Raw genomic sequence first — 144,179 nt, 5'->3', positions numbered from 1 at the left:
GGAAGCTGCTCTTAATGGTCTGTAGTCAGGGAAAGCCACGAGTGCAGGCTAAGCTGGTGCAGCTATGCTTTGGGTTAATAATTGTAAATGGAAAGAGTCTCTTGCAGAGCATCAATAACTGCATTTGTTGTCAGGTTGAGTGCTTAAGCATGCATTAAAATTAGCTATTTGTATGTCTTTGAATGCTGGTGTGCTGTTACCTGGTGCACCAACAGCTCAGCCACCTCCACGTGGTTGTTGAGGGCAGCCAGGTGCAGTGCAGTGTAACCGTCATCCTTCTTCTCGTCCACGATCCAAGGCCTCGGTAGTTTGGATAGCAGAACACGCATGGCACTACACAGACAGGAGAAAGCGACGGAGAGAGAAAGGGGAGTGTTTAACGATACTCTGGGCTTGAACACATGAGAAAAACCCTAAAGAAAGTCAAGCTAATGCAGTTAAATTAATTAAATGTTTACATTTGCAATGTAAAAAGTCAAAATTCATGTATCTGTGAATGAATATTTCATGCATTTTCTGATAGCGTGGGGTCTGACACAAGCTGCTGGAAGCAAACACATCACAGTGTCTGTACTGCTGATACAAAGCATATTCCAATGCACTTTTTTTCTCTTTACAGCAGAGCATATCCCATTTTCACACATAGGGACAAGAATACTAAATCAACTTGGGGAGGAGTTGCTTTCCCAAGCAGAGTGTTATTTACATCAAGCTTTGAGCGGTACAAGTGTTGCGTGTTATTTCAGAGCACCTGTCCCCCTACCATCTCTTCGGTTAAAAAGGGAAGCCACCTTCCCCTTGATGATGCGCAAAAGCGCCTATCATTGGGAGGCAAAATGGTAATTACACAAAATTTAGCTGCATTCACTCAGGTCTCCTCCTGGGGAAGAAACAGACTGGGTGGGAAGGGTAAAATCCATTGTTTAAACCGTGCTATTTAACAGAAGTGGCCTGGTGTGGTGAGAAGAGCCAGCCAGTTCTGTGCCACTGAAGGTCATTTGGAGGATGCGTGCCACAGAGAGACGTGGCTGCAAAGACTACTGTACAAGAGGAAGGCTGAAAAGGAGTCACAGTGTCACAGTGGGGATAAAGAGGGAGGCTGACTGTCACTCCCCACAGAGTCATTGAAGAAAAGAGACTTCAGCTGTACTGGTAAACGGAAGCCACACACGCATTTCCATTCCTTATTCAACACAAAGGTCATAAAATACACTGCCTGGAAAAATCTCCACTAAAGGGAGATTTGACTGTAATTACAAAGTAAGATATATTAGTAAATACCCTTCTTCTTAAAAAGTCAACTAGGCTTCCTTGCATGGCAGCTTCAGTTTAGTGTTTGAACCCATCCATTATCTCTTTGCCCTAAGCTCCTTCTTCTTGCTTTAGCTCATGGGCACACACCCAAGCATATGGTACATGAGAATACTGAAATGAGACTCATCCCTATTTTAGTGTAGGAGCAGTGCATCAGCCAAGGATATCTGATGAGAAATAAAGGCAGCAAACAACTCTCCAATTTTTGCAAATACTATGGAATATGAAACAAGAGACTTAAAAGCCTGAACTGTATCCCTGAACTGTTCTCCTATCTTGTCAGTAGTGAGGTACACAATGTACCTTCAATAAGCTTTAAAGCAGCAACGCTGGAGGGAACACTTCTGACCTTGATTAACCCTGAATAATCATGCAGGGCATATCTTTGAACTGCGACAAAAGGAGGCAGCAGATTTTACTCTGACTTTGATATAGCTGAGCAGCCCCCATGCATGCACTGGAGTATTTACATACACAACAGTAAGGTAAATAGGGTCTGAAACAGGACAGGGAGGAAATGGGCTCTAGCGCAGGACAGGAAGGCCACAGCCTGCACAATTAATGAAAATGTTTAACTGTTAGGACAGAGAAAAGAAAGCAAACCAATGCAAACCAACATGCTGGCAGGCTTTCAGACTCAAGGTAATCAGGATGGCTGGTTCCCTGCAGGTTTTTGCTAAACCTACAGCTCGTCTCCCTCTTTCTGGAGTAATGAAAGAGAGCATCATCAGCACACCCTCTTGAGGAAAGCAGAGAAAGAGGGGCAGAGAGGCAGGGGGGCAGGCAGTCAGCACCTCTGTGCGGACAGAGATCCAGGGCTGGTGTACTGCTGCAGTGATGAACAGCGCAGCACACTGATCCCAGGCTCCCTCGCTCTCTCTCTGCCTCTCATTGCACAGAGGCTTACGCACACACACACACACCTGCATTGCTTGCAGCCATCTTCAACCACTTAATGCAGAGGAGCACTGCTTAAATGATATAGCAACCGCACCCATTCTGCATAATCTCACATTCATAATGTGTCGCCTTTGTTACAAAGAACTATTTACTTGCGTATTGTAGATTTACGATCTCATGGGGGACTTTTGTGTAATTTCATCCACGGCACTTCCACTGGGCAGAAGTTGAAACTTAAACAAGCAAATTATTCAAGAAAAGACCCTGCCACATCAGATTCTTGCCTGAAGCTAAAACATAAAACTTATTCCCACTGGTTAAACATAACACTCTTTTAGCTTTCTTTCAAGAAAGACTGATAAGACAATACAGGAATGCAGTTTTTTTTTTAACTACCAACAGAATCAAGGGCATTTGTCCCACATAAAGCCTTTGTTCTTTTTGTGCCCATTTTCTTCCTCCTATTGGTGCAATACATAACATTTGTACAATCTGGATTGGCTGGAAATATCTCCTATATGTAGAACAACTGGCCAATGAATGCATGGCTCCTACACTATAGGGGCAGACTGGCGCCTTCTAGTGTCAAAACCAGGCACCTGAGTGCTGGGCAGGTGTTTGCTGGTGTAGGGAGCCCCTCCAATAGAAGTCTAGATTGACAGGCTCCCTGCCACGCTGGGCGAAATGGGCGGACATTAATATTAATGCCCCATGCTGGCACTGCTGCATTGCAGTTAAGCTATTTGCTGTAAAGGCAGAAAAAAAGAGAGTGAATTAAGAACCAAGAAATAAATCCTAGATGTTTTTTTTTTTTATCTCTTGGGTAAGCGATGTTAGCAGTGACTGAGGGGGGGAATGAGAGAAACTGTGTATAGGCTCTTGAGGTAGGATGTTAAGAGTGAGGGAGATGGAAGAAGAGAGCGGGTCTGGCCAGCTCAGGCTGCAGACTTTTTGCTGAGTAGAAGGCACTGACTTGACCTGGGAGTTAACATTTGGACAACTAAAAATCTGCCATGGGAAGGAAACGGTTATTTGGTGTGTAGTGAGGATTTCCTTATGACAGATGAACCTTAAAACCACGGTAATGGTCTCTGTGAATGCAGGAGGATGAACAGCTGAGGAAGGAGAATGGTAGAGGAGAGAGGCAGAAGGGGATACATGATGGAACTGGGTCACCCTGTGAGGAGTTCTCAAGAGTCCCTCAGGAGAGATACACCGAGGTCTGTTGTCTTGGGCTGCAATTTGTCATTGACCAGAACGCTCTCTGACGCCCTCAGCTCTGTGTGTTGGCGTTTGTCATTGTATGTAAGACAGTGAGCTAAAAGTGTGTATGTGCGTGCGCGTGGCTGTTCAGGGGTCGACAGGGCCCTTCTGCTGCCCTCGCCTGGCTGACAGCCATCTGTGTGGTGGTCAGTAGCCGTTATTACAACAGGAAGTGAGAGTCGGGGGACAATAACTTGGGTAGGACAGGGCAAAATGGGAACAGTCAACATCCAGTCTCAGATTAATGGCTGCGCACAAACATATGGTTACTCTGATGCAGGAGACGTGTTTGGCATACCATCAGCCATTAACTAAGGCTTCAAGCTCAAGAGAAGAGATCCAAATTCTGCATGGGAAATTAGTCGCCAAAAGGTGCCACCTGCCTTGGGAAAATAAAAAGCTTACCGATAATGAAAATGATCAGTCTTGCAACTGTGAAAGCGCTTCTATGGTCAGAAATACAGACCAGATCTATATCAGCGGCCACAAACACTCCATACCTGAATACGTTAACCAATGTTTATTTGGGAAACAGAGCCTTGGAAAAGAAGCTAACTTTTATTGGTGCTTTCAACTGTATCATTTAAACTTCATCTACAGTTAAAGACAATACTTTATCCTTTATCTTGAGTACTTCAGCAAAAAGTGTTTAACTTATAAAAACACATGACGAAGTCTTAAAAGTTATGGATTTAAGTCTTTGATTTTAATTGAATTTATTTGAAATGGAAAAAAGCTAGTAAGTGGGCCTATAGTTAAAATTTTTTTTGAATTTTGAATAATAATTTGAATCATTTTTTTTTTAGTCACCTAACTCTATCCATACTACCTTTGTGAAGCTCAGTTGGTAGCGTGAGGCTTGTTTATATATCCCTTCCCCAAAACTGGTAGTACTTTCTTCCATGATGCAGAGTCCTTATTGGAACAACCCCTCCAGATGATACAAATTCAGACGATACATGAGGTGTCAGCTCATCGGGGGACAGGATCAATACTTTCAGGTCCTTTGAAATAGTGAACCCTGTTCCCAACAAATCATTCATAAATGCAACACACCAAAGAACCCCCCTTCTTCCTTTCCATTCAGTGCAGGGAAATGCTCTTCATCACGGGTGAGAGCTTTGGAAGCCACAGGAGTCCCTCACTCAGTGGCAGCTGGGAGGGTTAGAGTCATAAAACTGTTCGGGATTTCACTGATCTTAAAACATCCTGTTCTGGATGGGAATGTTGGCTTTAATATTGCCTTTCATTGGAAAATGTCTGTGTGTGTGAAAATTAACCAGGCCCAACTTCAACACAGAAAAGGGTCAACTTAACTGTCAATTCCACAGCTGTCACTAAAACCACGTCAGACACTGCAAAAATAATTTAAGTATAATCCCCAAGCAAATATAACTGGTTGGAATTCAGATCCCTCAAACGCCAGCCTGGCCATCACTCCACCGCTAAAAGCAATTAGTTACCAGTTCACTTCAGTCAGGGCAGTCCCAGAGCTACTGGCCGGCCTGCTGTGGATAGAGTAAATAAACACAGGTAGCGTCCAGGCCAGCAGTACAGCAGAGAGCTGAGGACAAGAACCTAACTCCGCTCGATAAAAAAGGCCTTCATTACCATGCCGTGAGGAGAATAATTTCCCCTACAATGTGACCTTCCCCTGCTTGCCTGTACCTAGGGCCCCTGAGTGAGCATGCTTTTATTAAGGACTATTTGCATAAACTCGGAAGGGGAAGACAGGAAAGGGGTGCATTTCTATGATGTTTTGGTTATCACTGTAGCTATTGCTGCTGCCTTGAAGGTTGTTTAGGAGACGCCAGGTGCATTTTCAAACATTCCCAGGTATAGTTGTCTGTCCATTTGGGAAGTAGGTGGGAGCCTATAAAGGCTAAGCTTTAATTAGCCTTAAATCACCCAGTATTATGGGGTGTCCTGATTCACAGCAATTTATGAAGAAGGAGGCAGCAAGATAGTCAGAGAAGCCCAATGGCGCGTTAATGTCCCATTGGTTCGAGATGACCCAATTATTTTCTCATGCTACTCTTCCTTTGCACTTTATTCTCCTCAGTCCCTTGAAAAAGTCTCATTCTCATTTCTGCAACAGCCATAATAGCTATAATATACATCCTTTCGCCCCAAAAAGTGAGAAATTACATAAAAGAAGAAGCAAGGACATGCAGATTATATTAGAATAGAGACACCTAAATCATGCGCACTGTATAGAAGAATTGCTCAACAGCATCTTAACCTATAAAACAACCATGTAATTACTGAACGTCACTTTTTGCACTAGCTTGGATAGGCCTGGATCAAAATGTAACAGATTCTATATTCGTTTTTAGTTTATTACAAATGCAAATCTGGGGAAGACGGGGAAAAAAATGAACCTGCTGTCTGAAAATGACTGAATGAAAATGAAACTGAACAGGGTGAATACACTTCGACAATGTGCAAATCACTAACTTGAAATGTGACAAAAACAACACAACAGGATTTGGTAATAGCGTTTTGAATGGTTGACTTGATGTAAGACAAAACATACAATCCGAAGCACAGAAAATGAAAACTGTAGCTCAAGTCATGTGTCAGCCGAAGATACAAGCAGACTTGAGTGCGCTGCCACCAAAGCATCCAAGCTCACTGGTGTCTCTTTCCTATTATTACAGTCATTGCACCTCAAACAAGCTGCTAACAGAGCAAAGAAAATCATCTCTGACCCTTTCACCCAGCTCACTACCTTTTCTACAAACAGCCCTCTGGTAGATGATACAGATCAGCGCCCCCTCATATGACCTGCTACAAATACAGCTTTTCTGTGTCTGTAATGTGGAAATTAAATTCAGGAAAATGAAACCTACTGCTAAGTATATATGCACTTTAACATATCAATATGTCACTAATGCAGTTAGGCTTATTGTATGTATATGTAATATTTTTTTATTGATGAGTGTTCATGCTTGCCCAGTGTCTGTTATGAGACACTGGGCTCATTTATATGCTTTACTTAAAGCAAACTTTGGCTTTTGCTGATAATTTGATTTTATAAGCCCTGACACTGTTAAGACAGGGGTGACGAACCCAAATGAAGGCTTCAAAACCTCCCTTCAGAAGGCTATGGGTAACATCACACATGCTCCATCTGTGTTTTGCTACAGTGCAGAGATACCGCTAATCAATACTTTGTGCAGCTACATCATAGTCACTAGAAGCAACTCCAATAGCAAAATTACAAGCTACAGCAAATCTGTCTTTGGACATTTTTTGGAGGCTTTTTGTGAGTGGTTGTTTTGTATGCAAGTGGATTTTGTCTTATTTACTTACTTGCCCTGATGTCCACTTTGTTAGGTACATTCTTGGCCTTAGGTTGAGCTAAAACCCTGAATTTGAATTTAATATGCAAACCCATCTAACAGCATCTAAATAACCTATTATTTGTGAAGCCAATGTTTCATATCTGACTGACAATGACTCTTTTATTGGGACTGAGATACTGGCTATTTTGCCATTATAACGTTCCTTTCACAGTTTGAAAAAGAACAAAACTAGACTTTCTACTGCCCAGTGAAATTGACTGCAGGTGTTTCCACACAGAAGTACAGAGCGGTAAATAGAACCGAGGGATTGACTCTGGGCTTTGCAGAGCGGTGGAGAATTCAGCCGCTCTGAAGGTCCTTCGATCGACAGCCACTCAGAAGCCTGCCACACTGTCACCATATGGGCAGACAGTCTGAGAGGCTCCCGTGATCTACAGTCTAACGGCAAATCTACCACTTTAAATCACCCCTCACTCCCCGGCCCGCCTCCCACCTATCTGCCCCCACAAACACATCACACTCACCCTCACCCTCCCCCTTAAAGCGTTCATCTTTGTGTGTTGTAACCTGCGAGGGTCCCTTTACACACTGAAAACCAGCCGCAACAACATCGCCCCTTAAACAAAGTGGAAAAACAAAGATAACACATCATCAAATTCTCTGCCACAGTACTTGGCAGACCCGATCCAAAGTGACACAAACAACCTGCCGTATTGCAGCTGATGAGCCTGACTTCTTTGGCAGTTACACTTCTAGGCACATATGCAGAGGAAGACGCTGTGGCTGAAAGAGCAATTTGGTAATTAAAATCCATTGTTTGCAGTGGGAAATAATGGGGATCAAAGGGCCTTGTATCAGCTACTGCTTCCCCTAAGCACTGAGACAACAGGCCATATGCCCCAGAGCAGCAGAGAAAATGTGTAACAGCCAACTTGTTAATGGTGGGGGAATGGAGCTTGCATAAATGTACTGTACATTGCACAGATAAGGCTCAACAGAAACCTGAATGTATTCAACACAGATCCATGATTCTACAGATGAGAGGGTTTTCAATCAGAATGTTCCATGTAAGCTTTTCTGCCTAATCCCACTAATGTAATGCTTTTTAACAAAGCAAGTGCGCTTTGCCATTGCTGATTTTCCTCAGTATTCTTTGCATGTTTGTACGCAAGAATCCACACACACTTATGCATGAGCACACCAAAGGACACAAACAAACACAAATCCTCCTCCTCTCTGACCTGTCAAAACGCTTTTACATGGGAGCCATTGACTTGGATGTCTGTACAGGTTACCAGGGTAACATGGCCTGCATTATTCAACAGCTAAGCTTGGTTTAGATGAGAACATCGGCTTGAATATGTCCCTCAGAGTACATTAAGGTTACTAATATCCCTTCCGGTGACAAAAATTGTATATGAATGGACGTGGGACAGCGGGCATTTCAACAGTGTTCAAAAAAATTTCTGCACTGTCGATTTTACAAATTTAAAACTGCTGAATGGGCTGGTGTGTGACCAGGTATTCCTTAAATTTTTGTGGCTGCATTAAAAATTAATTCAACTGGTTGATCTTTAAAGCCTGATCCATTTCTGATCTTTCTCTACAGACTGCTTGCTCTAAAATCTAATTTAAAAACAGAACATCCAACTTGGTATTGATACTTATACTGAAGGATGTGGACTGCGACTACAAAAGCATGACTGGGACATTCCCAACTAAAAGCCAGGATGGCATTAACACTTATAATGGTTTCTAACTAACTGTATTTTATGCTATCATCTTAATTTTTGTGTCGAGTGAAACCATATTTAATGTATTGCATGGTTTCTGATGATGTTTTACATGTGTTCACTCAGCTAAGAAATATGCAGCATTGCTTCTCAGTATTTCATAGAAAACAAAAACCAAAGTGTCGTCACTGATGTTAAAGTACCATCTAAAGCCCGAATAAATTCTATTACTTATTCCAATACATCAAGTAAATAGATAAACTACATTTGTTTTTAAATGGAGGGAGAAAATATTAAAGATGTCTGACAGCTGTGCTGTAGAAGTACATCACCTTGCTCTGTCATATTTATTACCTGCATTGCTGAGGCACTTAAAGTGCCACAAATAAATCCTGCTCTTTCTAGGTTTGGCAAGCGGGCAAAAAACATACCATCAGTGCTTATGGTGGCTTCACAATGCAAGCTTTTCTCTTTGCATGCTATAGTCACTTTCCCAAAAGCTCTTTATGTCCTTGAGTCCCTTCAGTAAGGGATGTACCCCTCCCTCTCTCTCCCTCCATCCATCTATCCCTCGTTTTCTCTCTTTCCCCTCTATCCATCCATCCTTGCCTCCCTCTGCTACCCCCACCCCTCCCTCTCCCAACATGTGCTATAGCAACATAGTAGCCAGGACTCAATGTTTCAGCATGCCACAGGACAGACAGAGCATTACAGCATGGCTGAGCTTATCTATTGGCTCAGAGCCACTGTTGGCCCAGCCCTAAGAGGAAGTGTGGGCGTTCTGATTGGCCACAGGGGGATTGGGGCTTGTATCAGCTTGTCCTCTGGCTGATCTGTTGGACTGGTCCCAGCTCATAGAGAGGTGGACACTGGGAGGGATTCTAGGATTGGGGGACTTTTCAATTAAGTCACAGCGTATGCTGCAGAAAACTGGTACCTAGGCTCGCTGAATGAACCAGTGACTGCACTCATCAATGAGTAATTTAACTACAATAAGCTACAGTGACATAATGAGGAATCAAAAAAGGAACAAATGAACATAATAACAACAGATAATACTAAGGAGACATATGTAATTACATAAAATAAATCAATGGGATCAGTCTCTCCAGGCTACATATATTATAACAACTGTCCAACATAATATTACTTCCCAATATGGGCTACAAGAACTCACTAACTGCAGTTCATCTGGATTTCAAAGGTTAGTTTGACATATATCTGCGATCACTTATCTTTTAATGAAATACAGCTCAGCAAATGTGTATATTGTTTCCTCTAACCAGGTTTTTCATGTCCACCATCCTGCCATCAGAAATGATGACATATTACTCTGTACACACTGCAAGATCACCGACATGCCAGCCAAAAGCACTAAAACTAGTATCCGAATCACTGTGCCAAAGAGACATCATTCAGTTTCAAACTGAAAAAAAAAGTCCTAATATTCTACTATCATGTATTGTGTGAATGTGTATATCTGCATATGAGCTTATGGCGACAAGGAGGAAGTCATACATTGTCATACATTGTCCTCAGCAGCTACAACACCTTTCCTGTCAACTCTCCTCATTTTATCGATAGGTTGCTGGCTGGTGCATCTGGCTGTCCTCACCTGTGATAACTTCTAAAATCTGAAAAAAATCAAACTTTCAATTATAAAAGACTAATTCAGGTTCAGCATATCAATATAACCTGTGCACGAGCATGCAGGCATTCACTCAACTGCATGTGAATAAACATAAACTGTAAGTAGTACCCTGTGGGTGTGTATGCGTGTGTGCCTCTAGAAAAAAAATGGTCTTGCACACATGCGCCCCTGCAGTTCATAGGTATTTGTGCAGTTTGGGAGTCACTTAATGGTAACATGCGGCACCAGTAAGGCACGGTAAAAGATCAGAGGCAGGAGAGGCAGAGGAGCTTCCCCTGCAGTGAGGCTGGAGGGAACAATGGGCTGCTGGATCAGAGAGCCCGACTGCCACTGGCTTCCCCCTCCAGCACCCAGGTAGGCTGGCCCATTCATAAATCACTTTTATTCCTCCAAGTGCTCAACAGCCTCACCTCTTCAAATGATGCACTGTGTAAAGGGATGAGGAGGGAGGGGTGGCGGGGGATGAGGGACAGGGGAGTGGGGTGTGGGGGGAGGAAGAGGAAAAGAACTGACGAGTGAGATAAAGTAAGCACGAGGAAGAGCCAGGCTGATGGAAGAGGAGCATGCAGATTTTCGCCAAAAAAAAGCACAAACTGGACTCATTAGACGTAGCTCTAATCCCTCTATGATGTTGACTGGTGGGCAGGCTTACAGAAAGGAGGAATTAAGACAAGCTGAAAGACCGACCAAGGCTTCACCAGCAGGCTTGAAGCTCAAAGAAAAAACAGGGGCGTCATGAGCATCTGAAGCTAACCAGAGTTCCGTGAACAAAACTTTTCAGTACGAAAGGAGACATACCCCTCATTTTAGTATACTCAGAGGGATGAGCGCTCCAAAAAAAAAAAAAAGAAAATAGAAGAAAAGAGAAGGCTATTAATGTCAAAATGAAAACAAATCACTACAAATTCATCTTAATTAACTACAAATAAAAAACAAAATAATTGATTGCATTCACCCTTTTCAAGTCAATATTTAGTAGAGGCACCTCTGGCAGCAATTATAACCTCAACTCTTTGTGAATAGGTCTGTGTAGTCAGTGTTTCCTCCCCTGTCTATTTGTTTGTTTGTTTATTTATTTAAAGGGTCCCCATTAGCTGTTGTCATGGCAATCAGGTAATCTGTTTAGTTTTTTTTTTTTTCATTCTTCTTTGCTAAACTGCCAAAGCTCTGTTAAGCTGCATGAGATCTATGAGTAACAAGCCATTTTAAAGTCCTGCCACAGATGTTTGATAACAAGCCCTCCAGGGCCTGCTGCAAACAGTCATCGTCACAGCATAATGCTGCCACCATCATGCTGCATGGTGGGGGACTATGTGTTTCTGGCAGTGCGCCGTGTTTGATTTCCTCCAATCACAGCATTCACAGATTGGGCCTGGTTTGTAGATGACCAGGGAACAAACATCAGATGAAACTAAGCTGAATGAATAATTCTTTATTTATGTACGGAAACACACAAGCATTTGTTGTTGCTTTAGTGGTGACCTTTATTTCACTAAAATTCAACTGGGATCCTTTTTTATTAATTGCTTCCAATGTCACTGTTAATGACTGTGGGATGGGGCTGTGATTGAACTTTTTTAGAGCTTCTAAGCAAAGGGGGGAGGGAATACTCCTGCAATCAGTTGTTTTATATTTGTGCTTAATTTAGATCAATTTGTAGGCTTTGTTTATTTTTTTGCTTTGTTAATCAGAGCCAAAAATCCTAATGACACCCATTCACAATTCCAAAATAACAACAGGGAATGAATAGCTTCAAATATTAAAGTTTTATAAATGTAATCAGCTGATTAATGTTGTATTAGTTTTCAAACACACTGTATTGTTTGAGAAACATAAAGCATCATAAAAACACGCAAATGGTTGATTTCACCCCAATCTCTTTTATTTGTTTTTTTTTTTTTTTCGAATGGAGATACGTCTTAAGCGGTACTCATGGGGAGAAACATCCATTCCACCCCTTCATCCAGTGAAACAAAGCACATCCATTAGTAGACCCTTTTCTTATTGATCGATTAACTGCTCAGCTAAACATTCAGCCCCACGCTATTCATCATGGTGGGAAGATGTAAGCCATGCTGCAGAGTTTCAGGGGCAGATAGGATGTCGGGTTGTAATTGAGATTAAACTGTTGGGTTGGGTGGCTGGGACGGCAAGGATGGAGACCCACAGAGGGGATACACAAAAGACATAAGAGCATCTTCTATGGAGATAGTTATAGGCCACAGAAACCTTAACCAACTGAGCAGAGAATTAACACACATTTGCTGTGTGTGTAAATTTTAACTCACGAAAAGGCTGTTTTTTTTTTTTTTTAACTCCTTCAATTTTAAATTGTGTGCCAACACAGTGAGTGTAGTGCAACAACAGGTGAACATTTACAGTTGCAGTTTATGCAGCTGCAATTCTGCACTTTGATTGGTCATGTAAGGTCAAGTTTTGAGCAGACACATTAGCTGTGAATCCATTTTATCTCGCAAATGGTCAATTCTTGTAACAGCCGTATAGATAATGTAATCGAAAAGCTATAAATTGCAGTGACAATACATTAATTAAATTGCACACTTAAATCTATGGAGAATTATCTCCGCCATGAAGGCTTGAGATATAACTGCGAGTGAGGGCAGAATGACTGTGAGCTTCTTAAAAGGCTTATCAAATCAAGAACCAGAGAACTGTTTGACATTTTTCTGGCTCATGAAAATACACTTTGATAAATGGTCATGGTGTATTCAGGGTGTTTATGAGTTTTCACAGTCTCATTCATTACAAGTGAAATGCCACAGTCTGGTTTCCATGTGATTACCTTATTAAAGAGCATATTTTGTGTGCAAAACCATAGGCTTACACATCCTGGGGCATTCTGCAGTTAAAATGCAGGTGGGGTAAGTAAGAGGACTTGTGTGCTGTCATTGAGGTATAAGAGGAGAGAAGAGGAGAGAGTGAAAAAGAGAGGAGGGCACAGAGGACATTGCTTCCGTACAGTATAGATGTGCCCCGTGATGAGACCAACTAATTAAACAGATTCTTCAGTGGCCGCGCCTCGGGAAAGCTTGAAAAAGACACTTGAAAATTAATGAGAGCTCAAAAAGGAGAGAAAGCAGCCCAAACTTTTCAGTGCCTCAGAGGTGAGGCTGCCACTTGTCTCCCTGCATTGCCAGAAGCAGTATAAATAAATAAATAAATAAACAGGAAAAACACAATAATATTTCCTGCTGTCTAACACCCTCCACGCCTCTCTGCGCTACACATTCAGCCTTACTCTCTCCTCCATTTCTCGAATATGCAGTTATTCTAAGTATAGAGGTGAGCAGACGGGAGCTCTACCATAAGCAGCGTGTTCCAGCTCTATTTAAAAAGAAGAATGATAGAGAGTGGGGGGGCGTCAAAAGGACACACGGAGTGAGGGGGTGGTATCAGAGGAGGCGGTGGAGTTGGTGGTGAAGGATGTAAAGCAGGGGAGGGGGGAAAGAATCAAGAATATACAAGTGGAAGCACGAGAGAGCACTTTATTTGGAGCTACTAAAAATAGCGCAGCAAATGGTAGCTGGGGCTAGCTGGCCTAACGCTCCTCTCTCCTTCCAGGCCGGTGGAATCGATAGGCAGGGAGCCGTAGGGAAGGCTTCCCGGAGCCTGTAGCCAACAGTTGCTGGGGGGGGGGTGGGTATGGAAGAGGGGGGTGAGACAAGGAGAGGAGCAGAGTGGAGTGGAGCGGAGCGGGAACTATTTTTTGCACTGCTTGACTAAATATGGTCAGGGAGGTGGTGAGACAAGACACAGGAGCAGCCCGGCAACAGGGGCCTAGGCATGTTTCACATGCTTGGCTTCCCACAAAGTGCTAACCGTTTAGCTTAGCCCTCGCACTGTGGGGTAGGAAGCTACTGGTTGGTCGGCCTCTTGTCCTTAATTTGCTGTCGATGTGTTCTTCCTGTGATCTCTGCCCTCCCAACTGCAGCAGCATCTCTGCTTGATCTCTTCCCAGGAAAAAGGTGACCGTAGCGGTGCACTTTTAAGAATGCATAAGCTGCGTATTGAAAACTTACAAGTGCGAAAAATCTAAGCACCAAAAAGAAAGCCAAAAAAAGATATTGCAATATCCTTCATCTCTAGTCCCGGACAATGGTAATCAAATTTGCATGGATCGCGAGGGACTATTAAAAGTACAGCTGTCTTCTACCGCAGAGGCACAGACACCTCTTTTTTAAATACCTCTATCACAATTCTGCTCTCAAACATTCGGTAAACTCCCTCTTCTAAGCTGCTGTATAAAGTTCCACTGAATAATAAAAGCGCATTTTAGGAGCAGGATAAAGCTCTGGGGCTGCGTGTGTGTGTCGATGGAATAAGAAAAAGGCAGGGTGGGAGGACGGTTGGTATACTTTCTGCCTCCTCCACCGACCAGGGCATCCTCCCAGCTCTCTCCCTCAGAATGCACATGATGGAGAAGAGAGTGCTGCGGAATTTTTTTTTTTTTTACCACTCCTTCTCTCCCTCTTCCCTCTCTGCCTCCCCCCCTTTTTTTTTTTCAAATGGCAGCTCTTCATGTCAGCTCTACGTCTTCCTCTTCTAAAGGTATGACTTGTGTTTGTGTGGGAATGTGTGCGCGTGTGTGTGTGTGTATATATGCCCGCTTTCTCTCCTTTCCCCCTCCTCCCCTCCCTGACTCTGGCACTCAACCCGCCCGCCACCACCCCTCCTCCCCCCAATCATAGAAGCTGATTCAGCGAGTCAGGCGTGCACCCGGCACACACGATGGCTGCAGCAGCTGGAGCGCTCTCTAGGTCATTATGGCTCTCTTCACTACGGGAAGAGGAGGAGAGGAGGGGAAGAGAGGAGGAGCAGCTCAGATAAGAAACTGATCTGACAGGTAATATATGCTCTTCCATCGCTTTCGGACAGAGTTTACCACTGACGGGCCTTGACGTCTCCTGTCCTGTCTCTTCCCTCTCTCCTCTTCGGATGCGATCAGTTATTAACCGCATGGTTTGCCTGTGAGTCGCGTAGTCGAAAGGGGGAGTGGAATGCACTGTTCTGCAGCAGCAGCAGCACTGGGACAGAACTTAACCAGAGAACACCTTTGGGCTTTTTTTTCTCTTGCTCCTCTTGTCTTAGAAGAAGGGAAGAAATAAATGCTTTATAAAAAGAAAAAAAGTATGGCGAGGAAGAGGATGCAGGAGGAGGTGGAACAGGGAAAAGGGAGGCTGGGGAGTTGCTATGGTCCACATGGATTTTAGCCCTGTTTTTTGCACTCTCCACTCTATCTCTCTCATCTTGTTCTTTCTCCCTCCCTCCCTCTCTTGTCTTGCTCTCTTTCCCTCTCTCTCTCTCTCTCTCTCTCTTTCTCTCTCTCTCGTGTTCCTGGCACTGGCCGGACATGCTGCAGCAGTAGAGCTCTTTGGCTCATTAGGCTTCATGGTTGCAGCCCTGCCGCTATCTAATCACGGACTCGTTAACTCAGACCTGCACTGGTGTGGAGAGACATTCCCTTATGCACAATTCGCCCTCTGCATCCGACACCTTCCAAGATGTTTTTGTCACCATGACAAAGGATACTATAATTACTCGGACTTTTAATGTGTTATTTTTTCTCTCTTTTTTTTTTTTTAAATATCTTTTTCTTTCTTACTTGGTCTTACCAGACCACTTTTCAATTAAACTGAGGGGCGGGGGAGGTCACTGCCATTCTTAATTGATGCGAGGTAAGTTTGAGGACACGTCGCACTTTTAAACCCAAGGCTGGCTGATTGGGGCGGAAGGATGGAATGTGGCGACCAGAGGGATGACGAAGCATCAGAATAATGAACAGCGGGCAGGTTGGGAGTTCTGAACAGGGGGAAAAGCGGATTGACGGCACACAGCTGTGAGAAGTGTATTAACACAGATGTGGGGGGGGCGGGGGGGAGAAGGTGAGGACGGGTGGGAGGGGATATTGGACAGCAATGGTTGGCTAAGTAGATGTGTGTCACTGGCTGAACCCACAGCACTTAGGGTAGTAACCCAGTTTCTTCTCTTTCTCTCTCTCTCTCTCTCTCTGTAACGGATTGCTATAGGCTAGGCAGGGCATGCAGGGCACACAGTGCTGCAGTGCTATCGCCCAAACCAGAACAGACACAACAACCACCGGGCTAATTCGCTGGTTCATGTTCCCCAACCTCCATCCCGTTGTGTGTAGGAAGGAATTTCACCCCCTCTCTCCTATTTGCTCACCCTCTCGGGTGGCTGTGACATTTCCTAAACAGGACGTCACACCTTTAGGACCAGGCTCATCCACCTGCCCAACCCTATCTTTCTGCTGAGAACAACTGTCACCTCCAGTTCAACCTCCCCTCATTACTATTCCAAACCCTTCTACTGCAAAAACATTGCACCACTTTTCCCATTTATTCACTTGTCTCCGACCCAGTCTCCAAACTCAAACCTAAGCTGGTCTCCCTTAATCCATTTTTCGATTTACACCCATTGCCTCAGCATTCAGCCTGCTGGCTAGCTTAACATGGTTGGAGACAGTGTGGACTTGTGGAATGTGTTGGTCTGGGTCAAAGATTCATTAGAGACTTGCTGAACAATTCTCGCTACCATGCAAATGGTTATTGATCTGTTCCACCCCCTCTGCAACAGAACAGCTGGTTTCACTGTAAACACAGACAGGTGAGGTTTGATCAGAGCAAAGAGGAAGTGAGGAAAGGTGACCATAAAAACAGTGTGGGAAGAGAAAGAGGGAATGAGGTAAAGAGTGAGAGAGAGAGAGAGAGAGAGAGAGAGAGAGAGAGAGAGAGAGAGAGAGAGGGGGAGAGAGAGTTGGTGGTGGGTGTGGGGTATAACCAGGACCAATCCACAAGTGCTGAGTGGGCATTAGCGCCTTCATGTGACCTATGGCCTGCCTCTGCGCCTAAAGCCCAAATCCTGCTCACAATAGCTTCCTGTTCCACTTGGATCACCCTCGTTTTCAAACATCAGCAACCGCTCCAGCTAGCCACTGGGGACGTCGCTGACACAACAGCGACAGGCAAGAGAGGGGTACATATTGGTAGAAGTGAGAGGTAGGAAAGGAGAAAGGATACAGAAGGTGGGGGGTGAAATAAGAGAACGAGATGGCAGTGAGGGAGACAGACTGAAAGAGAAGTGGGAGGAGAGAAGTGAAAATGTTTAGTATGTCAGCGGGGCCATTCAGCTTATAGGTGCACCTCTGCTCCCAGGACACAGCAAATGATCGTCACACAAGACGGGGTGCACACACAGGCACCTTACAACAAGGACTTTCTATCAAGGAGAAAACTCTTCTCTTCTTTGCTGCTGTTTTTGTCCAACCCCTTAATCTACCTCCTCAACATTTTTCCTGGAAAGAGAAAACGACCACCTTCTAACTGCCATAAAAAAAAGGGAGCTGTATTCCTCCCCCTGATCCTCCTGGTCTCTCCCAGTTGTCTGGAGGACAGCGGGGGTCACTGTAACAGTCGACTATGGTATGGACTGCAAAACTTTTGTTATGTTCAGGGGCGGGGGGACTGGCTGTTCAGCCTTACATGGCAACCAAAGGAAAGCCTTGAGTGTTGAACTGAATTTACACTCAAAGTCACCTTACGGTGCAGACTACCATACTTGGGAGAGAGAACGGTGAGGAAAAATGTTCTGCTCATAACTTCCTGACCTTGGCGAAAGGTGAGAAAATTTCATACCTAAGATTACCTCCTTGGTGTACATACTTCTTTATGTACCCATATGAACATATGATAGCTATGGAATGTAAAGAAGTATGTATTCTTGGTGAGGTACGAATCCTCGTTCTGGGAAAATGATGTTGGACAGCACTGTCTGAGGATATGCTTGTGCTTTGCAAATTGTTAATATGGCTGTGATCCTAGTGTGAGAGAACATAGCAAGCAATGTAAAGAGAGAGAGGGAGAGGGAGGGAGAGAGAGGAAAAGAGAGCATGAATGTGAGTGGTAAGGCTCATACATTAGCTATACTGTCTCTGGGCAGTCTCACTGCAGCAATGATCGCTGTAGGGAACTCACTGCTTTCTCAAATTGGCTGACTTGGCCAATAAAAAAAAAACAATTGAATCCATCAATTCACTGGACAATTATGTAACTTAGCATAAAATGATAGCAATCATGTTCTGGGCTTGTTTTGAGCAGCATGAGTTTAGCGCACTACTTTAGCCACATACGCCAACTATGGGAAAACAGTCGCCTTGTGACAATCGCCATATGAACAGGGCCTTCTTTCATTATTGGGTGATTTTACTGCATTACAGCCCTTGAAATTCAGCCAGCGGCAACTTAGCACTAACTTCAGCAAGCAGTGAGCGGTATGCTGGAGCTGCTCCTGACCATTAATACCATAATCTTTTCCAGTACTTCCACAGGGATCAAGGGGAAGAGAAAGCAAGGTGAAGTGGACCAAAATTCTGCCATTGTTGCTGGCTTTTTTTTTTTTTTTTTTAAACATGCAACTGAAAGAACAGGAAATAGTTGCTGAGTAGGCAGAATGAAGAGGCACTGAGGCTGCTGCTGCTGCTGCCACAAGCTGGCTCTATCCTACTGCTGTATCATATGGCTTCCGTGTTAACAATCTTGTGTGTTTAACTATGACTGCCCTCCCTTTATGCCGCTGCCCTTCTCCGCACCCCCACCCCACATCAACCCGGCTGCCCCGTGCTCCCCTCCCTTCCCCTGATTCCTGCTCTCATTGTTCACGTTTGCTATGCTTGCCAAATGCTTTGCTGGGCTGCATGGCAGTCAGATTAGACCATCAAAAAGTGACAATGCAGGATCAGGGTCAACTCTGGCCTGTCAGCTGATTCCAATTGTCAACTGCTTCAAACAAATAAAGGCAACAGAATATGGACAGAGGCACACAGAGAAATGAAGCCAGGGGGGAGGTGGAGAGCAGTTTGCATGGCGAGCTATTCATATCTAGCACTTTCACCTATTCTGACCCTCTCTCTGGCCTGTGCCTGGATCATAGACAAGACCTGTACCAGTTTTAGCACAGGTTTACATCTCTTTAAACCCCTTTACTGTAGCATCACTGCACTGTTAATTTTTCCACTGCATTTTGACTTCAGCTTGAAAAAACACATGGAATAAATGACAATTAAGTGCCCCTTCATCAAATTAGATAAATTACAATGACTGTTGTTAGTGGCTGCAGACTGGAATGTATCTGCACCTATAAAATTTCTCCTGCAGTGGAGCAATGAAAAAAAAAAAAACGCATGCTTGCCACTCTTGTACGACAGTTCTCTTCTACTGAAATATTAGACACTTCGTTCTAAACTTATTAATATGCCGTGCGAAGGGCTGACTTAGTGTATTTCCCTTGAATAAAAAGAGATATCTAAGCAGAAGTGACATCAGTGACACCAACATTGAAAATCTGCATTTTTTTAACCTAGTTTGCTGACAATGGTTAAAAAGATTTAAGTTGTAAACAAAAAATACCACGTAGCCAAGAAATCCTAAATTCTTTGAAGAAGTCATATTTGATCTATGAAGAATTAAAATGTTCTAAAGGGAAATACTCCAGGACTGAAAGCAGGACTTGCATCAAATTCACCACATTTTACACAAAGCTGAATTGGTGAGTTACAGGTTCTTTCCACACTAAAAACAGACAATAGAGAAAAGGTCACCTCAGTTCAGATCTAAAATGGATTTTTTTTTTTTTTTTTACTTCAGTGGGCTTGGCTTCAGTTCTTTTTACACCATTCAGACCTGCATGATCTTCTGTCTGTCTAGCTCTCTTTCCTGTCAAGACATAAGAGGCGTGTAGGAGTGAATGGCTTGCACTGCATGTTTCTCCCAGGCCCTCAATAGCAATGACCTGCTGTCTGAGTGACAAACACAGCAGATGCTGACATTATCAAATGCTCAGTGCCTGTCGTCCCCCCTGCTTTTGCCCTGTTATGGCCCTTAGACGAGGTGAGCCGCCTGGCCACCTGACTCTGAGTGACTAAGAGACTGTGTGTGTGTGTGTGTGTAAGTGAGCAAGCATGAATGTGCATGTGTATGTTACAAATAGACCTGCCTCTGGTGTGCCATATCAAGCTAGCCCTATGTTGACCTCCATCCTGTCTACAAGCAGTGCTGTATATCCCTCAGCTGTTGCTGGCCACTCTGAGAGCCTCTTTCGTGCCTTGGCAGAGAAAAGTCAATAATTATAACAGCTGACTATGTTTCAAGCTCCCCTTACAAAATAGTGTCAAAGGAACATTTATTAAGATTAATTAGAAAGAAGTGAAGACTGAAAATAGGCCAAATAAATGTTAGTTAACTGCACCCTGATGCAAAGAACGAGCTACAGTTTTTGAGAGGCAGGGCAGGTGCTTGAGAAGCTGAAAGTTTGATGTTGCTCTAATAGCCGCAATAGTTAAGTGATCTCATGATTGAGAACCGCTATAAGCTTATGTACACACACGCAAAAACATAATCAAAATGTTCTTTATGTCGGTGCTACAGTGATCGTTTTTGTACTAGCGCAGGATGGATTTTTAGCAGAAAATGTTACAACAGTGCGCTGCTGTAGAGCCCTGAAAAAGACATAAAAAAATCCGCCCTCAGTCACTGTTCAAACAATACCCTCTACACTACAAATCAGTCTCTAGGACTTAAATGACTGGTTTAAATTAATGTTGTGACTTGACGCCCCAGAGTGCTACAGTAGGAGTATGAGTGAGAGAGCTTGTGTGTGCGGTTATGCCTCTGCATTTGTCTGTTGGCCGTCTCGGTGACCGGAGCAGCAGTGTGCTTGCAGCACGGCCCATCTGTCAGAGCCTGTAATTGCTTCATGACTCCAGGACATTTGACTCAAGTGCACTGCCACAGATTATTATTATCCTTTTCTCAGGGAACAATTTTTCTCACTCTCTGGGAGGGGGCAAGCATAAAACTTAAAAAGATAGCAAGGAGGATAAATAGGCTACCTGGGAGGCAGCAAAGGAGAAAGTTAGGTAAGGTTGATCAACTGTACCTGTGTGTTATTGGTGTGGTGGTAAATGGGGTGTAGTGTGCTAAATGTACCTGTGTGTCACACAGAGTGGGTGAAGGTGAACAGGCGAGACCAAAAGCAGTAGAGAGAAGGAGACACAGCGCTGTCCATTTCAAGTAGTGGGTGGACATGGTGCGATGAGCCACATCTTGGATTTTAATAAGATGTCCAAAAGCAACAAGGCCTTTTTCGATTAGTGTTTGGATAAAACTTGAGTTCAGTACAGCCTTTGAGACAGTTCACTTCACCTCAGCGGTTTTCACTTCTGTCTCTGAAACAGTGATTCCAAAATGCTTTGCTAAAGCTGGTAAAATGGAACCAAATCACCTCTTGAATGGATTTGGTCCCCTTCAACCAGCTGTAGCTATGCTTTGATGACTACAGGAGCTCCTTTTGCTGAGATGCCTTCAACACAATCACTGTAACAACAGCAGGCCACTTCTCGATGATGACTGGCTTATGGCTTTCCTCTATCAACAACATCTGGAGTGTTCGGTGATTGTCATGTTCAATGCTAAATCTGTCTCATTTTTGACTAATAAAGAAACCAACCCCAGCTTCAAAACTTTGGTATGGTCCCCTTTCCTGACTGAGTGTTGCCTTTCTGCCTCTAGAGGGATTGATATTCTGACCACACTATCAATGACTGTGTCAAAAATAGCAGGGGGTAGACTGCGTGCGCTATTTCAGAAACACAGCACTCACATGTCTGTGTGAGAATGTGCGGCTGTCTTGCTAAGACACCTCCTAAACTGACTGTCACTGGATGCTAACAGTCAATTACACTGTGGGAGGGAATAGGCAAAAGAGGAAAAATAAAGGAGACAGCTAATGCAGCTCTGCAGGGGTGCAATGGCATTGTAAAGGGTTCTAAAAAAGAAATATAACGATAAGACTGCAAGAAGTAAAGAAGGGGAAAGATGTAGTTGTTTAGAAAGTGTACAACATACACAAACGCACATTCAAACTCTCTGGCCTCCTTCCCCTGAAGCCTCCTGCAGTGATGTTGGACAAGCTGGGGTAGATGAGAGCCAGATGCTCTTGAGGACAGGAGCTGAGCGCACAAATCACAGGAGCAGACACTCGCAAACAGTTACAGCCTCACACATTCGCTCGTCGTTACTGCAGAACAAGCAGGCAGATAAAACCAAACTCCCTTCACACTGTGTCTCCCACCCTCCCTGCTTCTCTGTTCTCTCCTTTCTTTTGCCTTCCTAATTTGGAGCTTAATGCTATGTCAAACTGACAAGACAATACACAACATGACCACAAAAACACTCCTCAATTATTTGTTCCAAAATTGATCTAAAAGGAGTAATTTATCTGATTTGTCTAATTGCTCAAACAGATTTGAGGATGCGCACAGAACGTATTAAAAGCAACTATTAAATTCAATGTAAATAGCTTTGTATTCCCCATTTCTTTTGAATTTAAAGTGTTTTCCATTGGAGCAATAACCATGAAATCTATTTGGGTAATGTAAGAAGCACTAGCTTACTCAATCACGGTAGTTGGACTTGATTAGCCTAGTCTGAAATGAGCAAGAGAGAGGGTGAAGAACTCTGTATTCAATCAATGGCAGCCATGAAGAACGTGAATTTAGCAGCAAGCCCTTAGAAATGCAAACCTTTGACCCATTTCACGGATTTATCCGCAAGGACCCACAACGCTATTTTCGATGTAACTGTTATCCCTGTTACAATACTAACGTTGTGACCTCTTTTGACATTATATCGGGAGTATATTTGGGAGCACAGTATGAAAGCTTGCAGAGCCCTCTGTCTCCTCAGGTGAGGTGATTAGCATGTGGGGTTTGCCTGTATGTTGCCATATTAAAAGAAAGCTGAGAACTATATGAGGGAGGGAGGAGGGCAAATATTACAAGGAGGTGACACGTAAAAGGGTACAGACCGCCGCTGCAGGGCTTGTTTGGAGCCCGTTTATGAGTCATGGGCTATTAATCGTATTGTTTACAGTATTGTAGCAGCTACTGGCTTCTAGCAGCCCAAGGGAAAGACACGGAGACGAGCCAGGCTCTCCTTGCAGGCTGGGGCTGCAGTAAACACACATCGGGAGAACACACAATGTGGATGTCCGAGAAAATCCCTTCCCGAACACGTTACTGCTGGTTATACCAGCACTTTCAATTTACTAGCAATTGTAAAACTTAACAACTAGGTCTAATTTATGAGGGAATGCCTTTACACTCTGTAGTGGGTGCCTGTGTGTATGTGTGTGTGTGTGTGTGTGTGTGTGAGTAATGAACAAGGTGAAATATAGTAAAACTCCCCAGTTCCTGCCGCACCCCTGTTGGTAGAGTTGATTTGTCTCAGTACTTGGGACTCCAAGTTGAAAGATTCATCTGTCACCCACAGGGTTCTTCCTATGTGTCTTCCTCAATCTTCTCTCCACCGCTAGAAGACCCGCCCACGCTCTTAAAACACCCAGGCACATAACACACATTACACACACACACAACAGGGACTCTGACGCACTCTCCACTTGAACCCAAAAGCTAGCATTTGACGTTGATAACTCACATCACTTACGAAGAGAAAGCATAAAAGAACACAAAGTGGAAGCCATTTTTTTCTTGTTGTATTGTTATAGTGTTGATGAGAAATTAAAGATTAGACTTGTTTAAGCCCCGACTGCCAGAACATTCTGTGCTGGTGCTCAATCTAAACAGGAGGAGACAGAACAGACCCAATTCTTAAAGTTACTATGAGGAAGCAAAAGTTACATAAATTGTTAACCACAAAGGCCCCACGTCATGTCATATTCTCCATCCGAGGGGCTTCTGATTAGCCTCCAACTGCAACACTTCTTCATGACAGTCATCAGGGGTTCCTTTTTAGAAATATGATTCTATAGTAGGAACTCTACTAAAGACTCAATCGAAACAACTGCCTTTCGACTAAAAACACACCAGACAAGGTACTTTTACTTCAACCGAGGGAGAGATTTTCGAGGGCTTTAGGACTTGCGGACTGCCTCCCTGATATTGCAGGAGCTCGAGCGTGAAATAAAAGTAAATGGGCAGACTGGAGAAGGCGACATATATCTTCGTTTCTGTGAAGGCAAGGGGACAGAGCAAGGACCGAAGCAAGCAACGCACACACAACATGACAGAGGCCCTGATACAGAAAATACTGTACTCCAGCACTTTTCACCTCTAAATCAATGAGTCGTACGGCGGACCAGCTTTCTTCTCCTTTACATTCTGAATCCTGGTTTAGATATTACTCTCCCATCCCATTTTAATATTTCTGATTATAATTTACAATATTTATAGTAACAATTTTTGTTTAAACTGTCAGTTTGTGACCTTCCCTAAATAGATTTTAGCATTATTAATTAAAATCTAAAAGCTGGGTAATAAAAGACAACACAGTAGCCTTGTATGTTTTTTTTCCCCCTCTGACTACAAAGTCAGGCTGGAACTGCTGACCATGTGGCTATTTGTGTGAGTGTGCGTGTGTGTGTTCTGTGAGTAATTTTTAGTTATTTATGTCATTTAATGGGTATAATTTGAAAAAGATTTAACATGTGGATTTTAATCAGACAGACCTACATCTATGTAATTACACTTAATTACAGAATTTCAGGGATCATCAGCTCAGGAACAACCTGCTAAAGGCAATCGGAAAAACTAGTTTTGTAGCTTACTGCAAATTTAATTATTTTAAATATTCTGCACATTTGTTGCTGCTCATTCTTTGTCTTAATTTATTCATTTTACACAATATTTCCATCTGGTTCATTCCTTTTCACATTTTGTCTTTTTGTAAAGCACTGCTCTTCTTTGAAGTGCAATACAATTTGTCTTTTAAAAGCCCTAAATAATGACTGTTCTTAATACTGTCATCATATTCATTTGCTTGAAACAAAACCCATGACACATAACCTGTATGTAACTTAAATCTATTTACCTTTAAATTTCAATGGAGATGAATCGCTTGACAACTGATTTTTGCCTTGATTAACATTAAAATATTTTGTGTTTCTATATGTTATTCTTTATATCTAAGTCAATCTGCAAATCACTCGATCAGTGTACCACACAGGAAACAGGCCCTGGCCTGTTCTGCAGTGTGCCAGAGGTGGAGGGCTGGGTCTGGCCAGGCTTGTGGCAGGTGGCAGGTGTTCCAGAGCCCTCTGACCTCAATTCCATTTGTCCTCATGCCAAAGGAATGAATGCCAGTGAAGGGGAATGACATTTAGCCTGGGATAACCACGCTCATGTGCAAACATACACATACACACTCAATACTTTCAGCAAAGGAGGCAGCCCTCAACATTTCTAGAAATCGCTCCAGTCTATAACACTGACCCTGTAACGTCAATGTCCATCTCCTTAAGAGGCCCTGGATGATCAACCTGATACAGACAGCCGTCTCTCTGAGCCATCTTTAATACGCTCATGGTAGAGAGACAAGAATAAAACAGCCAAAGTGCGGAGCAGCTATCTGCTGCAGCCAGAAATAGCAATGGCCAAGGACAAGGCGTGCTGCTGCTGCTGCACGGGCCAGCCGCTTCAGGCCAGCCGCTACTCACAACACACGGTGACGGACAAGCATTACAGTAAAAAGAAACAACAAATGAACTTCAAGGACTATTAGCTACACCACTAAAAAAAAAGTCAACACAAGACAGATGCTTTCAGGGCCTCAAAGGTAGTGTAATGTCAATTTGAGATCATACCATCTGTTGGGGAGATGAAGCCTATAGGCCTGCTTCAGATCTCAATCAACGTCAAACTGAATTGAGATACCCAAGTAAAGCTTATAAATGGATAAAATGTGATCAGTGAGGAGGTGGAATTAAACTTATTTCAGTTCTAACAACTTTAAACCACTTTTAAATTTAAGCAGAATCCGTGGAAATATCCACATCAGGTGGTGGGTTCATTTTAGTTACGCAAATGTTTTAAACTTTTGTTCAAAAGAACTGTAAAGGAAGACGCCACACATGGTTGCACTATGTATTACATAACATGTTTGGGAGATGCTGAAAAGATCATTAATCTAAATTTGATCCATAGGTTTTGCATATCCTCCTCAGAACAGATCAGACTACACAATAAATACCCATGACTGAAAATTGATCTCTATAACAAATACAATAATTTGTGAAATAAACACACATTCTAAAATGCCATGCTTTTAAAAAATTCTTGCGCCTTAGTAGGATCCTCCGCCAGTTATTTAAAATGTTCTAATTTTGTTTGTGTCAGTGACTGAACCTAGTCTCCTAGCCTGTAGGTGGTGAGCCTACATCTTTCATTCCAACAGAGGATGATTAAGTAATGGATTAGTACTAGCAGATTATTGCTTCTTCCACGGCCTCTGTCCTTTAGCTGCTAAGAAGCAGAGTATAAAGCCTAGTGGTTCTAGTTTTGACAAGTATTTTCAAAAGTTTTATATGGCTCAATTATTACAATAGTTTGTCTGGTGCCCGTTCATTATTAGGGCTGGGACTCTCTCTTAAATTCATGGTGGTGAGATTCGCAGTGCAGCTTAATTTCTCTCCTTTATTACTGTTACTGAGTTTTGTGCATCAATGTTGAATCATTCAAGATTCAGAATACATCAGAGAAAGCCTTACTCATTATCTGGGAATTTAGTGTGTGGATAACAGAAATGTACATAGCTTTTAGGGCAAGGCTTTAGGATTCAGCATGTGTACAAATAATGTGAAGGCTTTAGTGAAAGCATTCAGCAGACATTTACTGAGATCCTGAGGACTCCGTTTCCACAGATTCCACTTAAACATGCCCTGGCCCCGCGTAGACAGCAAATAAGTGTGACAGCTAGTGGTGGCAAGTGGGAAGTTAAGTGTCTCATACCTGGGGTTTCCTCGCAGGGCAGCATGATGCAAGGCATTGAACCCGTTATTGTTGGTGATGGTAACGTCAGCACCAGCCTCCAGCAGTACTGACAGCATGTCGTCTCTCTTCTTGCTTATGGCATCGTGCAGGGGTGTGTCACCCTCTGAATCCTAAAAGGGAAACCTTGTGTCACTTACAATTCTCTCACTAATCTGCGATTCAAACCCTGCCTCCAATAACCTGACCATAAATGTATTATAACAAACAGTGGCAGCCAACCATAAAGTGACATCAATCAGTGTAGACTGAACATTCTGACAGTGCTGTTGAATATACTCGTTTCTGTTTTACCTTCCTGAAATGTCACAGTTTGTGTTACAAAGCATTTCTCAATAGGTAAATAAGATGTGGTGACAGATACCTGGAGGCTGGGGTGACAGCCAAAGTCCAGCAGGGTTTTGACCACCTGCAAGTGGCCTTTGTTGACAGCTATGTGTAATGGAGTCTGTCTTCGCTTGTTCCTGGCGTTCAAGTCGGCACCGCCCCTCTGCAGCACCTCAATGACAGAGCCCTCATCACCAAAGGCTGCGTGGTGCACCGCCCGGTCTCCATCTTTGTCCTGAGTATCGTAACACACCAATATAATGACTCAGTGTTGTGTCTGTGACTGGATTTTTACCTTGTGCCACACTGTGTGACATTTGTGATTAGGAAGAACATGGATGAGAGAGGAGCATTATTCATTTATAATTGTACCAACCTCAGCCTCCAGGTCCACACTGTGTTTAAGCAGCAGCTTTAAGACATCCACATGACCATTCTGACTGGCTGCCTGCATCGCAGTGTGTCCAGCACACTGCCCATTCACCTGCAAACACATCAAGAGTCAGAGTGAGAATACGGGTGTGTGACAATGTCATGTTTGATGCTTAGATCTGCATCTACTGAATTAGCTGATCACCTGAGGGGCTAAGAGATTGGTGAGAGTGTGTTTAAGCGTTTGTGCGTGTGGATGTGCATGCACGGCTGTGTGTGCATGTTTCATCACCAACTGCAGCACTGCAAAAACTCAGAGCATAAATATTAATGTGGACTCCTTTGGGAGTCTCGAGACATCTCTTGTCCTGGCAGGCGGATCACTTGGCCAGGCTCAGTGTGCTCAGCTTTAAGCAAATAATTCCACTGAAAGGCAGTAGGGCATCTGGCCAGCCTTCGCCACTGACACACACACACACACACACACAAACTCTTCAGCTCCTCAGCTTTCTGAGTGAAGACAGTATTGCAGACTTGATGTAACCTACACAAAGCACAGACTCCTGTCCTGTGGCAAACGGGTGTTTTCCTAGCCTACAGCATATGTCAGAACACAGTTTGCAACCATATAGGTTTGCGGATCTCCACTTGATTCTGAGAGTAAATTGGGTCTGTGCCGCAGTGCACACCAATGGTCCTTGGTGCCTCCTCTGGGCCCAGCCTTAATGCTTTTCAGATTGAGAGAGGTGTAGGAGTAGGAGGATCTCAGAGCCCTTTCCTAGGAGACCCTCAGCCTTCTCAATATACTGGGAGCAGAGCAGAGCACGGCCAGGGGTATTCCAGCTCCAATTATCATTGTACTCACATACTTTGTATATGTTTAATGGCAAAAATAATCCAGTGTTCATCAAAAGCTCATCTAGAAATCCAGCAGCTGCCCATATCAAAATGATGGTGCACTTACGTCCACATCCGGTCTCTTAAGGATGTCTTCCACCTTGGCCAGGTCTCCATTGGCTGCTGCCTTTACCAGCTCCTCATTGATGTCTCCAGACTCTTGTGTCTCAAATAGCTTCTTCAGCAACTGAGACAGACGCTCTGACCAAACAAGGGGAAAATATCAGAAAGAGTGGGAGTCAGAAAGGGGGGAGCAGTGAGGACAAAGAACTGAGACGACACTCTCTATTTCAGTAGTGCATTTTCATACATACCTCCAGAGGCGTTGCTGACAGCAGAGCCAGAGGGGGCGATCTTGGTGACAGCAGCAGGATTGTACGTCCAAGAAGTTCCACAAACCTCAACCTTCAGGTCACTGTCAGAGTAGATTTGCTGCACACGACCCACCTTGCCTAAGGTCTGTTGACAAATGTAGTGACAAACCCATTAGTATATGGAGGGTTGTTGTCTTTGGGCTATGTTTTGTGTAACAGAGGCTGTAAGTGGCAGAGGAAAAGTGGAGAGAGATTGTGAGAAAGAGCAAAAAAAAAAAAAAAGCAGAGGTGGGAGAAAAGGATAAAGTGGAGAACACACCAGCTCAACAAAGCAAATGTACTAGAAGGGGAAGAACCAAAGCTCATTACTAAAATAAAAACTGACAGAAAAAAAACAAAATATTATAGATTAAACCTGTGTTTTCATTATTCAGAGGACGTTCACTAGCATGAGTAAGAAGATGGATATAAAAGAAAGAGACCCTTTCACTTGCTAGACTATTCCTCATCTATACAGGCAATACAGAGAGGGCAGAGCAAAATGCTTTCCAATTTTGAATCATATCATCTCGATCCTGGTTATATGAGAAAGAGGCACTTTGAGTCTGTTGAGCCGGGTCTGGGGCTGTCCTGGAGGATGCCATCAATAACAGGGGCTGCTGCAGTAGAAGCAGCAGCGGGCGGCAAACAGCCGTGGTTAGTGATCAAAGCTACAACCCATCTCAGGGTTTTAAGGCTCATTAGCTGCTGAGGGGGGCCAGTTTGGCAGGGACAAGTGGCATATTGGAGTAGACTGGCATTACATAACCTAAGGCGTGCTGGGAAGCAATGAATAAACTTCATAATAAGGGAAGAATAACGTCTTGTTGAGACAGAAAAATACATAAATAAACAGAAAAGAAATTGGCAGCAAAACAGCCACAGACTGATTTGAGGGGTGAAACTGTGTCTCTGCATGTTAATAATACTGCAACATTTCTTTAAAGAAGATGAGGGACTGGCACTGCCAAGTGTGAGAGGAACAGCAGAAAATTACACAGACAGTTAGATGAATTGAGTCTAATTTACAGAAGCTTCTCGCATACAAATTTTGCTCCTGTGATAAAGTGTAAGTCAAAATTCTGACATAAAAAATGAGTCAATAGCAGCTGTAATTTTCTCACACTTCCAGGTACCAAACATTTTGCGCATCAGGTTTAAATGAAACTATCTACTGGAGTGTAGTTTAGATCTGACAATGTTTTGTTACTCACACAATTTTAGAGCTATAGTCCACTGAATGATTTCGTTTGACATTGTACTACCAAGATAAATCAAATAAATCTTTCTTTCTAAAATTATTCTACATGCAATTTTTAAAAAAATCAATAGTAAAACCATCATGTAATTGAAACATTTCTGTTAGCAATAAATTTAAATTGACATTTAAATAAATAAGGCCCATTGTGATTACATTTGCACAAATCAGTGTGAACATATTTCAAACGCTTACAGGCAGCATCGCCTCAGCCCACTCTCCGTGGCCTCTCTGTAGCAGCTTGATGCGGTCGATGTCATAGCAAATCTGGACCAGGTCTCCCACTAGGAACTGGGAACTGCCTCCCTCTGCCCCGGCTGCAACTTCACCGCTGCGGACCACGTTGGCCTTTGTCAGCACTGCTGGGTTGAATGTCCATCTAAGAACACGGAAATTAATGCATTTCAGCAACACCAGCTAATTCAGTCACATTTCCTACAACATGATGCCTGACCAAGTATAGATTTTGAGCTGTGATATTGAATATTTTAGGATTTGCAACCCACCCTAACCATAATAAATGCCTCGACAAAGTAGCGAGGTAACACTTTTATGAATGCTAATAGTCAACTGAAAATATTTTACTACAAATGGACCACTAATTTTTAGAGAGACTCTTCTCTCAAGTGTTACAAACTATAATTACATTTTATGGCGAAGATGTACGGAGAAGTGTTTAGCGGCTCTTGATTGAGCTGAGGTGAAAACGGGTGTATAATATTAGATACATGGGAAATTATGCTGAAGAGGTGAAGCTGTTTCATTGCTCTTAGTCACTGGGAGGCAATAAATCTGAGCCAGTCCATCTAGGGCCTCACCTGTTCCCACTGGGGTACTGAACCACGATGTCGTGATCCTCATCGATGCCACATACTGTGCCAGTGGTGGTGAGGGTCTCGAACATGCCATCAGTCCATCCACCATGGCCATGTTGGAGGGACTGGACAATCTCTAGGTCTAAGTCAATGTTCACCAGGTCTCCAATCTGTAGACCACCGGGATTTCTGTTGCCATTCTGCTCACCTGGGAGATACAGGTAAAGTTAAGTCTGTTAGTAATAAAACTCCATTAGTGCAAGTGTACAGAAAACTTTTGCATATCAAGGTTTAGAAACTGCAAGTAATTTTAATGTAGAGGGAGGAATAGGAAAATGCATTTTAGATAACTACAGTATGATAAATCTGTGAACAGACACTATTAATCCTGATGAGAGACTTCGACCGCAGTGTTGAATCCAGAGAGATAATTAATTCCTGGAATTCTTGGAATATTGTAACTGCCTGGCCTGAGCCAGGGCAACTGGTTTTGGCAGCCAGGTGACTAGGTATTGCTGCCATCTAGTGGCCAGACAAGACTAAGAGAAACTCCCCTAATGCCCTTGAATTCACTGCACCAGATCGGTAGGTGAGAGAATTGGTGCAATAATGACGGTGGACACAGATCACCGGCTTACTTACCTAAAACAGGACAATGGTCCCTGTAAAAGGAGCCTCCTTTGGCATCCTGGACACATTTCAGATCCGACTGAGAGAGAAAAGAGGGAAGGGGTTAGATAATTACCCAGGGTGATTCCATTAGACGAGGGGCATGATCATGAATAATGAAACTGAGAATTTACACACTTCAAGCTGCAGCGACGGCGTAGTTGTCTAGAATACCAACAATATCTGTGCCCTAAGGGGAAGGCAGGACAATGAAACACTACACTGCTACAGAGAGAAAGCATCATTTGTGATGACTCAGATGTGCAGAGTTAGAGGGCAGATGAACGTGAAGCAGAGCAAACGTCCCTCTGAACTGATTAAAGTCCTGAGTACAAGTCTCAACAAATTAAATAACTCAAGTCTAACCTACTGAATGCAGCCAGCAGGACATGTCTGATCTTATGATGCTCTGTGCACAAAGCAGAGATTATGAAAAGGAAAAAATGTTGACCTCTCCTGCTGCATTTGGAACGTACAGTAAGCTGGATTCCCTTTGTATTTGTCTGCAAGATTTTCCCGCTGTCTTAATAAGAAACAAAGCCAAAATAAAACACTCGAGATGGGGGGTCTAATCCATGATTTATTTAATCCAGAGGCAGATGCCATCTACCTTCCTTTCAACCTATTAAAATAACAAAGGACAAATCTGTTATGCAATGGAGAAACCCGATTGGCCTCTTTCATAAAAAGGCAAGGGCAGGCTCCACCAATGAGGAAGATGCTTTTCATTTGAGACGCGTGTGTAGCTGTGCCCGCAACAACCCCAAGACAATGTCCCCCTCCACTAAAGTTGACCTCCATGTTCACTCTCTTCCCCCTAAAAAGTAAAAAGAACAGATTGCCTTTATCATGCAGATACCTTCCCCTTCCAGCTGCCTGTACAATGGTGCCTTACTCATGCTGGATGCGTGGCTCTCACAAAGCCCTGGCAGCAAAAGAAAGAGCCTCAGCCCTGCGGTCAAACACAAAAGCCACCTGACAGCTGATCTTTTGTGAGACTCTGCGTGTGTGTGTGTGTGTGTGAGTGACTGAGCATGAGGGTCAGACTCGATGTTTGCTCACCATTCCCTCAAAGCCAACTCTGTACAGGTTCTTGGCCCCATTGTCCCAAAGTACGTAGGCAGCGCTGTGAGGGCTGGCTGCACTCCAGTCTTGAATTTCTGTCACCTGTGGAGGAGGAAGGATGAGATGAGAAAAAAAAAAAAAGGACACAGCATAGTGCTGTGAGTTTTCACATTTCACATTTACCTTACATAAAACTAAAGAATTTGACATGCTGTATGTGGAAATAAAATACTGAACGGAAAGGGACAGTTTTCTCAGCAGGTGTTTTTCATCTTCAAACCTCATAATGATAGCAAATATGATATTTTTTTGATCCCTGTTGGACATCATCTATTATCTCACCCCGGCTGCCTTCAAATGGAAGGTCAGAATGAAAGCTGTACCACAAAACAGCAACACTGGAGTCATGTAAGCATTCAGTGCCGAGCTCAGACAAGACAAGGAGAAGTCTAACCAGAAGCTGAACTTGGGCTCGTCTAGTTGAAGCATCCAATGTCTGCTTGTGTACCAGTTTGCACTTTCAGGCTTAGAGTACTGGCTTTTTTCCCAGCATGGTGAAAGACTGTGCATGTTGATGTAGTAAATCTATAGGCTGTAGTGTCAGATGCTCTGTATGTTGCACCATGACTGTGTTTTTGACTTCAAGGAAAGTTTTATTCCCTAACTGCTGAGAAATATTATGAGTGGGACTTATAATGAACAAATTTGATTAGGTTTTGATTCCTGAGGTTTAATTTTTCCTGAATTGCATTTTTACAGTCAATACTGAACCTTTTATTGTTTTACTTTTTTTCACCAATTGGGAATACTTGGGCAATCTGCAAGAATGTTTTAATTAAACTTTTGCAACCATTACTGTGTTTGTTTGTAAAGAAAAAAAAAAACAAGACAAGACAAAGGCAGGCTTAGTTCAGCGAGACCGCAGACAGAGCCTGTGGGAGACATTACTTATCCGCATAAACAACCTTTGACACATTATGTTCTATTCAAAAATGGTACAACTGGTTTTTTTCTGATTAAGGTTTCAGAGGGCTCTTCTTCCCTACTGAGAGGAAATAAATGCAATTGTTTTTACCCTAGTGAGTTATTAACAAAAATCAAGAGTTTCCAAGTCCATGTACTTATCCATCTCTAATGGGTACATACTCAAGGGCTGGATACAAACTATTGATGTAGTTATGTGGTATACTCTGCAGCATATATTTAGAATATACCAATGGTCAGTCCACGTGATTTTGACATCAAAGTTCTGGCCTGCTATAATTTTTTCCAGGATTTGCAAACACTTTAGAAAGTGCTCTAGGCACAAGAAGATTATTTAGAGAGAACTCCCTCTAAAGATGATTAAATAATGTCATTAACCTTGTTTGTCAGAGATTCAAAAAACAAAACCTTTACATTTAAATAAATAATAAGCTATGCACAACACATCCAGAGAGGGAGAGCTTATTTATTCTTTTTATGGTGGGTTGGATTATTAATGTATTAATAAAACCATGGTTCTCACCTTGGTTTGTACCCCTCAGCTGTTCAAGAACACCACAAACACATCTGTCCCAACATTTTTACGAAGGTCTCTCTGTGGTTAGTACTTGTTCTACATTATGACTAATGTTATATCTGACTTTTGTAGTCAGAGTCGGCTTACAGTTTTTATCGAAAAACTTTTGAAGGGCACTGTAAGCTGAAGTAAATTACGTGTTACAGGCATAAATAAGCAATGAGCTATGAACGGGGATCTGCGAAATCTATTCAAACTTGGAAGGTAAGGTTGGGATTTTTACACTAGACAATTCTCTCCATCACAAGCATAACATTGAGAAAGTGTCAGGAGAGAGTTGTGGTGGAGTAAATGAATTCTTTAATTAAAAGCTGTGCCTTAAAGTAAATACAAAAATCAAATCATTAAATTATTTTCAGGCCCCTTCCAGAGGTAATTGATTAATGGGCCTTAGGAGGTAATATTCATGCTAAACTAACGGAACATCTAAGCTGCAGGACATGTAATAGTAGTTTTCTGGAGAGCATATTGCTTACAGCATCATAAAACAGTAATGAGATATGCCATTAAATAACACAGCAAAATGAAGTCTTAAATTGCCTGGAGGGACTCTTAAATTGAACACTCTGGGGTCTGGACTAGAGTCAAAACAGAAGCACTTTACAGCACAGTTACAGTTTAAATCTAAACAGACTGTGCTAAACAAATGCAACCTCATCCGGCATTGTATTACTTTCTAATGATGTATTTATGCCCGGAATAACCAACAGCGAGGAAATCTGTCTATAGCCTCAGTAAGATGAATAGGAATCAATTGAATGAAACGAAAGAGTAAGGGATTTTTCAGAGACAGAGTCTACTAGTTCCTATTTAAATAATTTCTGTACAAATTTAGAAATTATATTTGTGATAATTTTCCAAAACACTGTGCACAATATTTGGAATCCTTGTGTGGATAACAAAATAAAAAATCACCCTCTTGACAATTTGAGTTTAGAAATGATTATACACAACACTGACAGAAGTATTTGCCATAGCAGTTTAACAACATTAAAAAATAATGCTAAACATGTTTGCTGGAGTGATAGACAAATTGGTGGAGGAAGAGACGCTAATTTTGGTTAATTTATGCATTATCAACTGATTACAGATAAAGAAATATAATCTCCTGAACTTAAAAAAGTCTGCAGCAATACATATGATAATGTTATCTTGATTATTTATGGACCATAGCGCCATTAACTGCAGAATAGTACAGCACACCTAGCTGGGCTTTACAGGAGAGAACTGTTGGTGCAATCTTTTGCTTTTATATATCCACACTACAAACATGTTGAGTCAAGCAGTGCCCTTCCTGTTTTGGCTAAAGCTCCTGCACATTTCTAATCAAATCATATCCTGGGATGCAGTTTGTTTTTTCCTCTCTAAGGTTGTCTAGGACAAGGGATCCTTGTTTTTGATTTTTTTTTTGTTACTTATATGTAACCCTCACAGGTGGTCACGCTCCCTTCAGCGACACACATGGTTCTGATTGCCTCTGGCAGGCTCACCAAGCTTGTCTCACCTCCAGAGATTTATTATCCACTTAACTGTGCAACTTTGAAATAAAGCTGAGACAAGTTGCATTTTTAAACAGTACCTTTTAGCAGCGTTGTTCATTCAGCGAAATTTGGATATATATCTGCATGCTTAAAGCTCACTTGGGAAACAGGATTTATTGGAGGCAAATTTTCTTTCTTTTTCGTACCATTGATCTTTGCATCAAGCACTGTTTACTTCTACTTAACACACCCATGCCTTGTCTACTACAGACAACTGTAAGACACTGGGACCCAGACAAGCTCTCGGGTGATGTGCATGATTATTTTGGAAACTCAAATCCATATCTTCTTGCCCTTCTGGATAAACAGGACAGTATTTGCTGTTGAGCATTTCAACATCTCTGTATTTTAAATATTTACAGGTCACAAACAGCAGGTTTTGGCTTGAGGTGTAAATAGCCTACCTTTCCTCTCCTTCCGTTGCCTCCATCCTGATCCTCCCACTGCCAGTCCACTCCTCTCACCACCCGGCCACCAGTGAATATCCCTCTGGCTGTGATTTTTTTTGATTTGCGACGCGACTCCAAAAGTACTCTGCTCAGAAAAAAAGTTTAAACGCAAAGACAGTTATTTTCATTTGCAGTAAACTTTAATCACTAACTTGACTGGATCAGACAAAGTACTCAACAGCAGACAGTTACAGGGCCTCTGTTTACATGGATCAATTTGTTGTTTTTTCAATCACTAGCAAATATAGATTGCAGAGGGGATGCCAGTGCCTGCTCCACAGTAATTGTTAAATTAAACAGATTAAAAATTATCCCCTTGTTACCCTCCCTCCTGCTACTTTGTGTCCTTAACTGCCCTTCCCTGTGTACCTACTGTTCTGAAGTCACGGTGTAAATTACTTTCAGCAAATGAGACATGGCTACAGATGAAAAATCTTACTGTGAGCGCCGGGTATTACCAGCATCTAATCTTTCGTATTACCTATGCAGTCCGTGACAATCATTGTAACTGTTTCAGCATTTTACAACTGATGCTGGATGATAGGAAAACAAATCACACCAGAAACATCTGTCAGGGGTGTGAGCGACACATCATTACCGACATATCCTTTCAGCTCTCTCAAATCACAAACACACCGGAGAATAGAAGTGAGCTTCCTTAAAAGTAAAAATGAATTCTGACTTTCTACTGCTTTTAGGAACGTCATTGTAATGCAGTTAAATTCAAGGAGCACACTGTGTGTCATTGAGTGGCAGGTGTCGTGTCGTAAAATTACGCATAACAATAATTTTTGTGACAGCACAGCATTCACACCTAACTGACAATTCCTTCCTGTTTCATCCATACCTAACAATCGTCACACTGCAAAAGAAAAGCCACTGGTTAAGTAGTTAAATGCAATATTTTAAATTTTAATTCACTTTAATGCTGGGAGCTGCCGTCTGAACTCCAGCATTGCTGCAAACCTAACCAGTGAAAAAGGTGATAGCAAATAAAACATCCAGCAGAGCTCTAACCATCAAACAACAATGGGAGCCTTGATGGTAGACGCAGCAGCTGGACTGTGTAGGTCTAACCAGTGCAAACAGCTTGTGGCTTCCTACCACTCCCTCTTCGGCAGTTAGTGAAAGAATCTAATGTGGTGTAACAAAACACCCCACCATGCTGTCGGAGCAGTGCGAGCTGGGGAGACCTCCAGCACCCATTGTGCATTATGTAATGTCTGTCTCGGGGGAAATGAAGTCGTACTCAGTTGAAAAGGCTGCCAGCTGTTAGGCCATGTGTTCATTTACTAAAATATGGTGTTTGGGTGAAACAGGCCTGAGAATGGATGAAGTGTCACCACAGTACTCACAGTCTTTGGGACAACACAATCACATGGCCAGTTGTGGAATTTAGGAATGTATACACACAAGTCCAAATAATATATTTACAGTATTTAAATCAACTCAGCGATTGATTTGATTGCTCCTTTTTCCTATAACACATTAGCTACCTTAATCTCTGCACAGAGCATCTCTGAATGCACAGACTAAAGCTGCCTTCAACAATCTGACTTGATCTTGTCTGTACATGCAGTAAAAAAAATATTTCCATGCGTTACTCCTGAAACATTATTTCCACTATAAATTCTTCCAGGAGTGGAAGGAAGAGGGCATTTCTACCTCAACCTTATTCTACCTTATGGTTTCACTCATCTGTTAGTTGGTTTGTTTATTTGTCAGCAGGATTACACAAAAAATACTGAACCAATCTGACACTTTCGTCAATTTCCCAGGAAATAATGTTTGGATATTGATGTAAAAACATTAGACATATCTATAGTGTTGACATCTATGAGTTTGGTTTGGAGCAAATCCTTATAATAGTCTGGGTCTGGTGGAAGAAAATGCTAAATCTGCATTACACACAGAGCTGTAGTTACTATGTTTTATAAGAAATTAATAATTTATGTTATCAGACTACTTCCTCTTTCCCTTTGATTTTACATACAGAAATGGGTAGGATTGTTTGGCGGAGGTATGCACCCTACTGAGTGCCATTCTAGTTTAAAATGTATCTGACTTCATAATAGCTAAAAGACAAAATTATTTGCCCCCAGCAAATAATACCATCCTCAAGCACCTGCTGTGGAATGTCTGTTTAATTGTGGTTATTTCTTTACCATTAGACCTGAGGGAAGACACACATCACATAGTCTCATATTTTAAACACACACAATTCCACTGGAATTGTGCACAGATCCCTTGGTCTGATTACCACTGATCGTTTGGCCAAACTGTAAAAGCCTGCAACTGACAATGTCCATACCAAAAAGTTAAAAAATGCCTCATTCTATCTTTAGATAAACTTTTATCATGTCAGCTTTTAGCAATGCCAGCTAATTACATTGACAATGTCAACACTTCCAAACAAGGCTTTAAAGCAGAAGTGTCCAAACTGTTCCACAAAGGGCTGTGTGGCTGCAGGTTTTTGTTCCAACCAATCAAGCGCTCACAGTTTGACCAATCAGCTGTCTGAGGACTGAGATCAGTTGATTAAATGAGTCAAGTCTGGTGTGCTGCTGCTTGGTTGGAACAAAAAGCCTGCAGCCACACAGCCCTTAATGGAACACCTCTGCTTTAAAGTAAACCTACCACGTACCACCTACACATTAAAATATATTGTTTGTTACATGTAGCTAAAGGCTGAACTCACATAATAAATGGTAGTTTTACACATCAACAAGAGTTTACAGTAGCAAATAAAGAGGAAAAGAGAAAACAATGGGACTTCAGCTAAACCATTTGAGAGACAGAATGACGCCAGGCAAATAGTAATAAATAAAGCAGTATAAAGTACAAGGAATTTCTCTGACTGAATGAAGTTTGAAAACTGGGCTAAACAAGGACAGAATTACCCTTTTTCATTATTTTTATATAATCATTCATTTCTAAGACAGTTATACAGTCAGAAGACAGTCAGAAGCCATAAGTACAAAAACAAATCTTGAAAATCTGCTCAAATAAATTCTATAAATGGAGGCGCTGCATTAATAAAATTTTTAAAAAGGTCTGACTGGATCTTAAAACGAGGCTGAGTTGTTGCCTGGCAACTGAGGGCTGGGAGCAAAGAGATAGATTCTGTCTGCCTGAGAGGCAGGGTGCACAAAAGACTTCTCAAATGTCACACACACACATAAAGCAACATAGAGCTAAACTATGGGAGTAAAAGGGTAGGCCAACCAATCACAGCGAAGTTCAGGGATTACCTGGCTAGCTTCTGTCTTTTTCATCATCGGTGGGTGTAAGGTGAAGTACAATAATGGCAAATGTTGCTGGGTTAACTAACCTCTCACTGCCCGGGGTGGTGATCCTGTAGAACCGGTGTCTCAGGTGATGCTTGTCTCCATGGTAACAGGTTGTGCAGAGGTCATAATTGGTGCACTCAGCACATTTCCAGCGAATACCAATGATGGGCTGTTGACGGCAGGTGTCACACATGGTTCCATCATGCTTGATGCCTGAAGGGGGACAGTGTTAGATAAAGTTAATTAACTGTAGTTGAATTGAGTGATAGTATGTGTACACTGTACACCAGAAATACAACTGGAATAACTTTTCAACATTTTGCAATAAACAATATGTATACAGTATTTGCAAAAAAAAATAAACAAGTAAATAAATTACACTTGTTCAATAACAAATCAGAACATTTGGCATAAGCTGATTTAGCTGAGTACACTATGAAACATATTCATATTCCCCATACCTTTTAGGAGGGCAATTTTAATTCTCATGAATGTCAACACTTTTACAGTAATTTTGGCTTTGTGAACTTTATATCTCTTTGCAAGATATGGCTAACACTTCAGAATCACCAAACTACAGAAAACTCAACTGCTCCACATTTCATGCCTGAAGCATCAAGTGAACATGCAAGGAACTGAATGAAGACTGTCAGTGAGATAAGTACCAAAGAGTGTAACTGTACCTGTAATGCTGTGATTAGTACAGAGAAAGATCAATCTACAGGATGGTGAAGCAGTTCCTAAACACTTATGTTTATGCTTACACAAAAAGCAAGCAGCCTACTAACATTCTGTTATGCAAAGAGCAAGGAAAATATTTTCCTCTTACTGTGCAATTTGGAGTAAAAGGTTATGCTGACATAATCTTAACTCTGAACGTGCATATCCTGTATGTCTCACACATCATATTTGCATGTTCTGCACACTGAATTGTCTGGTTCATACATCTGTTCAGACAGTATGCATTACAATACTCATTTTGTTTTTAAGCAAACTGGGACAGACGAACAAGCGTCGCCTGGGTTCATCACACAGAGTAAACTAGCCACAACTAATTTGCTGAATTCAAGAATTGTATGCACTGAAAGTTTCTTAAACAAAACAACTATTTAAAAGACTTTGCTTCACTAACGTACTCTACATTTTAACAACAGCAAAAGTTAATTTTCATTGTCTGGTTGTCCAATCAGTCTTTCTGTACCCACCGTATCCCCAAAATTAAAGTCACCAAAATCCGGACCAATATCTTCTATGTTGTGTGTAACTCTTTTGCATCGGGAGGCGCTTGTATTAAATCTACAAAATCAACAAACAAAAACGATGATGTAAAGTTACCTGTTGGTGCACTGTCTAATATCCTCACGTCGTATGCTCCAGAACAACGGTAGTTAGCAGCCGTCCCATTATCCCAGACAACAACCACTTCCTCCGGACTTTCAAAACTCCTGACGGTACCAACATGTCCCTCTCCGCCATCCTGCTTCCCCCACTTCCAGTCAGGTCCGCGGACCACTCTCGCTCCAACTCCTTCCATCATCGCCCGGTTGTTCCTGCCGGTGGTCATTTACGAAAAGATCTCGAAATGCCACAGCAATTCTTACAAGTTAGCAAGCTAGCCGTCTTTGCTAGCCAGCTATGGGTGCGCTGGTGGACAGTTTCCAAACGCAAGTGGGAGCAAGTCCTAACAGGAAAGAGACTGGAACAATCCACAAAGCTAGCTTGCTAGCTAAGTTGCTAAGTTAGCTGCCTAAGGAAGGTACTGGACTACTAAACTACTCCCACAAGCTAATGTTAACTGTAAGCCAGTGCCTCCTCAGTGCTGCCTCTGAGAATAATAACCTAACTACCATAAAGGCTATTAAGTAGCCTCATTTCTAGCTTTGCAAGATACTCAGCAAGCTCCCTGTCCCTCTCCTCCACTCCACACAAGAATACCACCTAGCGAGCCGAGTTGCTAGCTATCGCAGTGCTAGCAAGATAAACCTCTCCTGGCTAGCAAGTCCTCCTCGTTGAGGTGGTTGTTAATCCTTAATGGTGTTGTGTATGGCGCTGACGATCAATCCACGATGTTCCCTTTGTCAGCCAGAGATGGTTCCCTGGAGTCACCTCAGATTGAACGCGTCGCCATTATTGTCAATCATCGTTTAGACCTCAGACGAGCAACAACTAGCTACGGAGGTAAACGACAAAGCCCGAAGACGCGAGGCTTGGAAAACAAGCACAAGTTCGTCCATCAGCGCGCGTGCGCAACTGCAATGTGCAAGACCGTACCCAGTTCAATGTTGTGATGAAAAACAATCTAAATCACATACATTGAATTACTCCCTGGGCGACCCCCCTCAGTTATAATAATAATAATAATAATAATAATTATTATTATTATTATTATTATTATTATTATTATTATTATTATCTTCCTCCCACAATCCCAAACACATGCATGGGATAGGTTAATTGTTAATAATTACTCTAACTAGGTGTGAGTGTGTGCGTGTGTGGTTGTCTGTCTTTGTGTGTCCAGTCCAGGGTGTACCCCGCCTCTCGCCCATAGTCAGCTGGGATAGGCTCCAGCTCCCCCGCGACCTTGACGGATTAAACGGTAGAATAATAAAGAAAATAGAAGAATACTATACAAATAAATAAATAAATAAATAATAGCACAAATCCTTCATCACACAAATGAAAACACACTAAAGGAAATCTAACTGTAACACTATTAACAAAAAGTAACAAACTAAAACTAAAACCTTTCTTTCTGGCCTTTTTTGATTCAAAATCATCAATAATGTCATTAAATAAAACCTGCTCCCCTACTGAGTCATTGATACTGGCCAGTGAGCCATTCCTGACACATGGTTGTCCTCAGGTACGACTTGATCAACTTTAGCTTTGAAAAGCTCCTCTCTGCTTGAGCCACAGTGACTGGCAGAGTAAGTGCAATCCTGAGAGCAGGATTGTCAGAAAAACAAAACCGTGCAGGAATTATAGGCCTGTATTTATATTCTGATCCGTTTGGGAGAGACCCAGAGGTGAACTGCCCCCCCTCCCTTCTTTCCCCTCCTCACACAACTTCTGAGCACGGCACCTTCTCAGCAAGCAAGAACACCTGCAGGGGGCGTCAATTTGCCAAATCCCCACACAGTAATATGATAGATAATAGAAAACCGCTTAGCGGCGCAGATGATTTTTTTTCCACGCGGTTGTCTCCCCCCCCCCCCCCCCCCCATGAGATGCTGCGTGACATAAATGGTCTAGCATTAATTTAGCTTGTTTACATAACTTTGGTAAAAATCTTTTGGCGGTGTTAGCATCATGACACACAAATGTAGCCACTAAAATGCATGCAGCATCTCAACCTATGTAATCATATTTTAATAAAAAAGAGATTAAAAGTTGTCTCACATAAGTGCTACAGGAAGAGTGCAGCATGTTGAACGTGGGAGCAGTCCCCAAATTTTATTATTTATTAACTGATCACTTTTAACAGCTTTCTAAGTTGAAGTCTGTGAGTTTTGCAGTGGCAAATCCATGCAAATGTACAGACAGGATATGGAAGTGAAGATACCACTACTGAGATACTGCATTAGTGAATGATGACTACTGAGTGCATTAACCAATACTCTAGGGTTGTTACAATGATTTGAAGTGCATTATTATTTTATAGCCAGTGACTGTGAAGTCCAGAGGATAAAGTAGATAAGACCACTTGTAATTTCATTTGAAATCAGTATGAAAGAAAGGATATGCATATTACATTAATCTTTACCTCAAAATGCAAAGGTAAACTTTGTTTAAATGCTTTTCGGATCATATCAGACCCATCAGATACTGCATTAGGTTTAATCTGATAACACTATAACAAGTCTGAGTTAGACTACTGGAAATCAGACTACATGAACCTCTGTTGGTCCAGAATTTGAATTACTCATAGAGCCCAAGGGTAAAAATGTCTTGTGGACCCTTATTGACCCCTCTCTTTTTATGTATTTCATAATGTGCTTTTGTGGAGCAGTGCATGCAGTATATTATAAACAAGATTTCAGTTAATTAAATTACCACAAACTAATTGCCACACTGAGAACCTGGAGCCCTTGGGCCCCCTGTGGGTCTGTTGCCCTTGGGAGAGTTGCCTGCTTTGTCTGGTTGTTAATGCAGTTTTACTGCAGACTAAGGCTACAGTAAATCCGTTATACTTTTATTTTTAGAAGCTGAAGGTGTTCCGTGACGCTCATGCTGTCTTTGCAAATGCTTATTTCATACAACTCTCACTTGTCTTTTGGCTGAGCTGCATAACCCCCTGAATGCACTGAGGGGGAAGACTTCCAGGCCTGCAAGACTTTTTGTTGCCTACAGGGGGCGCCTGCGTGACTCCGAGCGGCTCCATCGATAGCTGGTCAAAGAGCGCCACCGCTCGCTGATACAGTTATAAATCCCCCTCACATCAGGTCCCCTTGACTGTCTCCTTCACAGTGGGCTCGCAGGCACACTCAGCTGAATCTCAACCGAGCTGGCCGCTGTCCTTGCAGTAACGGGGGGAAAAACAGGGACCTTGCAATGATCTCGCTGGACTTCAATTTCAACATTTTGACAAGGGACCTGTCACATTATCTGGAAAATCAAGTGAAAGTTGGACTGTTCGGGTCGGGAGTAGGACTGTCTCTGGTGCTGGGCTTTAGCGCAGCGTACACCTGCTACTATTTGATTTCAGTAGCGAAGGTAAGTAACACTGACATAAGGTTTATGACCTGAGCGGCTGCTTTGATGGGACTGTTTATGCCATGTAAAGCTTGTATGCTCAGTTAAAATCGACGTGTGTGCTGTACATGAGGGAGCATCACCACTGCCGTGCGAGTGATGATGCTCGACCGGTGCATCGGCGGATGGACGTTTCGATCAAGCTGCCCCTGTACACCGGTGGGCTAACGTTACACGCCTGCACATGTGGGATTGATCTCAGGGAGAGAGACGCGCATTTTAATCGGCATATACACCTGAGATGATTTTTTTTTTCTGCATCCGTGTGCATCTTTTATGTAACTACATTAAATCACTCCGCAGCAATTGAGTTACAGTTAGATGTCGGCATCGGCTAAGCTAGGCTAACATTACTGTACGCTAGCTAGAAATGCCGGTAGAGGGTTTTATGTATTGCAGGTTAGTTGCTGCTGTCATTTATTGGATAGATATGAGAGAGGCTTAAAATGTTGTTACAGCATAATTATGGCTTACCTGTTCAGCACGTTCGTCGTGTTTGAGTGAAACATTTTCAAGGTATCAAAAATATAGTTCAAGTTATAAATGCAAAGCGTAAATGTGTTCGAACTGAACTCCAGCAAAATGAACTGGATTGCATGCTACGTTACCAGTAAGGCCAACATTTTCTGCAGTGGGATGATTTAAAACATTAATTGGAAAAAAAAATAGTCCAAAAGAAAGTTAGTTAAATATATATATTTAAATATAAATATAAATAAATTATTATTATAAAAACTATTTATTTATATATTTATTTATCATGTGTAGTGTATTAAAGGCCTAAAACACTTAAACACTGGTCTATGCAGATGTGCTGTGCTTATATGTTAAGTGTTATTTTGTATGTTAAAACTGTAGTGATACATGGATCAGATTTGATATTAAGTTTAGAATAATGCAACAAGTTATGTCATTTAAAAATGATTTAAAGATTTTACAACATACGATGCAACAAAACACGAGTTAGAAAGGTTTTATTACAATAATGGATCTGTTTTTTTTATTAAATAACATCAGCAAATAATCCTACAGGGTTTTAAAAAAATAGGTAACTTTTTTTCTCTTTATTCACTTGCATTTTGCAGAAGCCACAGCTCATCTCGGGGGGTAAGAAATTCTACCAGTTTCTGAGGGAACAATGTCCGGTGGTGTCAGAGACCTACTACCCCACCTTTTGGTGCTGGGAGAGCCGCATCCAGACTCTCCTGAGACCCTTTGTCACAGCCAAACCCGGGGTCGTTTACAGAAAGTAAGTCCTCACTATGACTGGCATACTAATTATCCATGACAGAAGTTGTGTCTCTTCCCAAATTGAAAATGTGTTTCTAATTGCAAGCAGGGACAGGCTTCGCCTGATTCAGTCATATCCATTGAGAGACGAGTGTCAAGCATGCAAGCTAGAAAGCTCACTTTTGACATAATACAGTAAATGTTCTGATATTCTAGAGTAATTAATTGCCAGGGAAAACATTCGGAATTTTTCCATGCCCACTGTGCATAGCTTTATTAAGAAACTTCTAAAACCAGCTGGGTCACTGAGAAACTGTCATTGTCTGTTTCCTGATTTCTTTCTTTCCAGTTTCACAACTGGAAACAAATCCCAGCCTTGTTCTTAACCAAGACTCAAAAGCTCAGAGGAGAAAGGGATCTTTTGTGCCATGATGCAGGCTTTGGCCGCCCTGCCTGCTGCTCGATAATGTACATTCTGTTGAAGATTAATTGGCTCTACATTCCTTGCCCCCTGCGTATAAAGGAGATTAAAATGAATCCAGAGAGCCGTATTTTTCTTTATTAATATTTATTACTTATTTATTCATATTGCATTCTCACATAATTTGTTTCCTGTGTTCCAACATTCCCTAATTTGCATGGCCATGCTTTTTGGATAGGTGTATGTGTGTGTAGACATTATAAATTGTATTTGTACTTTGTGATGTGACTAATTGTTGTGTATCAGCAAGGCACTTGGGGTTGATAAAAGGAAAATAATAATGAAACCTTAACCACAGCCTCAACATAAAAATGGAAATGAATTTAAAATCAATTAAGACTCAATTGTTTATCATTAATATTTACAAAATCTGTTAATTGGGATTTTGGTGTTTTTCAAAAGCTGACTCATTTGATCATAATTATTGATCATCATTTTTCATAATCATTTCTTGTTGTTGTTTTTGGGGCAGTTTTTAATTCTTCATGTTAGGCCCATCATTTGTCTATCCCAAGGACATTCACGCTGCCTGTGCCTTTGACTGTCTGCTGTCCCCTGAGTTAAATATATAAATATTCCCATAATGCACAGTGACTGTATCCATCCTATTCCAACTCTGTGTTATCAGACGTGGCAAGACTGATGGTCACATTTGCTGAAGTTATTATCACATTTCCTCTGGGGACAACAGGGCGTCCCCCCATAATGAAGTTACCCAAGGTTGCCCCAAGGACAGACACCTTGCAAACTGTCCTATTTGTCCTATGCTGTGTGGGTGAAATTTCACTCATCTCATTGTCCGAGCAAAGGGTTGGCAGCAGGTCCCCTCCCACTGTGTGAGCTGGACACTCTGGATTGGTCCTCCCTGACTTTAAAGGCTAGCCTCAGGTGCATATTTCATGATGGCGGTTCTGTAATTTCATGCTGATGTCTCTACCACTGGCCCGGCCAAATTGGCTCGTGGGCTGCTGCGTGTGTTTGTGTGCAGTGCAGGTTTTGAAATGCGCTGGCACTGGGAATGAAGGACCTCATCAGCCAGCCTAGGAGGGCTGTACAGCCCGGAAATTGATTGACCATAAGAGCCCACTGGTGCAGTGCCCTCCTCCTTATCTTAACTTGCTGCGTGTTCCAAAGCACTCTTACAAGATGATCACAAGGGAAATGAGGCGGCTGTCAGTGAGTGTTCTACTCACATATCCAGTCCTCCTTTGGCCATGTGTGTGAGGGATACAATGATCCAATTTACTTGGAACTGAACAGAAAGCATTAATTGTGCTGAGAAAGGAACCAGAGAGTTGTATGCGTTTTTAATGACCATTCAGTGAACAGATATATGCAGTTAAACATTAATATAATATTGATTTTAGTACCTTTTCTTATCACTATTTTCCTGTGTGTGTTTGTTTGACTATGTGAACAGATTTGAAAGACACAAATAAATAAATAGATACAGATACAATATAATGTCCAGAAAGAACCATGTTGCTGAGTTGTGTGTCCCGCTCGTCTCTGCAGTGAGCTTATTAAGGCAGCAGATGGAGGACAGATCTCTTTGGATTGGTTTGACAACGACGACAGCCTCTCTCATCCCGACCCTGCCACCAGGCCCACGGTGCTCCTTCTCCCCGGTCTGACCGGCACCAGCCGAGAGTCCTACATCTTGCACATGGTCCAACAGAGCCGGGATCTGGGCTATAGGTGGGTGGTCTTGGCTGGATATCCTGGCTGAGGTCCAGCGCTGTGAGCGCATTTTCAGGACACTGAATCACAAAACTGACGCTCTCTGTGCCCTCTGTTCTAATTTACCATTCATCTAGAACACATATTTCTGATCCAATCAAAGTCAAAATACCTCTGCAGTTGTACCGGTATTGATTAAAATGTAAAACCCAGCATCCAGTGATTTTGTAACTTTAATATAATAGGTGCATGAATGAGAGGGTCTTGGGGTTGTTTCAGGTGAAGAGCACAAATAAAGTAGACATCTAAGCTGTGTGTCAAGAGCTGCTTTTGTAAATAGCCAAACGTAGCACAAGCTTGAAGAGCTGCAGAGGGAAGCAGTTTTTTTTCCCCTCTTTTTTCTTCCTCTCCAATAGGTCCTTTCTGTATTCTCTGCACTCATTCTTTCACCCAGATTTGGGAAGGCATGGGAAGAGAGCCGGCAAACTCAGCATCTTCCACCCCTCACCCTGTCTGTGTAGCTTAATGAATTACAGCTTATCCCTGTACAAGCTTTGCAGCTTAGCCCAGACCAGCTTCCGAGTCTATGCTGCAGTGTGTGTTTAAGCACCACCTCCACCGTCTTCCCCCTCCGCTCGCCCCAACACCCTATCGAGCCCCACCCTGCTGCTGAGTTACACAGATAGAAACAGCAGGTCTGACTCCACCAGATAATGGATGACTTGTGAAAGATGTGGGGCGAGGAGGGATGCTGATGCCTTTGCTTTACAGTACAGTGGTCTTCACACAGCTGTGCCTCTCTGCACATCTCATCTTATTGTCACTGTTGCTTTTTTTTTTTTTAAGTAAAGAAACATTTGCTTAATAAAGTAATTTGGGCCACCATGTTCCCTTGAACATGCAAGTTGATGCAAGTCACTCAACTTCTCGATAAAGTGTTTGATCTGTAAAAAATAAAAAGCAAAAATAAACTGATCATATGTTCCCAGATCCCTAGGTGACATCTTGAAATGTCTTGTTTTGTCTGACCAACCGTCCAAAACTCAAAGATACTTAGTTTACCTGTCACAGGAGACAAAAACAGAAATGATCTACCTTTGAGAATTTGGAACTAGTGATTCTATTTGTTGTTTATGCTTAAAAAGTGCTTAAATGATTAATCGATTATCAGAAAAGTTCTGAGTAATTTTCTGCTGATCAAACATTTGATTAATTGACAGATTGTTTCAGCTCTTCTTGAACTTGTTTCAGTCAAAACCAATAGATGAAGTGATTAAGGGAGTCATTTAAGTCATTTAAAATATATGTTTTGTGCATTTCAGATGTGTGGTATTCAACAACAGAGGCGTTTCCGGTGAAACACTACTGGTAAGAATCTAACGTGTGTCATAGTTCTCAACCAGTCTGTCTTTATTTTATTTTGTTGTTTGTTTTTGTCCATATTCAGAAAGACAGACATGTATATGGGATGAAAAGGACTGTAGAGGAGAGATGGTTTCCCCATTTGTCAGTATGACAGCTTCCCAGTGGAGTTGTCCTTTTCTTTGCTTCAGCCAGCCCAGAGCATGTCTCTTGCACACGTGTCGCGGAGCCCACAGGGAGCCTGAGCAGACGCTGCACAGACAATGTTGTTGCACAGCAGGGATTAAGTTGCAGGCAGATACTGTATTTTAATGCCGATCCACAGAAATATGACCTCGTCGCGCACGTGCTGTTCTGACACCTGGCTTAATCTGTCCTCTTACACCCGGGTATATTTAGCCAACAAAATGGGCCCGAGCTCTGATAGTGCTTAGCTTGCCCACTGTGTTTTATGTCTCCCCTCTCAGTCTGTATGTCTGCGCCTCGGAACAGAGGCACTTTCTTTATGGACGACTGTATCGCCCTGATCTCATCATACCATCAGTACCATACAGAGCTCTCATCCAAAGCACAAATGGTGTTTCGTTACAGGCAGGGATTGCCCACAATCAATCTAATGTTCCTCTTAGTGGGTGTAAATCTGAATCAGTGGCTGATCTGTGTAGTGCTGCTGTCTTTGTCGGATGCGGTCTCAGCTGCAAATTAAAAAAAAAAAAAAAAACCTATAAATGTGACACTAAAGCAAAGTGTCCAGTGTCACTCGGTTTGATTTAAACCTGTATTCTAGGTCATATCCAGAGTTTAGTTGGCTCAGCTGTACTCAGATTAAAAAAAAAAAACAGGACTTGGACACTGTAACCTTGGCACTATATCAAGAGGTGGCAGTAAGAAGGGAATTTCTCCCTCATTTCAGTGGGGAATTATATTCTATGCAAATGATTTAGCAGTTGAACACTCCTGTGAGTGTTTTCTCTGTGTCCAGTTAGTATGAATATCCTCCATTGTTTAAATAGGCCAGCGCTTTAGAGTGAAACACTGTGTGAAAGATGCCCCCTGCCTCAAAAGCTGTCCTAAGTGCTAGTGCCCTATTTCTGGATCTTGTAAAACCGTTTTACATTACACTTTCCCGTGGAGTGGCTTTTGCAGTGCAGTATTTAAAGTCTGCTCAAATATTCCCCCAAACTATCGATATTCGGTTGTTGTTTTAAATATCTTGATTTGTTATAATTCAGTGTTGAAGTTTTGCTCTTTTACTGCAGAGTCCAAAACTTGTGCAGGCCTCTTAGAGGAACCGTAAAAGAGCCGAAAAACAGGAATTTACTTTGCCTGAGTTTCTGCTTGAATCTTAATGAAGGGCCTTGAAGAGCTGAAGAGTCAACAGCCTCCTGAGAATCTGGGCTCCTTCAAGTTAGGGCTGGTTTGCTTTATAATGTTAAATAACCTGCTCTGCCTGACAAATTGTTTATAGCTGAAAGGCATTTTATCCTTTCTCCTAAGAAAACATAGGACAGTGTTCTTATCACAGAGAGAAATACCTGAATAAACATTAATAATAGGGTATTTGTCAACGGTAGCTGGAACCTTTGCAACACTCAAGAAGATTTCACCCTTCCTTGACCTGCAGATAAAATATATACAGTAGATTATGGAGTTGAAAATACATCTGCTGTTCACACCTATATACATTTATAAACAGGGGACTGACTTATGCAATCCAGTGGATGCCTGGATTTAACCATGATAGTGCAAAACGCTAATATTTCAGATAAAAAAAACAGCATGGACATAATAACAGGAATTAGAAATAATACTTGTTACAGTTTCCCTAAACTTTTGGTGGCGTCTTTAAATGTTTTGTGCATTATCCAAAAACATTACATTTCTTTTATAAGAAAGCATTGAAGTAGCAGAGGATGGTTTCGATCCATCGACCTCTGGGTTATGGGCCCAGCACGCTTCCGCTGCGCCACTCTGCTACACACCCCAGATGGGACTTGAACCCACAATCCCTGGCTTAGGAGGCCAGTGCCTTATCCATTAGGCCACTGGGGCTGCGGAGAAGCTACAGCTGGCACTATAATCCCCTTTATGTCCATTTTCTGTGGACAGGGACGTCAGCCTTTTGTCCATGCCTGACGATGTCCACTGTAGCCTACACTGCAGACTAATTGTTCAGTTTACAAAACACCAGACAAAAGTGAAAAATGCCTAACACACCGTCCCAAAGCCAAAGTTAAGTCTTCAGATGTTTTGTCTGAACAACAGTTCATATTCAGAGTGTTTTTACAAAAGACTACGACAAACATCAAACATTCATATTTGAGAAACTAGAACGAGTGAATATAAAATGATAAATTGATGATCAAAATAATTATCTCTAGTTTAATTTTCCTGATAAATCATATTGATTTGTTTTACCTGCACCAGCAGATAACAGTAATTGATCTTCCCTAAAAAATGAAAATACCATGAGCTGAGAATGGCACATGTGCAGCCTCTGACAGAGTCTGTGGTTCCACTTCCATTGCTGGTATCTCTTACTGTAAATAACAAAGGTCCTGTTCCCCAGAGAGACTGTTACATAATAATCTGTAAGCTCTTTGTGTATGTCTGTCTTTAACTACTGTATGTGTCATGTGTGCGTGTCTTACACCTTTCTACTGTATATTATGCTGTATTTACAAAGAGAGTTTTTGCTAGTTTCTGCTTTGTTTCCTGCAGAATTCAGTGGAGTATTGGCTACTATCCATACAACTACAACTACTTTTTTTGTTTCTTTTTTAATTTAGTATCAGTTCATTGGCAAATGATGCTTGCTAGTCGACGAGTTCTTTTTTTTTTCCTCGTTTGGGCACATACCCAGAGAAAGTGGTCAGATACTGTAGGTGGAATATGTTTATACAAGAGCTGAGTTTGGCCATTTTCTGACAGGACGAGCCATCGCCCACATTTTTAAAGCAGCCCTAATGGAAAATGAATAAACAGCCTGTACAATATATCTTACTTTGTTCATTTTGGAGGCAAGCATTTTATTTTCAATAAAAAAAAGTATTCACTTCACTATTTTTTCATGTTGAGTCAGCACTATTATTTAACAGACGGTGAAAACAGGACAACATGAGTGACTCTATTATCTTTGTGTCCCACCCAGACCCCGAGGACCTACTGTGCAGCCAACACAGAGGATCTGGAGACTGTTATTGAGCACATCCAGAGGACCAGTGAAGCTGCTCCAATCATGGCTGCTGGAGTGTCCATGGGCGGGTAATGAAGCCACTCACTACCAGCTGACTGGACATGATGCTAACAGGCAATGATGCTAACAAATCTTAAAGGTGCACAAGACAAAATCACACAGTTGCTGGTGACTGGGTGGTAACTAAACCTGCAACTGAAATCTATCAACAGTAATGCCCAGAAACCACCTGACTTAACATAATCCAACACAGAAGTCATTTACATTTGCTACTGTAGCTCAGCTTGCCTGTGACTGGTTCATGCCAAATGCAACCAAAAGTAAAGGAGAGGCAAAAGAGCTGTCGTGGCACTTCAGTTGTTCAGGGCAGCATTTTTACTGCACAGCTCTAATTCCATGACTTGATGAACTGGTCAGAAATAGAACATTTTTCATTCCCTCCCTTTTCCCTTTCTGCCCCTCCTCTCACTTCTGTCCCTAATCAGGATGATGCTGGCCAATTATTTGGGGCGCAAGGGCCGGGAAACCTGCCTGAAGGGTGTTGTGGTCTTCTCAGCAGGCTGGGATGTATTTGAGTGCACCGCTTCACTGGAAAAACCCCTGGACCGTTTCCTCTTCAACTCCTACCTCACCAGCTGCCTACAAGCCTCTGTGCACAGGTCAGCCAAGGCCAGAGCGGGATTAACACGGCCGCTAACTCGCTGCTAGTCCTAAGGGGCTAAACATTTCATGAGCTTGAATAACTGGGTTTTATGTATTTAGTTTTTATATGCTGATTTAAGGTCTGATTTTTTTTTATGAATTTAGACAAAAATACTTGACTGCTGCTTTAAAAAAAAATTAGCAGATGAAGACAGCATATTTAAAAAGCCTACTAACATTTAACAATTATAATACACAATATATTCCAATCTGTATATTCACAGGTCATGATATAAATGCACAGAAGTGTTTTTGTTTTACTACTCTGAAAGTTGAGCTTGATTGTTGTTTCATTAGGTTGTTACAACCTTGTCAGCATTTTTGAGGGACATTTTCGCATGCACATCATTTCACTGCAACAGCAGCGGGTGACAGTTTTATTTTTAATCTCCCCTCCAGACACAGACCAGTGCTTGAAAAGTGTTACGACATCGATCATGTCATGAAGGTAGGGATTATTTTCAGTGACACTTGGCTGTTAATGCTAATCTAATGAAATGAGATGGCCGGGAGTTAATCACATTACTCGGCCCCTACAGGCAAGGACCATCCGAGAGTTCGACGAGCGGTTCACCTCCATAATGTTTGGTTATCCTACCAATGATGACTACTACCGCGATGCCAGTCCTGTCCACAGGCTGAAATCTGTGCAGGTGCCAATGCTGTGTCTGAATGCTGCTGATGACGTCTTCTCTCCGTCTCACGGTGAGTCCCAGCCGTGTTCTGCAATGTACAATCCTGACCTCACTATCAAACCCGAGTTAAAAAGAATTTCTCTATTTTCTGAAAGCAAATAATAATGACTGCTGTCTGTGTATACATAATAGAATAGCAACCAAATGCCTTGGCTGTCAATGCTAATAGAGTAGCTTTATGAAAACTACTCCACAAAAAATAGTAGAAAAAGGTCTGAATGCTTTGTTTCCTTTGCAGCCATTCCAGTGGAGGCAGTGAAGCAGAATCCCAACCTGGCCCTACTTATTACCTGTCATGGCGGCCATATTGGCTTCCTCGAGGGCCTGTGGCCTCGACAGAGCACTTATATGGACCGGGTCTTCAAGCAGTTTGCTAAGGCGGTCATCGAACAAGGCAGCCGACTCAAAGACCTCTACTGATAAGAGAACTTAACAAAGTGTTCCTCTAGTTTTACTTCCTTTCTCTTTCTTCTTTCTTTCCTTTCTTTCCTTTCATCTTTGTCATCCGTCTTTCCTTGCTGCATTCCATTCTTTATTCCTTCCATTTCTAATTCCCACATTCCTTTTATCCATTCCCTTGACCTTTTCCCTTCTCTTTCATCCTTGCCTTCCACCTCTCCTTACCACATTCCATCCATCTTTTATTCCATCCCTCTCTACCTAATCCTGTCCTGCCTTTTTCCTTCCTTCCATTGACTTTATTTTATCTTTGCCCTCCATCCTTCCATCCCATTCTTCCTCCACAAGCAAAAAAAATATATATAATTCTTTCTCATCTGAAGGGCACATCTTTTTGAAGGCAACATATGTGTTGCATTCAAAATTTCTTTATTTATTCCATAGTTAACAAGCCATTGTATGTAATCATGCTCTCAATGTTATGCTTATTAAAAAACAAGCATAGCTGTCCATGTCAGTGTTGAAAAGCTGAATCTGTGTCCATCTGGTTTAGTTGCATTACCACAAAAAAAAGCTAAAAAAAAAAATCTGCGATTACCTTGTGCAATCATTTTCTTTTTAAGTTAACACAAGTACTGTACATGAAAATCCAATCATTTTATATTAATTAATTAATATTCATGAAGCGTCCTTTAGTATATACATCAGTAGGATTTTAGCCCTCAGGGATTTTCTTTATTTACTCATCCTTCTTTCCTTCCTGTCTGATGTTGTTTTGTCTGTCATTCTCCTTTTGTTTTTATTTTCCTCATTTCAAGGTTGATGTTTCTTGCCAGTTGACATACAGTAGTTTCTTTTCTTTAAAGGAATAGTTTGACATTTTGCAAAATACTTCTTTTTTGGTTTCTTGACAAGAATAAGATGAGAAGATTGATACTGCTTTCATGTCAGCCCCTTAGCTTAGCTTAGCATAAAGACTGGAACCAGGAAGATAGAGCTACCTTCCAAAGGGGAAATAAAAAAATCTTCCTACCAGAGCTTATAGGTTGGTGTTGTCACTGTTGGACAGAGCTAGGCTAACTGTTTTCCACTGCTTCCAGTCATTATGCTAAGCTAAGCTAAACATATGCTTCATAATTAACACCCAGGCAGGAGATTTGTGTCAATCTTCTCATTTTACTCTTGGCAAGATGGCGAATGAGCATGTTTCCCCAAAATGTTGAACTATTTCCTTCCGTAACCTTTTGCATGCACTTTTCACACATTCTACCTTTACGTGCACCAAATAGTTCTACAAATGTATAATATGGAGAATAATTCATTAATGACGAGGAATGTGAAATTGCACTATTTTAGTTGAAACTACCATGCCTCTAATTCCTTACTGCAAGGCACTTCATTTCATTTGATATATGAAAGTATATCCCAAAGGCTGAACAGAGAAGTATATAAAGTCCATGAGGTTTTCTGCGTGAAGGTGTTGGTGGTTAGTTCTGTTAGTTAGTCTGAGGGTGCTCGATACAGTGATGTGAATGAAGTAACGCACATAGGAAGACAGAGAGCGTATATGTGGGCTGTTCAAAGATGGATGTTGCTTTACAAGATGCATAGTATCGTTAATGGAACCTGGTTGTCAGTCTTCTTCTTCTTGTTTTTGTTTTGCCAACAATGATCAAGCGGCTGGCTACCGTGTTTGAGTTGGCATCGATGAAACAAGCAGATCTGACTGGCGGCCAGGCTTTCAGTGATGCACTGCATGAGGGATTTTGACTTCCTGTTCCTGTGGAATTTTGGTGTCCGTTTGTTCTGCCAAGTGTCCATTGAGTGTCTCATCGGCGTCATCATGTCCTGAACCTTAACATCACCTTGTAATCTGTAGCACAAAGGACATGTTTGTGTTTTTTCATAGGATGCTGCATTTCATTTTGTACACTACATAAAAAAGAAAAAAAAAACATTCTGTTTAACATGTGCAGCAATAAGATTTTAAAATAAAGAAGTGTCTCTATAGTATAAGTACTAGTATATGCACATTATCAACATGAGTGTAATATGCTGTATTTAATAAATTATTAAACAGAGTCTAGGTCCGTTTGTCTGCTGTCTCCAGTGCTTGTAATGCATTTTCTCAACAGAGGATATACTACAGGGTTTTTGTCAGCAGTTCTTTCTTTCTTTCTGTTTTTTTTTTTTTACATTTACTTTACTGTGGCTAAATGCTGTTAATACCCAGACTGCATGGTCAGAGGTTCGTCAGTCACATGAGGCGTTCAGCTCACACAGGACCTCACGCCCTGAAGGCAAGACATTTGACAGTCTACCACTGGAACTGGCTTTACAGCCTGACCAGTGTGACACTGCAGGGTCACACTCCCTCTCCTCTCACATCACAGTATTGGGTTTTCGTCCCTGGAATTGACTCACTCTACACCCACAGGCTTAGCCGCTGATAGGATATGCATCGCCGCAGCGGTGGATGTGATCCACCAAAGGCAAACTGTAATCCCCAGGCACTCCACTTACCTCCCTCACCAACCCCCCCAATAAGCACACAGACAGATGAGCTTTGGTTTTAGCTAGATGGTTTATGGAGGCCTGAGAGTAATTAGAGTAGACTGCCAAGAGGGATGAATGATTTACTCTTGGTTACCATCTATGAAAAATGATATTATGTTGTAGGAATCCATCTCTTATAAATGTTGCTGATATCTCTGCTCATGTGAGAATGTAATTATATAGTTACAGATCAGTAAGCAAACTGTTTTATGTGTTACAGTGATACAAAATAATATTTTGCAGTAGTATCTGTGATATGTTTAATCATGTGCTTAAAAGTAGTTTAATATTAAGTAATGCTAAGCCTGAGGGCTCAATAACTGAAAGAAATCGGTCAGAGGGAATCATCAAGAGACATATTCTCTTTTTCCTTCAAAGCATTTGTTGAAAAATCAGCTACAAGCTCAAGTCAAACAATGAAATCAATCTGGGAAAGTGTGTAAGCACAAGTAAAATCACAGCACAATTGAGAGAAGTCCAAGAAAGTCGATCTGTACATATTGTATGGTTGTAGTCATAAAACAGTCAATTAACCCTTTGCCCTCTTTGTCAGCATTGGACAAATGAATTACTTCATCCAAAATCCTCAGAGACAAGCCTCTCTTGAGCTTCATGCACAATATCGTTCCACTTTTCCAAAAAAAGCAATTATGAGGTGCAAGAATCGGCATGCCAGCCACTCTGCCCTCTCTTCCTTATCCTACCCTGACTGCAGCTGGCTGAAAATAGCCTTTTGTTATATCACACAGGGGCTGTAGGTTGATGGAAAATGTACTCTAATATAACCTCACACGAGCTGAAATAGGACTGTCCCTCAACCAACAGTGCCCCTGTGCCCTTACAGTGAAGCCAGAGAAGATCCCAGCATCCATTATGAAGCCATTCCTGCTCTTGATAGTGATGACGGTCATTGTGTACCCTCACAGCTTGGTTACAGAGGTGTTGAGGGGAGGAGAGGCGATGCTTAGGAAATGAGCAAGGACCTGGGATTTGCTCTTTAGCAGAATTAAAAGATCTGGGATTGACCGCGGAGGAGAGAGTGAGAGGATTATTAATCACAGGCCAGAGACAGGGCTGCACATGCATTTCAACAACACTGCTTTATGCACTTGCAACTCTCTTTAAAATGCTGAGCAGATACATGGGAAGCACATTAAAATAATGCCAGACTTTAAAGGGGCACTCCTCCGATTTTTATACATGAAGCTTAGTTTACTAATCACAAGGATCAATGGTGAAAACATTTGTATCATGTTCAACTTTTTTTTTTTACAGCCTCACTCTTCCATAAAGTGGAGATATCCTTGATGTTTAGAATACATTTCTGTGAGTTTAAATGAGAAGAAGCTTGGAGATAAATGTTGGAATACTTGGACAACGGAGTGCTGATTACTGTACACTGAAAAAAAAGATTTGTTGAATTTACTCAATTTTAATATTGAAAGTGGTTGCACGCAATACACTCATCTAAATCTAGACATATTTTTTAAGTTGACTGTACTTAATATTTTTGAGTAATTTCAAATAATTGATATAAGCAGTTTCAGCACAAAAATCCTGAGTATTTGTTACTCTGATTTCCTTAGTAATTCTAACTAAGCCCATGTTTAATTTACCTAAATTCATTATGTAATTCATATATTGTGGTTACCTAATTTGTTATTGCGCTTTAAATTAAATTGTTTTATTCTACATATGTAAAATATGTTAATTCAATTCACAATTTTATTTAAAACAATCAAAATGCATATGTAGATGTGAGGGTGGCCGAGAAACCCGGTATACAACAATGAGTTGTGGCAGTCTGGAGCAATTCCCAATTCCATTTTATTTGACAAAATTGGAGTCTTGTTCAAAAACTTCACAGAAAAAAATGCACATTGGGCCAACCAGAAAGACAAAGGTAAGCAAAAAAGGGGAAAAAAATTCTCAGGAGCACTTCTCAAGAAGAATCAAAATAATACAGAACAAAAGAATTCACTCTAAACTGCTTTTCTGGCTATACCCTTAAAGTTTGGGCCCATGGCAGGAGCTACAATCTGGAGCTGTGTTCAGGAGCTGTGCTTCTCTCCTTTAGGCTCCGGCCACCACAGCCTCCTCACTTTTATACTGGTGGACTGCACCATCTCAAGAAATCAATATCAATTATCTCTTCCAGCACACTTACAATAATCCCAATATTAAATAACATATTAGCAAATAGAAGTTCAGTTGAACTTACTTTAAAAACACATATTTCTTTTTAAACAAAATACTTATACAGGTCATTTCACTACAAAAGACAAAACACCCCTCCCACTCTACCGCACTTGGTTTCTTCCCCTGTGAACCCCCCTATTTAACCAAATGGACCGCTCCAGCCCAGGTTTGGCTGTTCCTGGTCTGACAGAGGAAGAAGTGAAACAAAGGAGACAGATGAACACAATTTAAATTCAATAAATCAAATACACAATCACAATGTGTCTTCTCTCCTTCACCCCCTCCTCCAAATGTTCATACTACACACATCACCACCAGCACTTTACACCAGGATCAACATTGTGATAAAATCTACCTGAGAAAGAGTGTGTAGCACATGTGCTTTACTTTAGTGCACGGTGTCTCCCCATGACAGTAGAATAAAACAATTTAATTTAAGGCACAATAACAAATTAGGTAACACAACAAATGAATTACATAAGGAAGTAAATAAAACATGGGTTTAGTTAGAATTACTAAGGAAATCAGAGTAACAAATACTCAGATTTTTTGTGCATATGCGGGCGAACTGGGCGGCTGTCCAGTTCACCTGTGCCAAAAACCGCCACTGGTGATAACCATAGAAAAATTTAAGTATTAAAAAAACACACACGCCCAAATGAATTTAGAAGTCACTTTATTACATTCATAAATTTTCAACAACAATCACATGGCTCTAATGTCATATGTTCACAGCCCACAACCACAATGGTAAACATGAGGTAGATCACCCAGACACCAAGGCTACCAATGGGCTGTACATAGTTATCAAACACATTTCAGTGAAGATTGTGAGAGCAAGTTGCATATTAAGTGTTAAATTATTAAAAAAGAAGGACACATTCTATGGACTAGTGGAGTTTGAGAAAAAAAAACGTTTTGATCACCAGTCTTATAATTGGACCAGTTCTGGGGGACTGGGGGACTTAATTTAATTGTTTTGCTTATATGGAAACATATATTTTTTTTTCTGCTGGCAACTTGTGTAGTGCAAGTTCACATTTCCTACCCCCAGTGACATTCAGTAAATCTAAGAATCATTCGTTTGGGTCTTGTGCAAAGCCTTCATGGATGGTTTTGAAGAGGACACACTCCCTTGGTTTAAGCGAGCTCAGCATGCAATCAAATATTACACTTCAATATGATTATCAGTCCAAAATGCTTGTCAAATAAATAAGAATCCCTCGTGGACCTGATTTTCATTTTCAACAAAAATCCAACACAAGAACAGGAAGGGATACAGACATATGGTTAAGGACACATCTAGGTAGATTCTTCTTGCCTTTTCAACATAACAAAAAATGCTGAAAGACATTATGACCAAAATATACTGGTAAAAGTTACACAAGACTAAAAAACATCAGTAACCCTCAGTGGTTAAGGGGATGATACAATATATTAATAATGTAAACAAAGCTTTAAACAGTACAGTAGTCCGAAATCCAATTATTTCATCTTGCTTCACTCAGACAAAATATTTCTTCTCCTCACAGTTAAATGGTTTCTTCATTCTCATTGGTCCGAAAAATGCGTGACTCGAGCAGTGACTGTATGAAACGTCACTTAAGGCATATTCTTTGGACAACCCTGTGCAGAAATATATAAAAACATTCGACTTTCAAGTATATAAATTGACCCAGTCAGCTGCTTTTGACAGCATGTACCCTTTTTCTTTGATTACCCTTTGTTTCGGGGGAGAACAATCTTAAGGTGTGTGGATGATAGCCAAGATCATCAATGTACAATCAGACTCGTAACTTTACAACAGGAGGTGAAATCCCAAGCACAGTCAGCAGCAGAATATTTGGCGATGAAGAGGCTTGCTTTACTAGCTTGCATTTACTGACTTAATGTGATTATACTTGAAATACCCAGTATTTAAGTCAGTAAATACCTTAATGCAAAATCATCTAGAGTATATTTCCATGTTGCACCATCCGATTGGCATTACACATTAGCAGATGAGATGTTAAAATAAAACCCTGTGGCAAGTCATCTCGGCCTGTTTTGGAGAACAGACTTGCTTCATCGTTGTATCTTCAAGCCATAATAGAACATTACTGTCCTGCATTCTTGAAAGGACACAACTTGTACTTTTCTTTAGTTGTGAATATATTCTTTGGATAAATTCACGTGACAGTTATGTAGGAGCTACTATCACACTCACTCTGCCACAGCCCCTAGAGGGATTATCGATGCCACGTAAATATTTTAGAGGCACAAGAAAAAAAAGAGTCCCTGTTTGCAGTTTAAACGTGCTAGCTCAAACAGACATTTATTGTCTGATTCCCACTGGTGTTACAGTAGAATCTGAAGATGATAAAAAAACTGATGCAGGCCAACCTCTGTGTTTATATTTCTTTGATGTAATGAGCTGAGTTTTTATAGTCGATGAGCTTTGAGGAGTTTTAGAGGCGGAGGTGGCGAGAAGGGACAAGGCGAAGCGAAGGGAAAAGGCAAGGTGCAGCTGAGGATGTCTTTGGTGCCAGCATACGTTAATGATAAACATACACAGTGAATACACAGCGACCATCCTTGGATCTCCCTTAAAAACCCTGAGATAAACACGTATGTCCCGGATGGGACATACTGTAGTCACAGTCCATGCACACATACAATCTTCAAATAGTCACATTATGGATTGGAGAGTGTCCATTTTTGCCAACAACGAAAACAAATAAAGTTCAGTTTCAGCTGTGATTTTTTTTTCCCCACAGCAAAGTGTTTTTCAGTAGAACACAAGCTCAAGTGGAGACAAGCCCAGCTACAAGCAAGAGTTAAAAACATGCACTGACCCTCTCCAGAGCCAGGCACAGTGCACTGTGGTAGTACAGATGAAGAAGATCAACATTAGGTGGCCATGCGTCCACGAGTGAGGAACGTCCGGTCTTGTGCTCCAGCATATCCTCTCTGACCTTCCAGCAGAGATGGCAATTGCTGGCTGGTTTGGAATCAAATCTACCCTCATTTCTGATTGTGCTTCTGCAGCAGAGCAGAAGACCCGAGCACAGTTACAGGTTCAAACATGGCGGCCAGTCAGAAAGTAGAGAGGCCGGTCCTCGCTGCAGTTGGCTGTCTGAAACTCGTCGCGCAGGCGGAACTGCCACTCATCCTCCAACTCTAGTCGGACGATGGTCTGACGCAGAGAACTCCGGTCCTGGCAGATCACACAAAGGGTGGCACCTGTGGACATGATCAGGGTCAAAACCTTGGTAGTAGATCAGGATGTGTAGATCAAAGCTAGAATACTACTCTAAACTTATGGATGATTTATATTCACCAATGCTAGATCACACGAACATTAACATGAAGTCTTATGGAATTTTATGGGTAAGGTGCACTTTACTCTGTATAGCGCAAGTGTAGTAAGTGGTAGTCTATGTATATTTTTTTAAGCCACGCAGTGTTATTGAGTTATTGTGATCACAAGAATGTGTCAACATTAACCAAAAGACACAGGAACATGTACCACTGTGGTGTAACACAACTACAGAGGCAACTACAATTGCACTAATGGATCACCTTTCAGGAAGCGGAATTTCTTGAGGAGTCCAGAGACGACGAAGGAGTCACAGAGATAAAGCAGCAGGCCACTGAACACCAGGCCCTGATGGTTCAGGTTGGTGGAGTGTGGACGAGAGTTGATGTAGCACACAGAAATCTGTGGCAAAAGATAAGACAAGATAAACTTTACTAATCCCACTCAAGCAAAGCAAGGAAAGACAAAGTGCATTTACCTTAGGTTAGAATTCAAGAAAGAATCCTTATGAAACCTGTCGGGAGCTATTGGGGGCACCTTTGCAAGCAAATTTATAGGTTGAGTGGTGCACAACTGTGCATTATGATTTATTTCCATTACAGGAGAAAACACAAACACGAGAAATGTGTTGAGGTATGCAGATAATGAAGCTGTGCAGATTGTGCGGGCTGTTAACACGTCACCTGCACAAATGTACAGTACAAACTTGCACTGTTAGCATTCATTGTTTTCACATGTGCGTGGATGCAGGTCAGGCAAAACAGATGGCGAAATCAAGCGACATGTTTTTTTGTGGGTTAAGAAAATTCAACAAACTTTGAAACAAACTCCGTCAGCAGGTTTCACTTTAATTTGTAAGAGTTAACACTTAAGTGATTCCACTCAAACATTATGTTCGAAGACATGAAATTTCAGCATGTGCCTTCTATCCCAGCAGAGGTTTTAACAATAGCCTGGTGGCTAAGTCTTCCTGTAGGTTTAAGTTGAAGGGATGATGCTAATTGTTGTCTCTCCTGCATTCATCTGCAACCTCCTGGGAGCTCTTACCTCTGGGCTGATGTTGAGGTAGCTGTCGATGGACAGAACTGGGTTGTTTCTGTTTTGAACAGCCTTTGGAAACAGCCTGTGACTGCAGCTCTGCAGGAACCTTTCAAGCAGGAACTGGGCCGGGGCATCGAGGAGGGTCTGCTCGCTGTCTGGGGCGCAAACGTACTGGGACGGGCTGATCGGAGCGTGATTTTCTATTTCCTGCAGAGAGAAGAAAGTAGTTCAGTGTTAGATGGTGTTTCATTATGTTAGAAGACAAAATTCATTTTCTTAAAACTCACTCAGAAATGGGCTTAAGTTGTATGAACAAGACGCCTACCATGAGTTTAGGTTTGACCAGGAAGTCTTTGTTTCCTCCGGTTGGAATGTGTTTCTTCATCAGGCTGAAGTAGTCGAAGCGACACAGCAGCAGCCCACTGCTGTTCACCCTTAGATTAAAGTCCACCTCTTCACAGCTATATCTGCAGAGAATAGGAAAAACAGCACAAACATCAAGACAACGCACACATCACTGTACAAGTGACTGACACAATCTTCGACTAACTTACCGATTAAGGTCATATTGAACGTTCTGCGTCAGGTCCACATTAAGCATGACAAAGTCGTGGAGATGACACCGACTGAAGGAGTGGCTGGGAGACTTGCGAGCTAGGCTGCTGTTCCATTTGCGAGTACCGCACATTGCGTACAGGGAGATCTTCGGTGTGGCTTCCATATGCTGCAGCACCGTCTTCAGAGAGATGTTGGTGAGGGCTGAACTTCCATCGGATGTATCGCTGAGAGGAAAAGCAAACGGGAGGACACAAACATGAGAATGGTTTTTGGGACAACACAATTTTAAAATCTCGATTATACCCATTTATTAAATAATATCAATACTTTAAACCTCATAAAAAGAGATAACGCTAGATAGTCAGCAACCCCTCTCTCACAACCAACTACTACCTGCTGTCTGCTGACTGGTGGACATTCCACAGCACACAGGAGTCGTCCATCATGACGATGAAAGGCCATACATCTTGCCTCTTGACACCTTGCTCCTCCAGTCGGTTTCTCTCCAGCTCCAGGTTATGGTATGACAGCTCTTTGATCATGAATCGAGCAGCACCTTAAACAGATGGAAGCAAGTGTGTCAAGTTTTTCATTTCGACTTCCTTAAAATGTTTTTGACCTACAGTGAGGTAATAAGCAGTGCAAATAACATTTAAAAGCTCAACATTAAATTTGCAGTGTGCAAATGCATTATGTATTTACACGTGAGCTCTTGGACTTCAGCTAAGGCTGATGTAGGGTGCAGAGCACAAGTGTTTGAATATACAGTACAAAATATATTGGGTCTATCCTGGGGAGATACAGTGCATGTGGCCACGTTGACACTGAGGGTCATGGTAAGACAAAGAACAAGGGTCTCTGATCACTGATCCTCATTGCTGCCTATCTGAGAGCAGTTTGGTTTAGTTACACCCATTTCAGACAGGCCATACACCTGATTGGCTTACCTACAAATCAGGCTACTGCACTGCACTCTCTCCAGTTGGTTTAGACAACACTGAACTTTTTACCTACTGTAAGCAAACTGTAAAACGAGACTGCAATAAAATGTATGATCATATATGATCACTGTAATAAATCACTCATTATCAGCAGAGAGATAAGTTACAAGGAGAAGTAGACTTAAAGGTATACAGTGGAGTTTGGTTTGTATCGTGCATGCACAAGAGGATGCAGGTGAAAATGTTCAAACTATATTCAAAGACAGATCTTTATTCTAATGCAATTAAAGCCACCACATGTACAGTTTCTATGTGATTACAGCATTTTTCAGACAATGCAGATGGTGTAAGTTCCATGGAGGGAAAAGTGAAAAATTAAACTTCTAAGCCGGTAAGTTGCTCACCAACTCCAGCGTTGTTGAACATAGCCGGCAGGACGAGCAGGATGTGGTTAGGCCAGTACTTCCTGTAGTGGGGCATCTCAGATTGCTTAACCACCAGGATGTGCACATGAGCAGCTCCCTCCATGGCATGAAAAATGTTGAGCAGGCCATGCTCTTGGTGTCCTGTAGTCGGTGTGAAGATTGGACTCTTCAATAGCTCAGGATCCTAGAGACAGACACAGAGTAACTCATTGACTCAGCTGAGATAAAAACCTACTCACTTTAATCATCTGTGTGCTTATTCGTATATACAGGAAATTATAAACCAACCCTGCTGGAGACCAGAGGCAGGCGCATGCTCTCCAGGTGGCTGCCCTGCTGACTGAAGACAAAGTGCTGCTCCTTGGTTTTGGGAATAACAAACTGGAGCTGGACCTCTTCCCCCAGCATGGACGAGCAGAAGGTAAAAGCATGAAAGGTGCACTCCGACAGCTACAACACACACATCGATGAATTATTAACACAGAGAGATCACCATTAGACATGACCCCAAAGAGTAACAAGCTTTCAAGTGTCAAATTATTTTGACAGGTCAGGATATATGCATGTGCATCTACAAGCCTGCAGTAAGGCATCAGCTGAGTGCCTCAGATGTTTGATCTAAGTCCGTGTACTGCACTCACCTGTGTGGCAGGGCCTGCTTCGCAGTAGTGGTGACACTGTTCACAGTGATGAAAGGCATTGTGGGCAGCAAACTTGCTCAGACGTACTGACTTGGTCTTTCGTTTGGCAGGTGTTTGACTGTCTCCTTCCTGCTTAAAATCTGCAGATACAAATATAAAAACCGAACATGTTCACGAGTGTTTAAGTTAATATTAAATCAACATCCATGTTGTATTTACAATGACAGACTAGAATGTTTAACTATAAGAGTAGCGCTTGTTAAGTGTTTGCTTATTTTAAGCACCTTTTAAACACTTTGGCATCTTGTCAGAGAAAACAGGGCTGGCTTTCCTGAACTTAGGATCACGGGGGAAGGGGTCAAAGGGCAGCTTTCGAACTTCCTCAATGTCAGGCCACGGGGTATTTACCGGAGTTGTAACCACTGACGTTTCTGAAAGTGAAAAGAGCACGATAGGATGAGAACTACAACTGAATCACTGCTATGAAAAAGTAAAAATAAATGAAACAGTAAGTCCCAAACATCCTCACCCTCCTCCCTTTCCTCTTCCTCATCATACACATCAACCTCCAACAGTCTGATGAGCATCCGAAACAGGATACGGAGAAACTGCAGGTAGGCACCAGTTTTCCCCACCTAGTGAAGGACAAAAAAAATCTTGACTTAATTTTTTCATTTTCAACAGAAGACCAAATGATTTTGTTTTAAAATAAAAGCATTATTTGAGAGTAGTTTATATAAGCTGTTAAAATTTCTCATGTTTGAAGTTACATGATTCAATCAATTGCATGATGCAGGGGAAGTAGTACTTGTGCTTTGTTACCTGTGGGGGTCCACTTAATAACAAGCGCCGTGGATGTGCCACAGGTGGAGCTTCATAATCAGCATGATGCTGCCTGGCGGTGGTCCACTGGCGATAGTACATGCTCTGCTCTGCCCCCTCCAGGTTGTGAGTGATAAGGGGCCTCAGTGGGCTGCTCCAGGCCACATCTGCATGAGGCAGCAGGGAGAAGGAACTCAGCTGACTCCCCGACTCCCCCGCCAGCAGGTTGTATGCTGCTCGGGACATGATGACTGTCCTTGGTGACACTCGAACAGGCTTAGAGTCTTGACCGTACTGCGTGGACTGGCTGGGCCTCTGAGTAGAGGAGGAAGATGGGGAGGGGGAGGAAGAAGAAGAACTGGAGTAAAGGGAAGGAGGAGCCTTGGAGCTTTTGGAGGGATTGGGGGTGAACTGGCTGCCCAGGGAGTCACACTCCTGTTTGAACCCTTGTGTCACCGTGCCCATATCTGAGACGGTGGCAGTTTCAGGGGTGCAGGTGGAAGTGGATGGCTTCTGGGAAGAGTCTGCAACGTCAGATGAGCTGACTCCATTCTCTGCCAAGGAACCTGAGTGAAGACATGAAGAAAGCAAAATGTGAAAAATAAAAAAAAAAACTTTTGTGCAAACCTCCATTATATTAACTAGTTGAATATAATGTAAAATGCAGTAGACAGACTCAGAGTGGCTAAGTTGTTGACAGTTGTGGCGTGTGTTTGCGTCTTCAGTCCTGAGATTCTGTATCTTATTGAGGTCAGGGACTCACCAGATGTTCTGGTTGCAGCGCTGCCATTGCTCTGAGGCCTTTCCAGCTCATCTCCATCATTCAAACTGGTGGCGGCCTTCTCTCCATCTGATTCCCGAGGGACAATGGCCTTCTTGGGCTCCTGGACAACACCCATGGACACATACGTGCAGGCCAGACCCACCTCCTGCTCCAGGGATGTACGAGTCAAGTAACTGGAATCTATCAGACGCAGGTCGCTGTATTTCAGAGACCTGGAAGAGTACAAGTGTAAAGAAGAAGACTATGGCTGAGAAAATGTATATAAATGTATATTTTAAGTTACTGTATATTTTAATATTCCCACCTACAGATCTTTAGTTTTGAAAATTCATAGCCAAAAGGTGTTGTGCATTAATTTAATGCATGTGCTATAAATTAACCACTACAAATTTACTGATACTGATGCAGCAGAGAAACATGACACAGGATTGAGACACTGGGTGCAGCACAAAAGTAACAGGACCTCTCTTGCACACCAAGAGCAATTATAGATGAGCTAAAGAGAACTGTACTACGTGCTCTATGAGAGAATCTGATATACTACCACGTTTAATGAGTAGTGGGGTATTGTGTAAGTATGAGGCTACCTGGGGAATGTCTCTCCAAGAGGGTCTTTCCCTGTGAGGATGACAATGCAGGGCAACCCCTCCAGATCCTCATAGGTGTGTGGTACCCAGTCTTCATTCTCACAGCCTCGCCACGCCTGCAGCAAAACACATTTATCGCATAATGTGTACTGCTTAGTTAAATATGTCATTTAATACTAGGCCAATGATGCATGTTGGTCTGACAAAGATAGTATGATATTATATATATATATATATATATATATATATATATAAAACAATAAAAATATAATATCTTTCAAAAACCTTCATTTTAAGACTGTAGTCTAAACTAAAAGGTGAACGAGTCACATTTTTAAAAAGAGTTAAAAAATTAAAATACATGATCTGTCTCATGGTTTTAATGAGGTCTGAGACTGACCTCAATATTCTGAGAAAAAAAGCAGAAGACATGAGAGAAGTCAGTTCTGAGAATAAAGTCATTTCCCTGATAATTACCTCAGACTTCTCCGTAAAAACCCAGTTCCATTCAAATCCTGATACCTTTTTAAACATTGATGAACCTGCGTGTTTTACTCATGGATCTGATTTTCTTAACACATCTTGCTTGATGAAGCCCGAGTCACATTTTTTAGTAAATATTTAACATGTTTACTAGAAAACACAGGAAGTGACTCCTGTGGTTTCACTTCATTCTCACCCTGAGGCGGCTGGTGAAGTTTCTGGGCAGGTTGAGCTCTGAAGCAGGACTTCCCAGCAGCACTGCAAAGCACAACTGGAGCCCCAGCTTATCCCTTACGTCCTCTAGTCGTTCCCGAGCCAGCATCGCTAGCTGCAGTGAGGGCACGCGGACCAGCAGCATGTGGCCTCGGCCCTGGGAGCCCTCTCTGCTAGGGGCATTGATCAGGTCCTCCACCATGGCGAGAGTCTCTGGAGTTATGTGGTCTCTCAGAGATGGGGAAGAGGTCAGGGCCATCATGGCCTCAGTGTACTGCTGAATCAGCAGGTAGCTGCGGATTACCATGCTGTGTAGGTGAGGATGTCTGGGATAAAAAAATAAAGAGTTTGGTTTTTTTCTGTGGGCTTTTTAGGTTGCAGATTATGTTGTTCCTTATGAACAGAGTGACAGGTTTTTACAGGTTTAAGTTTCTGAAAATGATTGAAACTCCCGATGACTGAACTGATAACAGCCCTCTGCCATACTGATTTCTCAGTGTTTGCCCCATACTGACCTTTCCAGCAGTGTGTGGACCATCTTCTCAAATGCATCATCACAACGGAGAATAGGGCTGGCCACGCCCCACTGCAGGGATCTACTGTAGTCCCTCAGGCCAAAGTAGACTAACTCATTGGGAGACTGCTCCCCCTGCTGGAGGAAAGATATACATAGCAAATCATTGCACCCAGGAGGAGCGTGGCATACTCTCCTAAATGTCCATGAAAACTATGTGCAATTTCCTAGTAATTTTCTGGCATTTGTGTTGAAGTTAAACAAGCATTAGTATTACTGTCTGCTCATTATAATAATGATGATAAATAATACAGCCTGGCATTAACATTCTTCTGTTGCTGTGAAAGTGCTGGAAAAATAAAATCCAAACCTGATATTGAATAAGGGGTGTCGACAATGTTATGCATTAAATGTAAACAGCATTACAATTTAATGCATGATTCAACAGCACCATACAGTTATAGAGCAAAACATGTATTATGTGTAGAAATACTGATAAAGATATTTCTTATTTATTCTCTCAAGCAGCAGTGTAGCTCCAGTCCCCCTTCCTATTAATGTCAGTCACATAAGTCCACCAGGTGGAGCAGCTACACCACTACAGTCACAAACTAACCTCTGCAGTTGCATGTTGCAATAAAGATGAAATTTGGCAACATTTGGAATTTAAATATCCCAAACAACAAAATATCCCTTTATGACTTTTACTCCATCATACCTCTTTACTGTTGTTTGATTTTCAACACAAGCCAGTAGAATTTCTAAATCCACTGGCACCCTTTAACTAAGTTCTTAATTTAACTTTTCACATAGCTTCAATGTTCATTCAGCTTCTTTGCTATAAAAATGAAAATACTCACCAGACTGTTGTTTGAGGGCCAGTGAACCTCGTTGTGGATGCTGATGCGAGACTGGCTGGTCTGCAGTGTGTATGGGAAGCAGCTGACCTGCAGGACTAACAGGTTTATGGCATCTAGGACTTCCTGGCAGTTCACCACCCGGTCAGCCAGACCCTGCAGCTCCCCATGGCACACAGAGCCGGACAGAGCACTGGAGAGAGAGAGAGTGGGGCAAAGTGTTTGAAAGTTGTGATGGATATTTTAGGTTCCTGTACAAATTCTACCACAGCTATTAATAACATTTAACAAATAACAACTCGATTAGGGACATGGTTCATGGAAGCTTTTGTGTTTGCTCTTCTAACTACCCAGTGTGTTGTAGGTCATTCCCAAGAAAAATGCTCTGGAAACAGGAAGTGATTTATTTTATGTTTCTGGCAGGAAAAACAGCCGTTTGCTTGGAATAAACACAAGATCTTGGCATGAGCAGAAGTAACAACCATCTTTGAAGGCCAAAAAAAGCACACAAATGTCAAAATGCCTCAACACAAAATCCAGGAAAAGAATGAATAAAAAAACAAACAAAAAAAATGATCTGGTCTACATTTTACCAGAATTCAAGGTTTCCTGTATTTGTTTTCCGTTGCTTGCAGGTGTTCTCACCCTCTCCACTTTAATCAGAGCATAAAAAGGACAAGGCTACATTTGCAGCCACAACAATTCATATTTTCTCACCCACTCAGATTATCAACAGGGCAAAACAATGCCAGTTCTCATAATCTTTAAATGTGACTTCTTGTGTATCTGGGGTCAGCGTACCTTGTGAGGTCGACGTGCGAGTTGTCGTGAATGAGGACAAACAGGGTGTCTGGGTTCTGTTTGACTTTCCTCATGAAGGCCTCCATCCTGGCGTGAACATCACCATCCAGACGCACCACGTACTTGTCTGACTTCTGGTGGGCTGAGGAGGTGTCTTCCATTCCCAGGTCCACAAGCACTCCTGAGCAAAAAAAAAAAAGAAAAAACACAAAGAATGACAAATGGCAATGAGACTCAACTGTTATAATACTGTAACCACAACCAAATGAAATGACACTGGAATGGAAGGTTTTGAACACTGAAGGTCTCAGCAGGTGGAAAATTCATCCTTGAATCTTTATTAGTGATGTCAATGTTGGACCCAAACCTGATTGTCGGATGCGCTGTGCCGTCTGGTGCACCAGAATGTGAGAGGGCGGGACCAAAACAAGGAAGTCCACTTTACAGAAGCGACCCAAGTCAAGGTTCTGTATCCCTGAGTCAGCAATGGAGCAGACTTGAGAGAGAAGGCTGCGAGCCACACTCTGCTGGGTTGGATGGATCTGGAATACCTTATTTAAGAGCTCTGCTACAAGAAAACAAAGAAGGAGAAAAATAAGTTTATAGCACCAATATAATTGCTGATTTAATGCAAAACAAAATAAGCATTGCCTCAAATAATACAGATATTTAAGATGTGGAGAATGTTGTTATCAGTGACAAACAACAGCTATCAATTTACTGTAGTTTATAGACTAGGAGAATCTTCTCATTTGCAGCCAACCAATGCAGTCGAAGTTTACAGCTTTTGACTTATAAGACGCAGTGGTATTCCTGAGTGAAACCGGACTATGGCCTTATTCTGCAATTTAGACTCACATGTGTCAGATGCCAGAAAAAGTTTAGATAACTAGATCAGTAAAGTGGTCAACAGCACTGAGCCATTGTTTCCATGGTGTTTGGTCTCTGCCTCATACTATTTCTCCACAGACCACTCTCTCTGACCATGAACCACTAAGACATGTTTGCAGAATAACTCTAAATTATATGCCAAATGCATATTGATTGTTTTGGTTGGAAAAAGACTGCACCTGGCTAATGAGCCAAGCAGCTGAGTTTAGACAGTGGGTATGATGGAGAGCACTCTAACCTCTGTCTGAAGGTGGTGACATGCTGGCAGCTTCCTGGGAGTGGATGTGGTCAGTGACATCCCCCTGAAAGGGCTGGATGACCTGTCCCTTCCGTCGACGTTGGTATCGCACCAGCTGCTTGTCCAGATTGTCCCCTACAAACAGCAAGTCACCATAGTTACACAGAGACACAGAGCCAGGAATACAAGTTACAGCTGCACTCAAATCTTCATTTTAATGTAGAGCATATTCACACAAACACAATTATCATAAACACCATCAGCATCACCATGCACTTTTCATTTAATTTTGCTCAGTGATTAAAAAATCTGCCATTTTAAAGAAATGTCATCACTACATACTCTTGCACAATGATTCACAGCACAAAATTAAAACATGCAAAGACATTTAAGAGACCTTTTTTTATGCAGAACTCACCTAGTGAGGTGGTTTTGAAGTGAGACGCCAAGATGCTGACTTTCCCGGTGATGAGCTCGTAGCTGATTTCCTTCAGAAACTCATTAGTCGTCAGCATGCCTTCAGCTAAGGCCCGTGCTTGGTACTTTCCTGTGTTCAACAAATGGTTTCAGATTTGATTATTTCAAATTCTACATACAAACCTTCTACAATTCAGTCAAGATAATAAGGTAAGAACCAGGTTCTAATAAGCCTGAAATGGGGCAGCTGGGCTGCAAAACTCACCCAAAACAAGCACACAGAACTCGTTGCTGCTCATTTTAGAGGCACATATGATGACCACGTAGGTGGGCAGGCACTGCTGTTGGTGAGGACCCTCACTGAGGGAACGTAGTGACTCAGAAATGCCCTCTCCCAGTGAGTTGTGGGTAACCACGACTTGGACGCTGCCTCCAGAGACGCTGGCTTCTAGGCGAGCCAGCCAGGGCAGCTGGGATGGGGAGATGGCGGGACCCCCAGGACAGCACAGCATGGCCTTCAGGACTATCTGCTCCAGTTCCTCTCTCAGCGGAATCTGATTGGAGCCTGCAGGAAAAAATTTAAATATGAAAACCCAAACCACTGATGAGTCATTTCCTAGAAAGGAGCACCTTGGTTCACCCCAGTCAAAATTAATTTGGAGAATATGCAAGGTTATGTGTAGCCAGACATTTATTTTGCCAAGGATATTTTTGTTTTTGTTGAATAAGACACCAGCTCCTCAAGGACATCCACACTGCTATGCTATTCATCTATTCATATTCAGCTGACACGCAACATTTCAGTAAAAACACAAATGAGAGAGAGACAGAAAGAAGTTTATTTGTGTGAGTTTGTTTTTGCTGCTTACCTAAACGTGCAAGATACTGTAAAGTGAGCAGAATCATCGTCTCCACACTGAGTAGTTGATTTCTGTTGAGGCCCAAAGTCTCCAGGGTTTTCTCTGTCAGCTGGCTGCTCTTATAGCAGCTGACCAGCAGGGGGCTCACCACTATATCCCCGACATTCCCATAGAAATAAGGTAAAGTGCCATGCCCTGTACAGAAAGGTCCTCATTAGACAAAACTGAAACATATAGAGGCTAAAAATATGTGATAACAAGTAACATTACTGTATGGTCTGCTAACTTTTAAAACTACAATACACACAGCTTACAATATAAGCTTGCTTTTTAGACACCTATTTACTGAATACAAGTAGAACAGGTTTAGTTGAGAGTGCCCATTTGAGAGTGATGAAGCTGCCAGCATGATGGGAAATACAATGGACTTCTGGACCAAATCGAAATATGTGATAAATCACAGTGTCTTTTTAACACGATGTGAACCCTGAAAAAACAGATATGATGAGGGACGTGTGTAGCAAAAAAAGTGAACTTCTCATACTACCTAACTTTGTGCTTCCAAAAGTGGCTGATTATCATTAACTGGATATCTTAATTTTCAATTTGCTTTGTTCAACTCATCTGATTCTATTATTCTGACATCAATATAGGTTGGCCCTGCAGGGAGATGCTTAATTTGCAGTATTAAGAAGGAGCAGATCACTGAAATAAAGCTTGTACCGATGAGGATGACAGGGCGAACACCAGAAGAGTTAAGCAGGTTGTCGGGGACGATGACTGTCTCTCCGGCAGTGACAGGTTGGGGCTGAATGACTCCAGCTACAGGTGGCTGAGGAGGGGAGACTAACACAGAGCCTGGATGGAAATAAAGGAATGACGTGTCAATACAAGGATTAGTCACGTACAGCTGAGCTGCTGCCTAGGTTAAGATTGAACATATTAGCGATTTTACATCAGCCAGAAAACACTACATTAGTATTTGTGGCTGTTGTACATCGATCACAGGCAAAAATTAGGACAGAAAATGTATTTGAAATAATGTTAGTATATTTAACAACAATTACATGATGTGGCAGAAGTCTTCTTCAATCATGCAATTTTAAAAAATCATTTCTGCAACAAAGTCTCCATCTCTATCTCCATGGAGATGTTCGGTGAATCATCCCTAACAATCAGTGAACATCAGGGATGTGACATACTCATCCCCAAACCAGACGAAGGGAAGAGGAGGCTTATAAACAACACAGTCTATGCTTCAAAGGGCACAGAAACACACCACGCACACACACACATATGCACACACAGTGCAATGAGCTAAAAAAGAGATACATGACATATGAGGGTCAATTTAAAACCCAGTTCAAGCTGACTCATGCAGAATGCGCTGTAGCTCAAAGAGCCGTCCTGATGGGGTTCAGGAACTGACCTGGGGAACAAACAATTGGTCGGATGGCCGGAACAGGGACAGCTGTCGGTGGGACGGGCACCAACGTGGTGGGATGCCAGCTCCGGTGGCGCTTCTTTGGAGGGCCCGAGTTCATGGCAGAAGATACTGAACATCATAAACAGACACAGAGGACAACGTCAAAACAGAAAACAGAGCAAAAGAGCCTGATGACAAATGTAAAACAGGTTCCTCTGTTTCTACAGATGTGAGATCATTGTCAAAGATAAGAGAAAGAAGGACTTACCTGGACTGTCTCCTAAGTCAGCTGTGCGATACCCCTGAACCTGAGGCCCTAAGGAGACCTGCGAGGGGCTCAGTAAGGGAGGACGCCCATCAACGCCCAGACCATTAGTTGGCCCGTTCACCCTCAGAGCTGTGGGTACTGGAAACACACACACATTCACACATTAATACACTCAGGAAATACATGGCAATCCAGCCAATAGCTGTTGAGATATTTCAGTCAAAATGACGGACCAACCGAAGTACATTAATAAATGCATAAATAAAATGTACATATAAAATATTCTCCCAGCTGTAACTGTCTGCAGGGACAGAGCAATACATAAAAATGAGTCAGTACTAACAGTGGCTTATTGATTTTCTATACGTGATCGTCTATTGTCAATGACCCGATTGGACTTTTTCCAATCTCATATTCACTGTGTATGCAATACACTAAAATATTGATTGGTATGTGTAGCCTTTGCTTGTCAATATCACAACCTTGTAAAGGGGCTAATGGATAGCAAGGCCTTAAAAAGTCATTACAGCATTCCTTCCTCCAGTATTGATTGATGTGTAAATATAAGAGCGCACACACACACACACACTTATGTTTGTGTGTTCATGTTACGAGTGTGTGTTTGTTTGTGTATATGCGTGTGTGTGTCTGCATTTAAGCAGGCCGTAGCAGAGGTTAATCTTGGCTCCACGGTCAGCCACAGCTCCATCTGCCTTATGCTGAACCACGTAAAAAAAAAAGGAAAAAAGAAAACAACCACCTGTAGCTAAGCAACCTTTCAGCATAAGGGTAAGGCCACTGCAGTGTCACTCACATAGAGGCAAAGGCTTATCAGCATCTAAATCCATGCAAATCCCAGTGTCAAAGCCTGGATGCAACTAGGAATGTGGGAGTGTGACTAAAATGTCACACTTTTTTTTATATTATGCATTAGGAGGCAGAATAGAATTAATCTGATAATATGATTCACTGAGGAAGCCATGTAAAAGCTATTGGTGTGCTGAAAAAGAGCTTCACCTATTGGTAGAGTCTTGTTTCCAGGTGTGGAGGCCAGAGGTTTGAGGAAGCTGCAGTCTCTGCTGAGGTCCTGACTCCCGAAAAAGACAGAGGATGCTTGTGTCGTTCTGGTGGGTGGAGAATCTAAAAATAAAAACATTGTAATGTAATATTGTAAAAACACGAATAACATCAACACTGTCTAGTGTGCTGTGTTTCCTTGTACACAGACTGGTTACAGATCTTTTGGATAGATAAAAACAAAGCCTTAACACCCTCCATTCCTCTGATTAGTCATTTGGTTGCCCTGGGACATCATGCTAGCATCAAAAAAATGTTCAATTCTAACAGACTCTTCTGTGTATCCAATGTCCATTACACAACACAAACAGAATATAACTCTCCTTTTTGTTAATCATTTCAGGATCAACAGCCATTTGGCTCGGAGACTGAGAGGTACATGTTTCGATGTCTAACCTCTTGGCTTCCTAAGCGAGTGTCAGTGACCTTTTTGGGAGCAGGATGTACCTGAAGGTCGCGGTCAGGAGATTTCAGACAAGAGATATCCCAACAACAAGCCCCACAGCTCAGCTGTCTAACACATGAATGTGTGAGATCTCTGCTGACAGGCAGCTTCCAGGTTCAGAACAAATCAATACCATAAGCCCAGGAGCTTTTTTTTCAATCAAAGAGGGAACATGCGCTCTTGTTGTGACAGGTCAGAGAGGAACAACATCTCCTCGAAGAGAGGCAACAACTCTCTCCTGTAGTCATACGACATTCATCAGTTACTTCACCTCAGCGAATGATCCAGGCTTTTACTGCATTACACTAATGTTGAATTTTCACTCGGTATGACTAGGTATGACTTCTTATGACAAAAAGGGTAAAAAAATTTTTTTTTTTTCTGTAAAGAAATATGCTACTCAAATGTATAAAATTACTTTTTTAATCTGAAAATATTATTGACATAGGCAACTGATAACAGACAGTGCTATAACTATATCTAACGAATGAACATATACTGAAAAGGTTATTTAGTATTGATAACGTTCCACTAAGATACCAGAATATATGTCAAAGAATGAGAGAGTCTGTGCTCACCTCATAAATTTCAGGTCTCAGCCACCACAACCTGTCTCTATGGCAACAATATAAACCTATCAGCATATACCAACAGATCCAATGACTGTTTTTGGTGAAATATCTATATTTCAGATCCTTATTTGAGAGATTTCATCTGAAACAACTGTTCTATTTTGTTTCAGCTTAAGCACTATTTTAAATATGTTTTTTTTTCACATTAGTAGCATAATATCAGCTTGAACTAACTCGGTAAATCTCACAATATGTGCCTCTGCATGGTGTGGAGTCTCACCTGAGAGGGAAAAGGGAGAGGAGCTGTGTCCACTGGTGCCTCCGTTTTCTTTACTGCTGAGAGAGGAGGACGAGCTGGGTTTGGAGGTTGACGCATTGCTGGAGAACTGACGGGTTTTACAGTCTGAGGAGGCACAGAGAGGAATGAGAAAAACTGTGACATACAGTAAGTAAAGGCACCATCATCAGAGAATAAATCTGTGCACTGCAGAGCAAAAGTGTAATATGCATTATGATTTAGCTTACTTAGACGCCAAGCTGTGTGTTTTTCTTTTTGTTGTTGTTGTTGTTTTTTTTGTTTTTTTTTTACCTTTCCAGCAGATGAGGGGTCCTTTGCACAGAGCACCCTGAGAATTCTTCACCAGGTAGTATTTTAAGTGCTTCTGCTTCTTGGGCTGGGTGGACAACTTCAGGTTGATGTGGTTCGAAAACTCAGTGAAGTATCTGAAACCCTTCTCACCACAGCCCACACAGTTTCCTGAAAAACCTGGAGGTAAAGTAGAAGAAACCAAAATTGTTTATTTCACAAACATAATCCCAGTCCAGTGTGTAACCAGTACAGGCTAACAACAGAATGTATTCATTCTGCCAGGAACTTTAAAATGATGCTATCTGATAGAAATGATAGCTATCTCTCTCTCTCCTTCACTCTTATCTCAGACCGCGGGGACAGACTGACCTAAAAGTGCATTTTTCCCATTCTCGTCAGGCAAAAAACGGCGGTCCACGGCACACACCAGGATGTGCTCGGGGACGCTGGGGGACTTGGCGCCCACCAGCTCGAAGCCTGCTGGGACTTCGATGGGCTCCGTTGCTATGGAGACCAGGCGGAGGTCCTTGCCGGCCTGACAGAACCCTGAGAGAAGGAGGAGGAAACAGATTTGATATTTGAAAAAATAAAGGACTTAGACTGGTCTGGCTATCAGACATGACATCTTCTATAAGGATGGTTGTATTTTTGTCTTAGATACTTTGTAAGAGTATTTATGTCCTTTACTATAAACACCTTGTGATTTAATAGTCTCAATTAAGGTCTGGGGGTTCAGGGTTTACCGTCAAGTGTGCAGCAGCCGTCTGGTGCAGGAGCCTGTAGGTAGGGAAGTGGAGGGCTGCTGCTGTCTGAGTCATCATCTTCCTCCAGCTCCTCCAGATCATTAGAAGAGTGTCCGTTCATGAGATCGTGACCTGGTGGCTCACCACCGTGGAGGTCGGCTTTTGACTTCATGTCTGTTGGAGATTTTAAATCACATTATTTTAACTAGAGCTAGAGACTGAACAATTTATTTTACAGTTTCCCCAGTTCCTAACAATTTTCTATTCTATTTTATTTAATAATAAATGAATTAATATTTATGTTGGTTAGTGGAGCTGTTGTTTCAAGAATATTCTTATTTCCCTTAGGATTAGTACCAAATAACATTTTTTTTCCCAGTAAATGTGAGAAATGATTAGGAAATACAATCCTATAATGAAGTAAACAACAACATGACCACGGCTTTTACTCAGTATCTCAGTATTGATAATGAATCAATATTTTGGGTGGGAAAATCGGCACTTACACATATAATATAAAACTGAGATGCATGATCAAAATAATCTTTAATAATGAAAACATGACAGCAGACATTATTTTAGAATCCTTATGCAATTTAAAACCTTATTCAGGTTTGCTCTTTGCTGAGAGGATCATACCTTCCATGTTACCAGGATACGACTCTGGCTCTAAGTAGAGCTGTGTGAAGATGGGCTGTGGATCTCCACTGCTCGAGCGCAGTGAAGCCTCGATTGAGTTATGGAGAACCTCTTCAAATCGAGCAGACTTCAGCTGCCCGGCGTATGAATTCCCCATTATCTGTGGAAGCAAAGGGAAAAAAATGCACAGTCATGATGCTGTTTATCTCTATTCACTGATTAGTCCCTTAGATAAGAACAACAGGGTCTATAGACTGCAAAACAGCAACAGGTGATGCATTCATGCGTTCACATTTTCAAATAAACACAACTGTATCCTTCTGAGGGTTAGGCCAGTGCTGGTGAGTTGGATGGTTGTCAATTAGAAACCCTTAAGCTGTATTTATTCTTTAAGCATTATCATTTGTGCATCAAGCTGTAGCTGCCTCCATAGGAATGGTCTCACAGTTACTATAAGAATTAACCCTTTAATTGTCGAAGCACCAGTGGGACAAATGACCGATGTATTTTGCATTATCAGGCTGTGCTATACATTTTGACCTGAAATAATCATGCAGTATACTTTATGAAAAGAAATAATCACAGCGAGGAAGGAGGTTTCGCGCTGGAAATGGCTTTGCTTGATCACAAAATGCAAATGTGTTCAGTGTTAACTGGAAACAGGCAGGAAAAAAACACTGAGAAGCCCTGGCCCTTCTTGTGGTGTCTAATAAAAAGTATAATTATATTTTAGAGAAGGTACAAATCAATTATGCTGACAACGCAGTGTATTCAAACCCTAGTTGTATCTTTACCATCTTAAGTGAGCAGAGCTGAAAGAGTTCGATGTACATTTTTTTTTTTAATTCTATAAATGCTAAAACTTTGCTTGTTTTAGTTTCTAAAATGCAAAGATTTGCTGCTTCTCTTTGACTTATATAATAATGAATTGACTATGTTAAAGTTTTGGGCCAATGACTTTTGCCCTATCTCTTTCTCCTTCTGTGTGTTGTGTCACTCTGCCTGCTCTGCCCCCGTGCCCCCTCCACCCCAGTGTCCACTCTGGGACATCTGCTGGGGTCGGCTGTGTGGGCCCAGGGTTGGCTGGCTCACTGGTGGCAGGTGGCAGCTGGACAGAGGACTAAGCATGTGGTCTCAAAGAAGAAAGAGACAGGGAAACAGATAGCTCTCCAAATGTGGTGAAAATCAACACTGACCAATGGCTAAGCTACATCACAGTGTTCATTCATTTTAACATAGCGCTTCCTACTCAAACTCCCACTTTTTTAGTTTGTCAAAACATGTCAGGAGATGTTTTTCATACCAAGTCAGTAATCAAGAATGTTCTAATTGTGTGGGATGAAAAGTTGAAAAAGGAAACAAAGGGAGGTTTTGGCTGTTTTCCTGACACAAACATTTAGCCTGTAATGCCTTCCATGTTTGTCCTTGGACTACATTTGACTGGTGCAGACCAGCGTTGTGGTTGATAAACACCACAACAGCCAAGTGGAGACCGATGTTGCAGACTTCAGCTGTTTGGAAAAAGCTCATACTCCTCATTCAAGCACTTACATAACAAGTTTACGTGTCTCTTTAGCTTTGACAGTTTTCAGTTGACGTAAACTTGAGCTCAGAGTTTAGTAATGATTTAACTAATCTCACACTCACCTTTCACAACTGCTGTGTTTTTCAAACACAACATTAGCCTCTGACAGTAGATGTGGATACACCTTTATTTGCAAGTGTCACTATTGACGCAGCTTTTAAATAAAGTTTTTGTTTTGTTGGGGGCAAAGGTGCACAAGTGCACAAATGTGAACTGTAGCTGCAGCAAATTTTCCAAATGAAAACATGACACAAAACACTTCACAAAACTAAGATAACTGAAGCTATTTAATACTAAACATAGGTCACTAAAAGATGTGATTTTTAAAAAAATAAAAACTCATTCAAGTTGATTAGATGAGTTAATCATAACTATTTTTAGTAGCTAATAATTATTTTCATTATTTGTTAATCTTCAAATTGCTTTCTTGATTAATCATTTAGTCATTTTGACTATAAAATGTCATACAGTAGTGTAAAATGTTCATCCAAGACCCCGAGGTGCAGTCTTCAACCAACAGTCTAAAATCCAAAAATATTCCGCTCACTATCATATATGACAAAGCAGCAGCAAAGCCATGGATGCTAGGAGCTGAAACTCCTGATTAAATATAGTTATCGATCAATTGAGCCATTCTGGAGCATTTTGCAATCAAAATCTATGTAACCGTAACCATGTCTTATATATATGTCATATAAAACAGGCACATGGTGGGGGCTTGTTTGCACAATTCCAGTTTAAGAATAAAAAACAGACTTTGTTAGAATGTAATCATTTCTGTGTTGGCTGCACTGTTCTTCACACTGAATATGACAGATAGTTAATTAATATCTTGTAGATACACAGTGCCTTTTGCCCTGAACCTTTTTATTTTGTCAATAATGGGCAGGGTGGGAATCAGGTTGGAGTTGCCTTTCTTCTCCCAGGTCTCACTTTGCCCACGCCTGGACAGGTTCCAGACCCCGTGTTTACCTAACAACCTTCCTGGGGAGGAATCTGACCAACCCAGACAAAAGACAAGATTAACAGTGCCTGACTGTGCTGTCAAAGAGATAAGCAGCTTAACAGAATGAAGCTACAGTATTTCTTGCTTAACTGATGGAGGAAGGTGGCTGCATTGGGAAACAATGACAGAAGGGGTTAAAAAAAAAAAAAGAAAGAAAGAAAGAAAAAAATGAGTGCCTGAGGGTGTTTTTAAGCAGCCGGTGCCTGTTCGATTGTGAAGTCAAAGGAGGCTCCGGAGGCCTCTTTGGCTGGATGACTCTCAAGCCACAGAGGACAGGTTTGTCATTAACTGCGCATAGGCCGGAGGTGAACACAGAGAATGACCTTTTATCACCTGCACAACTTAAAACAAAGCTTGACTGTGGCAGAGGTCATTTAACGGATGTCTCTGGGGTGTGACTTGGGTGGTTGCTAAGGTCAGTTGTAGCGGCAGGGCTGGGGTGGGAGGGTGGGGTAGATGGTCAAACATGAGTGGGGAGAAATGGTTCAATGTTCAAAGACTACTGGCTAAAATGGGGGCATTCATGTCAGTGAGTGGTGACTTTTAAAAACTGCCTCTGAGCCAGTCAGATGGTCAGTCAAGGCCATCCCTCACCTCCTGGGTGGCATCAACAGATTGCATGAATATGACCCCAGGTCACAATAAGCTACACTAATCTCCACTCGGTGGATTTGAGAGGACCAAGACATCAAAAATATGAGAACACAGATGCTCTGAGGTAACAGCTGAATTTCTAGCAGATAACACACGAGCACAGCATAAAAAACAAAGGGACTTACGTTGTCAGATTGTTCCCAGGAGTGAAGGGACTCGTTCGCCTCTGCTACATGCTGGGTCACTACCACTCGGCAGAAAGTTTCAGCAAGGACATTTCACTCAGTGCTTCAAGACCTGGGGGGAGAACAGGGAGATCCCTGATTAGCTCACAGACTGCCACTGTCAATGATTCAGTGAAACGCAAATGAAACATTTTTGTACCTCCTAAGATATGCTGTAACATACTGGGGTTAGGTTTTCTCTAAGGAGCTAGTATTAGCCAGTATAACAGCACCAAATTTAGGGCTAAAATCCAAAGAATCTTAATACCAGTAATCTTAACAAAACATTTAGTGTCTGATTTCGTTTTCAATACTTATTTTTCCTAAAACGAGTTTATTAACCAAATTCCAGATCAAAGCAGACTGCTGAAGCATATCTCAAGAAAATAACAATTTATCCCGGAAAATTACCAAATATAAATTTTTAATTTCAACAACCAGCTGAAATAATTGTGAGCACTGTGGCAGTTTCAGTTTTCACTTGTATGAAGAAAATAAAGGACTCAGTAATATATATATTTTTAGGCAAGATTTAAAAATTGTTTTTTTGATTTAAAAATTTTTGTTCTGAAACCGATAAACTGGTATTACAGGTCACCACAGTCCAAAGAACATGGATGAATGGGTTCACTGATTGGCCACTCAAACATTAAGAGTGGCTCAAACCATGACATATGTACTCACTAATACAAGGCTTTTAAAAAAAGGTGTTATGTGATACCATGGCCCTGGGGCTATTTTCATAAAACACAATTGGATGTTTTAGTTTGTAGCTGCACCCAATACACACGGTCACTCTCTGAATGGATTTGCCGGTTACTTTGACCCTTTGACAAAGTATTGTTTAGCCACTCAGGCTCTGATATAACAGAAGCAAAGTTCCCTTCGAAACACGGACTGTCACAATCTACACAGTCATCACTTCTGACTGTGTGCTGCTATTCTGAAAGAGGGAGGCTGGTCTGGGGTCCAAGTCCTTCAAATAGCAAGTGTACACAAGCCGGTTCAACTTGCATTTACTGACTGGACCTTATTTTGTGAATGATTAGCCAGCTTGATACAGCTAATCAAACTAAAGAGTTAAGAACGTCAATGTGTCAAACAGAAACCATTGCTGTTTCACCTCCTGGGCAGATAGAGTACTTACTGCAACCTTTTGTAAGATTAAAAAAAAAAAAAACTATATCAGGAATCAGCCTTGCATTGCCCATGTGAAATGTACTGTTCCAGCTTAGGAATCATAACACAAGTTCATGCACTACCTTCCACTGGGTGTTCCCACAAAGGATATGCATCTCCACCAAAGGTTTCACACTCTGCTAATTACCCAGGGAGCAGAGTCTTGAAATATTTTGATGCTTATCTAGTTGTGGAAGGTAGATGACACAGAAGGAGACGCAGATGGCTCATGAGATGAAGACGAAGGCGCCGTAAATCTAGACACAAGCCCCGGCCTGAGGCACTTAATAAGGTCCCGGGTTTTCCAGTAATGACATTTTGAGGGACTGTTTAGACTAACGCACCGGTTTAGTTTCTTACTTAAAGCCCATCCAGAATTCAAGGCGATGTTTAAAGACAAACACATTTCTTGCATAGCCTCTGTAATGCAAATGCATCTACATGTGCATGGACACACACACCTATTGTATATGTGGCTACTTGTAATATATTAGGTACAAAAATGTACATAAAATAATAATTTGATGGCAGTAAAATATAATCCAAAATTATATGGCCTAAATCTGAGATAAGAAAATTCTTCCAATGTAAAATCTTAAATTAAATATGTAATGTAAAATGTTAATATCTATAGCTGTCAGTTTAATTTACTGACAATGCCACACAGAAAAATGAGTTCAGTGCAGATGGTCACAGTTCTGGTTTGGGTTAAAGCCATTAAAAGTCTTAACGTATTTCACATGTTGTAAATTAAACCGTAAGGTGATAATAAACAGTTATACTAAAACTTTTTGATCATTTTAGAACAGAATTTTTAACCCTCCATTTTTCTTTCTCTCTAAACCTTTTGTTTGTCCCTCAACTGCATAATAACATTACAGTGTTTACAACAGAGGTAGGATTAAACTTAGTTCCAATCTTAACCTGGTCTGATCACATTCTCAATCAGTCCATACAGTTAAACTTGACACTTGATCATTTGCTAATTATGCAGCTACAGGTAACTAAAAATGAGTTAAATCAGGATTTACTTAAATTTACTTAAAATTAACTATTGAATGAGTTTTTTTTCCAGTCCTCAGCACAAGAGAAGAAGATAAGATGTTAATGGGAATTTGATAAATATCTCAGTCGTTTTCACCTCATTGTTATGCTTGACCATGTAAAAGAACATACCAATAGCTGAAATGCGGGAAAGAGCTCAGCACATTCTTAACATTAGAAAAGATGTGGTGAAAAGACACTGCCCAGCAGACATGAGAGAAAGGGGGATGGGGGTAAGAAATGAGGAAAAAAAAAGACAAACATCTCTCCATGTTCTCTAAATTAGGTGCTAAAAGCCCATCTCATTAATGCTACATCAGGGCCACATGTGACACACAGCAAGCAGTTTAAAAACAAAAAAAATAACTTCTCCTGTACCTTCCATGACTTCTCGACTATGGGATGAACCCTTAAAATCCAAAGCAGTTGCAGTAAATCCCAAATGTGAAGGCAGCCTTTTTTTTCAGATACAGTCCATGACAGATAATAAATCCTTTTGGCAAGAATTTGTTGGTATCCAGGCAGCATATGGAGTTTCACTCTTCTCTGGTAGGTCTCAAGTCACCTTTCTCATGATCCTCCATAGAAAGAAATCCCACTCTTTCCCTTAGTACAGCAGAAGCTCTCTCTCTCTCTCTCTCTCTCTCTCTCTCTCTCTCTCTCTCTCTCTCTCTCTCTCTCTCACTCACATGCAAACAAACACACACACATACACACAGACCCCTCCCCCAAGTCCCCTATGCCCTCCTCTGTCCTGTGCCATTTGCCAAGGAGGGAGGGAATCCACCGGGGGCTCATTCATCTTGGCCCTGCTGACCCCCTGTGGTGACAGATGCTCTTGGAGGCCTGCAGAGCTGCGGGGGGAAACAAAGAAGGGGATCTGCATCTCCCCGCTGCCACACAGCCACGGCGCCCTGCCACGCGTGACCCCCAGCACGCCACGACATCTGCCGTGGGCACTGTGTGGAGGTATTCAAGAAAGGGAGGAAATCTTCAAATCTTAACTTTCACTCTCACGCACAAGCTCAGTTCTGTCTCTCACTGCCACACCCGACTTTTTTATTGGGGGCCAATTCAGAGACAGGAGAATCCGTCTAAGGTCAGCTTGAGCATTTTGTCTTCGTAGCCTTGCCCGGGATTGACCCTACACTGGGGTTTTACTCCCGCTATAAATACCAGAGGCTCATCTGGTCAAAATAAATAAACGGAAATGCACCACAAATCAACAGGCGCTGGCAGATGTTGGGGATTATCGGTCATTATAGCTCAGTGATCAGTCCTACTACCTTATCATGATATTGCCAAGAGGAGAGTGAACTCATCTTGAAGAAAAACCCAAGCAGTTCAAGTACTTAAAGGTTAAGTAAAGTTTCTTCAGTTTGCATCAAAATGTAGGAAGCCATATTTTTTTCCTTGAGTCAAATTTCCTCATAAACTGCCAAATGCTGTCACTCAGTTAAAAAGCAAGAATATCAGTGTTTTCTACCTGCTGTTTTTAAGATAAATGATTCACTGTGCCTGAACACATATAAAATATATATATATATATAACAACATGGATTGTACAGTTGCCTTAGGGCTGCTGTATCTGTTTTCCTGTCAACTAATTAATGTCAAGGAAAGTCAGAAAGAATTTGTCAGGTAAATAGTAGGTCTGAGTAAACTCACATCTACTTGATAGCAGGGTAGATGCACTCAACACTCTAGTCTCTCCTTATTGCCAAAATTTCCCCTCAAATAACTTGATTAGATTAATTCAGACTTACCCGATGATAGACATGAAAACGCTAATGTAGAATCATCTACATGTTGACTGAAAATACTCACTTAAGCCTTGAAATAATAACTGCAAGTGACGTCTGAAATAAACTGTGGAATCGGTTGTTACATTTCATAAACACTCTCATTATCAGCATGTCCTTTTACTGGCCCAGGTGTCATGCTTCACTGAGCCGTGTGACTGATGTTCCAGTTCATTACCACAGACACAGTCAACAGTTGTTTTAATCAAGTTGTGTGCAGCTCTTCTCACCTCCTCTCCAATGGTTATATTAGGGCGCAGTCAGTGTGAGGGCTGCTGTAAACCACCACGTGAGCCAATCAGGGCTCCCATTAGTCCTTACGGGGCTTTCATGCACTCATTTCTCTCAATCAGCCACATTTGTCTAAACATTGGGCTTGAGTTTGACTGTGAAATTTGTCCAGCTATTGCTGATTCAGACCACACATGGGACATATCAGAGAGTCTCAGGCAGTGCATCCGAATACATTTGACATTTCAAGTGGTAGGAATATTGTTAATTGAATGTTAGTTATCAGGTGGAGCAAAAGTGAAATCTCTACAATGATCTATATGATATCAGGGCGACCACAAGTCCAAGTGGGGGAAAAGAGCTGTCAGTGTGATTTATGTCTAAGCCCCTGACTTTGACATGGCCTGTCTTAAATAGCCCATTTAAAATGTAGATAATGAGTAAACCCAGCATTTTCTTTGGCCTCAAAAGACACTGTGCAAAAAAACAAAAGAGTGCGGATTGAATGCCTGCCCACCCCCGAGCCCATCCTTCACCACTGCATTGAGCTCCTGCTAAAATCCCTGACAAAGGGGAAGTATCCCTGACACTGCCACCTGAGGAAAGACAAGTCACATGACCAGCTGTGTTGGGGGGGATCTCGGAGATCTTGTGCTTGGTGCTCTTAAATTTGGAGGGGGTAGGGGAGAGGGGTTCTTCCTCTCTTGGGATTCCCAGAGGAGTGCCACAGCTTTGTCTGCTGAGTCAGCAGCTGCAAAACACATGACGGTTGTTTGGAGCAGCTTGGAGTGAACTACAGGAGAGTCATTTACCCAAATTCGCAGCTGCTACTGTTCTGACATTAATGAACAAAGCAATGCACCTTTCTAACCTCACACATGAGGATGGCTTCCACATAATATGTAACATGGCAGGCTGAGGCTCAGATATTGCTGGAAAAATGGAAAGCCATCTGCAGATGAGGTTCAACCGACAAACCCAAGAGATGAGAGACGAGTATCAGATGGGGAGGAAATACAACGACCAAGGTGCTAATTAGCACGTCTGACTCTTATAATAAGAAAACAATCCCGCAGCTCAACTGTCAAAAAAACAAAACAAGAAAACAAAATAGCCACCATGTGAAAATTCCCGCAGCAGAATTCCCTTTTCTGCTCACTTCATATGGGCTACCTGACGCCAAGGGTGTGAGGACTCGCACTGTTGTTTACTATCCGGGTGGCAGTCCACAGCTCTAATTTCCTTATAAAAGCCCCACAACCTTCTTCGAAACCCCCTCCTCCCTCTCCTCGGGACTACCTGCTGGGCCCTGAAGTGCAAATCGGTGCTAGTGAGGATAGCAGATGAGCTAAGGTCATTCATGGCTTTCCAGTAGGCCACACAAACAAAGGCAAACATTCCAGCTGAATGCCATTGCTGAAGTCGGCAGCAACAGAGAGAAAGAGAGAGAGAAGGAGACAGAGCAGGCCTCAGTGGAGATAATAGCCTGAGGGTCTATGTGTAAGTGTGTGTGTGCGTGCATGTGCATGCGTGCGTGCGTGTGTGTGCGTGCATGTGTGTGTGTGTGTGTTCTAGGGGATTATCTGTGGAACTATAAAGTGGGGTGAACCAGGGTTTAAGGCCTGGTGTGACCAGAGGGAACGGGGGCAGGGTCCAGGGCCTGAGGAGGGCCGGACAAAAGGAGCATTTGGGCAGATGAAGAAGCCATCATCATTAAGCCACTGGAAGTTTACTGTCCAGTTATAAAACTCATTTCAAAATTAGGGGCTAGGGGGTGCGTGTGAAAGGGCAGTAGGGCTGGAAAGGCCTGTGAGGGGCTGGAGGGTGGTGTAGTGACTCAATGAGGAACTGTAGAGCTAATCCATTAGGGGACAAGCGGCCTTTGTGTTAACACTAGGCTGATTGCAATGGTGACCTTGCCACACACTTTGGCCCGGCAGATGAGTTTAAGGGCAAGGCATTTAACCTTAAACTAAATCTCAGCCACGGACAAAGGCCAGCATCATTTAAAGGCAAAGGCTTACCGAACAGATAACTGATGCAGCACAAATGAAAAACAAACCTTGTTAAAAGTAGCCTGGTCCTAAACAACACTGCATACTCTAGCTACCTGTTTACAACAAAATTACAAATATCATTACTAATTACTAAATATGTATTATTCAGTTACTGGATTAGTCAATCAAATTAGAAATTGAATCAGCAACTATTTTGAAAATCAATAAATCACAACAAATCAGACCAGTCTTTTTTCAGCTTTTTTTGCCAGAAACCCTTGTTGTTGTTTATTATAGTAAAATGAAAATCTCTGAGGTTTGAGCTGTGGTCCAAAATCAAGACATCTGAAGACATCATCTTGGGTTTTTATTTACTATTTTTCAACATTTTGTGGACCAAATGATTCATTGATTAACCAATAGACTAACTGACTATTTAATCATACAAATGATTATTGGTTCCAACTGGGCATTGCTAATAACAAGACCTTTCACATCATCGTGGAATTATTAACGAATGTTATACTAATAAACAAGTTATTGTAACCTTTCCCCTGCTTTAATTTTTATTCTAGAAACAAATTTCATCCTTTGCAAAGGTTAATTGTCAAATGCCAACAGCATTTCAAAAGTTCAAATAGCGTCATCGTTTTCCAAAAATGCCAGGTCTTTGATAATGTGACCAGCATTCAGAGAGGTCAGCTCCCATGGCTGTTATTCCTCACAGAATAAGTGAATGAAAGTGAAGGACGACCAGTTTACAATGCTGTTCATGACTGTGTAATAAAATGGGAGCCCTGTCAGTCAACCCAATCTGCATTTTACAACGCTGCCGGGTTGAACACCAGTTCACCTAAATCGGAACAACAGGGCGAGACACAGGACCCTAATGCATTTATGGACTTATTCAGGGAAGCCATATTGAATAAGACAACAATGAGTTCTATTTCATACTGTAAAGCTGTCACTGGTAGTGGTCAAACACTGGTCAATGGTAAAGGGCAAGAGGAGGGAAGGAGTAAAAAAATGAAAAGCATGAGCAGCTACAAGACTCTTCAAACATTTATACTGAGGGATTATGTACTTATACTGAAATGCAAAAATTATCCACAAATTTATAGGAAAAAACATTTAAAAGTAATCATGGAACCAAAAAATTCAACTTTCTATACACAAATCAAACCACTTATTTACCAGTTCCCTGACTGTATCCTACTCTAGGACAGAAAATGATCCTCCACCATAACCACAACTTCTTCGAACATCTGGTCCGCACCTAATGGCTCATCCCAGAGTAGATCTTTGATGATGGTTGACCAGGCCTTGTCCTGGCCATAAACTGTTGTTTAGACAGCCCTATTTGTTATGGGGTGTAAAAGGAGAGCCATGGATCATGTTGAGAGGGCCAGCACTATCAAAACATTGGCTCTTATCAGATGACACAGCAAGCAAAGGGGTCAGGTTTTGCTTCCAGGAACTGGCCTGAACCGCGCTCCACCATGCCACCACATCACCCACCCGTCATTCAAAATGAGGTGGGACAAGATACCAATGACTAGATGTTTAATGTGTTGTATAATCTTTTAAAAAGTGAAAGTAAATACATTAGCATCACTTGGTATTATTTGACATTTTTCCTGTGTCAAAACACCTGAATTTATGTGACAGTAAACTGAACATGTTTTTTTTTTCACATTTTATTGATGATTAATTGATTAATTAAGAAAATAATTAGCACATTAATGGATAATGGCAGTAGCTGTTAGTTGAAGCCCGACTCTGCTTTACTCACTGTAACTGGTGAAGACAAGTTGAAGACAAAGACTTCCATTGTCTACTTCTAAGGATCTTCACTAAACATTTTAGCTTTAAGCTTTTTTTTTTCTAGATAAAGGAATATAGATAAAAGGCACTGATCCAAAGACAGGCGATCCACTCATACCTTCTTCCCTGGAAAGTTCACACCATTGACACACTAACTTAATTTAGCCATGCAGAAGTACTGAGTGCTCATGGAGAGGACATAAGAAAGAGGTCTGTTGTGTTTATCGGGCATCCAGAGGGAGACCCACCTTTCACAATAGGACCTCTCCTTTCTTTTCCTCCCTGAGAAAAAGCCTCAGCCACCTTGAATCCATTTGACTGACACCGTGACAAAGAGGCTTCTTAACGTCCTGACGAAGGAGCCTCCTCCCCTTTCTCTCTAAACTTCCTTACTGGGCGATCAGCTGTATCCATCATGCCCCTCTTCCTGACCCCAGGCGGCACTGCTGCATCAACAGCACCCCACCCCCGTTTAGCCCTCTCACTCTCTGGCCACATCTCCTCCATTACCCCCCACCCTCCCGATTAATAAGCACCAGGTTTCCCTCTGTGACAGGACCCACACTTAAATCCCATCATTCCTCCTTACTGCAGCAAGAGCCACGGCATCAGCAGGACTCTTTTTGTCTTAATGGGACAATGGAAGCAGGGCCACCCTTTGTGGAGGGCTTGACCCCACACACAAGCCTTGCTGATGAGAAAAAGTGACAGTAAACCTATTCAGGACTGGTGCCACTTCATCCTGCACTGATCCCTCTGAGAGATGGATACGTTACCAACTGGCAGATGTGACAGTTAAGACATGGTGTTTTTGACAATATGGTGTACCAGGAAGAAATGTGGGTGGCACTCAGGTGCAACATGACATAAGCTTTAAACAAAAAGATCTAAAAACTGTTCTTTTTTTCTCCCAAAAAAAACAGTCAGAACACATCCTTGATTTAGCCTACATGGTGGAGCTGATGGATAAAAGGGCCATTTAAAAGTAATTTCAAGATGCTCCTACTCATTGATGTTGCCCCAAAACATGGTCAGTTTTCATTTAACAGCAATACTTTAGCCCTGATTTTATAATGGGCAGCGTTCTCCATTCACTCTGGATTGTGGGTAACAAGTTGCGGTTTCTCAGTTTGAATAATCTTCCTTAATGAACGCCAGCTTGGCAAAACAGCAAACATACTCAACGACTTTCATTTCTGCTGTTACACCGATTACTGTAATAATTACAGCTGTGAAACAACAGCAGACCTTTCCCTGAGGCAAGGGGACACGAATGAGAAGCTTAAATGTTACATCTCAACACTACTATAACAATGCTTTAAGAAAACTTAATTCTGCAACAGTTCAAAATAATAATATAATAATATATTGTAACTAAAGCGTGTAATGGAATGTGGTGTAGCATTCTGCAACATAAATGAGTGAGGCAAACTTAAAGAAAAACTTCAACACACAATGTGCTCATTTTCCTATATCTATTTTTCTTATACTCAAAAAAAATGAAGTGTAAAAGTGACAGTTCTCCATTTTAAGCGAGGCTATTTCACCCTACAGTTACTAAGGCTGCAGTTTGTATTGTTAAGTGCACAGAAAAGGGACAAAAATAGCATGACCACAGCCAAAGTGGATTACCATACTACAAGCGTAGCCAAGTGTAGTTTAAGCATTCCTATCTTGGCCCTGCTGCTCTTATCATAGTGAACAAACAGAGAGAGAGAGACAGACTCTTTGCAGGTAAATATGTGCTCAAGTGTTTAGCATATTTTTTGTTAAAGACTTGAGCTGATATTCTGAAGGTTTGCTGTAGTCAGGAAAAAAACTTGACAAGACATAACACAGACAGATGACAAATTAAAGGAAAATCTGACACTGAGTGTCTTAGCAAGGTGTGGGACCACCACTGGCCCCCAGAACAGCTTCAAAGCTCCTTGGACTGCCGAGGAGCATTGACTTAATGCCAGTCAACTGGCATTACTGTAAGTTATTGTATTTTTGGCATTAGGTCTTTGGTATGAAGTCTCTGGAAATCTGCTGAAGGGATGGGGAACATTCTTCCACAAGACATCACCTCATTTGATGTTTTTTCACATGTTGACACAACATCTCCTTCTATTCAGTGGGGTTGAGATCTGGTGACTTAGAAAGCCAAAGAATTTGATTCATATCATTGTTATCCAATCATATTGCCATCCCTCATTGCCTGTACAAAAGCATATTCCTTTGCAGTCACTCATTTATACAGGATTTTCCTTTAATTTGTCTATACTGCATACAAATGAAAGACTGTGTGGCTTCTTACAAAGCTCTTTCTTTCCCAGCAGCTCAGCTTGAACTGACTCAAAAACACATCCAGCTACACAACTGGCTGGTATGGTTTAAAACGGTGAATTAGTTCGATGAAAAATGCTGATCTGTGTTTTAATTCTATTGATTATATCAGGACGTCAATACACAGATCTACTTAGAAAACCAATGAAGAATTCTCCATTTTCAATACTTTTCTGTTTACTACCTGTTTTTCTGGTTGCTCCTGAATTGCAAATGTACATGCAGAGAGAATGAAAAGAAAGAGTGAGAGAGAGAGAAAGACACACACACACACACACACACACACGCACACACACACACACACACACACACACACACAGAATGACCTCCCCTGCCACAGAGGAACGCTGAGTCCTCGCAGCAGAGGGCTGGGTCTTGGTCACCATAGCCTTGGACAAGCTGTGACAGTCTATGGAAAAGCCTTCTGCTACAGGCAGCCCTCTCCCCCACAAACCCTGGCAACATCAACACACGGTGACCTGCGTTTCAATTCGAGGAAGGAGGGAGAGTAAGAGAGAGAGGGAATTGTTGGTTTGTGTATCTGTGAGTGTGTATGTGTGTGTGTGTGAGTGGGCAGGGAGATCTGGGGACAATGTATGTGGGCAAAGGCAATGATGCTGCCGTGGAACTCAAGCATGAGTGTTTCCAGCTGTTGTTAGAGCACATCCTGCCATTCACAGCAACAATACCATATACACAACACCGCAGGATGTTTCAAACATTTAGTGGCTGCTAAAGAACTGATGACACAGACACAGAATTACAGTGAAAAAATACAGTGAATTAGGGTTGCAACTGTTGATTTTTCTTTGATAATCATTTGTCGATCTTTATGATTGATAGATCAATTGTTGAGTCTAGAAAATGAAAAACAGTTCCTCCTCCTCACATTGGAAGGAGCTAAAATACTTAATATTTATCAATCTCTTCATAATTAACTTAAACAATTATTTGATTGTCGAAATTGTTGATGATTAATTTCAATAGTTTTTAATCACCTAATTGTTTCATGATTCACCAATCAAAAGGAATATTTTTCAAAACTAAAAAAAGAAAAGTAAATCTAGAGCTAGATGTGACTCATTTAATGTGTCAAGCTTAAAATTTGCCAAACCGGACATAATTAATAGGATTTAATTATATATTCTTTGCCTTTGTTATCTCTCTGTGTTGCACTACAGTTGCCTCGCGCATATTAGATGTGACATGTAATCAAAAGCAGAGCAATTCTGAAAATGTTAAGTGAGTCTTTTGTAGGTGGCGCAGAGTAAATATACAATGAAAGTAAAAATAACGAACGCGGAAAATGATCACAGTTGGGTCTAACTGCCCAGTTAATAAAAATCTGACACTTGTTACAAAGGCCAAAACAATGAAATTCAACCTTAAAAACATTAACTTTCCTTCAGACTGTTGCACTATGATCTAGTCCATGGCAAAGCACACACTGTACCCTTTAAAAAGAACATGTAAGCTGCAAGCAGTAATTTCTGGCCGCAGGTACTGTTCCACTGAGGTTGGCATTAGTGGAAAGGGGGGGGGGGGGGGGGGTACAGCGGTACACTCTGTGAGAACACACTGTTCCATAACAGTGCTGTGCAAGAAGGGATTCTCAGCTGGATGCTTTCCAAGTTTCAATGGCAAGAATGAGGATATATTATTCCTAAGTGCTCTCCATGGAGCCGCACGCATACCTCGCTCTTCATGAGCTCACATCGGTGTAATGGAGCCCGCAAAAATCCAAGAGATTGATCTAAAAAAGGAGGAACACTGTAGACATGAGATAAGCACTTCGTGCCACAGTCCTGCTGTGATGTGATGTGAGATGCAAGGTTACTCAGGTGTCAGGGTTATTCACCTCATTTTATTACGGCTGCAAATGAAAGAGTTCAAACTAGAGGGACAGAAACAGAAACTCCTCCTTCACCTTGACATGCCACCACTCCCCCGCAAACTCACACAATCACACACGAACACACTCGCGTTTAATGGTGACCCTTTGACTTGCTGCGGACACGCTTCCGGACGAACGACTAGGGGGCACGTCCAGATAAGTTCCATTCATTTCTGTCAGGGAACTATTTCAACTTTGATCTGGGGGTGGGGGTCCAGCGAAAAAAAAGGGGGCAATGGAGGTACAAATATGCAGCTTTTAACTTTTTATGCTTGTTTTACTTTACTTTGGGGATGCCATCACTAAATGCTCTGTAGGAGAGCCATGGAAGAGTTGTAACATAAGTGTTATTAATGTCTCTGTAACATTAATAATACTCATTCCTATAAGTATTATTAATGTTACAGAGACAGAGGACTGAAATAAACTAGAGACTGCGTTGATGGAGTTGGCTGGTTGGTCAACCAGGAGATCCAGTGGTGACAGATAAGAACCTGTCCTGCATGTCAGAATCAGAGATAACTAACAGGACAACAGGAAGTGCCATCTACTAGGGTCATGTTCCACTCCTGCATAAATGCACACACACACACACACACACACACACACACACACACACACACACACACACACACACACACACACACACACACACACACACACACACACACACACACACACACACACACACTCACTCAATTAGCATCTGGAGCCTCCCTTGCAACAAAGAGCAGGATGTTCCGGCCTGTGTTTTTGGCTGTACTCCTACGTATTGCATGTCCTACCTTCCTGACTGTAAGTTCCTTTCATCCATCACTAAAAGCCACATTTGGCTGTGAGAAAGCACAGTTCAGAAGAATGTCATACACACAACTTTTCCCTTTCCCCTTCACTCCTGAGCAGGCCATAAACACTGAGGCATGAACTCGACTCACACCCAGCAGCAGCAAATTCATGGCCAGACACTTAGCCAAGAGTAATTTGTCCCAGAATGAAGTCAAATAGTTAATTAACTGCAACAGTTTCTTCACGTTATGTGCTAATGTAACTCCAGAGACAGAGACACTGAGATGATTTGAACATGTGCAACACCTCAGCTGATACAACAAGAACAAGGTTGAATGGGCCTTAGGGGTGAATGTGTTGGCTTTTGGATTAATTAAAGGTTAAGAACATAAGCTTCATACTATAAATACTAATTAGTATGCACTATACTCAACTTCACTGAATACACTGTCACTGTTTTATAATTAAAGGACATGATAAAAGATGCTTGCTGACAGACACACTGATCAAACTGAGAATGTTCAAAACACTGCAGCTGGTAAGATGTAACAAAGAGGAGGAAATATTCTAATGTTGCTGTGAGCAGCTCCTCCATTTACTTTGTGCTCTGCGTTACAGAACAATAGCAGAGTTGCAACTAACTACTGTAATTTTCCATTAATCTACTAATTATTTTCTTGATTAAGTGTCAGAAGATAGTGAAAAATGCATATCACATGTTCCCAGAGCTCAAGCTGACTTCTTCAGTTTGCTCATTTGCTTTATACTAAATATGAGATGTTTGAGTATAATGACTCTTGTCACTTTTCCAGAGTGAAGGCACAATACTCTGTTAATATACAACTGGAACAGTTGAATTGAATTGAATTAAGAAAAGAAAATTCACTGATGGAAATAAAATAAATAAATAAAATAATTGTTCTGCTTCCTGCAGGTAACTAAGACATAACAGCTGATGGTGGAGGGCTTTGAGGAGGAAGCCCCACCCCCACCAGAGGGATCAATGCACATAAATGGAAGAGGTCGCAGACCTTTGACATCTCCTTTCAGGCGGGGGAGGGGCACGGGCCTTTGTGAGATTGGCTTTAATGATCCAATTGTCGACTGTGTCATACACCTTCATACAGTACATACAGTTTGGCTGACATTGTGCTCCACCCTTTGTACACTCCACCCATACGTCCATTCACTAAACCAGCCAGCCCCAAGTGTGAGATCTGGATTAAAAAAAAAAAAAAAAAAAAAAAGCCTTGACCTGTATCTCACTTGCTGTCTGCATCCAGCTGCCTTGCTTCGCTCTTCATCACTCCCACATCTGTTTTAACCTCTTCTCTCATCTCTCCCCCTCCTCTGCCTCTCCTCTTCGGACCTTATCTGTGCTTTCCCTCCCTCTTCTTTCATGCTGCATTTCTGAAGAGAGATTTGGTCACTCAGAAGGCCAGGCAGGAGAAGAGGACCACTTTCTAAGATGCTTTGATGCATTCGGTTCTTTGGAAACCATATGGACAACTTGGCGAGAGGCAAGACATTAAAGAAGTCTAATAATCAGGTCATGGATGAATGGTGGCTCAGGATACACACCGGTTACAGCAAACTATTAAACTACTGCTTTTCAGTAATAGTATTTCAACTGCATGTAAATCTGATTTCCTGCAACAGTAAGAAAAACACCCAACTCTGACAGTGCCATTTACAGTCTGTTAATATTTTTCTCCCTTTTATTTAGACTCAGACCCCACCAGTGAACATAGTGTTCCTGGCATTCTTGAGCCTCAATAAAAAAGGACAGGTTAAAAGTTTACAAGCATCCACGCGGAACACATTTGGCTCTGCAGATTGGCACTTAGATACACTTTTAATTCTGATGTTTAACTGAGAGAGTCAATCTGACATTATCTGATCCACAATGACCTTGCTCTGACAGTTCGCCCATTGTATCTATTCTATTCTGATTCTAAGCAGCCTGCCTAACTTGAGTGAATGCTCCTTACTTACACAAGACAGTGTTAGTGCTACAGCACTAAAGATGCTGCTAAAGATCATGCAACAGGCACTAAATTTAATCCATGATTTCGATGTGATTTATTTGTATTTGGTGTAAACTTGATTTAAAAATTAATGAAAATGGATCTCTGTTTGACAGTGGTGGAATGTAACTAAGTACATTAACTCAAGTAATGTGCTCACATACAGTTTTCAGGTACTTACTGTGCACTTTACTTGAGTTTTTTCATTTGATGCCTCTTACTTCTACTCCACAACATTTTATAGGGAAATAATATACTTTCTACTCCACTACATCTATTTGAAAGCCACTTGTTACATTGCATGTTAATAGTTTCTACACAAAATATATAATATACATATAAAATGTAATAAATAAGAATTTGAATATAGGAATTGTACTTGCAATGGAATATTTTTAATGTATGGCGTTCTACCACTATTATTTCATAAGCTATGCTCAGATGATAGATTGTCTCCATGTCAACATAAACATGGGACATAAGGAAGTTTTTTTGAAGAAAAAAAACAAGGGGGGGTCCTGACTCCTGCCTCAGCAGTTTGATGAATGACGGCTATTTTGAGGACCACCTGTTTTCTGGATCCTGTCACATCATGGTCAAAAAAGTGTCAAACAAAAGCACTGATCTCTCTAGTTGGGATTTTGTCCCCACGTGCCATCTGCAATCAGGATCAGAAAAGCCTTGCTGAAAAGGATCAAGAGAAGCATCTGCCCGCACAGCTAACTAGTCCCAGTGATGTTTTTGTGATCTAAATTGGTTTTCGCGAATGATCTGCGAGGGTGTTTCATGTGAGAAACACATGAAATGAGATTTTGACTCATAGATCAATATTTAAAATGTTTCTGGAGCTGGCTGAAGCCACAACAGAAACTGAAACCTCTGTGTTACTGACTGGATTGGAAATCAATTGCTATCTATACCTTTTTGTTATGACTCTGAATGCAAAGCTGCGTGATTTATCACACGCTGGTTTGTCATAACAATAATTAGAAAAAATGCTGGCTTTCAAATGAACACGCATCTTCTATTTTTTCCCCTCAAAATAAAGAGAAAACACTGAGGGACAACTGAGCAAACACGAGGCATAAACAGTAAAAGAGGAGCCCTGATGTGCTCCAAATGAGAGTGAGAGAAGAATGAGAGAAAATAAATCAATCTGTTACCCTGGTGACAATTGCTTTATGTACAAATGGATGTCATCTCTCCACAGCTTGGTCGAGCTTATGCAAGAAATGTCATGTTGCATTTTTTGGAAAACCTCTTTGCCTCACAGCAGGTCCTCTGCACAATAAAACGACTGTGAATGAGAGCCGGGGCAAAAAATAGAGGGGGAGCCATTATCATAACAAGATAGAAGGTTGACAAAACAGTATTTTGGGCAAGCTAAGGAGATGTGTTAGAGTGTTATTATTTTAACCAGGTCATATTTTGAGGGTGAATGGGGATGAGTCACGACTAATTAACTTAATTTGTAGTTGGGCGTATTTCATTTTAGTTCGTTTTAATCGCTAAAGGTGCATTTTTTTTCTTAGCAAGGGGGAGAACAAGGAGAGAAATTTTGAATATTTGATGTTTACAACAAAATTGTTGTGAAAAGGCAAATAATGAGGGTCTGAATAATTTGAGCCACGATTTTTGGTTTTCAAATCTATATTCAACTCATTTGTATTTGTATTTCCAGATCAAATGTGTCACCTCTGTTTGTAAAATAAAAAGTTAAGATGTAGCAACCACACAAGCAAAATGCCCAGCACTAAACCTCAAAGCCTTCACAAAGCAACTTGGGAATGAGACGTCTCCTTAAAGGCTAAAAGAGAGAAACCTGTCCGAGCACAGGAGTGGTGTCACGGGGGCCTTACTTATCTCCTCCCAGATTAAGTCCCAATTGTTAGCCTGGAACAAAGGCAGCCAGTGAGGAAACCAGCCCCCCAAGGGCCAGATGGTCAGCGTTCAGAGCCCCCTGACCCCTCCAGCCCTTGCCCTCTCTGACAGATCTGCGCTTGTTCTAGGCGAGACAGGCCACCCAGCAAATTCACAATGTACACTGCTCATACAGTGCATATACTCACATGATGCTGTACTACCTGTTTGACTTTAATGGTTGTTTCTCCTCAGTAGAATACTAACTTTTTGTATGATGTGTAGTTGCAGAAAACAACCTATATCTATATCTATATCTATGTAGATATAGATATAGATATATAACGACAACACGCTTGATAACAAAAATCAGGATTTTAGGCAGTTTTTCCAACAATCTATACATTCTGTAGATGCAAAGCTCAATTTAAAGCTCAAAATGGAAACTATAAGTGACTGGACAAAAAATGCTAGATTAAAATGGTGCTTTAGAATGAAAAGTATCGGTTCAGCATTTGAAATTAAAGCGCAAATAAATGAAATTACGATATTAAAACAGCCTCTCTGCATCTGGTAAAATGAGCATCTCTATTCTGCTGCAGTTTCTAGGATCTTCTAATGTGCATGCATATGTCATTAGCTCTAATGACATTTTGGAAGTACAGAGGGGTGGAGTGTAGTTGAGACATAAGCAATGCAACCTTTGGGACACCAAACATGAGGAATGGCAAGATTAGATGTAGTCAAGACAGACTGGTTTGCCTGTAATTACAATGACAAACCACTAAATACATCTCGTGGTCATGCTTATCTGATAGGACTTTATCTAAGCTGCTGAAGCATGTTTCATCACCAAGCCTTAGGCAACTGTAACAGTATTCAACAGACAAACATGTAAATTAATGGCCCGGTTCCAGATATACTTGACATGACTTTGTTAACAATGATTAATCAGCAGGAGGGACATTTTGAGCAATGCAGTAATTGCATGTGAGGCAGGACAGATTCATGTCCAACTATTTAAATACCCATAAGGAAAATTAATACAGATTTGCAGGCCAGTATCACTGAGAGCCACAAAATTAAGCGAGATGTGTTTATTTGTCCAAATGTAAAGGTGAAACTAAATAAATACATAAAAAAATATGCAAAAGAGCTTTAAGTTGTTTCAATATTATATTCATTTAGCATTTTGGAGCATTCAAACAGGCTCACATAGACTGCCTATAAATTTATTACCTAATTGCTTCACCACAAAAAAAAAAAAAGAAAAAAAAGAAAAGAAAAAAGTCTGCTCTCTGCCAGCACTTGTTAACATTTCCGAGGAAATTTACCGGTGACACAAACTTTAAGCATCTGTCTCAGCCTCGTTGACGGAGCCACAGGCTGCAGTCCGACCATCACCCGGAGAGCGTGTACAAACCTAACGCTGTTTATAATGACTCACTGTCTTTCTCAGGCTATGACATGTGATACCGGACAGGTGTCTGAACGTGAGGGCGGATGCTTACCTTTATCCACACGCTTTATATGGCCGTGTCCATGTAGAATCGGGGTCTCCGAGTTGAATTCTGCGTCCCTGGCGTCCGACACCCACCACACCGCTGCCGCCGCCGTTGCTGCTCTGACCGCTCCGCTCCGCCACAGCTGATGTGCGCACGGAGAGGGAGCCGCCAAGTGACGTCAGGAAATTACTGTATGTACCGTTTGGTTCAGTTCAGCTTGTTGCTGCGATGGGAGGAGAAAAACACACAGGCAGACACAGAGCGGATACAGCACGAACCTTACCCATTAACTAACTGTAAATCAAATAAAAAAAAGTAAGTTTAAAAGTGCGGTAAGGAGAGGATTAAAACAGAGTCAGGCCTACTGTATTTTCCATGTTATGGAGAGGCTGAAAAAAATCGCTCTCTATATATAACAAAAATAAATGAATTGGAATTGGAATTATAAAAAAACAAGAACAAAAGTAAACAAGCACCTAAAATAAATATAGAAATACATGCAAACAAAAAAAGAATGACATAATTAATGAATAATGTATTCACCATTACATTTAACATAAAGCTTTCCATTCATACCTGCATAAACGCATACACTAAACTGCATGTTACAAAGTTATCATTTGCCCACCTACAGGCTATATTTACTTTTTTAAACGACGGAATCCGCCTGTGCCTGATTCGGTTTTCTAGGCACATCTTATCTAGTAGGCAATGTTTTTCTCCAACTGTGGGTTTTCAGGCCGTGACATCTCCCTCTGTTGGCAGGGAACTGATACACTGAGTTCAACAGGCCACACTGTAAAAGGCTTCATACTGTGTAGGTTGTGCAAACACGGTCATTATTAACAATCATTAGCAATTTTTTTTTTTTAAAAAAAAGGATATAAAAAAAGGCTGGCTGTGATTTTTCAAGTAGCACGGCACGGCAGGTTCAGTAAACACATTATTTCAGAGCCATAAATGTCAAGATCATAGGCCTTGTTCAAGTTTCTGAACGGATGCAAAATTCTCGCCATTACTTGTAGAACATCGCCCTCTGTTGGGCGACATGATGAATAGACAGAACTGAGAAGGTGCCTGCGGAGGAGTGACTGAACACTGATCACACTCATCAGTTTGAAAGTCCTGTTCTGTTATTAATGTTATATTACTGAGGATTACACTAAATGTAGTTACACTACTGTGCAAGAAAGAGTGGTACGTATTTCAACAAAAATTAAATATAGATAGATGCATGAGTCCAACTGTCATTCTCCAGGGAGCAACTGACAGCAGGTCCTAAGCATTTCCTGTTCGTCATTTGTTCATTGGTAGAACTGCACATGAGAAAAACAGCCAATATACCGATTTAAATGTCGAGTTGAGATGAGCTTTTGACTCTTAAGCCAACCTCATCTTTAAAACTACAAGTACAAACATTATGCAAAATCATTAAATTCCCACATTTTGCGGTTCATTCCAGTAGTAGGGTGTATAGTAAAGGAAACCAGTCTTCCCCTTTTCAGAGTTGGGTGAGGAATTTTCAAAGCTAAATGATCCTTTGATCTGGCATTGTGACCCATGTGGATACGTTTCATTACTAAAATAGAATAGAACTGTGTAATTAATCAAGGTCCCTAACCAACAACATGAATGTACAATTTACAACATTCAAAAGAATACAGTGGAATATAATATACAATTTAAATAGCGCCCTGAACCAAACCAGTCATTGCTCAATAGAACAGAAAAGATTCAGTTAGAATAGATTAGAATAATGCAATGTAATCATGGTCATGAACCAAGAGCACAATAATCCGTCAGAATCAGAATCAGATCATATGGGTGAATTACCGAATAGAACAGAACAGAGCAGCAGAATATTTTTGAAATCTTGAAAATGAATTTTAATGACACTTTTTGATAACGTTCGCGTCCCTCTGTTGGCATGTTTTCAACGAGCTCCTAACGTTTCCACTGTAACGTCAGGGAGCAGCAACATGTTGCCTTCATCACTGTGTGAACTCTTTGAATGCGTCTCAACATGGCGCATGCGCAGTACTTGACATTTTGAAGTTGCTTCTCCGGGGTGTTTGAACAGGAAGGCGGACATGTTGGTCAGGCTGTGGGAGAAAATCGGGCACCGTCTGCTGTTTTTTCCCCCCGTAAACTAACACATATCAAAACCCGATTATTTGTCTTTGATCTGAAGGATAAAACAGTTTGGACGGGAAACAGTCGACAGCCAGTGACAATGCACGAGATGCAGCGGAAGGACTGCCGTTAAACGCTGTAACGAGTCCGTGTTTAAACTGTTCGAAATTTGGAAGAAGCAGAAGTTTTTTTTCTCCCCACCACTTCTACTTTTGAGCTGTCAGAATCGTTTGTCGTTTTCTGCAGGGGCCTGGCACAGAAATGGGAACCGGCCTGGATTAACCTTCTCGCGAATCGTGCTTTTCGTAGAGACATTACATTTATGTTTTAACTGCCTTTTGTTTGGATGCAACAACATTTTAAGCCCTTATCCTCAGTGGCATCCTGCGGAGGCTGACTAATCTGTCTCCGCATTTATCGTTTGTCACTGAAGTTGTTTGCCTCTCGTACTGGGAAACATCTTTCGACTCTGAAAATGTGGCTTCTGTACATTCAGCGCAACCTCAAACGTTTCATCGTCTGTGAAAGCTCGAGGAGAACGATGTATTTTCTCTGAAGTGCGGTGTAAAGTTCACACGAAGAAAGGAACATTTGGCTAGCTAGCTCCCGCTGGCTGCTAAAGCTAGCTAGCCAGCCCTCTGTCTCGCCAGTGAGCTGTTTTTGTTCATAACCCAACATCGGGACTGAGTTTAACAGCAAAAATGTCTGCTGGAGAAAGTATGGAGGCTCGATTTGAAAAAATCGATGCCATGTTGAAGGATCCAAAGTCAGAAATAAATACGGATTGTCTTCTGGTAAGTTTGTAGCTTGCTAGCTGGCTAGGTAGCTAGCGAGTCAGCCATTCGGGGTCAGTCTACTCCTTGGAGCAGAAATTCTTTCCGAGACCAACAAGTCGTCTCAGTTGTCATAAATGAAATGCATTGATATTCACTCCGACGAGCCAGTTTGGCTCACACACTTCAGACACGTGTGTGGTCGTATATCAGGTAAGGTTTGCGAAAAGGAAACAACCGGCAGTTTGAAATCTCTGTTATCCTACACACAGACGCTGCATAAACTCGCGGCCAAAAACAATGAAACTATAATTGCTAGTAATAGGATTGCTGTTTAACGGCGATGTACTGTCAATACTTGATAACCTAACGTCATTAAAGGAGCATAAGTAATTAAAAAGCAGTGGTACAACAAAATAAGACCGAAAGGTGGCAACCGTCTTTTCGTTATTCACAAAGACACTGTCAGATTATTTTTGGTTCAGGCTGGGTAAAACAAATCATGTTAGTAAGTCTTATCGACTGGATTGGTTTTCTGGCCACCCACTAGAAACTGACAATGGTTTGTGCCGTCACTATCCTTTTAGATCATTAGGAAGTTGGTGGGTAGGTGTGCTGTTTTGTCTAGATTTAGTTTTCTAAGCTACATTCGAATTGATAGTCTGCTTGAATGCCTGTTGTAACCTGTAGGCCCCCAGCTGCATCAGTACACCTGTTGGCTGGAGTTTGCCCTGGCTGCTTCCTGTTTATGAACGACAACTCTTGAAGTGACTCTCCTGTCTGAGGAAGAAGGCGGCTCCTGCCACGTGCTAAACCCTAAAGCAACACCTTCATAGGTTTTTATTTCATGCTGCAATCCCAGGAACTGACTCACCATGGAGTGGATGCCAAGGGGATGTTGTTGTGTTTGTTGATATCAGGAGCCTTTCAGCTTGAGTGTTGGCACTGAGTGTTTTCACAAGGATTTGGTTCTTAGCGACTCATGGGAGCAGTTGCGCTCAGATGTTTAGTGCAGGGGTGTCCGAACTGTTCCACAAAGAGCCGGTGTGGCTGCAGGTTTTTGTTCCAACCAAGCAGCAGCACACCAGACTCGACTCATTTAATCAACTGATCTCAGTCTTCAGACAGTTGATTGGTCACACTGTGTGCTCTTCATTGGTTGGAACAAAAACCTGCAGCCACTCTGGCCCTTTGTGGAACAGTTTGGACACCCCTGGTTTAGTGTGATTATGGAATGGAACATTTTGGCCTAAATGTCCATGGAATAACCTTGGCATTTATGTTTTGTGTTTGAAGGTATGCCTAAGGTTTTTCCTCTGGTTCAATGCTCAAACTATCAGGGAAAGACTAGACTAGTTGTGGTTCTCTGTGCATAGTAGTTTCACTGTAGCTCTGTCAGGTGTTCTGCACATAAGATCATACTCCTTGATTTATAATTCCTCTATCTTGATTTCATAATCAAGATAGGGGGTGTATTAGGAGTCAGATAGACTAAGCAGAGGAACATCAGGGAAGCAATCTGTTTTGGGATGGGGGCTTGTCCTAAAGACCCACACACCAATCTTGGAGTGTTTGTGTATTGGCTGCTGTAGATAGCTGTCTTTTGAAAAGAAAACTTTCTTAGTCTCCATGACCTCCCATCCTTTTGCAGAAAGAGGCAATTAAGCTCACCTAAAAGTGCACACGTTCTGCATTTTTAATGGCAAAAAGCTGTGGGGACTGTTCCTGCTGGCAGTCACACACACAAGGGTGTTGTTCCTCCTTTCCCCCTCTCTGCAATCTCCCCTGATCAATGAATGGAGGCCTTTTGCTGAGACTCTCTCTGCCACCATGCAACTCCACCCACAGCTTAATAAAATTCCATGCAAATCAAATAACCTCTTGTCTTTGACTGGCCTGGAGTTCCCTGTGTGTCCCAAAGCCATTCTGCACGTCTGGAGAGAGTTGAGACCAGGCAGGCAGCTCTGAGGTAGCTGGGTGTGGGCTCTGCTCTCTACCCATAAACCAAAATTATGTGGACTGAAGACTCATGTTTCTGAAGGCCGTGAATCAGGACATTTAACTCATAAAGCAGCCAGCATGCTTGGCTATGAGTAATAGGTTCCATCAGAATGCACAATGCAAGCCTTTTACTGGCCATGTTTCTGTACCTGGGTCTTGAGCTTGCATTGCTTTCTGTCTTAAGAATAGCGCTGCTAGGTCTACTCTTTTTTTTTTCCATAGAATCCTGGCCTGTGTTGTGTGATGGTGACATTTGGCCTGCACCTTACCACTCAGCTCTGGGCTGGCCTATCGAGTACTGTATTCCAACCCTGTCACTCTTATCTTCACCCAGCAAATAAATCCTGCTTGGAGAGAAGAGCGCCTTATCTGGATGGGCTGCCCCCTCTCCTATCGTTGTGCTCTAGGCAGGCTTCTAAGAGCCAATCTGAACAGACAGAATTCCTGACATTGTGATGTGAAAGCTCACTGACATTAAGGGACTGAGCATTGTCCATATATGTTTTACTGCTGGCAACTACCAGTTGCTTCCACCAAATCACTTTATTACTTGATATGACTGAATATTGAATAGCATCACCTTTGAACATTAGCATGGAGGAAGTGTGGTGTATGTCAGTCTGGGAAAACCTTGAACAGAATTTCCTGGTTACTTTTGCACTTGATTCTAAAGTGACACAGTCTGTTTATCATTTGTTAAATTAGAATAGTTGAGTTGATATGTTAGGACTTGTTTTGCATGGGCTTTGCCTCTATTTGAGATATATAAATGCTTCCTGGCATAGCCTTTGTTCTTACTTTGACACTTGGTGTGCATTAGCTTCTCAGTGTTTTGATCCCTCTTTCATCTGCTATTTGGACTCTAAATCTGTAATAAGGGTAATTACAGGAAACTGCATGGCTAGTAAACCAGATTTGTAGACAGTGATTGACTGTGTGAATGCTGCATGTACATGTTAGGGTGGATGATTTTATTTTGAAGTGATTTAAAATAGGAGTTCAGTAAGCTAAAACTGCTAAATCAACAACAATACCACAGTTTGTGTAGTAGGTTGCTTTGATGCAAGAAAGCAAATTTAGCTTTGGTGATTTGTATGTGATTTAAACTCTTGACTTATTACAGTGGTAAAAGTATGAGCTAATTTACAGATAAATCAGTTTGATAATTAATATGTCTTGCAGGCTAACACCTGCCAGTAATTACTACTCAAATTAGATTTCATCCCACAACAATATCTGTTGATTGATTGAAGGAAGTGTTTATTATAATTTATGTCATTGTTACCATATTAACAGTGTCATTGTAAAATTGCCAGTGTGAAACATTGTACATGGTAATGTTAATGACTTTGTTTTTTCACCTCTAATTATGGGTGCATTGCCACAGTCATAATGTGGCATGGCTTCCATTTGAAGCAAAATTCAGCCCAGTTCTCAGTTTATTCAAAGGAAACTATTATATAGCAAAACCAGGGTCTGCAAATGCGGCTGACAGGCAGAGAGGCAGTTTTCAGTCACAACTGCTTAGAATCAAGCCTTGAGAATGATTTGAAGGACCATTTCACTGGCATGCTTCCTAATTGCCTTACATAGTCTGCTAAGGCCCAACTTGAGTAACAGCCAGAGTACAGTAAGTCCTTGTCTTGCCTATGTAGAGTGCCTGCCCTTGCCTCCATGACCTTTTGCCTTTAATGGACAAACCTTACCTGCAAGGTGTTGTCTACACTGATAATGCAGCTACAGTCTGTGTATCAGTCTGCACAATTTTGACAGGGGGAGACAGTTGTCAGTCAGGTGTGTTGAGAGTGCATGATATTTTTACAGGGTGAACCCAGTACTCTTAGCGTGACACATAACCCAGAAATTTAGTAAAGTCACTTAATTCAGCCTCATTTTCTATGACTTATTCATTTACAGCACTGCAGGAGATGATGAATGATCATTCTTTGAGTGACTATACTGGTGGACTTCTGTATTCAAGCTGGCAGGCAGCTTTTTGAGTTTTTGCCAGTGCAGTCCAGTGTCACCTGCTTCTGCTTTGTTTTGTCTTTGTTCTACATGATCCTTCAAAACAAAGAGTGTGTAGAATTAATAGCATTAATATTTAGCTTATATACCATTTATATATCATGTATATGTAGAATCTATGATAATTGAGACAAATATGTAATATTATGGTAATATTGACTCTTTTCTCTGTCATATTGCTCAGTCTCTGTATTGTCAGATGGTAGTGCAGCTGTCAGGAGACACTTGGAAACTTACTGGAATCTTGGATCTTGCAGCATCCTTGAATTCACCACCAGGTTTTTTTTTCCAAATTGCCCTTGCTCACAGCTGCATTATACCCTGCAAGGCTAATGTAACTAACAAAAAGTAAAAGTGACTAAATTTTCATGGTGGTGGATCATCTACTTCAAACGTGCTTCAAGTCTCTGCAAGTTGATTTTCACGGTGTACTGCCTGGAAGCAACAAAAACACGCTAATAACTTTTCGTATGCTTTGGAAAATCGTCAGGAGTTATGCAAGCTGTATGTAATTTGTAGTTGATTAGCTAAATTATGGAAACACGCTAGCTTGGTCCTTTAATGATGAGTTGCATCTCCTTGAGGTGAAAAGCATGTATTTGTAGTAATGGTCATAGTCAGCGTTTAATCCATCCCTATTGTCAAAAAGGTTTGGGGCTGCCAGTCGTAAACTGCTCTCCTCAGCTATTCAGCTATGGGAACAACAAATGGCTGAGCTATTTGTAGCTCTGCAGTCTCTCAACTGACTGATTATGTGCAGGAATGCATACTAAAATGATCCAGTCTTTTAATAATGGAACACTTTTTCCTTTGATTCACCCATTGAACTTTACGGCCTGCTTCTCTTTCATCTCGTTTCTTAAGGGCTACAGTGCCGGTTAGTTTGTCCGTCTTACAAAGGACTCTGAGACCCCTGTGTAGTGAAGATGGTCGAAGTGAACTGAGTCGATGTTTAATAAGATGCTTATTTGTTGAGCTGAGGTCATAAATCTTGGGCAGCGCAGGCAGGATAGGAGAGTTTTGCTTGAGAAGCCCGAGCTCAGTCAGTGGAAACACGTGAGTGCTCTCTACTGTTGGAGTAACTCAATTTTATTTTGACATGAAAGCATTTGTGACAGTGATTCTCGCTCACTGGGACCTCATAAGGAAATGGAATGCCCCTGTTTTGCCACCCCTGGGTTCACTGTCACTGCCATTTATCCAGTAGAGTTGTTAGTTAGGCAGTGTTTCTAGGTAAGTGGGATTCCTGTCAGTAGATATTATGTACAGCAGGGGTGTACAAAAGGAATTTGGACCAAGTGAAACTGGTGGGATCCAGAGAGTACCAAATTAATAAATTCCAGATCAGATGAATATGTATTCCCTTAGATTTACATTTCTAAGGCCTGTACCTGAAAGTTAGTAGTGAGGAAGCAATGTGGTATTTCATGCTTTGAATAGCTTCACTGGTTTGTGTGATCACATTTGTGTTTACATGCGGTGCAGCTTGTATTTGCATGGCGTATTGAATGGGTGTCTGCACATTTGCCCACATGTGGAAAGCATATTGTCTTGAAGAGGTGGCAGAAAAGGAAGTGAGACGTAGGGCTTGACTTAGGCCAGTCCACATGCCTTGTGCTGGCATGCAGAAAGGGATGATGTGGCTGAGTCTCCCATGGAAATTTTAACTCAGACTTTAATGTCTGGAAAAGAGCTTGTGTGTTGTGTGTGGATTTCTCTCCCCTAAAGTCTAAAGAAATAATTGCCATATGTAATGTCAACCACTGGCTTTGTGTGTTTTGTATAACTATACATTTTTTAACATAATTACCACATTTCATTAACAGGGCAATGAGATGGTTTTTCATATTATTATTTAGTAATCCCAGGGATGTGTCGCCCTCTGCCTGAAGCAGCATCAGCAGAAATAGGATAACATGGAGCCCTGCAAGCTCTGGTTTGTTTTCCCAGCAAATTTTTTTCCCTCCCCCAAGACTGCCACATAATGAAACATAGCCTGTGGACTGCTACCGCCCAGTGCTCGTTGCAATGAGTGAATCATATGCATGGTTTTGCTCTGTCTCTTGTAGGATAGATTGTTAGAATATTGTGTTCCATTTTTATGAGCACATCGTCTCGCTCACTCTTCAGATTTGATTGTCATATGTTCTTGCTTTAATTCAAGGCCTACCGTGTATGAGGACATCTCAGTGCCTGAAGACTAGAGCCACATACATTTAGAATTTAGATCCCAGCTGCAAGAAGTGCAGTAGAAGTGCCTATCTAGGAACAGTTTCACTTCTGGAAATCACTCTGAATTACTGGCTAAGAAGGCCCTTTGCCAGTGATCTCCCATCATGTTTGGTCACTGAGCCACAAATCAGTCACCTGAGGTACCTCATGGTCTTATTTATATATTGAACCTGATGACCGTGCCTCTTTGTGTGTGTATGTATAGTTATTTTAAACAAAATGTAGACATATAAACAAATCCTGAGGACTCTGCTGCAGCTCCTTATGGCTGTCTGATTTGATTACCCATAGTTTGAGATGATATGAATTTGTCTAGAGTTAGAGATTTTGCAATACGAGCAATATTCTTTCAATATTTGTATTTGATATTTGCATCAGTGTCAGGTATTAAATAGGCTGGATTTGGCAAAAACACGTTTTTTTTTATTACTATATCTGGTTCTTTTGTCACTGGTGTTTCAGTAGAGGACTCTGAGCATGGCTTCCGATTTTCTTTGTTTTTTCCTTCATTTGTTCTCCTATTGGACAAGCCAGCCCCACATGCACCAACTCTCCACTCCCTGCTCCTTTCCGTCATAGTGTTAAGCACTAGTATTGACTGAAAATAAGGCTCACTATGTGACTCTGTACTTGGGATGGATTTTTTTCCTCTCCCTTCCTTCACTTTTTGTTGGGAACTTGTTTGGCCACATACCTAAAATAGCTCTCTGACGTGTACAGTCCTGTTAAGGAATGTTACTGTGGCTGTCCAGAGTTTTCTGTGGCAGGAAGTTATGCAAACGTGCATTGCTGAGCACAGAGCCTTGTGATTAGGGTCCTGAAGGACTCAGTTCTTCAGTGCTTTTTCCAGTGCAGGCTGGCTGGATACTGTGTGGCTAACAAGGCCCCTTTTTTCTCCCAGCCTATGGTCTGTCTTGTGTAGATGCTCACTCCTGAATTTTTTTTTCCTTTAAGCTCAGCAGATGATGGCTCCCAGCTCGGTCATGTGTTGATCGCAGCCTATCCTCTCATTAATTTCCCACATTCCGTCTTTGTGAATCGCTACATTGCTTTTGTTCTTCCCACTTGCCGTTCTTTACCTCCTGTTTTTACTTTTTCCCCTCCCACCTGCCTTTTTCCTTGCTTCCACCCATCCCACACAGCGTCTGCTTCTTTTGTCTCTCATAGAGAGGGGTATGGCCCTGAATGCCATTACTGAGCAGAAGCAGCAGAGTTACTTAAGAGGATTCCTCGCCTTGTCTGAGCTGCTGATTCACCATGTGTCATCATTGTTTTGCTAAGAGGTGTAAAAAAAAATCTGACATTATTTAACAGAAAGTCATTCACAATACAGGAATGACATTATTCTTGGTATGATGGCGAGTGCAGAGATGATGTAGCCTATTTATTGTCAAATCAGCTGCAGTATTTGCTGCTGACATTTGAATAAATAAAATGTAAGCAAGCTGACCTGCAACTGTGTCTGAAAATGCTCATTTTCAGCATCTGGCTCACCCCTGCTAGAGGGAACACAGAATGGTATTTTGAGTTCAAGTGTTTGTGTGTCTGTCTTGTTTCAGCCATTCTGGATTATGGAAGATTAGATTAAATCCCGCGAGTGGCACTTATGGTCCTGCCTACCCTGAGGCAAAATAGCCTGCACTGTATGTTTGCTTACAGCTCTTGAAATTCCAGTATTGTAGCTGTCACATCATAATTTGAAGTGGGTATTTATGCTTGGCCCTTTTCAATTTTGTTTGATGACACCATTATTCTTTACCTTGTTTTTATAGCTTACAGGGATGTTATTCAAGTTTCATGAAAGGGATTTTACTGAAGGTCAGGAACTGGTGAGGTGGGAGTAGCTTCTGTAACTTCAGTGGGTGTTGCAGCTCTGTATTGTAAAGTCACTCAGTTGACCTCACTGTATGGTTATTGTAAGGCACCACCCTGTTGCCGCAGTCATCAGAAGCTACTTAGTTTCTCCAGTTGCTTTTATTAGAAACTTTGTTACCAGGGTGGGAAGTACAGCTTCTGGTCGTCCAGCCCGTATGACTGGTTGGTGTTTAAAATAAATAATTTATCATCATAATTTTTGTTGTTTTTTTTATTTAAATTGACCTTAGTGCTGTCTATAGCAGACAACACGCAAAACATAATGACTGAAAGACGTCAGAAGATGCTTGTTTATTGAAAAGATGAAGCTCCTTTCAATAAACAAGCATCTTTTGACGTCTTTCAGTGGATCTGTTACTAATCACTTAAAAAAAAAACGTGAATGCTTACAGAAGGACTGAAATCCGGGTATTTGTAATGAGCTAAAACCTTCCTAGACGTTATTAATGTAATCCATGCTGGAAGCCCACTGCTTATTTTGTGGAGTCTAAACTCAAGGCTTTTCCTACAGAGGCCAGTAGCCTGACAGGACACTGTGTGCATTTTACATGTTGTCTGGGATGTTGTTGTTGTAGTAAACACGGTGCAGCTTCGTTTGCCTGCTTGTTAAACCTTCTCCTCTCCTCTCAGGATGGCTTGGATGCGCTGGTGTACGACCTTGACTTCCCTGCCCTGAGGAAAAACAAGAGCATTGACAACTTTTTGAATAGATGTAAGTAGCTCACATCATGCTTTTCTCCTTATGTCCTCCTTTACTCCTGATCTCTCTGTGTCTTTCACTTTAACCATTTGGGTTCGTAGACCCCTGTTACATGTGGGTATAAGCCTAGGCTCAGAAAAGAAGGCTGTTTTTGGGTCACCGCTTCTATGTAGGCTTGGACACAATAGGTGTCTGCTGCTTAGTGTCCCCAACAAAGGGGCTTTCATAAATGGCTGGTGACCCACATGATGACTGTCGTGATGGCTTCTCTTTTTCAGTGTCCTCAGACTGGGGAACCCCCATAACTGTGTTTTAAACAAAATATAAAATATCAATCAAAGGCTGAGAGTGAGGCCAAATCTATGTTTCCTTAACAGATCTACTGTTCCTGTCCAATTCTCTGCAATTGAATTTCTAGGAAATGGCAACTGTCATGTTACAGTGTTTATGGCAGGACTTGCTCTTTTAGAGCCAGGAATGTCTGAGGTGAGGGGCAAAGAACCAACGTTATATCTCAGGGATATTCGTATTTAAATATGTGGATTACACTCAGACAGACCTATAATTCAACAAAACACCAATAACCAAACAAATCCTTACTCTCACTGCCTCCTTTGTTTCTATCTCTGGTATGACCCAAAATATTCTCCCTCTCTTTGTGGCAGGTTTTTGCAGCCTGCTGTATCTCTCTTCATTTTCCTTGGTTTCTCTTCACAGTCCTCCTGTAAAGAAACCCTTTGAACAGAGATCTGTTAACAATCATTCTTTTATGTGAAATGTTTTTCCTAAACAGCAGATATTCATTAAGTCTATTGAAATCCTATGCCTTTTTACCAACAGTTTATAAAATGTTTTCATTTGTAATAATGCAAGTTGATATTATCGCCAAATCAGCAATTACAACCTGCCTTCTTAAGACATAGTTGTGAGAAAATGGGATCGTAGTCTCTTTACTCTGTTTAAGAATAGAGAGTTTATTATCAACACAAGCTACTGTAAACCCTCAGGCAAAAACTGCCATTAGGCATCTCCTCAATTACTCTTAGTACTGTACTTTTGTGTGTAGCACCCAAGTGTTAGCAATGCATTGATGGATATGGACTAATGGACTGGCTGTCTTGTGAGACACTGGTCCTCACTTGCATGCATTGCCTGAAGGGTTCTTTACTCTGAATTCTCCCCTCCATATATTGTGCTTTGCACCCCGATCACATCAGCTGATTTCTGCACTCTATATATGCTGGGACCTACTGGAAATATTCCTCCTTCACCCACCCACACACACAAACACACTTGCATACAGTGTATTCTCTATAACAGCAAAATAAAACCCTATTTGTACCATTTCTAAACATACTTTATATGTCTTTTTGCTCCACTGGGATTTTTCCATTAAGGATCATGATCCCGGGAACCTCTGAACAGAGTGGAAATGACTCACTCTCAAATGTTCTTATTCTAATAGCTCAGGGCTTACTTTTTATTTTTAGATCAATTGAACTTGGATGCCCCTTGCACCCCCCCTTTTCCATGCATTCCCGTGCCAGTTGTGACCCATGTGAATTGGAAATTATCCCCCTAGTCCAGCTATGACCAAATTTGGCTGAACAGTGAATGCTATCTCCCCTAGGGGAACCAGCATTGTTACATCAGGGAGAGGCCAACTCTCAGTAAGCAACAAACTTTTCCTGAGTGACATCTCTCAGCTGTGCAGAGGCTTTTCTTTTCTGTTTGCCAACATGCTGGATGTTCCTATGAAATGCAGCTTATGCCATATGTAGACATATATAGGGTGCCAGTGATGACAAAACAGAAACCATGATCTGCAGACTCTCTCAGGCACTTTATACTTTATTAACTTGATGTCACTAATTTTGCCAACTATAACTTTGGCTGTGATCCTTCAGAGCACAAGGCTAAGGATAAGACTCAATTTAAAGGTCAATGCAATAAAGCATAGTAAAGTTTCCTGAATAGAATCTGTTAAGCTGTAACATCTGTCTTTGCTTTTTTTTTCCCAGACAAGGAAACCATTAGTAAAATTCGTGATCTACGCATGAAAGCAGAAGACTATGAGGTGGTTAAAGTTATTGGGAGGGGAGCATTTGGAGAGGTGCAGTTGGTAAGAATGTCATTTTGTGTGAATGTGTTTTTAACAACAGTGTAACTCTAAACCTCCACAAGTGAAGTTCAGCTAAGTCTGACTTGATTGTTGCCTCGTTGACTTTTCCAGGTAAGACACAAAGCCACAAGCAAAGTATACGCCATGAAGCTGCTGAGCAAGTTTGAGATGATCAAGAGGTCAGACTCTGCTTTCTTCTGGGAGGAGAGGGACATCATGGCTTTTGCCAACAGCGCATGGGTGGTGCAGGTATGATGTAATAGAAGAACAAGACATCTAAAACCTATTTAACCTAGTTTGATGTAAATAAGTCCAGCCTTATGTGAGTGAATGACAGTTTTCTTTGACATTTTTCACTAATCATTTCTGGCTTTTTTTTCCTCCATTCCACAGCTATTTTTTGCTTTCCAAGATGATCGCTACCTCTACATGGTGATGGAATACATGCCTGGTGGCGACTTGGTTAATTTGATGAGCAACTATGACGTCCCAGAGAAGTGGGCGCGCTTTTACACAGCTGAGGTGGTGCTGGCTCTGGATGGAATCCACTCCATGGGCTTCATTCACAGGTAACAACAAAACTCTCCTTTCTTTGTGTCTCCTACTGTGTTTGTTGGTTTGGTTTTCAGATTGGCTGCAGTCAAACACATGGAAGTACATGTGTTTGATACATTTCAAATCGAACTACTGTTTCTTACTCACTGTGTGGCACTCCTTAAGTTTTTATTCTGTGTTTGGAAGGCCTTCTGAAACCTTGCTCTAAGTGAATGTGTATAATCATTTGTCCTTGACAACTGTGAGATATGCAGTAGGATCTAGAAGGTGTGGTGGCAACCTATGATCTGAGGGAGCAGTATAATGAGCAGAAAGCAGTTTGTGGACAGAGGCACTGTTTTTAGCATTAATGCTAGCTGCTAATGTTTTAACTATAGGTCTCATTCTACATTACTACTTGCTTTCAAAACTAAAACTCCATTAGGCACAAAATTCTGGTTAAATTATAAACCAAAAACTAACACAATTCTCTACCTGAACCTCAAACCATTTAAAAGCCTTTAAATGACTTGTAGTTCCTGCCATTGTTGTCTCATTTCTTTTGGGTTCCTTCAGCAATGATTTATATGAGATTTAAATTTTCTGTTAGTGTTGTTGCTTTTCAGCTCAGTTCCATGATGCTGGCTGTGGATGTGGAATATCTCTTGGAGTACGAGGGAAATCAGTCTCTCTGTGCTGGATGGCACCACATATTTGTTAAATTATTTTTATGCACAAAAGGCATAAAATATTTAGTCTTTTATTAAATGGTTACCTATGTTATTCTACAGACTAAGCTCTGTGTACAGCTGCAGTGGTGGAAAATTCACACCATGACAGTTGTATTAAATAGTTCTCTTCTGTTTTCCCATTAGCTTGCTGGAAGTTGTAGTGAAAGAAAATTTAATGAAGATATAAATCCTGCTCTCTCAGTTCCCAGCTCCCTTCATACCTCATTACATCTGACCTATTACTGCAGTGAAGTGCAGCACCTTCAGAGAGTTCTGATTTAGAGAGCCGTTTTCCCAAATTGCACCATCAAGCAGCTCTAACTTTAGCTGTACACATACACACTTGCAAAGTGCTGCAGTTTCCCTGTGAAATGCTTGAGTTGTGTTGTTTGTGTTTGATATCACTTCATTTTCGCCTTTTCAGGGACGTGAAGCCTGACAACATGTTGCTAGACAAAGCAGGCCACTTAAAACTGGCAGACTTCGGGACCTGCATGAAAATGAACAAGGTATCACATTCGGTTTCCCTCGAAACTAACTTTTCTCACATTACACAGATAAAAGTTTCAAGTGTACAAATTCAAGTCATTGTTATCAGTTTGCTTATGATTAACATCTCTCCATTTCTGACAGTTATTTTGAGAGTTTGAGATTTTTTTTCCTGTTTTTCCCCCCTCAGGATGGTATGGTACGATGTGACACAGCAGTGGGAACTCCAGACTACATTTCACCTGAGGTACTGAAATCCCAAGGAGGAGATGGCTATTATGGCAGAGAGTGTGACTGGTGGTCGGTGGGAGTGTTCCTGTACGAAATGCTAGTTGGTGAGTTTATGATTAAGTATTACAATTTTTAAGTCAACAATTTGAGGTTTGTTTTATTATACCAGTCATAAAAATTACCATAAATTAATTAAGCTTATGTTTGCGTTCTTGATAAATCATGACAAAAATATATCAGTAACCATTGACTCTTGTTTGTCCTCTTTTGTTTACAGGAGACACTCCATTCTATGCAGACTCACTGGTGGGAACCTATAGCAAAATTATGAACCACAAGAATGCCCTGACCTTCCCTGAAGACAGCGACATATCCAACGATGCCAAGAATCTCATCTGTGCTTTCCTGACTGACAGGTTAGAGAAGGACAGAACAAGCACTGGCTCATGAAGAGGGTCCTTATCTTTAGACCCCCTCCTTTTTTAGGTGCTAAGTGTTTTCTGGTGTAGAGGGCCTTCTGTGGAAAGAATCCTGATGAAACTATTCATACTACCAGAGAGGCTATGTATCTTTGCATCAAGTTGTATCACTGCTTTCTTCTACTGCTGTTATGAAAGTTGTACACATAATTGTTTAAATTATCAAATATCAAACTAAATATGTCCTCCTGATCCCTACAGGGAAGTTCGGCTTGGTCGTAACGGTGTAGATGAGATCAAGAGGCATCCTTTCTTTAAGAATGACCAGTGGGCATGGGAGAACATCAGAGAGAGTAAGAACATTTTCACTACTAAGATTACAGATTAGTTTCACACCTCCCATTTCATTTGGCAGTCTGCTCACTGTTATTTCAATCATGTAGCCAGCGATCATGTTTTCCATTTGACCTACTACAGACAGTTGCAGGAAATTCTTGTAGACAAGCCATTCATTCAGCATCCTTTCCAAGACTAAACGTGATTCCTGCTCAGAGTAATAATTGGCAGCACAGCGTTTTTGAGGCCGACAACAGGGGAAGCAGTTCAATGCAAATGTTAATGCTCTGGGATTGACATTGGAGCAGAAAGAGATTAGAAATGTAGGGCTAAATCCAGTAGCTAGAGTCAGTCCTTTAGTGGCTTTATATTTAATACTTAACTAGGCTGAAGTCAGCACTTTGGTGTTGGCCACCCCAGTCGTTCCACTGGCTGATCAGCTCTGCTAGCTGGCCGGTTTCCCTCTTTTTAAAGAGAGTTTCAAAAGAGATCTGTGATCCAGAAAAACTCTGCAGAGAAAACTGAAACACTGGTCTTTTATCTGTTGCAGATTATCTACCTCAAATTTCAGTAATGACATCAAAAAAAAAAGAAAATATGTATTTAGAATTATAGTGGTGGGAGAGACAAACAAGTCAGAGCCAGAAATATGTAATAAACCTCAGCATTTTCAAGGCTTGAACACCTTCAATCAGTTTTAATTTTATTTTTTTTCGTTTTGCGTTGTGGACTGCGCCTTTAACAGAAAGATTTATTATATGCAATGAACTGTTGTGGTCTTATTTTTCCTCTATCTTCCATCTCCTTTTGCCATGTGCAGCGGCTGCTCCCGTGGTGCCTGAACTGAGCAGTGACATTGACACCAGTAACTTTGATGACATTGAGGAGGATCGGGGAGAGGAGGAGACCTTTCCCATACCAAAGGCCTTTGTGGGCAACCAGCTGCCCTTCGTAGGCTTCACTTACTACAGCAATCAGCAGTAAGTCTGTCAGATATTGCTTCACTCTGTTTTTTGCACCGTTCATTATGAATGTGCAGAATTGACTGGTTCCTTGTAACACGAAATTGTTATAGTTGCATGTAGATGAAAATGTAGTGTTTACAGCGATAAATCTATGACATGATGCATTGTTCATGTGTTTCATGACTTGAAATGACTCGTGACTTCAATAGTAATCTGTAGAGTTCACTCTTTTCATGGTGGAAATCGATTTGTCATAGCTGACATTGTTTGAATACCTTATTTTAGAGAAAGTGTCACAGACAGTTGAGCTCTTCTGTTTGCCTGTGAATGCTCCCAGAATTTATAACGTTGTTATATATTCTTTTTAATTTATTGAAGAATTGGTGGCAGTGTTTAAGTTTTTACTTAGAGGCTTTAATTTAATTGTTGTAGTTAGATAAAGTGTTCTTTTTCCAGCCTTTTGCGCAGCTCCGCCACCACGAAGACCAGTGACAAACGTAGCAGCTCCACCAAGGAAGACAAGAGTCATGTGAGTAGAAGACTAATTTAAAAAAAAATAATAATAAAAAGAAAAAGTCTTAAAGCTGTAGGATATCTTCTAATGTTCCATCTCATCTCAGGCATTAAAATGTTATGTTTCTGTTTAGCTGGAAAACCTGCAGAAACGAATCTACCATCTGGAGGAGCAGCTCCACAGTGAGATGCAGCTGAAGGATGAGTTGGAGCAGAAATGCAGGTATAGAACCGGTTTATTCATACATGAAAAGATACTGTGCATTCAGAAAGTACTCAGACCCCTTCAAATGTGATGCAAATTCACTGGTCTCTGTGAAGGTTACAAAACAACATAAATGTGGAAAGAAGCATTAATTAAGCGAGAACCTATACAAATGTGCTTTAATAAAGTCCTTTTATCTCCAGTTAACTTGTGATATTTTTAAATGCGAAAAGGGCCATTGATAAGTTATTAGGAAGAGGAAACCAGACATTTGTCTATAGCAGTGTATATGAAATTTTCATGTAACTTCTGTTTTTCTCAAACTCCGTTCTTCCTAGGGCATCAAACACCAAGATTGACAAGATCATGAAAGAGCTGGATGAAGAGGTTAAATTCTAACACCTTTTTCTATCTTTTTTTTTTTTTTTTTTTACTATGGACAGATTTTAATTTCATGACATTTGCTTCTTTGCATTTATATTGATATAAAGAAAAATAACTCTGAAGCTACAGCTGTTATGTTTTGGTAATGCAATGAAATTGAGTAAATGACTGTTTGCAATCAGAGGCTAGATTAGGGATTGGTTTGTTCCTGCCTCATGATAGCGGCTCTCTTGTTCCTTGCCACAGGCAAACCTTAGGAAGAGTGCAGAGGCCAGCATGTCTCTGCTGGAGAAGGACAAGATCATGCTGCAGCACAGATTCACCGAGTACCAAAGAAAAGCTGACCAGGAGGCAGAGAAGAGACGCAATTTGGAGAATGAGGGTAAAGATAATGAGGTGCTGCTGACGTATGATTCAGACACTTTGCAATTAAAGTGTATTTGCAAAGTGAAGCTGTGATGTCAGTTTTTTGAGTATAGTTTTGTTACATGGTAATGCCTTCACCCTCAGTATCATTTGATCTGGCTAAGGCATGTGTCCCAAATGGATTACTTGGTATCCTTTTGTGACCCCCCTCACCTTGCTAACCACAGATCTAGTTAAGTGTTAAACCTTGCACATGTCTCCCTGAATTTCCAATTGACAGAGTACACAAGATAGCACTAAGTGGATTTACAAGCTATAAGCTGTTAGAATTTAAGACTTGATATACTGTTCAGGTAATTTAATGTAATTTTAATCAGGAATGTACAGAGGTTATTTGGTTTGGTTTCAAAATTGGATTTTAAATGAAGCCCTGCCCAATTAATTTCCTGTCTGATTATTTCTAGTGTCGAATTTAAAGGAGCAGCTTGAAGATATGAGGAAGATCAGCCAGAACTCGCAGGCCTCGAATGACAAGATTGCCCAGCTGCAAAATCAGGTACAGTGGACATGCACACACACACACACAGTGTGGGCTAGAGGAGGGACAACGCGTTAAACCTTTTCCATTCTGACCCTCTCTGTTTTGCTTGGCAGCTGGAAGAGGCCAACGATTTGCTGCGTGCAGAGTCCGACACGGCAGCAAGACTAAGGAAGAGCCACACTGAGATGGCAAAGTCAATGAGCCAGCTGGAGAGTTTGAACCGTGAGCTGCAGGAGAGGAGCCGTGCAGTAGACGGAGAGAAGGCGCAACTGGAGAAGGAGCTTCTGGTTGTTCAGAGCACCCTGGACTCTGAGCGGAGGAACTACAGCCAGGGATCAGAGGAGATCAGGGAGCTGCAAGGTGACCCACTGACACACAAATGATGACACTGACACATGCAAATTGAACGCTTCAAAAACAGTGGCTAAATTCCATGACAGCTTGACCAAGTCACAGCTGCACTGTGAAGTGTACTTTAAGGACAAACCTGCATAGGGGTGTATAAAATACAGAATCACACTCTCATTCAGACATTTGAGACAGCTGCAAAAATTCCTTTCAACAGAGTCCAGCCCTCACTCTCCCACTGGTGTCAGACATGCCCAAGCACTGATGACACCCACAGCCACCAAATCAATCTCTGTTTATCTGTCATTTATCTTTTAAACAATCCTTGTTTAAAAGATGGGAAACAAGATTTGAAAGTCATATATATTACTGGGGATGGAGGGACACTGAAGTCATTTTCTTTAAGACGATTTTGCAATGAAAATATTGACTACATATCATAAATACCATGATTCTGATTGTCTTTATGTTTTCTTTCTCAGCGAGGATGGCTGGGCTGCAAGAGGACAACAAAAGCTTGAAGCTGAGCCTTTCCAAAGTGGAGGCAGAACGCAAACAGGCGCACGAAAGGAGCAACAACCTGGAGAAGGTATATACAACAAGTAGTTGGTAGTAATATTTATGCATATATGAAAGCAATTCTACCCTGTAGAATTTTAAGAATTGCTGTTATTTTGGATATTTTTCATTTGATATATGGAGAGTTGTGTGTTCAGTTTGCTTCATGTTGTTTGCCTGCTTCTTACCCCCCCAGGAAAAGAACAACCTGGAGATAGACCTGAACTACAAACTGAAGACCTTGCAGCAGCGTCTGGAGCAGGAACAGACTGAGCACAGGGTGACGCGGGCACAGCTCACTGACAAATACGAGTCTATTGAAGAAGCAAAATCAGCTGCCATGAATGGTATGCCAGTCCTATGTCAGAGCATGCCCTGCTCACTGTTTTTGGCCATGCTTTTCTTTTTTTGATTTGATTCCTTTTTTCTTTCTTTCTACCATCTTCCTTTGTCCTCTCTCTCTTTCTTATTATTTTTAAATTACCTTTCCACCTTTATTTTTTTTTAAAGTTCTTCCTCATCCCACCACCTCCTTTTTGCTTTGTCCTACAATCTGATCAGACTCACCTGCAGGGGTTGTTTGGGTGGGAGGAATTCAAGGAGTGTAAGTCAGTCAGCGTGTCAGGACATCACCTCATTGCATATTAAAGCTGGACTCTAAAGCAGTTTCTGTAACAGAATGATGATCTGTACAAGTGATTTCTAGTCTTTCACCTGGTGTCTGCCGCAACAGCCTCTCCTTGGAAAATGTCTTTCGTGCTGAGGTTGTCTTTGTGTTATGTTTAGTGATTTTCAGCATATACTGATTTTTGTGTTAATCCAGTTGTCACATTAATTCCAACTGATACTCAGACTGATAAATGATCACGACACACAGTGTTCTTGCTGTTTCATTTCCTTCAGCCCTCCATATAGTTATTGAATGTGGAAGAGGACTGTCAGATTTAGTAAATATTGTACAGATACATTGTGAATTCAGGGTCCAGAACACTGACATTATCATAGGAGGTGTTTAGTTTACTTGATATTCTGTCAGTTGTCAGTAGGACAGAGGTGACTCTTATTCTTTCATTTGGCTGCTCTAGCTGTTCAGCAGAAGATGTCTGAGGAGAATGGAGCGAGGATGAGAGCTGAAAGCCGGGTAGTGGAGGTGGAGAAGCAGTGCTCGATGCTAGAGTTTGACCTCAAGCAGTCTGTGCAGAAGATGGAGCAGCTGATGAAGCAAAAGGAAAGGCTGGAAGATGAGGTAAGAACTCCCTCTCACCTTAGTTGTCCTTCTAATATTAATCTATTTGTAATAAAGATTCCTGTGCGCAGCATTTGTGTTCCTCGCATCTTTGATATCTCACCTCTCTTATGTCTTCCTTCAACAGGTGAAGAATCTGCGGATACAGGTAGAACAAGAGTCGAGCAAGCGTGTCCAGGCTCAGAATGACCTGAAGAGCCGCACGCAGGAGGTGGATCGTCTTAGGTGTTCAGAGAAGCAGCTCAAACAGGAGATCAACACAGCACTAGAGAGTAAACGCTCGCTGGAGTTCCAGCTGGCACAGCTGACCAAGTGAGTAGTGTTTCTGGGTTGGAATGATAAAATAAATCTTAATTGTAAAACTGTTTTAGGAAATATATATGTTGTCCATTCACTACTTACGTCACACAAGACTCTGTCTAATTTAAGAATTAATTTTAGAATATTTTGAGGTTACTCATGCCATTGTGCCAGTTATTTTTACTCTCAAACAAATTGGCAGCAGCTCCAGCCAGGAGTTCTAATTTTCTGTTATTGCTGCACTGCCCAGTAATGCTCTTTGGAAGTCAAGGTGTAAATTGCCCTACAGTTGCCTGCTATTTTCAAGTAAGTGCTATTATTCCAGCTTAGAGGTTGACTATGCCAAAGCTGTTCTCTGACAGTGTTTACACCACAGGATTAGGGTTTACTCTGAGTCCGGCTCCATCCACTCTGTCTCTAATCCCCTGGTGAGCACAGCAGCCAGTGCTGCTGGTTGCATTTACTACAGTGGCTGACTTAGAGGCTGGCTCTGTTTGCCCGGCTAAAGAGTGTTGTTTAGAAAGTGCTAAAACCTGTGAGTGTGTAAAATTAGCTAGATATATGGAATTTAATGAAGAAATGAAAAGTAAGTACATCATGTTTTTTGTTGTTGTGTTACTAGACAATACAGAGGCAACGAGGGACAGATGAGGGAACTTCAGGACCAGCTTGAGGCTGAACAGTATTTTTCTGTAAGTATAAATCTCAGTCCCCCAGTGTCTCTGCCCTCTTCAGTGCGAAAGCCATGATCTAAATTATTGTATGTCCTCCTTCAGACGCTTTACAAAACTCAGGTCAAGGAACTAAAAGAGGAGATTGAGGAAAGGAACCGGCAGGTACAAGATGCTCATAAAAAGGTGCAGGAGTTGTCCAGTGAAAGGTAAGAAACTGAATCCTCCTCATGCACACTGCAGCACTGGGACTCATAGATTTAACCATCCAAATATTGATTATTGACCAGCTAATATTTTTATGTCCAGTTGTTTTGTTGAGATTTTACTGTTGTCTGCTGAAACAGTCAAAAAAGCTGAACAAGAATTTTATATAACTAAAACATAAAAAATTTTTTGTCCTGCACATAGGGACTCCCTGTCTGCCCAGCTGGATCTGACAGTGACCAAGGCTGAGTCAGAGCAGCTTGCCCGGGCACTTCAGGAGGAAGAGTACTTTGAGCTCAGCCAGGAGAACAAGAAGGCAGCAACTAGACATAAGCAGGAGATTGGGGAAAAGGAGGCTACCATTGCACGGGTGAGCAGAACCTACAGTGTCTTTCCACCTCTAGTTTATTGTCCCCCTCCACCTTGACATTATTATGTTCTTTCAGTAAGACATCATATTAATCTGTTTTACTGTCACAACTTTGAGTGGGGAAAAATAACTTTCTTTAAATTTCTCGGCAGCTTGAGGAATCTAATAAAACTCTGACCAAAGACGTGGAGAACCTCAGCAAAGAGAAGGCTGAATTGACTGAGAAGCTTCATACTCAGGAAGAAGGTACTATCCCCTTTGTTGATCTTTATGTCTCCCAGCTCTTTTGTAATTATGCTGCTGTATTAGCTGATTCTCTTTTCCTTGGCAGAGTATGCAGCTCAGAAGGAGGAGATTACAAATACAATCAAGGCCAACTATGAGAAGGTCCTCAGCACAGAGCGCACACTGAAGACTCAGGTAAAGATGCACTTTTTTAGTCAGACGGTGAACATTGGTAATGCAAATGGAGAATAGCGGCTGATTTGTCTACCTCAACCTGTCAGGCGGTGAACAAGCTGGCAGAGATCATGAACCGCAAGGACATGAAACTGGACCAGAAGAAGAAGGGCAGTACTGCCGACCTGCGGAAGAAAGAGAAGGAGAACCGCAAACTTCAGCTGGAGCTTAACCAGGAGAAGGACAAGTTTAACCACATGGCCATCAAGTATCAGAAGGAGTTGAGCGAGATGCAGGCGGTAAGTTAATATCTCTACTATCTCTAGTATAATCATTCAGGATTTTTCCTTGTTTTCAACCAAAATCTCTTCACTTTCCTGCCAACAGCAACTGGCAGAAGAATGCACATATCGCAACGAGCTGCAGATGCAGCTGGACAGCAAAGAGAGCGACATCGAGCAGCTTCGGGAGAAACTGAACGACCTGCAACAGCGCATGGATAACTCCAGTGTCACCAGTTTGCAGACAGATGAGACTGACAGCAACACTGCAGGTAAGGTCACCACAGGGGCTAACTGGACACTGCTGCTTCTGGTACTTACACTACAGGACCTCAAGTCTCAAATGCAGGACTCCTCTGCAGGTAAAAATTCTTGGAAATTTAATTTAGTGGTACCTGGATAGTTCATATTGGTTTATCTTCCTCCATACTATAAATTCCAATTATGCAGTGTGGTAAGAGTTTTTCTTTAAAATATATTATTAACAAAAAGGACTAAAGACTTTGAAAGATGCTACTTTTTGGTGCTTTTGGCACTTAAATGTTATTTCAGGTAAAACCTTAGTCCTTGTTGAAATCGGTAAATTTCCCAGTTATTCTTCGTGCCAAGTGTTTAATTGAGTTTTAGATTACTTTAGGGAGTTAAAAGAAACAATTTAGTGTCAGATAATTTATTTTGCATATTTAGAACATTGTGGCAGGTGTTTATTGAATAGACTGTTCAGCAGGTGCCTGTGGTTTTAAGATTGGTACATATAGGCAGAAAGCTGAGGCTGTCACACCTTTATTAAAGTCAAGCTGCTGTACTTTCTGCCTTATGCTGATTAACAGTTGTTCAAAACTGATGATGGTTAATCATCTTTTTCTGAAATGAGATCTAACATGAATACGAATGTACCTTGTTCTAGGCCTGTTCTCATGTATTGCTGGTGTCTGTGGTTAAGTCATTCTCTCTTTATTTCCCTCATGTCCAGTTGGTTCTCCTTGCTCTTCTTATCTTTGTAACTTCTATTCCTTTCCCTCTGTGAGTAACTGAGTGGACGAGCCCCCTTTTGCCTGGCCTGTGCTGCAGCTATTGTGTGTTTGTCTTTTTTGCCCCTGATTTTCTTAAGTGTTCTTTTGCCAGAGGTGATGCAGCCACCTCTGTTGGGGGAATTCATGAAACACTTTTGAAAGAAGCCTTATAGAGTGGGGGTGTGAAGGACATTTATAAATTCTCATACCAACAAAATGTGTTCACTAACATTAAGAGGATGTTACATGACAGTGACGTGCTGGCATTGAATTTGCTTAATGTCACAAGGTTAGCCCTAACAGTAAAGTGACCACATCAGTTCAGAGGTAACTGACTGTACCCTGTGTGAGGTTTACCACAACACTCTCAGCACCTTTCAAAATGTGTCTTGAAACTGAAAAAGCTGTTTTTAATTCATGGCACTGTGTGCTTCAAACACTTAACACTCTTATTGGTTCTTCTTTTTTTTTTGTCAGCATGTTCACCTAGAAGTACTGCTCGTTGTGGACACAAAAGACCTCCCTCACTATGTCACATGTAGCAGAAAAAGCCCCTCTTAGTTCACTGTTCCTGTTTAGCTTGTGTTGTTTCAGCTGCATGCACTCAAAGTTTTAATTTTAACACCAAATAATGTTTATTTATGTGTTTGTTTCTATTAAAGGAGTGAGTGATCAAGCTAATTGGTAGAAAATTAACACTAATTCCTGTTGCAAATCTGTTATTCTGAAGCTTTTAAGGTCATTTCAAATGATAAAATCTGCCATGCTCTGTTAACATGCTGTAAGAAGGACCTATGTCTAATATTTTCCTCCTGCATGGGGAGTGTGTTGCAGCAGCATGGCATATCTAAATTTGTGCCTTGTCACCTACTCCAGTGCAGTTACCTAATGCAGGAAGAACTCCTTGAGGAGTTCACCTGGTGTTACAAAACAATTATGACCTTTGTGACTTGACTTTTTTTTTTTTTTTTTTTTTCCCCCAGTTCAGTTTGGATTTAATCACTGCATGGCCAGTGTCTTTAAAAACACTTCATTGATCTGTAACTTTTTTCACATCTGGGCTGCTTTCCAGAATCCAGATTGGAGGGTTGGCTGTCCATTCCTAATCGTGCTAATATTAAGCGATATGGATGGAAGAAGCAGGTAGGTTGTGTTTATTTGGCATTTCCTCTGTTCTCCAGCGGTTTGTTAAACTTTATTATGCTGCCATAACAAATGCTGTGAACTCCTTAGACAATGTCATTATCACATTCCTTTCATTGTCTGTCATTGTAATATTTGCAGTATGTGGTGGTGAGCAGTAAGAAGATTCTTTTCTACAATGATGAGCAGGAGAAGGAACAGTCCAGCCCCTCAATGGTACTAGATATCGAGTAAGTTTTTTTTTTTTGTTGTTCCTTCTTGTTTGACCTTTTGTTGCAGTGATTGTGCTTACAAGTCAGTAGTGCACATATATTTACTGATATGTAATTGTTTATTTTGTATCTTCTTGTGCAGCAAACTATTTCATGTGAGACCAGTCACTCAAGGAGACGTGTACCGGGCTGAGACTGAAGAGATTCCAAGGATATTCCAGGTAGGAGGCTCTTTTCTGTCCAGGAGTTGTCTCCAGATTTTTAAATTCACCTCCATCCACGTCTCCTCCTCTACATTCACTTCTGCTGTCCCAATATCAGATTTTTGAAGCTCTGCTCTGCCATAGAAATATGTGTTTTAAGGCAGACTTTCTGACAAGGAGCTCCTTTTCTCTGTCTGTGTGCAGATTCTGTATGCCAACGAGGGGGAGTGCAGGAAGGAGGCAGACATGGAGACGGTCCCTCAGGGCGACAAGACCAACTGTCTCCCACACAAAGGCCACGAGTTCATCCCCACGCTATATCACTTCCCTTCAAACTGTGAGGCCTGTGCCAAGCCTCTGTGGCACGTCTTCAAGCCGCCTCCAGCCCTGGAGTGTCGCCGCTGCCACGTCAAGTGCCACAAGGACCACCTCGACAAAAAGGAGGACGTTATTGCTCCTTGCAAAGGTAACCTGCCAACAGTCTTGTTCTTGTTGGTCTAAGCTGTGACTGGTGGATAGAATTTTAATATATATTTTCTTTAATATATATTATACCTAAAATTATTTAATAATTGTAGCTGATGAGCTGTCATCAACTGTAAATGTTTAAAGGTACTTTCCAGTGGATGTTGAAGCCCTAATCTAGAAATGACTGTATAAACGTTGGTGAGATTCACACTCACTCTGGAGGAGTTTGAATTACACAGATTATTTGCTGCTTTCATAGCTTAATATTCCATAACTGCTAAAGTAAAAAATGAAAAATCTATTTTAAGCTACATACAAGATGTATGCATACGGCATTTAGCTCCCACTTGTTCTTAATAGCGCATAAAATTCAGTTAATGTGGTTTTCAAGATATTTTCAGCACACGTAAACTTTATCATGAAGTAGAAATCTAACAAAGATGGATAAGCCCATCAACTGAGAATTAATCTGTAAAGAATGAAGTTAATCATAAGGTTCTAGCTCTTTAAATGTCTCTTGGTCAAACAAAGCAAGCTGTTGAAATATGCCAGTTGGGCTTGGTAAAATTGTGATGACCTTTTTTCACTATATATTAACAACTTCTAGACCAAACAAATAATTGATTGATCAAGAAGATATCAGGTTCATTAATCAATAATGAAAAGAATCCTTAGTTGCTACTTTGGTGTCATATTTCTAACCATGATCTGATGCCATCCTCTACAGTAAATTACGACGTGACCTCTGCCCGGGACATGCTCCTGCTGGCCCTGACCCAAGATGAGCAGAAGAAATGGATCGGCCACCTTGGAAAGAAGATTCCCAAGACCCCACCATCTACATTTTCAAGAGCTTCTCCTCGTTCTATGTCCACCCGCTCTGGACCAAACCAGTCCTTCCGCAGGAACCCTAAAAGCAATACAGGAAAGCTGAGGTAACTTGACAATTTGGGTCTAATTTCTATGTCTTTTTCCAGCTGTTTCTAATGAATTTTTATGCTCTGGTTGCCTAGAAATATATAGTTTCCGTCACTAGTGTTCAAATAGCTATGGCTAACTGCATGACCTACAATAAGGCACTGTAATATTGTTTTAAGCAGTAAATGAGGGTGTGCTGCAGTCAGAAGTCTTATTTTATCCCATCTGGTGGGCTGAGATGTGGTCAAGTCAGTCACATGACCTGCTGTTTGTCTCCTGTGTTGTAGCAGAGCGCAGTCCAGCCTCCAAGCAGCAGACACAACATCCAGCACTTGTTGACAGGAACTTCTTCAGAAAGTGTTGATGTGTTTTTTAGACTTTTGTCTACAGCTTCAAACTTGTCTATTTATTAATTGTGTAAATGGGTGTTTCTAACACGAGACACTTCCTGGTTGGTTGGTTGGTTGACTCCTGGGCTCTTTCCAGTTGACACTTGGGATGCTCATTTTTCTAATTGGCACTAATGTGTTATTGGGTTCAGTAACTAACTTACAGACTTACTGTACAACTCTTGTTATAATGGTCCACATTAAGGGTTTTTTACAATGCCTGTCAAACATGATGCAAAGGTGTTAATGGTGTTGCAGTGCCTGTAAACACGCTTTTCTGTTGTATCTTGACTTAAACTGGGTTACTAACCAGGGTTATGGTATTGTCTTCTTTTACTGGACACCTGTCTCTATTCTTTCTTTCAGCTAACCATCTGAACCGTTCCTCACCTTCAAAAATGGAGTAACACAATGAAAAATTCATTAAAAAGAAAAAAAAATATTGATAAATAACCAGCGCTGGAAAATTGCAACACATGGCATGACACAAGGCATGGTGGACATTAAGAGGCCTGATATACCCCCCCACCCGCCGCCTTTCTTCAAGAGAACACCATTGTCCAACATCATCAAACTTGCAGCTCTCCATTTCTACCAGAAGATGGCACACTTGTCTTGAACTAAACATGGACAGTGCAGCCACTTAGAGGGACTCATGTCATGGAGCCATTCTGTGTTTTATATTATATGACAGTTCTGATGGAAACAGGAAGGTGAAAGGGGGTTTTGCTGGGACTCCTGCAAGTATGTTTTCAGTTTAAGGTACTGTCATACAGGGATTTCAGATCTGCAGTGAGTAGTTGTGTCTCAGGGGTGGAAAATGAATATTTGTTTTGTAATTTCTTCCCCCACCTGACAGATGCTCAAGCTAAATGCAAGCATACTTCTGTTTCCAGCTACAAAAAAAAAAATGACTGATGCCTTCGTCTAATGTCTTTGGCCTTTCTGCCTTTATTCTTATCACTCTGCAAGTCACTTATCAGGTTTGGAACAGAGTATTGGGACACAAGTATTAGATGTTTTGAGTATTGAGTGAGGAGCATGCAAGATCATCATTTAAATCTATGCATTATTTTTATTATTATAATTATTTTTATTGCTCCAAGCCATACGGAATATTCCATTGTAATGGCATATAGGAGTCCTAAAACATAATTGATCTTTTTTTTTTTTTTTTCTTTTTTTTTGTTGTTGTTTTTGTTTATTTGGTACATGTAATTTTTTTCTTGTATTTTTTTTTTTTGTAATGTATTGCCTTACATTGATTCATAGATAAATGGTTCAAAAGGAAAACATTAAGTTAACAAATGTAAAACTGCACTGTTTGAATTGTAAATTATTTGTAGAAGACTAAACAGGTGTAGCATTTGGCCCACCTAGTGCCTTAACGTTTGGATATTGATTTTACTGCCATATCTGTTTGTTTGTTTATTTTTTTTCTCCAAAACAAAAATCTTAACTCTTCCATCATTTATTTTTTAAGAAATTGCCACATATTTGTGGTTTCATCTGAACTTTCTCTGGTTTGAGTATATAAAATATATATATATTAGATTACCTCTTTATGGACACATTGCAATAGAGTTAGCGTGTCAAAACAAAGTCCCCAGACTCGGTTCATATCATGACAAATTTTGGGATGGTGTACTTAAAGCAAGCCTACCTGTGTCAGTGATTGTCCTTGTTAACATTTACAAGTTGTGTCTAACACGGTAATGTCCCATTAATGCAGACCCCCCCACGGTGTATATAATAAGAGAGACATAAGGATTATGGAATACCTCCGCAATCTTTTCATTTGTAACTTTTTGTTCAGTTAAAAAAAGCACTGGAACTATGATCTACTCTTGTCTTGGATAATTTGCATGGTTAACTGCATTGGAGTCCGCACTGATGGATATGTCAATAAACATATCTTTATCATTTATTGTATACTCGTTTTCACTGCTGATACGCATCATTGTGTATTTTTTATCAGTCTATACATGGAACCATCCTAGAACAATATCACTAATGAGGCAAAGTGTTAACTGCACCCAGGACTCAGAAAGTTGCAGACTTACTGTGTACCAGCTGGTTAGCAGTGATTTGGATGAGAACTGGGAATATGTAGCGCAGAAGCACATTATCTAATTTGTAAAGGGCCTAAAGGTGGGTTCTGTTTAATTTTCTAAACTTGGAGCCAAGTCTGAAGAGGTTTCATTTGCCAAAATCTGCTTCTAATACCCATCACTTCGGTTTTGTGCTTAAACATTGCATATTCAAATGAATTAGTGTTGAATGAGATGACCACGCAGGTAATAGGCCAGGCCAGGTAATATTCCAGCTTGGAAGAACTGTACATTCTGCACAGTGGGAGGAATAGGGAGCTTCATAGGGGTCCAGCAGCTTATTCTTTCCCTTGGGACCATCTAGCAGGTTAATCCATTCGTGGATGCATCAATGACAGAATACACCGGCACTCAGGGGCGGGCTGACCATCGGGAGGTTCGGGAGGTTTCCCGAATGGCCGGTCTGTTCCCGGCCGGTGGTCGGAACGTTTTTTCACCCTATAAAATGCAGCATCAGTGCACCGCAGCAGCGTGTCCTCGCAGCCGCAGGTGGCACAGAGTGGAAAGTAACCAAATGGGGAGCTGTAGGTTTCAGCAGTGAGGATCACTTCCGCGTTCGCGTTTCTCGGCTGCCGCTGGGGGCTGGCTCCAGAAGTGAGCAATTCTCCATTGACCCCCATGTTAAAACAGCCAGCTTTACAACTAAAAAAACATATTTACAGCCTGGAACATTTTTTTTTGTTTTTGGTCTCTATTGATCAGGGACTGGCTGGGGGGCGGGCTGCCTTACCCCCGTATGACGTTTTTTATGACATTTTGAGGTCTTACTGAAATACGACTTTTTTGGCATATTTTGACGCCTTACTATACTATGGCGTTTTTTATTACATTTTGAGGTCTTACTAAAATATGACTTTTTTTGGCATATTTTGACGCCTTACTATACTATGACGTTTTTTATGACATTTTGAGGTCAAAAACATTTTGACATTTTTTGGCCGAAAAAAACGCCTTACTATAGTATGACATTTTTTATGACATTTTGAGGTCAAAAAAATTTTTGACTTTTTTTGGCCGATTTTGACGCCTTACTATACTATGACATTTTTTATGACATTTTGAGGTCAAAAAAATTGTTTACTTTTTTTGGCCGATTTTGACGCCTTACTATACTATGACATTTTTTATGACATTTTATGACATTTTGAGGTCAAAAAATTTTTTGACTTTTTTTGGCCGATTTTGACACCTTACTATACTATGACGTTTTTTATGACATTTTGAGGTGAAAAAAAATGTGACTTTTTTTGGCCGATTTTGACGCCTTACTATACTATGATGTTTTTTGTGACATTTTGATGTCAAAAAAATTTTGAATTTTTTTGGCCGATTTTGACGCCTTACTATACTATGACGTTTTTTTATGACATTTTATGACATTTTGAGATCAAAAAATTTTTTGACTTTTTTTGGCCGATTTTGACGCCTTACTATACTATGACGTTTTTTATGAAATTTTGAGGTGAAAAAAAATTTTGAATTTTTTTGGCCGATTTTGACGCCTTACTACACTATGACGTTTTTTGTGACATTTTGAGGTAAAAAAAAATTTTGAATTTTTTTGGCCGATTTTGACGCCTTACTATACTATGACGTTTTTAATGACATTTTGAGGTCAAAAAAATTGTTTACTTTTTTTGTCCGATTTTGACGCCTTACTATACTATGACGTTTTTTATGACATTTTGAGGTGAAAAAAATTTTTTGACTTTTTTTGGCCGATTTTGACGCCTTACTATACTATGACGTTTTTTATGACATTTTGAGGTGAAAAAAATTTTTGACTTTTTTTGGCCGAAAAAAACGCCTTACTATACTATGACGTTTTTTATGATATTTTGAGGTCCAAAAAAATTTTGAATTTTTTTGGCCGATTTTGACGCCTTACTACACTATGACGTTTTTTATGACATTTTGAGGTGAAAAAAAATTTTGACTTTTTTTGGCCGATTTTGATGCCTTACTATACTATGACGTTTTTTATGACATTTTGAGGTCAAAAAAAATTTTGACTTTTTTTGGCCGATTTTGACGCTTTACTATACTATGACGTTATTTATGACATTTTGATGTCAAAAAATTTTTTGACTTTTTTTGGCCGATTTTGACGCCTTACTATACTATGACATTTTTTATGACATTTTGAGGTGAAAAAAAATTTTGAGTTTTTTTGGCCGATTTTGACGCCTTACTATACTATGACGTTTTTTATGACATTTTGAGGTGAAAAAAAATTTTGACTTTTTTTGGCCGATTTTGACGCCTTACTATACTATGTCGTTTTTTATGACATTTTGAGGTGAAAAAAATTTTTGAATTTTTTTGGCCGATTTTGACGCCTTACTATACTATGACGTTTTTTATGACATTTTGAGGTGAAAAAAAATTTTGACTTTTTTTGGCCGAAAAAAACGCCTTACTATACTATGACGTTTTTTATGACATTTTGAGGTGAAAAAAAATTTTGATTTATTTTGGCCGATTTTGACGCCTTACTATACTATGACGTTTTTTATGACATTTTGAGGTGAAAAAAATTTTTGACTTTTTTTGGCCGATTTTGACGCCTTACTATACTATGACGTTTTTTATGACATTTTGAGGTGAAAAAAATTTTTGACTTTTTTTGGCCGAAAAAAAACGCCTTACTATACTATGACGTTTTTTATGACATTTTGAGGTGAAAAAAAATTTTGACTTTTTTTGGCCGAAAAAAACGCCTTACTATACTATGACGTTTTTTATGACATTTTGAGGTGAAAAAAAATTTTGACTTTTTTTGGCCGAAAAAAACGCCTTACTATACTATGACGTTTTTTATGACATTTTGAGGTGAAAAAAAATTTTGACTTTTTTTGGCCGATTTTGACGCCTTACTATACTATGACGTTTTTTATGACATTTTGAGGTCAAAAAATCTTTTGACTTTTTTTGGCCGATTTTGACGCCTTACTATACTATGACGTTTTTTATGACATTTTGAGGTCAAAAAAAATTTTGACTTTTTTTGGCCGATTTTGACGCCTTACTATACTATGACGTTTTTTATGACATTTTGAGGTAAAAAAAAATGTTGACTTTTTTTGGCCGAAAAAAACGCCTTACTATACTATGACGTTTTTTATGACATTTTGAGGTGAAAAAAAATTTTGACTTTTTTTGGCCGATTTTGACGCCTTACTATACTATGACGTTTTTTATGACATTTTGAGGTAAAAAAAAATTTTGAATTTTTTTGGCCGATTTTGACGCCTTACTATACTATGACGTTTTTTATGACATTTTGAGGTGAAAAAAAATTTTGAATGTTTTTGGCCGATTTTGACGCCTTACTATACTATGAGGTTTTTTATGACATTTTGAGGTCAAAAAAAATTTTGAATTTTTTTGGCCGAAAAAAACGCCTTACTATACTATGACGTTTTTTATGACATTTTGAGGTGAAAAAATTTTTTGACTTTTTTTGGCCGATTTTGACGCCTTACTATACTATGACGTTTTTTATGACATTTTGAGGTCAAAAAAATGTTTGACTTTTTTTGGCCGATTTTGACGCCTTACTATACTATGACGTTTTTTATGACATTTTGAGGTGAAAAAAAATTTTGACTTTTTTTGGCCGATTTTGACGCCTTACTATACTATGACGTTTTTTATGACATTTTGAGGTAAAAAAAAATTTTGACTTTTTTTGGCCGATTTTGACGCCTTACTATACTATGACGTTTTTTATGACATTTTGAGGTGAAAAAAAATTTTGACTTTTTTTGGCCGATTTTGACGCCTTACTATACTATGACGTTTTTGTATGACATTTTGAGGTAAAAAAAAAATCAGACTTTTTTTGTCCGATTTTGACGCCTTACTATACTATGACGTTTTTTATGACATTTTGAGGTCAAAAAATCTTTTGACTTTTTTTGGCCGATTTTGACGCCTTACTATACTATGACGTTTTTGTATGACATTTTGAGGTAAAAAAAATTTTTGACTTTTTTTGGCCGAAAAAAACGGCTTACTATACTATGACGTTTTTGTATGACATTTTGAGGTAAAAAAAAAATCGGACTTTTTTTGTCTGATTTTGACGCCTTACTATACTATGACGTTTTTTATGACATTTTGAGGTGAAAAAAATTTTTGACTTTTTTTGGCCGATTTTGACGCCTTACTATACTATGACGTTTTTTATGACATTTTGAGGTGAAAAAAATTTTTGACTTTTTTTGGCCGAAAAAAACGCCTTACTATACTATGACGTTTTTTATGACATTTTGAGGTGAAAAAAAATTTTGACTTTTTTTGGCCGATTTTGACGCCTTACTATACTATGACGTTTTTTATGACATTTTGAGGTCAAAAAATTTTTTGACTTTTTTTGTCCGATTTTGACGCCTTACTATACTATGACGTTTTTTATGACATTTTGAGGTAAAAAAAAATTTTGAATTTTTTTGGCCGATTTTGACGCCTTACTATACTATGACGTTTTTTATGACATTTTGAGGTGAAAAAAATTTTTGAGTTTTTTTGGCCGATTTTGACGCCTTACTATACTATGACGTTTTTTATGACATTTTGAGGTGAAAAAAAATTTTGAATTTTTTTGGCCGATTTTGACGCCTTACTATACTATGTCGTTTTTTATGACATTTTGAGGTAAAAAAAATTTTTGAATTTTTTTGGCCGAAAAAAACGCCTTACTATACTATGACGTTTTTTATGACATTTTGAGGTGAAAAAAAATTTTGACTTTTTTTGGCCGATTTTGACGCCTTACTATACTATGACGTTTTTTATGACATTTTGAGGTGAAAAAAATTTTTGACTTTTTTTGGCCGAAAAAAACGCCTTACTATACTATGACGTTTTTTATGACATTTTGAGGTGAAAAAATTTTTTGACTTTTTTTGGCCGAAAAAAACGCCTTACTATACTATGACGTTTTTTATGACATTTTGAGGTGAAAAAAAATTTTGACTTTTTTTGGCCGATTTTGACGCCTTACTATACTATGACGTTTTTTATGACATTTTGAGGTCAAAAAATCTTTTGACTTTTTTTGGCCGATTTTGACGCCTTACTATACTATGACGTTTTTTATGACATTTTGAGGTAAAAAAAAATTTTGAATTTTTTTGGCCGATTTTGACGCCTTACTATACTATGACGTTTTTTATGACATTTTGAGGTGAAAAAAAATTTTGACTTTTTTTGGCCAATTTTGACGCCTTACTATACTATGACGTTTTTTATGACATTTTGAGGTGAAAAAAAATTTTGAATTTTTTTGGCCGATTTTGACGCCTTACTATACTATGACGTTTTTTATGACATTTTGAGGTGAAAAAAATTTTTGACTTTTTTTGGCCGATTTTGACGCCTTACTATACTATGACGTTTTTTATGACATTTTGAGGTCAAAAAAAATGTTGACTTTTTTTGGCCGAAAAAAACGCCTTACTATACTATGACGTTTTTTATGACATTTTGAGGTGAAAAAAAATTTTGACTTTTTTTGGCCGAAAAAAACGCCTTACTATACTATGACGTTTTTTATGACATTTTGAGGTGAAAAAAATTTTTGACTTTTTTTGGCCGATTTTGACGCCTTACTATACTATGACGTTTTTTATGACATTTTGAGGTCAAAAAATCTTTTGACTTTTTTTGGCCGATTTTGACGCCTTACTATACTATGACGTTTTTTATGACATTTTGAGGTAAAAAAAAATTTTGAATTTTTTTGGCCGATTTTGACACCTTACTATACTATGACGTTTTTTATGACATTTTGAGGTGAAAAAAAATTTTGACTTTTTTTGGCCGATTTTGACGCCTTACTATACTATGACGTTTTTTATGACATTTTGAGGTGAAAAAAAATTTTGAATTTTTTTGGCCGATTTTGACGCCTTACTATACTATGACGTTTTTTATGACATTTTGAGGTGAAAAAAATTTTTGAGTTTTTTTGGCCGATTTTGACGCCTTACTATACTATGACGTTTTTTATGACATTTTGAGGTCAAAAAAATTTTTGACTTTTTTTGGCCGAAAAAAACGCCTTACTATACTATGACGTTTTTTATGACATTTTGAGGTGAAAAAAAATTTTGACTTTTTTTGGCCGAAAAAAACGCCTTACTATACTATGACGTTTTTCATGACATTTTGAGGTGAAAATTTTTTTTGACTTTTTTTGTCCGATTTTGACGCCTTACTATACTATGACGTTTTTTATGACATTTTGAGGTCAAAAATTTTTTTGACTTTTTTTGTCCGATTTTGACGCCTTACTATACTATGACGTTTTTTATGACATTTTGAGGTCCAAAAAAATTTTGACTTTTTTTGGACAATTTTGACGCCTTACCCCCCCATGACGTTTTTTATGACATTTTGAGGTCAAAAAAAATTTTGAATTTTTTTGGCCGAAAAAAACGCCTTACTATACTATGACGTTTTTTATGACATTTTGAGGTGAAAAAAAATTTTGACTTTTTTTGGCCGATTTTGACGCCTTACTATACTATGACGTTTTTTATGACATTTTGAGGTGAAAAAAATTTTTGACTTTTTTTGGCCGAAAAAAACGCCTTACTATACTATGACGTTTTTTATGACATTTTGAGGTGAAAAAATTTTTTGACTTTTTTTTGCCGAAAAAAACGCCTTACTATACTATGACGTTTTTCATGACATTTTGAGGTGAAAAATTTTTTTGAGTTTTTTTGGCCGATTTTGACGCCTTACTATACTATGACGTTTTTTATGACATTTTGAGGTGAAAAAATTTTTTTGACTTTTTTTGGCCGATTTTGACGCCTTACTATACTATGACGTTTTTTATGACATTTTGAGGTGAAAAAAAATGTTGACTTTTTTTGGCCGAAAAAAACGCCTTACTATACTATGACGTTTTTTATGACATTTTGAGGTGAAAAAAATTTTTGACTTTTTTTGGCCGAAAAAAACGCCTTACTATACTATGACGTTTTTTATGACATTTTGAGGTGAAAAAAATTTTTGACTATTTTTGGCCGATTTTGACGCCTTACTATACTATGACGTTTTTTATGACATTTTGAGGTCCAAAAAAATTTTGACTTTTTTTGTCCGATTTTGACGCCTTACTATACTATGACGTTTTTTATGACATTTTGAGGTCAAAAATTTTTTTGACTTTTTTTGTCCGATTTTGACGCCTTACTATACTATGACGTTTTTTATGACATTTTGAGGTCCAAAAAAATTTTGACTTTTTTTGGACAATTTTGACGCCTTACCCCCCCATGACGTTTTTTATGACATTTTGAGGTCAAAAAAAATTTTGACTTTTTTTGTCCGATTTTGACGCCTTACTATACTATGACGTTTTTTATGACATTTTCAGGTGAAAAAAAATTTTGACTTTTTTTGGCCGAAAAAAACGCCTTACTATACTATGACGTTTTTTATGACATTTTGAGGTGAAAAAATTTTTTGACTTTTTTTGGCCGAAAAAAACGCCTTACTATACTATGACGTTTTTTATGACATTTTGAGGTGAAAAAAATTTTTGACTATTTTTGGCCGATTTTGACGCCTTACTATACTATGACGTTTTTTATGACATTTTGAGGTCCAAAAAAATTTTGACTTTTTTTGTCCGATTTTGACGCCTTACTATACTATGACGTTTTTTTATGACATTTTGAGGTGAAAAAAATTTTTGACTTTTTTTGGCCGAAAAAAACGCCTTACTATACTATGACGTTTTTTATGACATTTTGAGGTGAAAAAAATTTTTGACTATTTTTGGCCGATTTTGACGCCTTACTATACTATGACGTTTTTTATGACATTTTGAGGTCCAAAAAAATTTTGACTTTTTTTGTCCGATTTTGACGCCTTACTATACTATGACGTTTTTTATGACATTTTGAGGTCAAAAATTTTTTTGACTTTTTTTGTCCGATTTTGACGCCTTACTATACTATGACGTTTTTTATGACATTTTGAGGTCCAAAAAAATTTTGACTTTTTTTGGACAATTTTGACGCCTTACCCCCCCATGACGTTTTTTATGACATTTTGAGGTCAAAAAAAATTTTGACTTTTTTTGTCCGATTTTGACGCCTTACTATACTATGACGTTTTTTATGACATTTTCAGGTGAAAAAAAATTTTGACTTTTTTTGGCCGAAAAAAACGCCTTACTATACTATGACGTTTTTTATGACATTTTGAGGTGAAAAAATTTTTTGACTTTTTTTGGCCGAAAAAAACGCCTTACTATACTATGACGTTTTTTATGACATTTTGAGGTGAAAAAATTTTTTGACTATTTTTGGCCGATTTTGACGCCTTACTATACTATGACGTTTTTTATGACATTTTGAGGTCCAAAAAAATTTTGACTTTTTTTGTCCGATTTTGACGCCTTACTATACTATGACGTTTTTTATGACATTTTGAGGTCAAAAATTTTTTTGACTTTTTTTGTCCGATTTTGACGCCTTACTATACTATGACGTTTTTTATGACATTTTGAGGTCCAAAAAAATTTTGACTTTTTTTGGACAATTTTGACGCCTTACCCCCCCATGACGTTTTTTATGACATTTTGAGGTCAAAAAAAATTTTGAATTTTTTTGGCCGAAAAAAACGCCTTACTATACTATGACGTTTTTTATGACATTTTGAGGTGAAAAAAAATTTTGACTTTTTTTGGCCGATTTTGACGCCTTACTATACTATGACGTTTTTTATGACATTTTGAGGTGAAAAAAATTTTTGACTTTTTTTGGCCGAAAAAAACGCCTTACTATACTATGACGTTTTTTATGACATTTTGAGGTGAAAAAAATTTTTGACTTTTTTTGGCCGAAAAAAACGCCTTACTATACTATGACGTTTTTCATGACATTTTGAGGTGAAAAATTTTTTTGAGTTTTTTTGGCCGATTTTGACGCCTTACTATACTATGACGTTTTTTATGACATTTTGAGGTGAAAAAATTTTTTTGACTTTTTTTGGCCGATTTTGACGCCTTACTATACTATGACGTTTTTTATGACATTTTGAGGTGAAAAAAAATGTTGACTTTTTTTGGCCGAAAAAAACGCCTTACTATACTATGACGTTTTTTATGACATTTTGAGGTGAAAAAAATTTTTGACTTTTTTTGGCCGAAAAAAACGCCTTACTATACTATGACGTTTTTTATGACATTTTGAGGTGAAAAAATTTTTTGACTATTTTTGGCCGATTTTGACGCCTTACTATACTATGACGTTTTTTATGACATTTTGAGGTCCAAAAAAATTTTGACTTTTTTTGTCCGATTTTGACGCCTTACTATACTATGACGTTTTTTATGACATTTTGAGGTCAAAAATTTTTTTGACTTTTTTTGTCCGATTTTGACGCCTTACTATACTATGACGTTTTTTATGACATTTTGAGGTCCAAAAAAATTTTGACTTTTTTTGGACAATTTTGACGCCTTACCCCCCCATGACGTTTTTTATGACATTTTGAGGTCAAAAAAAATTTTGACTTTTTTTGTCCGATTTTGACGCCTTACTATACTATGACGTTTTTCATGACATTTTGAGGTAAAAAAAAATCGGACTTTTTTTGTCCGATTTTGACGCCTTACTATACTATGACGTTTTTTATGACATTTTGAGGTGAAAAAATTTTTTGACTTTTTTTGGCCGATTTTGACGCCTTACTATACTATGACGTTTTTTATGACATTTTGAGGTGAAAAAATTTTTTGACTTTTTTTGGCCGATTTTGACGCCTTACTATACTATGACGTTTTTTATGACATTTTGAGGTGAAAAAATTTTTTGACTTTTTTTGGCCGATTTTGACGCCTTACTATACTATGACGTTTTTTATGACATTTTGAGGTGAAAAAAAATTTTGACTTTTTTTGGCCGATTTTGACGCCTTACTATACTATGTCGTTTTTTATGACATTTTGAGGTGAAAAAATTTTTTGACTTTTTTTGTCCGAAAAAAACGCCTTACTATACTATGACGTTTTTTATGACATTTTGAGGTGAAAAAAATTTTTGAATTTTTTTGGCCGATTTTGACGCCTTACTATACTATGACGTTTTTTATGACATTTTGAGGTGAAAAAAATTTTTGACTTTTTTTGGCCGAAAAAAACGCCTTACTATACTATGACGTTTTTTATGACATTTTGAGGTGAAAAAAATTTTTGAATTTTTTTGGCCGATTTTGACGCCTTACTATACTATGACGTTTTTTATGACATTTTGAGGTGAAAAAAAATTTTGACTTTTTTTGGCCGAAAAAAACGCCTTACTATACTATGACGTTTTTTATGACATTTTGAGGTGAAAAAAAATTTTGACTTTTTTTGGCCGAAAAAACGCCTTACTATACTATGACGTTTTTCATGACATTTTGAGGTGAAAAATTTTTTTGAGTTTTTTTGGCCGATTTTGACGCCTTACTATACTATGACGTTTTTTATGACATTTTGAGGTGAAAAAATTTTCTTGACTTTTTTTGGCCGATTTTGACGTCTTACTATACTATGACGTTTTTTATGACATTTTGAGGTGAAAAAAAATTTTGACTTTTTTTGGCCGAAAAAAACGCCTTACTATACTATGACGTTTTTTATGACATTTTGAGGTGAAAAAAAATTTTGACTTTTTTTGGCCGAAAAAAACGCCTTACTATACTATGACGTTTTTTTATGACATTTTGAGGTCAAAAAAATTTTTGACTTTTTTTGGCAGATTTTGATGCCTTACTATACTATGACGTTTTTTATGACATTTTGAGGTGAAAAAAAATTTTGACTTTTTTTTGGCCGAAAAAAACGCCTTACTATACTATGACGTTTTTTATGACATTTTGAGATCAAAAAAAATTTTGACTTTTTTTGGCCGATTTTGACGCCTTACTATACTATGTCGTTTTTTATGACATTTTGAGGTCCAAAAAAATTTTGAATTTTTTTGGCCGATTTTGACACCTTACTATACTATGACGTTTTTTATGACATTTTGAGGTGAAAAAAATTTTTGACTTTTTTTGGCAGATTTTGAAGCCTTACTATACTATGACGTTTTTTATGACATTTTGAGGTGAAAAAAAATTTTGACTTTTTTTGGCCGAAAAAAACGCCTTACTATACTATGACGTTTTTTATGACATTTTGAGGTGAAAAAAAATTTTGACTTTTTTTGGCCGAAAAAAACGCCGTACTATACTATGACGTTTTTTATGACATTTTGAGGTGAAAAAATTTTTTTGAATTTTTTTGGCCGATTTTGACGCCTTACTATACTATGACGTTTTTTATGACATTTTGAGGTGAAAAAAAATTTTGACTTTTTTTGGCCGAAAAAAACGCCTTACTATACTATGACGTTTTTTATGACATTTTGAGGTGAAAAAAAATTTTGACTTTTTTTGGCCGAAAAAAACGCCTTACTATACTATGACGTTTTTTATGACATTTTGAGGTCAAAAAAATTTTTGACTTTTTTTGGCAGATTTTGATGCCTTACTATACTATGACGTTTTTTATGACATTTTGAGGTGAAAAAAAATTTTGACTTTTTTTTGGCCGAAAAAAACGCCTTACTATACTATGACGTTTTTTATGACATTTTGAGATCAAAAAAAATTTTGACTTTTTTTGGCCGATTTTGACGCCTTACTATACTATGTCGTTTTTTATGACATTTTGAGGTCCAAAAAAATTTTGAATTTTTTTGGCCGATTTTGACACCTTACTATACTATGACGTTTTTTATGACATTTTGAGGTCAAAAGAATTTTTGACTTTTTTGGCAGATTTTGATGCCTTACTATACTATGACGTTTTTTATGACATTTTGAGGTGAAAAAATTTTTTGACTTTTTTTGGCCGATTTTGACGCCTTACTATACTATGTCGTTTTTTATGACATTTTTGTATGACATTTTGAGGTCAAAAAAAATTTTGACTTTTTTTGTCCGATTTTGACGCCTTACTATACTATGACGTTTTTGTATGACATTTTGAGGTAAAAAAAAAATCGGACTTTTTTTGTCCGATTTTGACGCCTTACTATACTATGACGTTTTTGTATGACATTTTGAGGTAAAAAAAAAATCGGACTTTTTTTGTCCGATTTTGACGCCTTACTATACTATGACGTTTTTTATGACATTTTGAGGTCAAAAAATTTTTTGACTTTTTTTGGCCCATTTTGACGCCTTACTATACTATGACGTTTTTTATGACATTTTGAGGTGAAAAAAAATTTTGACTTTTTTTGGCCGAAAAAAACGCCTTACTATACTATGACGTTTTTTATGACATTTTGAGGTGAAAAAAAATTTTGACTTTTTTTGGCCGATTTTTAACGCCTTACTATACTATGACGTTTTTTATGACATTTTGAGGTCAAAAAATTTTTTGACTTTTTTTGGCCGATTTTGACGCCTTACTATACTATGACGTTTTTTATGACATTTTGAGATAAAAAAAAATTTTGAATTTTTTTGGCCGATTTTGACGCCTTACTATACTATGACGTTTTTTATGACATTTTGAGGTGAAAAAAAATTTTGACTTTTTTTGTCCGATTTTGACTCCTTACTATACTATGACGTTTTTCATGACATTTTGAGGTGAAAAAAATTTTTGACTTTTTTTGGCCGATTTTGACGCCTTACTATACTATGTCGTTTTTTTATGACATTTTGAGGTGAAAAAAAATTTTGACTTTTTTTGGCCGAAAAAAACGCCTTACTATACTATGACGTTTTTTATGACATTTTGAGGTGAAAAAAATTTTTGACTTTTTTTGGCCGATTTTGAC

At 40.5% G+C, this 144,179-nt stretch overlaps 4 protein-coding genes and 2 non-coding genes across 13 annotated transcripts in view; 2 read left to right on the top strand and 4 right to left on the bottom strand.

The window, feature by feature from the left end:
* mib1 (MIB E3 ubiquitin protein ligase 1) overlaps positions 1–41,856 on the bottom strand; it is a 51,771-nt gene extending 9,915 nt beyond the window's left edge. For all 4 annotated transcript variants that reach the window (XM_041054917.1, XM_041054918.1, XM_041054919.1 and 1 more), the window contains exons 1-13: positions 40,978–41,856; positions 39,684–39,855; positions 36,308–36,437; positions 32,799–32,903; positions 31,710–31,776; positions 31,071–31,275; positions 30,448–30,631; positions 28,956–29,100; positions 28,709–28,842; positions 27,749–27,856; positions 27,410–27,607; positions 27,007–27,158; positions 201–333 (exon numbers count right to left, since the gene is read on the bottom strand). In XM_041054917.1, the coding sequence (XP_040910851.1) occupies positions 201–333; positions 27,007–27,158; positions 27,410–27,607; positions 27,749–27,856; positions 28,709–28,842; positions 28,956–29,100; positions 30,448–30,631; positions 31,071–31,275; positions 31,710–31,776; positions 32,799–32,903; positions 36,308–36,437; positions 39,684–39,855; positions 40,978–41,206 (1,962 nt within the window). In that variant the 5' untranslated portion in view covers positions 41,207–41,856. The remainder of the gene's footprint in view (positions 1–200; positions 334–27,006; positions 27,159–27,409; positions 27,608–27,748; positions 27,857–28,708; positions 28,843–28,955; positions 29,101–30,447; positions 30,632–31,070; positions 31,276–31,709; positions 31,777–32,798; positions 32,904–36,307; positions 36,438–39,683; positions 39,856–40,977) is intronic.
* Positions 41,857–44,135: 2,279 nt separating this feature from the next.
* Positions 44,136–56,193, top strand: abhd3 (abhydrolase domain containing 3, phospholipase). The gene is made up of 9 exons (XM_041054329.1): positions 44,136–44,358; positions 45,483–45,646; positions 47,624–47,806; positions 49,111–49,156; positions 52,302–52,414; positions 52,832–53,005; positions 53,448–53,496; positions 53,588–53,753; positions 53,982–56,193. The coding sequence occupies exons 1-9, from the start codon at positions 44,197–44,199 to the stop codon at positions 54,161–54,163; spliced, it is 1,239 nt and encodes a 412-aa protein (XP_040910263.1). The 5' UTR covers positions 44,136–44,196; the 3' UTR covers positions 54,164–56,193.
* Positions 51,055–51,126, bottom strand: trnam-cau. Its single transcript has one exon. It is a non-coding gene; the product is annotated as a tRNA-Met (tRNA).
* Positions 51,130–51,202, bottom strand: trnar-ccu. Its single transcript has one exon. It is a non-coding gene; the product is annotated as a tRNA-Arg (tRNA).
* A 3,369-nt stretch (positions 56,194–59,562) lies between the features above and the next one.
* On the bottom strand, positions 59,563–101,049 carry greb1l (GREB1 like retinoic acid receptor coactivator). 3 transcript variants are annotated; one of them, XM_041056063.1, is made up of 34 exons: positions 100,920–101,049; positions 82,398–82,509; positions 79,028–79,187; positions 78,389–78,562; positions 78,015–78,191; positions 77,646–77,822; positions 77,337–77,459; positions 75,980–76,102; positions 74,963–75,100; positions 74,698–74,823; positions 73,992–74,126; positions 73,278–73,463; positions 72,674–72,973; positions 72,410–72,538; positions 71,992–72,126; positions 71,230–71,430; positions 70,863–71,043; positions 70,065–70,254; positions 69,206–69,342; positions 68,674–69,016; positions 67,995–68,110; positions 67,387–67,619; positions 66,624–67,189; positions 66,331–66,436; positions 66,086–66,232; positions 65,802–65,941; positions 65,449–65,610; positions 65,140–65,344; positions 64,188–64,350; positions 63,791–64,018; positions 63,562–63,703; positions 63,243–63,443; positions 62,459–62,597; positions 59,563–62,119 (listed from the first exon to the last, which is right to left on the bottom strand). In XM_041056063.1, the coding sequence occupies exons 3-34, from the start codon at positions 79,182–79,184 to the stop codon at positions 61,956–61,958; spliced, it is 5,844 nt and encodes a 1,947-aa protein (XP_040911997.1). In that variant the 5' UTR covers positions 79,185–79,187; positions 82,398–82,509; positions 100,920–101,049; the 3' UTR covers positions 59,563–61,955. The 3 variants fall into 3 exon arrangements, with proteins under 3 accessions (XP_040911997.1, XP_040911995.1, XP_040911998.1); XM_041056061.1 differs by lacking the exon at positions 100,920–101,049 and adding an exon at positions 85,038–85,224; XM_041056064.1 differs by lacking the exon at positions 100,920–101,049 and adding an exon at positions 85,038–85,224 and having other exon boundaries at positions 71,230–71,427.
* A 1,944-nt stretch (positions 101,050–102,993) lies between these two features.
* Positions 102,994–131,134, top strand: rock1 (Rho-associated, coiled-coil containing protein kinase 1). 3 transcript variants are annotated; one of them, XM_041055056.1, is made up of 33 exons: positions 102,994–103,840; positions 112,586–112,667; positions 114,677–114,777; positions 114,889–115,026; positions 115,171–115,346; positions 116,467–116,551; positions 116,722–116,866; positions 117,040–117,178; positions 117,443–117,534; positions 118,338–118,497; positions 118,939–119,011; positions 119,130–119,218; positions 119,539–119,587; positions 119,831–119,966; positions 120,415–120,506; positions 120,605–120,851; positions 121,322–121,428; positions 121,594–121,744; positions 122,483–122,643; positions 122,771–122,955; positions 123,566–123,635; positions 123,720–123,823; positions 124,026–124,191; positions 124,344–124,437; positions 124,523–124,611; positions 124,698–124,889; positions 124,978–125,143; positions 126,957–127,027; positions 127,169–127,257; positions 127,382–127,460; positions 127,647–127,908; positions 128,638–128,845; positions 129,584–131,134. In XM_041055056.1, exons 1-33 carry the CDS (start codon positions 103,748–103,750, stop codon positions 129,585–129,587), a joined length of 4,095 nt encoding a protein of 1,364 aa, XP_040910990.1. In that variant the 5' UTR covers positions 102,994–103,747; the 3' UTR covers positions 129,588–131,134. The 3 variants fall into 3 exon arrangements, with proteins under 3 accessions (XP_040910990.1, XP_040910989.1, XP_040910991.1); XM_041055055.1 differs by having other exon boundaries at positions 129,116–131,134; XM_041055057.1 differs by lacking the exons at positions 126,957–127,027; positions 127,169–127,257; positions 127,382–127,460; ... (1 more) ...; positions 128,638–128,845; positions 129,584–131,134 and adding an exon at positions 125,845–126,821.
* The last annotated feature ends 13,045 nt before the right edge of the window (positions 131,135–144,179 follow it).

Source organism: Toxotes jaculatrix, chromosome 14, assembly GCF_017976425.1.
Source record: "Toxotes jaculatrix isolate fToxJac2 chromosome 14, fToxJac2.pri, whole genome shotgun sequence".
In the NCBI taxonomy this organism is placed as follows: Eukaryota; Metazoa; Chordata; class Actinopteri; family Toxotidae; genus Toxotes; species Toxotes jaculatrix.
Note: the sequence above shows the minus strand (reverse complement) of the source record. Positions and strands in the feature narration are given on the sequence as shown.

Coding starts and splice junctions, on each gene's coding strand:
- abhd3 (XM_041054329.1), top strand. CDS start 44,197: ATGATCTCGCTGGACTTCAATTTCAACATTTTGACAAGGGACCTGTCA. Junction 45,647..47,623: donor CCCGGGGTCGTTTACAGAAA/GTAAGTCCTCAC, acceptor TCGTCTCTGCAG/TGAGCTTATTAAGGCAGCAG. Junction 49,157..52,301: donor TTTCCGGTGAAACACTACTG/GTAAGAATCTAA, acceptor TGTCCCACCCAG/ACCCCGAGGACCTACTGTGC.
- greb1l (XM_041056063.1), bottom strand. CDS start 79,184: ATGGGGAATTCATACGCCGGGCAGCTGAAGTCTGCTCGATTTGAAGAG. Junction 75,101..75,979: donor AAACAAGACTCTACCAATAG/GTGAAGCTCTTT, acceptor GTGTGTTTCCAG/TACCCACAGCTCTGAGGGTG. Junction 72,127..72,409: donor CTTCAAAACCACCTCACTAG/GTGAGTTCTGCA, acceptor TGCTGTTTGTAG/GGGACAATCTGGACAAGCAG.
- rock1 (XM_041055055.1), top strand. CDS start 103,748: ATGTCTGCTGGAGAAAGTATGGAGGCTCGATTTGAAAAAATCGATGCC. Junction 119,219..119,538: donor GAGTTGGAGCAGAAATGCAG/GTATAGAACCGG, acceptor CGTTCTTCCTAG/GGCATCAAACACCAAGATTG. Junction 127,028..127,168: donor GATATGGATGGAAGAAGCAG/GTAGGTTGTGTT, acceptor TAATATTTGCAG/TATGTGGTGGTGAGCAGTAA.